The sequence below is a fragment of the Haliotis cracherodii genome, unplaced genomic scaffold (genome assembly GCF_022045235.1).
Source record: "Haliotis cracherodii isolate W230 unplaced genomic scaffold, xgHalCrac1.p SCAF_18, whole genome shotgun sequence".
Taxonomy (NCBI): Eukaryota; Metazoa; Mollusca; class Gastropoda; order Lepetellida; family Haliotidae; genus Haliotis; species Haliotis cracherodii.
The window spans coordinates 6,977,522-7,121,700 of record NW_027266273.1 but is presented as its reverse complement, the minus strand read 5'-3'; the positions used below and the strand labels follow the sequence as shown (position 1 = coordinate 7,121,700).

The window sequence follows — 144,179 nt, the reverse complement described above, 5'->3', positions numbered from 1 at the left end:
ATCCCCTCCTTAATAACAACACAACTGATTTTGAAATCTAAATTACTTGAAAAGGTTATATTTCCATTCAAAGTTTCTTAATTTATTGTTAAATTGGCAATATATTCAAAGTAACCCTAACAAAGGAGACAAATTATTAATTCATCAATACTGATTGAAAACTGCAAGTTTATTATGGAGTGAGTGAGTGAATATTGCTTAACGCCGCATCAGCAATTTTGCAGCTATTCCAACGATCAAGTTTATTATGGAAACTGCCACAATTACATTGTCCATTGACAAAGCGCTACATAATTAGGCATCAGTATACATTGACGTTTGGCAAACACCTGGAATTCTCAGTATGGACGCCTGGCTTAGAGACTATGTACGTACACCAAGCTCGGTACAAATCAAGAATTCAACTAAATTACCTTTCATCATTTGGCTAAGTATAGCAAGGACAGATAACAAAGCATAGTTCACAGGTCGACATTTTCTATGTGTACCTTAATTTTACATCTCATTATCAACAACTAACATCATTCAAAACCAAAATTCTCCATCAATTTAGCATGGTAACTGACTGCTGCTTGCAGACATCACACTGTCTATCCTGACTTTCAAAAAAACATGTCGCTGATCGCATCATCCACACATTTCTCTGCATGTTACAGGCAGTACTTTGTGCAACATCACAATAAACTAGGTAAGTGACTATATATTACATAGGATATATACGCAATATACACCAGCACTTATTTACATATTTACAGACCCCATGTGGAGTATCGAACACATAAAATCCATATAGAGCATATAGCATAACCTGTTTTACAACAAAACACACATACCATTCTTTCGCACGTAACAGCTTTCTCTTGACAGAAAGCTCTTGCCCCTAACATATTTTGATCATCAGAAAATTTATGTAGTATTCACTGTAATAAGCAATCCAGTCATTTCAAAAGTTAATCAATTTAAATGCTTATCAAACCACGAACAGAAATAAAATTTGTTTTCAGATGATCAAGCTCTAGTGAACAAATTTATTTGAAGCCTAAATGTAAGAAATGCAAAAGTAGTAAAATCATAAGTATCTGACCGAGTGTTGCCGATATCCATATAATTGATACCAAAAACGAACTGGACACCTCTGCATGTACTGAGATTGATTTGTGCAGAAGGAATGAGGTACTAGAAATTTGGTGAAAAGGTATAGACAACTTAGGGTCATATATTTCACTTGTCATAAATTAACACAATGTTAGGATAATAATCTGACGTTTAATTTAAGTAACTAATGCTCATAATATAAAATTAAAACAATTTTAAACTTTGTCCAAATTTCTTCTGGAAACGGGCCTCATAAAAAAACAACTTAACCAATCAGCACCAGTCAAAACATTCCATAATGCATTGGTCACTCGCGTAGACAAAAATGAATACACCCAATACTTCTCATATTACCCAGTACATATCCAGTGTGTCATATCAGTCCTAATTTGTGGAATCTTGAAGGTACTGATGTAGGCTGTTCCCTGGTTAAAGCCTCATTATGAGCAACAAATCACGTTAGAAAAAAAACAATACAAGACATCGGCACAATGGTAATTCAGGATTAAATAAAATAGTACTAGCCTTGATTAAATAACAGAATTTGATATTTTCAGCATACATTAAAAACACTGAAATACTTGTAACAGTCATACTTCACCAACTCAAATAAAATTTGCTAATGTTCACAAAATATTAAAGAACTTTTAACTCTGACAAGCTTTTATACACAGAAAATTACTTTGATAAAGCTCAGTTTAGCTATTTACACATAATGAAGAAACATGCTAGACTACAAACATAAGCTGCGCGTATTACAAACAACATTCAGGTTCCTTCAGCCGATAGTATCAACAAACATATACAACTAAACAATGATATGGTAGACACTGAAGTAAACATTCTGTTGACTGAAGCAACATATTATGGAAACACACAGACACAGAATGAGAAAATTGCATTGGCTCCACAAATCTGATTTGCTTGTAAATAGTTCTCATGATTACACAAATAACGGTATCATATTTTATTGTAAACGCAGTAATCTCAATTCATATTCTTCCAAGACCAATCAGGTCACTGATTCCTCATTACTTGTTCAAGAAAAAATTAAGATGGATAGCAACCTAATCATCAATAGGCTACCATGTTTCTCACACCTCTAAGAGATCTGGGTATCAAAGTCTTCAGCCACGATGCTGGTACAATAAACACTTTCAGAGACCCAACTTCATGGAAAATGAAGGATTTTCCAAAAATGTCATATCTTTCAATATATCACCTAAAATTCCACATTTTGTTCTCTAGGGAGAGAAAATAAGATTCATCAGTTCAACTGTAAGGAATTCACAAATTACATATTCAGGGGCCATTTATTCTGTCTTGCCATTCAGTAAACAATTTTAGTAATCTTATTCATGACCACCTACATATACTGTGATAAATTAACTATCTTAATATTCTGATACAGTTCATATTGTGAAACGATAACAACAATAACAAACTGCCTTTGCTAAATGCACATGTACAGTGCTTCCGCCAAGAATACTAAGGGAGACAACTTTCAGTTTCCCTTGAGCAAAGTGAAGTGCTATTTTCCCTACACATAAGCTAAACCAAAAAAACTGTCTTGGTTCTCGGACACATTTTGTTTTTATTTCCATATTCAACAAAAAAAACCTCTTTATATATTCTGCATTTGACAGTGAAATGCTGCAATTCTAAAAAACAACACAATCTATAGCATGCAGTTACTTCCCTTTACATGTGCACTGCTTTACTGCACATCTTGTGTTATGGTTGTGGCAGCAATATAGGATATTGTGTGCTTGTTTTGCCATTTCGAGAATGAAAACAGGAAATTATTTATATCACTAGATGCAATGATTTACAAATTCAATGGTATCTGTGTACTGTATGCTGGACAATGTTTCATGCACAGAGAATAAGATTACAAGTTTATTTGTCTTGTAAAAAAAAAGCCGTAAAATAGTAATCAGCTGCACATTTTCTCCCCGATCTACTGATGATTAAGTTTTAAAAATATCATAACTGAATACAAATTTCAATAGTGATAAGAAGACCGAAGACTATGTATCTCTAACGACAAGCTGTTTCACGCTGAGTTCATGTGATTTGCCAATCAGTTCATACATGATTTCACCGGAGTAATGTAAACAAACTTGAATGAAAACTTGGATTAAAGTATAGATTGTATTATCTATGGATTACAAACATAAGTCAAGATACTCAATTAACACTTTTATTGCCAGATAGCGTAATAATAACAGGACCATCTTGCGTGTTGTGTGCTCACGGTGTCTTCACGATGTGAAATAAAATCGAAGCTCATAGTATGCTTGTATTATGCACACACTGGTAGTAAAACTGTAGTCAAATACTGTATTCAAGTATTTTGCTCATAAAGGAAAGGTAGGGAGGCCCTTTCCCAGGTTGACTGAGCAGATTTATCTCTCAGATTCATCAATAAATAACAACAATTTCCAACTGATGAGTAAGTATGACATCAATCATGGCACATGTAATTCCAAACCTATCGCAAGATTGATCACATTTTATCTTTGGTTTAAATATGTGTATCTTAATAAATGTTCATGTACATAAGAATTGGACACATTACTTGAAAATGTTGTTTCCAATCAGCAACTGTGATATTGCGTGGGTTGTGTTTTCAGTCAAACATGATGTATAATCGGATAACAAATAACCACCATAAAAATCGTATTTGTAATATCAAGAGACAGTAATTCTGTTATTCACAGGATTTATTTTACATAAAATCATCTGTTTTATAGCTGGTCAATCCTGGAAGAGTTTAATTAACAATTCTGTAAAAGTACTGATTCTAAACCAATTGACAAACCTTCTTAAAAACATACACAAGCTAGTTTTATTGCCAGAGACAGGTAACACACACAAATGTTGATGAAACTGAAACATTATTTATAAGGGTTACGAGGCAACAATATACCCTTTTCACATTTCTGTTGTTTTTTTGTAAATGCACACAAGAAAATATGGTGTGTTGAGTTGGATTTTTCGCTGACCTTCAGCAAATATTCCAGCAATATCACAAGCAAGAAAATATGGAAACTCATGTAAATTTTCAAGCTCAGTATGTGGTGGTCATAAAGATTAGTTACAGGTTGTCTAGAAGCTAGTCGGGCAATATGGCAAATACAGTACTTCAAGTGGCTTGATGCTACACAATTCATCTTTGGAGAAACAAGGTACATGTACCACGCTTCTTTCTGTAAGTAAGTTGTCTCTCTTCATCAGTACCCAACCCATTTTGGTTCACCATTTTCACCAAAATCCTTCTCTTTAGTATGGAGCAAGGTCTTATATATATACCAATTTTAGCAACATCCCAGGAACATCCCATTTGAGAATATGAGAACACATTGTACTCAACAGATGAATGGAAACTGGGTCTGTAGTGCGACACGCTTCCCAACCAACTCTCAGCCTTTGTTGTCCAGCTAGTGAAGCTGTGGATCTTAATGATCATCACATAGTGAAATCATATTGTTATTTTCTCAAATCATATAACATCTGAAACAACAATTTCAGTCCATCTTGTTACTGACTGTCATGGAGGTGAAGCTATACCCCTTAGTCGCTACAACATCTCCCTTGTAACACTTATCAATAACAAAGCAAGTATATTTTGACATTTAGGTCTATGCTCTGATTCTAAGCTTCTTTCATTAGTCAAGTGTTATGTTGTAATGAACAGAAATCTGCCAACTTAATAACAGAGCTCCAACTATTTTCTCTCCATGAGTGAACATGGAGAATGGAAGTATAGTCTACACAGTAATAGATACTGCAACCAGGAGCATTGGATCTCAGTAACTGACTTCACAAGTTTGCATGTGGAGAATCAAACAGGGTATTCTGTCAGACATATTCTCTGAGGTTAGTGCATACAGTGGCTATCAGTCCACATACACATACCGCTAAACCCTGATAAGGTTTGAAGAGGAACTTGACTCCTCTTGCTTCATATATATAACAAAAGCACGTATTTCCATCCTGACACCAACTACTTCATGACACACTAAATCAAAATTGCCATGCCCACACTTGCTGTAAGACAGTTCTTCAAGATCATCTCCTTCATAATTAGTTCAACATGCAAATCATAATGCCAACCGATTTGTAGCCAATTGATAACGTAGGCTCTTAAAACAAATTTACAACGTACAATACATGAAAGGAAAATACATTCTTCTGATATCCCACTACGACTTCTTCTCACCGGATTGTCCATCTTCTCTACATTATCCACTCTTGCCGTAACACACATACATTATAGACTTGATCACACTGAAGAGGATGGTCTCGTTGGCTCGGCATCATTGCAGTCCAAATGTCAATAGGTTACCATTGTAAGATCATCAGATTCACACTTTCATGTCTTCTTGGGCAGCAAGACTTGCCAGTGTCTTTCTGATCCTCAGTGCTGTCAGTCGAGCAGCAGCATTGGGGTACCAGCACTCCTTCATAAGCTTAGCCATAACATGCAGGGCCTGAAATGTAAGGCACTTGTAGTCAGCATAAACTAGGTAAAATAAAAACAAGAAGTAAACAGCGTTATTAATATCCCCCGCAAAATGGGGCACACTAGAGATAGGCACTTAGACTGCTTTATGTCATCAGTAAAAATGATTACATGTGAAATTAATACACATGAAAGACCCCTTCTCTGGAAAAAATAACTCAGTCTTGATAAGTATCTCTTAGATAAGCTAACTTCAGCAGTTTCTGAGAAAACTTGTCCCAATTGCCGACACTAAGCACCAAGTAAAATAACATGGAACAAGGGCTGTAACTCTGTAAAAAAGCAATTGACCAATATTCAAACTCAGTCTTGACAAGAATATCTTAGATAAGGATGTACAAACGCATGGACAGACGAACTCTGAACTTTGTGGCAAGGGATAATAACAGGCTTGCAAAAACTTAATGTTGAACATTGTATATTTGACTTGATTATATCAAAAGAACTCCATAAGTGATAGCTTCACCATGTATACCAAAGTGAAAATAATAAATCAATGACAAATGGAATGGAATTTGTCTGTCACTTTTAAAATACTACATCACAGGTGCTGATATTATCTCTTTTGCTCTAAGAGCAACTAAAACTTTCCACATCTAAGATCGTTAAGTATTATCTAACGAAAGAATTCATCGTACTTAACCTCGCCTACAATTTCTGTTCTAAAGTAGTTCATGATTTACCACAACTTCAACTTTAGGAGGCTCTGTGCTAGTGTCACGCAAAACAGAGACATTGTCAAATTACACTGTATAATATCAGTCTTCGTCAAATGGTAGGTTGATACAGTAAAATACGATTATAACAAACTCAAAGGGACCCCTGACTTTAGCTTGTTTTAACTGTAGTTCGTTTTAAGCATATATACAGCAAATGGCCAGGACCAAAAATATGTTTGGTATATCTGTCAGATAATTTTAAGTGTGTTCATTATAAATGTAGTTTACATTACGCACATCCTCAAATTCTGAATAGCTGATAATGACTTGCTAGGATTACCAACTGACTTGAGTCTTGTCCCCTTTTAAGGGGCTGGGTACAAGCTGTGTGACAAGGTGTCCCCTATTTCTATATACATTTTCCAGTGTACTGTATATAACCACGGATAAGCCGACCCCGTAGATAAGCCGAGGTGCTAACTTGACCATTGAAATACGAGAGAAAATGATATGACCCGCAGATAAGCCGAACCAGGAAGTGAAAGGCAAAAAACACTGCGAAGTCGCACTGCAAGACATGTGCCGGTACTCGCAGATATTAAAAAATATAAGATGAAAAATGTTGTAATTATATTGAAAAAGTCATTATTTCTAATAAAGATTTAACAAACCAGTCATCCACTTTCATAATGTGGGAAGCTGTTTCTCTTGGGGTTTTTTAATCTCATAATGATCGTTATATATGTTGTTATCAACAACGAAGCGCCATTTTGTGAATCGGTGTATCTATAGTATTATGAACCCGTGAAAAAATATATCAGCTAGAGCGAAGACTCGCAGTTTGAATTCAGCATCGTAAGCATGGCGTTTTCGTTTCAAATTCGTGATGAGATTGTCAGTCAGTAAAAATATACCAACTTTCATAACCCCCTTTACACCACTATTGTATGTTAATCCAATTGAATTAAATAAACTATCATACTATGAACACATTGAATGACCATCACTTACTCGAAGGCTTCTCCAGTTTATTAAACTAATCTCTTGAAAACAAAGGAATGAAGCCCCTACTCCCAACACGATCGCTAAGCACCCACAACTTGAAAATGTTTGTGTAAACAACATGACAATACCAATCGGCCCGTAATTATCAGTGCTCATTTCCTTGTATACCGTGTTGCTTTTTAAACAACAGGAAGCTATCACTGTGGTCACCGTTTGTGACGTCACAGGAAACAGCTGATCACATGTTTTTGCAAATGGCGAACATAATAACTCGCGAATACAGTTGTTTATTTGCCTCTTTCAATAAAGGTAGACATTTGTTCACTATCAATTTATGAGCTTTGAAAAACGTACGTAATAGCTATTGGCGATTTCATCTGGGGATTATATACTGTGAATTACATATATTGTTACATGTACAGATTGTGGAGTTTATGAAGAACGATAAACTTTGAACATTCAATTAAAAACTTATTATCTGAAGTAGTAAAATGCATAACATTTTTTTAATAATGACAACATTGGTGTATAATAATAACTTTATTGATAATTTATAACAATAATGGCTCTAGTCATGGCAACTTCCAAACTTTTGGGAAGTTGTAATCTATCGGACCGACATTCAGGCGATGTTTCTGACAGATCATGATCTGAAAAATACTATCATGAAAGTGTATATGGATAAGCCAACCCCTTTCTACAGAATCTTTTTTCTGGTCCTCAAAATTTGGCTTATACGCGGTCATATACGGTAAAAACCTAGGTAACCTTCACCCAGCAACACTAGACAATGTGCCCACCTCAAATGTCTGCCAGCGGTTTGGAATGGCTGGCCTATGCTTGTCGTTACACACTATCTTCTTCATGTCGTCTAGGGACGGGTCTGGGGGCACCAGGTCATAGTAAGGCATCTGGTACTCCTCAAAAATGCCTGAAACAAATGTAAAACAGATGATTACACATCAATATCTTGAGATTCCTATTTTGAATGACACATTGTGAGAGTACCAAACAAATGTTAAGCTGAGCAATGAGGAGTAAACCCTGAGCTGTAACTGGGACTGACAAAGAGCATTTCGGAATCAAAACCCCAGATTTTACTACTAAGACCCTACTAATAAACATTTAAAGTTCAGGGTTGGATTTTAAAAAGAGTAGTTAATATAGAATGCCTTTGACATCTTATATCTGAAGACAATAACAGGTTTAAGTCTGAACCAGACGATCCAGTGACTGACATCATGAGCATTGATCTGCATCATTGGGATGTGATGACATGTATCAACTAAGTCAGTGAGCCTGACCACCCGATCCCATTAGTCGACTTTTACAACCAGCATTGTTGCCTTTTATGGCAGGCATGGGTTGCTGAAGACCTATTCTACGCCGGATCTTCAGGGGTGTCAATATCAGGTCTCAAATCTTCTTCAACAATGAGAGAACAATGTTCACAAGCATACCTCCGATCATGCATCTGCGTGCAATCTCCCACAACACCAACCCAAATGAGTACACGTCTGCCCTCTTGAAGGATTCAAAATGATTCATGTTGATGGACTCGTCCAGAGCCTCAGGGGCCATGTAACGTTTCGTCCCCACACGGTTGTTGGGAGCAATGTCCACTTGGTCTGTCTTGGAGTCATGGCGTACTGCCAGACCTGCAATATGTATTACAGTAGGACTATTATGTAAAATCAATAAAACCTGAAACATGACTACAATCACTGCTCTGTTGTCATATAACAACAGACTAAAAATAATTCCATCCATATAACATGAAATAATGATCAAGTCACCAAGCTTGACAAACCGATCCATTAAATCGCCTCTTATAACAAGGATAGGTTGCTGGGGGCCTATTCTAACCCTTAATCACTGCAATAATAGATGGCGTAAAGAAGGATCACTGTCTCCTAAACAAAGGATGAGGCTGTATACAGCCTTTAGCAATAAAACAAAAGCAGACACGAAGTGGTTTAACACTTTAGGGGAATCAATTCTGTTTCTCGTGGTGTATTGTAACACTGAAGCCCCCAGAAGATCCTACTGCTCCTGTTTGACAGGTGAAATAGGGTGAAATGTCGCATTCAAGATTATTGCACTTATTTAGCAACATGCAAGCACGTATATGTGTGTGGCTGTTTGCATAGTCCAGGTAAATGCCAGTTCCACTGAGATACCATGCCACACCTTAACATGAATACCCCACTCAGACAAAGTGTTTTGACACCGAGCTGACAAGTCTTTGTTTTATTCCATTAATGCTAAACGCTAGGCAGGGTAACAACAAGTACCATCTTTTGACATATTTTGATATGACGAGGCCTGGGATTGAACCACTGGCCTCCCGCTCTCCGGTAGATGCTCTATCCACTGGAACATTGAGGCAGTTGTCTCTTTTATAACTTATTATGCAGCAAAGATGACCATAACATGGGATGAAAGCTGCCTAATCATACACCAATGCAGATATAAAAAACTTTTCAAGTACCAAAGAATGTCTACCCTGCAAGTCCTATGTGGTTCAGCAAATATGATATTACACATCAAATGTCATTTGTTCATAATTCACCCATAGTTCAACCATTGTACCATCAGAAAATCAATCAATCATTGATCAATACTGATCAGTGGAAATACCAGTATTGACTCACCTAAATCAGCTATACAGCAGCCATTTGCTTTGACTAGAATATTTTTGCTCTTCAGGTCTCTGTGGGCAATAGCTGGTTTACCTGGAGACAGAATCAAAACAGTGTAAAAGGACATTAAGAGTCAGCAGAAATTACCATAATTATACAACATGACAAGGCAGAAATTATTGTTGACAATGAATTGTAGTTACTCTAAAACTACAATCATTAAAAACGAATTTACAGCTGTTTCATACTTGAACAGAATTGAATAATTTCATGATTTAGATGCTCAAGTTTCAGAACTGAACTCAAACCCATGAATTAAATTTAGGCATAAAAACAGAGGCATAGTATGAGGGAGAAAAACGCTCTTAATCATGTTAATGCTTAGATACTAGAACTTAGTTTCTTCTGGCTGCTCATATTATCTAACATCTTCTCCAGGCAAAGGAGTTAACTGACTGTAAAAGTCCAGTTTCCACCCTTGCATGACTAGGTTGGAATTCCTAGCCTCAATTGTAACACCACCAGTGGATATTACGAGTTATGTCCCTTCTATGGCCTTCCTATGTCCCTCCTATTGACCAATCGGATTACACCTCTCATATCACTTGCATTGCTTCAAACAAAATGGAGGCGCCCAGTCAAGGCCATCTGATCAATGATCAAAAGCTACATCGTGATAAAACAGGCACCCCCTTGTGAAGTGAACCTGGATTAAAAACATGAAAAGATTTGGGAAATAGTTGTTGAAGCCAAGTTGGTGATACACATGCTTTACAAATAATGCAATCGACCGAAATCAACTGGATGTTGATTTTGTTACGTGATTTTGATTGTAATATGCATAGACTGATTAGTCCAGTCTGGGGTTCTTGAGGTCTACTACTTTTTTACATTCATTTCCTATCAAATTTGCGACCCCTTTGATACTTGATTCGAACACTGAGGAAGGGTATATGTCATCTGGCATAGTTCTGCAGAAAACACTGCTCTGGTACTATCGTATGAATTAGGTCACAGAAACAATACCACATTTTCTTGCTGGATCCTCGAAAGTCTGATCTTAGATACGTAACCTTGATACAGCTTGCATCTTTAAAACAAAAGAATGCACAAGATCCTTACTGGCACTACTCAGACTTTCTCTGACCAAGCAGGTTCCCAGCAACTATCTCACCTTGCTGACCAAGAATCTCCATATGAAGATGGGAGAGACCATTTGCAGCAGACAGGGCTAGCTTAATCATCTGTGCAGGGGTGACAGGCTGTCTATTGAGATAGTCGAACAGTGATCCATTCTCGTGGTAGTCCGTGATGAGCCACAGCTGTGTCCAGGTGCCATTGTCTGAAACAAACATGTACAAGTGACAGGGGACACTGGTGTTTACGGGAAGCAAAATATTGTGCCATACAAACCGAGAATGGATGCCAACAAAGAACCAAATTGCACGTTACATTTAACTTACATTTCTATTCTGGGAAGAAATACATTAAATTCAACATATCAGTGATTGATTTTCTTTAATCTAACATCAAAATCCATATGTATAATTGGCTAAGGCATCTGACCCCTAAAATGAGAATCTCCTAGCTTTGAAATATATCGACACCATGTAAATCCCTGGGACCATTAAACAGTTAGTCCTATGGTCTGTGGCCAGCATAAAGCAAACTATTATCTTGTCAGTAGCCTAATGGTTCAGTCAATTGTCTGTACCTACACAGACTTTGGTAGTAGTATACACACATGAACAAACAATGCAAGGAAGAATATATGACCCTGTTGGCAGAGCTTCAGGGTGATGAGGATTCCGGGATAATTTTGGTCCCAAGGAAGCTATGCTTGACATTAGAGGTGGATAATGAATGGGGTGTGGTCAGACTGGATGGTTTGGTTCATCATACCGCTGACGGTATAGGACATTGCTCATATCAATCATTGGTTTGTCACAATCATTTACAAGTTACCTGGGCGGTAGGATAGCCTAGTGGTTAAATCATTCACTTGTCACGCCGAAGACCTTGGTTCAATTCTCCACATGGGTACAATGTGTGAAGCCCATTTCGGGTGTCCATGTCGTGACATTGCTGGAATATTGCTAAAAGCGGCGTAAAACCAACATTCAGTTATCAGCAATGTAAGGCAAGGGATCAGAAATGGAAAGGATTTTGGTTTATTTTCAAAGGTCAATAACCCAGGCTTCTCGTACCTTAGTAACCTGAAGCACTGCGCTAGCTAGTTAGCCTTTTTTAACATTTAAAGTACAATATCTGACTACTGATTCAATTCAAGACAGTTTCTGCAGACATAAATGTCACCTGTTATAAGCTGATTACTAATGCTTATCTGACTAATGAATTTCAAGCATCTTGTATCATAGACTATGAGTTGAGTGTTCCACTTTCTGAAACGGAGAAAGCAATCAGGAAGAGCTAGTCAGAAGAGAATTGAGGAATCCCAGGCCGCAACATACCAAAAGCTGTTAAAAGATGGTACTTGCTGTTACCCTGCCTAGTCTTCAACATTAAGGGGCTAAAACAAGGACAGGTCGGCTCGGAGTCAGTATTCGGTATCTGAGGGGGCAACCTTGTTAAACTGTGACACGGTATCTCAGTGGGCTAGCACTATAAAATCAGCATTAGTCTGGACTAGTACAAGCAGCCAGACACACTTGCATTCACGTCGCTAAATATGTGCAATAATCTTGAATGCAACGTTAAACTCCAATTCACCTCACCTCATTTTATCCTGCAATCATGAAAGCCAAAAAGTGAGTGAGTGAGTGAGTGAGTGAGTGAGTGAGTGAGTGAGTGAGTGAGTGAGTGAGTGAGTGAGTGAGTGAGTGAGTGAGTGAGTGAGCGAGCATGGTTTTATGCCACTTTTAGCAGTATTCCAGCAATATCATGACGGGGGACACCAGAAATGGGCTTCACACATTGTACCCATGTCGGGAATCGAACCCGGGTCTTCAGTGTGACGAGTGAACACTTTAACCACTAGGCTACCCGACCGCCCTGAAAGCCAAAGAACACAAAAATCAGCTTTCTAAAACAGCTTTTAGCAGCAGGGTTGGGAGAGATACTGAGGAACTTCAAGGGAAGGGTGCGATTGAAGCCTATATGGAGCAGGCCACCCCCAGGGCAAGGGTAGGTAGGCACCATTAGCTAAATTTAAAAATTCATTTCAGACTGACAGTGCTTGTAGAAGAAGTCATTACCCTGCTCTCAACTACAACTTTTCGCTAGCCAGACTAGTGGCTATACTGGGATGTATTACACAGTTTGCGGTGATTATTAGCATGAGCATTTAATATGTTAAGATCCTCTCCACCCCTCCCAAATACAGAAGCCTCGCATATTCTGACAGAACCTGGATTCAGCTACTGCACAGATTGTCAGAAACCAGAATCAGATGAGCAGCTGTAAACGTTTTTGTTAGTCTGTCATTATCAATGTCAACATATCACCAACATTCACATGAAAACTAACCCCATAGGTCACGATGCCTTTGTATTTATGAAATTACAATGGTAACATACATAAAATACAATTCAAAGGTTCCGATCTGACGTCATGCTTACAGGTCACTAATTCTGAATCCTGCAACAACACCACCTGTTAGATTATTTTCCAACATAACAGATGTCAGAGTATAAAAAAAACAACTCATAATCCAACTGTAAATTGACATCTCATACAAGAGTTCAAGGCAAAAATGTGCCCAGTACTCAATTTTGAATAAATGCCGCAAATTTCAGTTACATAGAGCTAAGGAAACATACATGTTCAATATCACTTTGGAATCTGAACAAATTTGTTTTCCTACACATTGTGTAAATCAACATGTAAAAAGTCATGTTTGTCACGGATTTGATAAAATAATATTATGAATATCAACAAAAATGTAAGGGTTGGTGAGTATGAGCAGAGGCACTAAAGGTTCTGTCGCTTTCATTCATTGTTTGCAGTATATAAAATGTCAGCTGTTATCCATGTCCATGGGTGTGGAAATATCAAAATAAACAGTAAAAATTCAGTTGTCTGGAGACAAAGTCTACTTGTGCAGATTATTAACTGAAAATGATGTTTCATCACAAAGCATCAGATGTAAATTTATTTCTAACCACAAATGATGAATTTGTCCATTCCTAAGCCATAATATAATGAAAATCACATGATTTAGCATTAAGAGCAATTTACCATGACTGAACAAAAACACTGACAAATGGATGCATGGTACTTGGAACGAACAATCATGAAGAGCCTATGCTAAAGTGTGATGTAAATCAGGACAAGAAAGTATACACTGCTGGTAGATGGATAGGTCATACTCACGATGATTATTTTTTGTCAAAACCATATTAATCACTTGTAACAAATACATTATCAAAATGAGGGCTGGGACGATACCCCAACTGTGCAATGTGATACATATAACAATGCCTTGTTTATGATGCGATATGTATCACGACACTTGCATGTGCTCTCATCTTTGGAGCATAAGCCATTCTTTTCATAGACAAGATGGCCATATACCTGGCACAATTGCGATTTGGCAGTATCAACTATGGTGCAATGGATGAAAATATTAACGTTTTCATTACTAATGTTCACAACTAATTAGTGTTCGGTGCAACATTTGTCAAAGCATACATTTAGTGTAAGAATCAATATTTTATACTTAGTGTGTGACTGTGATTGATACTTGTATCGAGAAGTTAACAACAGTCATCAGAAGATGACAAATCCCCCCAAGCCCCTACAATAACAAAAGGCACTACTTCAGTCCCTGGTTAATACGCATACCAAGTTAAAATTTCTTGATGGTTTTCAAGTTATGCTCTGGAAACGGAGATGATGATTGTATATCCAGTGATCAAAACAAGCACCTGCCCCTAGGCCCATGGCAGGTAGATGTGGTTTTGGGCCCGTAGTTTCAAATTTGTATGGGTCCTTATGGCCTGCAGTAAATTTGTGTGTCAATTTATTTGCCACAATAAGCTGCAGTGTTTTTAATGAGGGCCTGCAGCTTCTAAAATCTGTGGGTCCTGATGGCAGCCTGGTATTTTTAAAAAAAATTCAAACACTGTATATATCCCTCAGCATTTTATGCCAAGGGGACAAAATCATGATCCACCGATACATCGTTGTATTGTCCCACTACTAATCAAATTGGACTAAAGATCTGCAAAAATTTAAGGTTGTCCTCAGACAACATAAGCTGATTAAGTCACCTTGTACCAAAAGCATAGGTTGCTGGGGACCAATTCAACCCGGACTCCCCACAGTAAACACAAAGTCAGCCAGGTGGTAGATGATAGAACCTGGCGCAAAACAATCAGCGAATTATCTGGGATCCAAACCCATGACTAGTGAATCCTGGAAGCTAAGGGTGCACATTGAGATACCTCATCCACTTGGCCACGTATCCCAAAATGTCTTGGCTGAACTTATGGGGATTGTGTTGTCCTACCTTTGTTGTCAGCAGCGATGAAGCCAAGTATGTTCTCATGGCGCAGCATCACGGTCTGGTAGATCTCAGCCTCGCGGAACCAGGACCGCTCCTCACGAGATGAGAAGATCTTCACCGCCACACTCTCACATCTCCAGTTGCCACGCCACACCTCACCGTACCTCCCCTTGCCAATGATCTCACACAGGCGAATCTGTCGCGCAATTGTTCTCTGGACCAGAAGGGGCAAGCCTAAACATAGGGTTTTCATGGTAGGTCTTTTCAAACAAATTTCAAAACAGGATTTACAGTGAAGAGTTGAAATAAGTAAAAAAGTTTCTCATCGAATTGTCATTCAACATGGCATATAACCAATAGTCAACAAGAGTAAAGGAGTAAATAATTAAGACTGATTTCGTATGACTCTAAACAGTTTTTGAATCAAGGAAATCTAGTCTTCATGATCATGATAATTGTGTGAATGTTGTTTTTGGCCATAATCAACACCCTTCAGCTATATCATAACATAAAAAATGCTAGGACCGGACAAACCAGTGACTGGTAGCATTAGCATGGGCATCAACCCTTCCCACAGAGTGACCAGGGACATGGTCACACTTAAAAGTGGTAATTAAATAAAGGTTATTAATACCATCATGCTGCCATTGTTTAATAACTGCAGAAATTTACTGGATGTAAAATCCTGTGTCTTATACACCTAAAACATGAAAATGAATGCCAAAAAGACTACTGAGTGCATCAGAAAATTTCATAATTTGGTACCATTTAAAAAATTTCCATACCTAATCATTCAAATATTTCATTTTATTATATACTTCAGTGTGAAAGACTGAGTTTTCTGAAGTTGAGAAAAGTGATATTTTCATTGCAGTGAACATAATACTTGATATTTCACTGCAGTGAACATAACACCTGATATTTCACTGCAGTGAACATAACACGTTGATGGAACTATGTTGGCCTACACGAGACAGCTCGTACACAAACTGTTGATTTACGTCAGTTCAACGTTGACAAGTCATATAATGACAGATGGTCATTTATGTAGTTAATACCGATTCTTACCGTTTGTTATTTTGTTGAAAATGATTTGTATTATACTGTGAATTTCTCTTCTTATTTGTCAGTCAATACTTTACATTTCGCAAAGCGCCATTTTGTTACTTGAATTGCATGTATTCTTTCGCTTCGAACAACCGTCTCATTGATTTGAAATTTATTTTGTGATGAAGTTGATTTTGTATATAATCATATCCAAATGTATACTAAAGAATTTTAGTGACGTCAAATATTTTTGGTTACTTTTGTTTATATTTTTAAGATTTAGCAAAGACGGAACTACATTTTTAGTCATACTTACAGGGGGTGGAAAACCGTCCATGTGTGTTATGTAGGGAGAATTTACGCCTGAAGGTTTTACATTTGTAATGAAATAATTTAATCTTCCTGCAGACAACTACACCAAAAGTATATAATAAATAGGATATTTCATGTGTTGAGTGAAATATCATGTTTCTCTCATCTCGTGACGGGGGGGAAAGGAGATATTTTCAGGCCACTCCTGAAAATATCTCCTTTTCCCCCCGTCACTCGGTGAGAGAAACATGATATTTCACTCGACACATGAAATATCCTCTATACACCGAAGACACAATCCTCTAGTGCTAGCACTTGTAGTTGCAGTTTGGGAATTCCATATCGATTTTTAACTCATGGCAAAACAAATTTGTGAAAATTATATGATATTACCATACCGGAGTAAAATAAAAACAAGTAATCATGGTAATGAATAAAGTTGTTTTGTTTGATTTAACATTGTTATATTCATTTTGTTACATTTCTCTGGCACGCCTATTTTGTAGTTTGGGATCCCCATTTTTAAACCTGTGACTCCTAAAATTAAAGGTTGGAAGTCATTACGACCCCCCAAATAATAACCCAGGTAAATCCCCAATGATACCTACGTCAGATATTTCTCACAACCATGTACCCAACAAGCAAATAAAACCCTGAATTAACGGGATATATGTTCAATTATTGCCCTACCTGACCCGGATCCTGAATGTGACCAATCATAGAGCTGCTGCAGTGAAGGTGGTTGCCCAGCTACCAGTGGATTGGTCTCCATACTGCGCTCTGTGTCATGGTGTGATGGTGCACGGGTCTTCCTGTACTGCTGATACACGAAGAAGCTAGCCAGGAAGAGGGCACACACAAGCACTATAGGAACAGCAATCAGCGCCATCAGCTGCACAGCATCCAGGTCACTCGAGGTTTTCTGTATACCTGATGAAGTTGAGAGTGAATAATTAACGCTCTTGACAAAATAGGCTGCAACAATTTACAAAAAATAAGTTCTCTTCATCTAACATGCTCAAATGTGCTTATAATCCATTTTTGTAACAATGATAAAGACTATTGTGAGAAAAAAGATAAGTGAGTCAGCTTTAATGCTGCTTTGAACAATGTCAGTTACATCAGTGCATGTCAGATAAACATGAAACATTTGAAATTAGGTTACTTGCATGACAGCTGAACTCGATTCGAAAATATGATTATTTTGGAAAAACATTCAACATATTTAAAAAAAACATAGCATGTATGCAAACATAACAATCCTTATTACATTGTATTAAGTTTTTTCCAATTTACCCAATTTTGAGTCATAAAGAATGTTTCGATTTTGGTCAATCCAACTACAAATCTCAATAAAATCAGATCTCAGTTCTCAATACCGCTAAACAAAGATTTAAGGATATCCCATTATTGGTCACATCAGAACGACTTTTCAAGAACTTAGACCTACCAATGAAATGACTAACAAGAATTCGACACTATCCAATCAGAAAGCAGTTTTCTCTCTCTTTATGGCACTGGTTTCAAACTGCCAAGTACAATTCAACTGACTTCCATTTGGAAAAATATTGATTCAAAATTTTAAACCTGAACGAAAGAAATTGTTGAAAGTCTCATAGATGGCCAAAATTGCATGGCAGTTCTTCCCATGGGCGATGGAAAGTCTCTTCCATTTCAAATGTTTACCTCATTGAAAAGCATGGGATAGATGATTTTGATGGAATCGGTTATACAGCCTGTAACTGTCGTTAGAAATACCCCATGTTTACTTTTTTAGAGGTTGCATTATTAGTAAACACATTCAGTCTTTCACTTTCTCAATCTGGCAAGCAATCCACTGATTGGTGGGATGAAAGGTCGTCCTGACATGTCCCATAATGGGATGTCCTCAGTTCTTCGTTGAGCTGTAGTGAGAACTGAGATCTAATTCTAGTGAGATTGATCCAACTGCATGAACAATATGTTCATTGCAAAGAAGTTAAAAACATGACTACAGGAAATAGCTTGAGGATATATGCAGTGTTCCTTAGACAGGTGACCTATATAAAATATTTTTAAAGGGGCACTAATCTCTAGCTTCTTCTCAGCTGTCTAACACTGTCCAAGAGGGCTCACTATTTGCCGGGAGTCGATTTGCTCGCTAACGCAACTGAGCGTGACAAGAAACTGGGCTACTGTCTGCAAGGACAGCTAAATATTTGTTTTATACATTTTTGCACATTGATTGTTTGCCCGTGATCTATGAAAATTTCGACAAAGGGCGCATGTTCATTAATTTCTTCAGCCTAAACAAACAAACAAAAAGAACGGTTGAAGCTCATCGGATGTCCTTGTTTGGAAATAACCCAGATGGTAATAGTTTAATAATAAAAAAAGTATCTCTGCAGTGAAAGCATTTTCAGATTTTGGATTGCGTGGATAATACGATTACTACCCCGGTACTCACCCGGTTGTCATCCATGTTTTCTGGTATAACCTTACACATGTGTATTTGTTGTCATTCACTTAATGCTCAGTTAATGAATCTATTACTGATATAATTAGTGGTAGCACCACTCAGATTACCTGATAAAGGTCCCTATTAGGCATTTCTTGTGTCGGGATTAATTATTCAATCTAAATGCAGGTTTGGGGTGAGGTGAATTGTGTGTTATGTATATATATATAATGTTATATGCATGTGGCAGGCCAGCAAGAGATGATTGATAAGTCGATTTACATTTTTGTAAATCAACAGATCATTTCTAGCCGTCAAAGGATCAACAGAAATTCTTTTGATTGATTAATCATTGTTATCTTGCACAGTGGATATGTGAACAGTAAGTGTTTACATGTGTAGGTTTACTAACATGACTAAAGCAGACGGAATACACTCATATCATGGCGTGAAGTGCCGATGTAAAAACAACATACTTTGTTCAAAGGGTTAACCGATAATACGTTGATACGTTGATCTATTGCTCATTGTTACCTAACTTTATGGATTTTTTAAAAGAACCGTGGACATTACGAAAATAGTTGTCATATGGGCTTTCTCAGCTGACCTTTGAGACTTGACACCTATGTGAAACAACTGAAACAAACTGAGAGATCAGTTGAGAAACGAACATGTGTTATAATATCCCTAAACGCTATAGATATTTTAAAATATTTCATTGTTACAGAGACAAGTGACATCGAATAAGTTTCTTTGTACAGCTGCAGATGTATGGGATATTGTTCCTTTGTGTGGATATTCACAGATACATTCCTCGAAGAAGGCAGCTGCCTAAAATTATACATATAACTTTGGTAGATTGTAATTATGATACTTGCATTTTGTTTTCATTCATTTGCTGTAGCATTTAACCATGTTAACAGAATCGTAAAATTACCAAGCAAGAGACTTATCAAAACTTTGTCACCATTACCGATGCTACCCACAAAGAAACGTACATTTCCTTATTATTTCTAAAACTGTATTTCATTTTGTTGATTAATGTGACCATACACCCTTATACCATGTATACGATCAATAAAAGTGACAAATGCGCTTATGAATGGCGCGGCGCAGTACGGGTCACGAACTAGTCTAGATTTCTGCTATACCATCTGGGTACTCATGGGGAAAAAAAATAACAAAGGCAACAACCAGTCCCGGGGAATTGCTTTAGATCCCCTTTAAGATTGGAAGTAAACTAGCAGAGATTGGAAAATTTGGAAAGATATCATGTCTTTGGTTCATGATGTCAACTCACTTGTATTTCCACCAGGATCTTCCAAGGGAACAGGTGGATCCAGTGTTGGGATTGTTTTCAGGTTGCACATATCACTGTTGTTACAACAATGCACATTGAAGCTTGAAAGCTTCTTCCGGCTTGCATGACACACGAATGGTCGCATCAGCGGCTTTAAAGCAGATTTTTCTTTACAGCTGTCAAAAAAACAATCCATGCCATTGACATGATTTAAACATGAGCATGATGAGAATAAAATGTGATTATTTTTTTTTCATCTAGACGTTACCTCATTAAGTATGCGTGGGTATGAAGGTAATTAACTTTTATGAAATCCAAACATGCATAACCTGATAACCAAGACAATTCAAGTCTTAATATAAAAATGGCATGTATAGATTGCTGTGACACAGCAAACATGACAGAAAAGAACGAAGACATTAATTACACAATAATTCACGTCATATTTTGCATCTTCATTAATGTTAGACACATCTAGATCTAACCCTGTTGATGTGAAATGTAATCAAATTGTGTCGGCTAATTTCTTTTTGTCATTTGATAACCATGATTACTTAAATAAATGCTGACCTAACATGCTTTAAAAGGAAGTTTGCTATTCTGTATGTACATAGCATGATAAGCAGTACTCAACATGCACAAGATAAGCATTTGATTATTTGAGTATTTTACCCAGGGGTGAGACTTTGACTGGGTATCAACATGTTAAATTTGTATGTGCAACAGTGTTCCATTGATGTGAATAAAGGCTATGTCAAACAACAAGGTTACAGTGTACAGTGACATCATGATCATCAGATCCTTGTAACATCATGATGCATCACTACTAGTATTGGAAGCAATTTACAGCATGGCATACAATAGGAAGTTTGTGTCTCAGACAGTGAGTTGCACAGTGACAGTAAAATCATAAAAGTAGACATCATCAATTAAACATGTTAAACACGTGAAGAACAAGCTCTACAATTAACTGTTTCAACAGCATTCTAGAAGTTGAGGAGTACATTAGAAAACATACAACTTCATGGATAACAGCATCTTCCCGAGGCAAGGGCATCCACTAGCCTTTTTTTTATCAGTCTTGTTCCCACCCTTGCAACATCAAGCCCTCTTTCCTGTGCTAAATATGATTGGAATATCGTACATATTGATAGTCCAATCAGAGATCTTTTCACAAAATCAACATCCATGACTGGTACACCTTCGTATGATTTACCACTGCCTGTCTTTGTTGACACGATTATGTGTTTTTCACCTTTTAAACCGCCCAACAATTGCCTAGTATGTTTTTGTTTCAGGGATGAAATTGCGAATGCTTTCATTATCTGATTGCCTAGATCATTGCCTATGCTAGATGCCATCTTTTTGAAGCAATACGAGATAAGAACAGCGATCTGATTGGATATCGTGTTTTCATAACAAGGGGCACAACTCGTGATCTACACGAGTTGGTGCCAAGGTCGAGCCAAGAAATGTGGCCTTGATGTGGCAAGGGTAGAAACTAGGCTTTGATAAAGGCTAGTGGACATGCTTACCTCAGGAAGATGGGATAACAGCTTTTTATTGAATGGAGAAATGTTTTGATGTACATTCTGAAACCGTTATCAAGCTGGAATGACTACTGCCAAGAGGTATATACATATACACTGTACACACACACACACACACACACACACACACACACACAGACACACACACAGACACACACACACATATGATATGTTGTGATAGCAGCAGATAGACATTAACAACAACCGTTAATGCATAACAAGTACCACACAGATAATTTTAATGAAGCCAGATGTGCCGCGGGGATAAAAAAGTTGATAAGACACTAACTAAAAAGAGTTGCTTCATTAGATCTTCATAGGCAGATGGGATGCTATATCCCTTATCTCTGTTAATCAAAGATTTGTGATAGCGGATCATCGTGGATTTCTGTTGCCTCTGGGAGCTTTCTTATTGTGAACTCCTGATGAATAGTAGAGATCTTTGGACTTTACTCAAACCTACGATAACCACGCACACTTTGGCTTCTGTGTGCACGTGCATCACTTGCTTTTCATGCATGATGTGAAATTGCATTGTGTTGTTGTTGTTTAACGCCACACACAGCAATATTCCAGCTATATTGCGTTCAGATGCAATTGTATTGTATTGTAAATGTACACCTTATCAATAGCTACATTCAAATCATTAGTTCCCATATTTCTTGTCTGTCGGATACTGAAAATGATACAAATAACATTTCCAGATAAGCATGTTGATCCCACATTACTTACATGTAGTTGACCTTTATCTCGTCCGCTTCTCTTGTGACCAAAGTCATGCAGACGCCATCCGTCTCACATGTGTCATTTTGAGTTTGACTGCCTGGCGTGCCACAGTAGGTACATTTGCACAGAAGACCTACAACCCAAGAGAATAACCATAGTCAATAATAGATATATATACAAACATACAACTGACAGCATGGCAGTTAAACATATTGAAGCTAAAAAGACCTTAACATGCTCAATGCTCATCATGCTCATGACACAGTCGTACCGTGAAGATTCCGGGTTAGAATTGGTCTTCAGCAACCAGGCATGTCATGAGAGGCGACTAATGGGATCAGGTGGTCAGGCTCGCTGACTTGATTGATCCATGTCATCATATCCGAATTGCGTGGATTAATGCTCATGATGTAAATCACTGGATTGTCTGGTCCATACTTGATTATTTACAGACCGCCGTCATATAGCTGGAATATTGCTGAGTGGGGCGTTAAACAACAAAGAAACAAACAAAACAATATTAGGCCTAGAGGCCTCACATAGAAGGAATTGTGTCATATTGAAATCTTTTGTTAGGGACATTACACTATGTCTTAGGTGTATATCTACATAACCTTAAGTGAATTGAGCAAATTGTTTCGTTATGACATGACTGTAAATTACGCAAGGGACTTTGGCATTTGGAAAATGGACAAATAGTAGAAAAAGATATTTTCACACTATTAATATAGCATGATATAGTATTATCATGATTATATCAACAAACAAACAAACAAACATGACACTGTCTCAAGTCCAGGATTACAGTATTCAACCAGTTAATTAGTACTTCATGTACTAGACATTAGTGCCATAGCTACAGGGTTTGAATGAGAAGCTCAGAGCATGTCAGAGTGGGCCGCACGATTTGTGCTGTTATTGTTAAGTTGGCCTTAATTGCAGTAGTCTAGCAAAATATAACCTAAAGACTGAGTTTCTGAATGTGTCTTGTGGAAAATGAGACACTCATTATATGACATGTGGTCTTAGATTGTGTGTTGCAAAAACATGTTTAACTGTATTTGGAACCGTGCATGATGTCTGCGGAACTGAGGATAATTTTGCTTGTTTCTGATGAAAATTTGTGATCTTTATGTATGTATTCTATCGCAGAATTTGCTGTATTATACATTATACTGTTTCAGCTGTAGTGTTTGTTCGTTGTTTAACATGTTTAATGCTGCACTCAGCAGTATTCCAGCTGTATGACGGCGGTCTGTAAATAAGAGCGTCTGGACCAGACATCCAGTGAATGACATCATGAGCATCAACCAATGCAAATGGGGCACAATGAGATGCATCAACCAAGTCAGCGAGCCTGACCACCCGATCCCATTAGTCGCCTCTTACGACAAGCATGGGTTGCTGATGACCTACGACTCTCTAACCAGATCTTCACAAGTTGTTTACTTCGTGAATAATAATGTGCATTACCATGATGACTGTGGTCAGTGGTCATTATATTCTATGTACCTCTCCAGCTTACTAGTGAGAAAGTACATTTAACCGGGGGCTTCATAAGTGCATACAGCGTCTGTACAGTAAACAGCATCACAAGGAACGCAAGGTATTTTTGTAAAAACAGTATGAATTCCCAAGTGCAACTAGCATGATTTGGGCAGCAGTTACTTATTTTTGATACCAGGGTTTTACCTCAACTTAGAAAAGTGGGGGTCCATGGGACCCCCAATAATTAAGTTTAAGGGTCCTTGCAGGCAAAATAAGGGTTGTGTAAAGTAATGATTTACTTTAGGATAATTACTTCAGGGCCTGAAATGTATCAGTGATCAGGTGGACACCCATGATTGATGGGTGAAATAACAGACACCCATTACTGCTCTTGATGCACTGTAGGTACAATGAATATTATTGGGACCGTGCTCTTGATGCACTGTAGGTACAATGAATATTATTGGGACCGTGCTCTTGATGCACTGTAGGTACAATGAATATTATTGGGACCGTGCTCTTGATGCACTGTAGGTACAATGAATATTATTGGGACGCAGTATATTTTCTTCCTGCATCCATTATCTAACTTTGTGCGTACTGAACACACATTTGTGCATCGCGTAAAACCTTGTAATACAAAAGCATGATTATAACCATGAGATTGCCACTCTTACCTGCTAAGATGCCTAACCCTGATCATGCTGAAGACAGGGATTTATTAAGGATTCCAAACTAGGTGAGGTGAAATGGGGTTTGACGTCATGTTCAAGATTATTGCACTTATATAGCAACATGAATGCACGTGTGTGTGTGGCAGGTTGTAATAGTCCAGACTAATGACGTTTTTATAGTGCTAGCTAGCCAACTCAGAGATAACATGAGACAGTTTAACATGAATACCCCACTCAGACACAGTATACAGACTCTGAGCCGACTAGCCCTTGTTTTATCCACTTAATGCTGAGCGGCATCCTCCACAAAGCAATCAGGATTAGTTATAACTGTATCATGTATATTAACATGAATTGGGAATTGGTTTTTCCTCATCTGTTATGTTTCACTGACACTTGCTCCAGACCTGGGGCAAATGAGCAGGGCTAGATAGATAGATACAGGTATAGATGTTATATCATGATCATGATGATAACAACATGAACAAGACATCTCAACTTCAACTTATATTTCTGATGGAAACTAAAGATAGGCCTTGCAGCCAAACAAAACTGCTTCTATATCCTAAATGCATTCTTCTAACCATGCTCACGCTACAGACAGGTGTACATGCCAACTTTCACGGGCAGGTCATTGAGACAGAAATTCTTGGCACAGGAAAAACATCAATCTATATTAATTGCAAGGAAGGCATTTGAGGATTTGAAGGGTTTTTTTAATTATTAAGAAAAAGGTCAAGAGATTGTTTTACATTTCAGTTCAAGATGTTCACTGACAATCCAGAAAGCAAAGCATGATGATATCAATGGTATTAGAGGATTGAAACTGAAAGAAAATGCTTCTGATATTGTTTGCAGACACATCATTCCAACTTCCAAGGTGTCTTGGCAAAAAGACACCAATAAATTCACAACCTGGAGTTAACATTGTAAAGGGTCATAAACTGCCCAAATACTTAAACATCACCATCTTTCACATAAAAGGTGACTATGCTTGTTGTAAGCATAGCAAGAGGCGAATAACGGGATCGGGTGGTCAGGCTTGCAGGTTTGGTTAAAGCATGTCATCGGACCCAATTGCGTGGATCAATGCTCATTATATCAATCACTGCGTTGTCTGGTCCAGACTCAATTACTAACCATGCTAACCATGCTAACAGACAGCCATCATATCATTGCATAAACATGTAGCTGGAATATTGCTGCGTGAAGCGTAAAACAACAAACGAACCATTATGAATTTCACTATGAGGCGTAGACTTCCATAAATCTGTGAGGAAATGATTATCAGTTTATAATCATTAATGTATACTGAACCGCGAAAGAAACGTCACCATGGATAGATATAGGAGAAACCTTATTTGTCCAAACACTGTAGACATATTTTGAGACATATTAAAAGGATGAAACTTGGCAAAACTGATCATCAAGGTTGCAATTAAAGTGTCAAATGTTCTTAAGTGAAACACAACAATAGTCTCTGAGAAAATGGCATCACAAGTGAGTATCTCATGTGTCCGCCATGTGCATTGATGACTGCCGTGCAACGTCAATACATGGAATGGATGAGGCTGTTGATGAAGGCCATAGGCACTTGAGCCCACACTCTGAGGAACGCCTGACGTAGTTCATGCTGAAACTCGTGGTTGCGGTGACGTGCCAAATGAGGTATGGCGTGTGGTCTCAAGACTTGATCAATGTACCGAGCTGATGTAACACCATTGCCTCTCCCTGGACTGATGTTCTGGAAGACCACAGGGACGACTCTCTGTGCAAGACGAATTCCACCCCACACCATGATGCTCGGATCACCCCACGAGTCTCTCTCAACTGCACAAGCATCCGAATAACATTCTCCAAGGTGTCGCCAGACTCTCTCTCTGCCATCTGCTGTTGAGATACAGTAAAGGCTGACGTCTGAGAAGAGGACTCTTCTCCACTGCTGATGGCGCCAATGCTGGTGCTGTGTTGCCCACCGAAGACAGTCCCGGCAATGACGTGGTGTCAGAATGGGTCCTCGGTGTGGCCTGTGACAGTGGAGGTGTCTGCTCGTCAATCGTCGACACACGGTATCCGCACTAATGTGTCGCTGGTGTGTCCCCATGGTCTGTCGAGCAGTTTCCGAGGGCAGTAACAATGCGATCTTGAAGATGCTGTCGCACAATCTGACCATCCTGGCATCAGGTGGTGACCCTTGGTCTTCCACTACGTGGTCGGTCATCTGTAGTGTTGGTGGTCTGGTACCGTGGCTGGTGCCTGTATACATGGTATATGGTCCTTACGTGGACTTGAAATGCATTGGCTACTTGCTGGGCTGTCCAGCTTGCAATAGTCCAAGGGCTTGATGTCGCTGATTTCTTGTCAATCTTGTCATGTGGTAGCAATTCAATAACGAATGAATTTTATCCGATCTGGGTGGATTTAGTGGAAAGTAGAGAAGTACACTACTCAGCGGTAAGAAGTGGTGCTATTTGGTGTGTGATTGGATTAATGTAATGTTGGATTAAAGTGAGGATTCTCCTGTAAACCTGACAGAGGACATTTCTTTAGATATACATCCACTGTTGCTTGAGACAAAAATGTGAGAGGAGGGGGTGTCGCATTCATATTGAGTTGCATTTTTGGCTAGGGACCAGTGGTCGCATTCTTTTGGAGACGCATTAATTTCATGATTTACAGTATTTAATCATAGTTGCCTTGTTTGTTGCTGTCGGACATCTTGATGATGGACTAAATCTCATTCATACAAGCAAGTCTTAATGGCACCATTGCAGGCAACATAATCATGATAATCCATCCAGTTTCATCATGTTCATAGGACCAGATGTTTAACATAAGATGTTGAAAATGTTTATGAATACAACATGATACATGTGATGCATACTGGTAATAAGGAACACCGTTAACTTCTCAACCTGTCCATCTAACCCATATTTGATGACATTTAATGATGTACATTGTTCAACAGTATTAGTGATGAGTACTGTCCTGACTTTCGTATTGCAAGTTATCGCAATAGTGATTCATGTATTGTGAATTTGATACACACCAAAATATATTGAAACTTCCTAATCATTCGCCCTTTTGTTGGATGTTGCCATGGTCACAATGAATGTGTTATAGACACATTATAATTTACATGCAGGAAGCTGGTCATAAATAGTTTTGTAACCATGGTAACTTATGTAAACTTCGCCAACAAGATGAAAATATGCATGATTTTGCAACATACCAGTATTTTCCAAATGTACTGATGTGTATGCATCAGCATTTCATATCTTGGTATACCGGTAATAATGCGCACCTCTAAATAGTATTAATAAAATAGACAGGGTCTTAGATGGCTAGAATAATTACTGACTGGTATTAAGATATGATTGATTAACTTTGTATTGATCTTGTTCATGTTGTTGACATTGATCACGTTTATCATTGTATAGTGCAATAGTGCTCTTATCAACTAGTTAAAAATTTGATCAATGTGTTTAAGAATGCACGTACAAGGCATGAAAAATCCACTCTTCAGCATGTGCAGGACAAGAAAGAAGTAAACAAATGCTTGTCCTACCGGGCAATTACATATTTCATTTGTATCAATTCATCTCTAATCATGCTAATCAAATGCAATAAAACACTATATTTTCTTGAGTAAAGTGTCCACCCATGCACAGACTACATCGTATCTCTTCAGCATGTTCAGCAAATTCAGGTAAACAAACAGGTGATAACAAACTTGGTCAATACAAATTTGAAATTTGAGATAAAATATCACTAGACATGATTCACCGTTTAAATTGCATTTCCTGTTCTACTAGAAATTGTTTCATATGCAAAGATTAAGATTACCGTGTGTATCATGGTGTATTGTCTCGTAAACTGAGCAGGAAACAGCAATCAGCTGTACACACTTTTTCTCCTAATCTACTGTCACTGTCGAGGCTCCCATGCTCGCGATCACGAAAACTTATGATACCGGTATGTCATAGTCAAACTACAACAAATATGACTTAAACAGGTCAAAGTATGACATTTATAATAGAAACAAGAATTTTGTTCGTTCATATAGAAGTAAATATAAACTTTAAAAAAGTGTCCAATAAACATGTGATAAAGGAGATAGACACTTGGACCGCTTTTTTCATCAGAAAAAATTACTAAACATGTTAAATGTGAAATTAATACACACAAACATGACTAAAGGCCCCTTCTCTGGAAAAATAACAAAGTCTTGATAAGTATCTCTCAGATAAGCTCACTTCAGTAGTTTCAAAAATAATTGACAGGACCAATTTTCAAACTCAAACTTGACAAGTATCCCGTAGATAAGCATGCAAAGCTTTTTTCATGCAAATTCAATAGTTTCTGAGAAAACTTGTCCCCATTGCACACACAGTGCATTAAGCAAAATAATATTGATCAAGGTCCACAACTCTGTACAGACTGTACAGGACTTCGGCAGTAGAAACTAACAGATTTCATCCACTGGTCCTTATGATGATAACACATAGCAAAACCCTTAAACATTTGTTAAAAAGGACAAATTTCTACTATCCCTTATGATAACATTAACCATTGGGCAGTTTGGCATAGACAAGAGGACTAGTGCTTATTTCTAATGCTGGACTTTATTTTTTTGGTTGTAAGCGAATTGGCAGAGATGAATGAAGATGGCAGGGACTACTTATTTTGTACTGTCTTTCGTAAATATCCTCAACTATCAGACCCAAAGTCTTGACTGGTGATTGGGTTAAACAATAGAGTTCTGAAATGAAACAAAAGTTCAAGGGAAAAGTAGTAAATATGTTTAACATGTTCAATGCTGCGAACATGAACAAGTATCTAAGTTATGAATTAACTTCATTCAGCACAATATCATGCAAAATCACAGAATCAGAGCTCCAAATAAGCTGCGCATCTGCGTAAAATCTGCATAAAAAAATTCAGAAATATGCAGTAAAATATAATCCAAGCCTATCAAATACGCAATGAACATTACAGATCCGCTGTCAAAAACAACTTGTGCGTATCATCAAAATATTGTGAAGTAACCCTGCGTATTCGATCAGTAAATCAGCAACTTATTTTGAAATTATAAACTGGCATTCCGTCAACCTTGCCAAACTCCACGATGACAGTTACATCATGGTCATTTGCCATCACACTTTCTTGTGGAAGTATCGTGGTATTTTTGAGTCCTATAAAGCTCTCGAATACACACGACACCAGTTTGCAGGGACTAGATTAATAGTGTTTTTAAATATTTAACTTAAATACCCACATGTGTAAGAACTAGTGGGTAACAGAAATTTGAATACCCAGATAGAATTACTGATACCTAATGATTTTAAAATGCATGGGTAAAATACCTACAACACCAAAAGCTTATCTGGAGCCCTGAGAATAGATTTGTGAATTTTTACTTCATTATGTTCATAAAGTTTAATTTATACAGGAAATGGTAATAACAACTGAGAACAAAAACCTTTTTACAATTTAAAAGGGCAAGTGAAAATATTGCACCATGAGAACAAAATAATATCTACTTGCCCTGCAGGACAAGTGTGGTTTAAGACCTTTTTTTATCCTTGCACTTGTGCCCTTGGTCTCAGGCAAATAACTGTTCAAGTTACAACGCATATTGCAACTAGATCTGAGTATCCCCAAAAGAAATATACCCAGGGATTTATTCCAAACTAAGTGGCCCTTGTCAGGCAAACTTTGAAAAAATTGTGGCATTGTTCAAAACTAGATTCTTATTTTCATAAATTCCAAGGAAAAGGGTATTTAAAAAAAATAATTCATATTATTACCCTCATTTGCACCCAGTTTGTATATACCTGAAGAAGTAACTATACATAATTTGTGCATTCATCATGTTCAGTTAAATGTAATAAATTTGGAGTGGCACTGCGGAACAAACACCAACCACTTTACTGTGAACGAATGGTCATTCCAAGACTTGCTCTCTAATCTGGGAGGACAGAGACCCTGTATTGGTATATATATCGCCTCTGGTGAGGATACTGAATGTGTCAAGAGAAGAAACTTGCTTTGTAACAAAAAGTAGAATGCACACTGAGCATCAGGATCATTGCCAATGTCAACATAACAGAAACATGAGACAGTACAGCATGCTGACAGATGTCTGTTTTATCAGTGCATGCTGTGTTCATGAGCAGAGACCATATACTGCTCTATGGTCTGTCATATGAGCTTGAGATCTAGTGTATTGGGGACTGTGTCACAGTGTGTCCTCAACTGCCACAAACAAGATATTTCTTATGTTGTAACTGAAATAGACATGGCAATGCACAAAAAGCAAATAAAAAAACCCACAAAAACTATTCACGCACAGTTTATATCTTTATATACCATGATATACATCATATTTAACAACTGGTGTAAAATAATGATGAGAATACAGGGATTTATCTCGCCATGCTTAAAGACCGATATTCAGACCTAAGTCTGCTGTTACTAGATAATAGTTATGTTTGCTATGATGCATCATCATGTGCCAAAACATTAATCATGAGTCTACTAACCCGCACTTGACTAGCATAATTATTCTTTCAACGTTTGATTAGGTGGCGATCTCTGTGTTGCTATTTCCATCTATTGTTAGCCAAGATCTGATCAAGTTTCATCTTTTGTATCATTTAGAGAAATGAATCACTTATCATGCATCTTGTCCCAATTGTAACATTTGAGGCACATACGACAAAACGACATTCTTTGGTAAACTGTCAAATATCTTTGTGTCGTTAAATACAATGGAATATGCACCGTATCGCTTTTATCACAGAGAAATGTTGATTTATTGATAGCGAAGTAGACAGCAGACGACATAGATCTAAAATCTCAAAATCTTATCTCGAGTGTTTCAAATGATGCTCGTGGTTCACAGTCTACACCATTATAAAGCCAAGTCAGTGATGATTATATGCATATAATCGATTATGCCTAGAATTCCAACCATTTGGTGTTGTGTATATGAGCATAATCAAGGTGGCGGCCATTTTGGAAGCGATTAAACCAAACATGCTGCGAATGCGAGGGAAAATACCGACTTTATATAAAACAAGAGCTTGGGGTACAGAGACAGTCACCTACCTGTAGTTATTGGAAGAAAAGACAAAAGTACGAATCCAAATAAATTCATGATTCTCTCGTATGATTCTGTTTGTCACATTCGTAAGTATCCACCGGCCTTTATCTCACAACAGTACAATAACAACCGATTCGCAGTGACCTACATTTATACCGTTGCAGACACAAATAGTTCGTCGTAGAAATAGTACTTTATTGTAATTTGTATGATCAACAGATACTATGTGTAATATTTGATATGGATGGTTTGCTTTGTAAGAGACTGGTATCTCTATTTCACAGAAATGGAGTGTTTTATGAATTAGCTGACATACCATTCCGCGCGTTCGTGTGAGAGCGTAGGAATACATTTACCGACAACAACAGGGTCAAACGAAAGAAAGACATGTAACGTCAAAAAAAGACATAATGCTGTAACCGAAAGGAGCAAAAATGTTTCTTTTATACGAGCAACCCAGCTATTTGTATACATTGTCTTGAAAAGAAAACAATGTTGGTATTTGGTTTATATATCGCCATTTTCCCGCAAAACCTTGTTAGATTTGTTTTCATTTTTCTCTGGAACTGTAACTTAGGTTATTTAAAAAAATTCTAAAGATATTCTAATGTCTGATAGTGTAGTGTTCATAAAACTTTTCATCTTTCAAATACATATGAAGGTTAATAATAACAACATTGTATAAATTATAAACACAATCTGTCAAGACGGCATGTTTACTTACGGGACAGATTTGTTTATATGTAATTTCGACTATATTTCTTGAACATCAAAACACTAAAACATATAATCTGAACTGAATTAATATTAAAACCAATTTCATCAATGAAATGAGTTTCGAATTACCCCAGAAAACTTGTTATAGATGACTTTTTTTTCTGACAACTGTGCTTGTGAGCTAGAAGCATTGATCACATGCAATAAAAAGGGTTTTCGATAAAAACTCTTTGGTAAATATACCAGTAACTTGTTTGATCATCTAATAAAGGTCAATTTGATATAAAAAAAAAATTAATTGACATAAATTACTTACTGATATAATAAATTATAAATTGTTATCTTGATATTTAACCATTGGGTATCTGGTGAAAGTATTTTATTATCTATATATGAGATTTGTTTTAACATTTTATTTAGGCTCGTCTTTATTAAAAAAATATATAGATATATTTATATATTGAATGCATTAAACACAATGAAAATATATTTTAGAAATAGTCGTTTAATATGAAATGGAGAAATTATCAAATGATTTAAGATATGAATAGAATGATGTGTTAATTGAGATTCTCTAAGACAATATGGGCTGATCCATACTAACAATAGGAAGACCTAACTTATCATAACAACACTCCCTTCGTGTGCATTGGGGAGGGGGGAAATGTGTGCGTGCGTGCGTGCGTGTGTGTGTGTACGTGTGTGTGTGCGTGCGTGCGTGCGTGCGTGCGTGCGTGCGTGCGTGCGTGCGTGCGTGTGTGTGTACGTGTTTGTGTGTGTGTGTGTGTGGGGGGGGGGGGGGGGGTGTCAGTCTTTAACTTTTGGTAAAATGTGCTTGTGTGCTCTCACATATGGAATTTAATGTTAGTAGGTGCGGTTTTGGTCTATTGACGCGAGCTTTCAGTGTTATGAAGGAATTTTGTCTCATCAAATAACTATTTTTTTGCTTTTTATCCACCATGTAATAAGGGTGTATACTTTCTTTTGCCATGCAGTTCAGTTCATCACGGAACTCTGTATCGTCGTGAATCGATCGAGGTAACCTCGACACAAAATACTGCACAACCAGGTCAAGATGCTGCATGTGACACTGGGACACATCTGTAACCCCGATGGTGGTTTTCCTCTAGTGTATATTTAATGTGCTTATATTTCATTCATGCATGTGTCATGTCGAGCAGTGGTCCAGCAAATTCAGCCTTTAAATTTCACAACGTTTGAGATAAAACAGAGCATGTCCTTTCTATGAAGATTTCAAACTGGGTCATATGACTCTTGCTCAAAACGTTGTTTGATCAATGTTACATCATTAAAGGTCTGAGTTAAACTTTCAAAATGTTGACTTGGATATTGACTTGTACTCTATGTTACGTGTTTCCTTTAGGTGAACAATTGATTTGCCCTTGCGTGTGTTTGTGACGGGTTCTCCCGATGGGGAAAAATACGCCCCCTTTTCGCGAACACATGGTATCATCCCTATTTGACCGTGATATACAAACACACGTTCATGATATATACCGGTAGTCGGAATCGCACAAGGGAATTGGTATTGTCGCTTTTATTTACAACCCTAACCGATGTCAATTACAAGGTGCTATTTATTTTCAACAGTAAAATGTATGTATGTTTGTATTTTGCTAAGTCGTTGGCCAGCGTGTGTAAAATCGAGTGTGATGAACATGTGGTGTTTGTAGAACACATAAAGATGTACATAGCCTCCCTGACACCATTTTTTAATTTCTAAACAGAAGACAAATACTTGCGCTACTCTCAATCTGACACTTAGCTTCTAGTTGTTATAAGCGGACAATGACGCCAATTACATGTGATTGACAGTAGGACGCCAATTAGTGGCCTCATCAGGCATGGCAGCATACAGTACTCACAACGGTTCATTACCGTGAGATCGACCTTCGTGATGTTAGAAATATCAAAGCGAGTTATGCACAAAAGGATATGCTAGGTGCCTTTTCAGAACAAAAGAAGTTTAATGTGATTACACGTAATTGGGACCGCCTCCGTGGTGTAGTGGTAGAGCGTCCGCCCGGAGAGTGGAAGGTCCGGGGTTCGACCCCCGACCGCGTCATACTAAAAGACGTGAAACGATGGTACTTGTTACCCTGTCTGGCGCTCGGCATTAAGGGGCTAAAACAAGGACTGGTCGGCTCGGATTCAGTATACTGTGTCTGAGTGGGGTATTTATGGAAAACTGCGGCATGGTATCTCAGTGAGCTAGCACTATAAATCGGCATTAGTCCGGACTAGTACAAGCAGCCACACAAACACACACACGTACATGCACGTCGCTATATAACTGCACTAATCTTGGACGCGACGTTAAACCCCATTTCTCCTCAAAACAATCGGATAACTATACGTTCGGGAATGAAAAATAGACGAAATAGATGCATCTCATGTTTATGTACAATTAACAATCTTTGACAATTCGTATCACAATTTGAACACATTTTAGTACAGTTGCCACAGTTCATGGCATTTTAGGCAGGTGGGAGGTAGCATCTGTATAATGGAAAACATCCATGTCTGCGTTTTAGTAGATTCAGGCTGTGTATGTCTTTTTCCTTGGTGGCATTTATTGCTGTATTGAACCAGTGGGAGCTTTTCTTTGAGGAAAGACAACATCTCGAAGACGTTGATAGGATGTGCCATCTGTATTAACTTCTTCAGTCTTTCATGTCATCCTTCCAAATGGTTATTGACCAATGGTGATCTTATTAGCACATTTGAATTTGAGTGACTATGTGAATTAACTCATATCATTTACCTGTAGTTGATTGGTTGTGAGGTGAGGTGAAATTGAGTTTAACGTGGCGTCCAAGATCATTGCACTTATATAGCGACGTGCATGTACGTGTGTGTGTGTTTGTGTGGCTGCTTGTACTAGTCCGGACTGATGCCGATTTATAGTGCTAGCTCACTGAGATACCATGCCGCAGTTTAACACGACACGACTCAGACAGAGTATACTGACTCCGAGATGACCAATCCTTGTTTTAGCCCCTTAATGCCGAGCGCCGAACAGGGTAACAACAAGAACCATCTTTTAACGTCTTTTGGTATGACGCGGTCGGGGACCGAACCCCGGACCTCCCGCTCTGCGGGCGGACGCTCTACCACTAGACCACAGAGGCGGTCTTGATTGGTTGTGAGTGACCTCAAACCCAAATAATATAACCTCTATTTCAATCATTGTTTCGGAACAGATGTTTCTTTTCAACTAGTCCGGTGTTTTGTTGCCCCAAAACAACATCACATTGCCTGCAGGCAACATCAAAGCAATTTACACTGTAATCACAAAGGTCCATCTCTGGGAAAGACACCCTCACAACACGGGTTAGACGCGGTGTCCGGATTAAAATTATTATATTCTCATACAATCACAGGAATAATACAGAAAAAATGCAGCATATGACATTGACATGTTATATTACGTAGTTTAGACGTGGCGCATACACAAGATGTTTTCTTGAAAGTTGCACATTTTATGTATAGCCATCATTTAGTGTATAAGGTTAAATGGGGTTTAAACGTCGCGTTCAAGATTATTGCGCTTATATAGCGACATGCATGCACGTGCGTGCGCGCGCGTTTGTGTGTCTGTCCACTGAGATAGAATGCCGTATATTACCATGGAAAGCCCACTCGGACACAGTATACGACCAGTCCCTACCGAGCGTGTTGAACAGTGTCGAATAATGAATTTCTGTACCAGAATATATCATGTAAAAATATGTGAGGTGGGTGTTGGAATATCCAAAATGGCTGTTACTGACGGTATACGGTCTCATATTAGGTCAGTAACAACCAGATTGGATTTCTACTGACGGTATACAATAGTTCTGATCATCTTCCCAAGGCAATTGCGTTAACTGACGATAAAAGTCCACTTTCCACCTTGCCGAACTCTGCTGGAATTTCTGGGCTTGATCGTAACGCCATCAGTGGCTTTTACCAGTTATGTCCCTTCGATGCCCCCACTATTGACCAATCAGATTCCACCTCGCATAACACTTGCATTTGCTTCAAACAAAATGGCGGCGCCCAATCACGACGATCTTATTGACAATCAAGATCTGAATTGTGGTAAAATAAGTCTTACTTCACGAAGTGCATCAAATCACGTGAGCACCTTAATTAAAAACATGAAAAGATTCGGAAAATGTTTCTTTACGCCGAGTTGACAGTACAGATGCTTTGCAAATCCTGCAATCGATCGAAATCTGAACGACAGTTTACGAACCGGATGTCGATTTTGTTTCGCAATTTTGATTGGACTATGCAGAGACTCGATAGTCCAGGCAAAATATAACTCCATAAAACCAGCCTAGTTCGACAAGGGCGATCAATATTTTCTAAGTGCATTACATAACGATATCAGGGCAACTCTTTTCAAAGAATGCATTATTACGTCCCAGAATTCTTCAGATTAACCTGATATCGACAAACTTTTGTTTTGATGCCAGTATGTGATTTATACTTGCCTCTCACCATTCTACTGAATTGTTCTGTACCTTTTATCAAAGTTTATTTGTACAACGATGTTTTATGTATGTACAGAAGTGAGACATTAATGCAGTAATGTGAACGCTGCATCACATTGGACGTTTGTTCGTCAGTTATTCAAATATGGACCCAAATACTACGAGCAATCTCCTACCAATTGGGATCACAACTTTAATATAACTAAGGATGCTGTCAAAGAATATACCAAAAATGGGCCAAAAGAGAAGAAGAGGAACATGTTCAATGTCTTTGAGAGTGGGTTAGGTCAGTGCGTGGTGTTGTCATTGGTAGAATGCACAAACTTAAAAAGAGGAAACGGAACTGAAATAAACCCATTCTGTCCCAGCCAGCTGTCATCCAAAGTATGGCTGCCCTACAAGAACAGTTTGTAGTTCCTCCTGACAAGGCCTCAAATAACATAAACATTATATGTAAGCACCACTACGCTAATTGTTTGATAAAATAGCTTGGTATAAATGACATATCAAATTATGCCACACACGAGGCCAGTATGTTTACTGAGGAAGAAATCTGCCCAAATCAAGTATCAGTACTATCAACTATTGACTTGACTCCAAATCCCGAAGAGATGTCCATTATTGCTGTTTTGTACTGGATTCCAAAGCTCCATAAAAATCCGTACAAAGGGAGATATATTGCTGGGTCTAGCAAATGTACCACAAAATCCCTGTCTAGACGACTAACCATAATCCTTATTACAATCAAGACAAGACTTTCTTTATATTCAGGAAAAATATTTGAGACAAGTAGAATTAATACCACATGGATTCTCAAAAGCTCAGAGTATTTGTTTGACTTTTTGCAATCTCAGAAAAGAACCATGTTCCATTCTGTCAAAAGATTTTATTTTTCATCTTTTTACACCACTATCCCAACATGACAAATTTCAGGGAAAACAGCATTCCTTGATCCAAGGGGCATTTATTACAAAATGTGGTGACCATAGATAGAGTTGCTTATCTATCTTCATGGGTTCAGGTCATTTTTTTAAAGATGAAAGCAAATGCCATCTGAAGTTTACTGAGAAAACGATATGTGAAAAGCCGGACTTCCTCATTGATGACATCTACGTAAAAAATGGGGGCAAGGCATTTAGGCAATATGTAGACATCCCTAAGGACACCAATAGTCCATCCTTTCTTTAGGATCTGTTTCTTTGTGCATGGGATTCGGAATTTTTGCTGAGAAAGTAAAAACAATGTAATTTGTCACTAATACCAAGTTCCCTGATGAAACAATTAACGTAGTGATGCTTACATGATTATAATGGTTATGATATCTGAAGCCTTGTCAGTGGGAACAACTACATTATATTTCATGCAGGGCAAGACCCGTGATGAATCGTACAGTATAGGTCTGTCTTAACCCATGCTTGTCATAAAAGGCGATAAAGGTAGTCGTAAGAGGCGACTAACGGGATCGGGTGATCAGACTTGCTGCCTTGGCTGATTCATGTCATCGTATCCCAATTGTGTAGATCGATGCTCATGATATCAACCACTGGACTATCTGGTCCAGACTCGATTATCAAAAGACCGCCGTCATATAGCAGGAATATTGCTGTGTGCGGCGTTAAAAAACACACAAACAAAACAAAAACTAAGACAAAATTTGCAAAGATGTTTGTCTAGAGGGCGCTGGAGCCATGACTCAGCAATGTTTATGCATTACACTTCTTGGTCAGTGACTGTTTGATTTATGGCTTCTAGATATGCAAATTTGGATAGTGGATATATACCTGAAGTAGTTACAATCATGTGGTCATTTCGATTCGCAAGAAGAAAGTCAAAGATTGATGGAGATGAAATCACCATACACAGTTATAAGTAAAATGAATGAGTATTTTGTAGGTCAAATATGATTTAAAAAAAAAACTTCTTATGCAGACATCCTCATTCCAAGTGAAATTAGTAACCCGAAGAGATAATTGTTTGTTGTAAATTGAAGCTGCAGTAAAATACTACTTTGGATTCGAAACTTGTTGAGAAATGTTTGCACATATCTTATGCGTTGGATTTGTTGCATCTGTAAAATTGAACTTTATCTTGGACAGGCTCATTACCTTTCTGTTGTACCTATCATCATCAGTTATGTGAAAGATGGTAAACCTGTGAATAAGCTCCTTGGTTTGGTAGAATTGAAGCATACCCCTGATTATCGAATGATACAGTCAACTTCAGATCAGTTTATTGAAGTCCCAAAAGATGACTCTGAGAGTGTGGGTCCGAATCCCGGATGGCACTCAACCCCAAAATGTACAATAATTTGTACTTTACTATGAAAGTGTTAACCCAAATATAACATTTTACACTTGACCACTTTCTAAAGGTTTTGGATATTTATTCATAGCTTTCGGCCACGGGAGCCGTGCCAATTTACACACGTCTGAGGGGTACACAAAGTACGCGCCCATCATTTTGATGGAATCCTCAGTAGCTGCGAGGGTTAGATCGCTGACTATGTGTGCTGGCAGTTAGTTTCGAATTCCGGATGGGTACCCCCATAAAGTACTAGAATTTGTACTTAACTAAGAACGCGTTATCCCAAATATAATATTTGTTAATTTGACCTCTTGCTATAAGGCATTGTGTATGCTTACAAATAATACTTAAATGAATTATGACTTCTAATTATTTCGATTCAACTTTATGACATTATTATTAACAAGCATGAAATACTAATATGACATGTCCGGTTGTGTGCAATGCATTAGCTCCTGTGAACTATGTCCACTGGACCTTTTTGTAAATAGCCTAATTGCAACACTAAAAAAGTTATTACTGGTGTTGTTTTGCCATCTGCATTTCATGAAAGAATACGTAACTGTGTTTGTAATGAGTGAGGATGAGACATATGGACGATCAACTGCTTTGTTACAATTCGGAGCGACGTTTCGGTGTAGGTTCTAACGCCGTTATCAAGCAAGTGACGTACAGAGTATGGTTGACAAGAATATATACAGGATAGGAGGTAGTGTTTATACATTTGAGTAGGTTTAAGATGCAGTTACACTGTTGTATTTGAAATGAGTTGTGTTATTACTTAAACAATAATCAGAGAAGTAAGGGAGTTCCAACTTTACTTAGAGATCAATGAGCAGGGGTCACCGTGATGTGTACTGAGAAGTACAGCACCAATCTTCTGATGATCTGAGTAGTAGACTGGAGTCTGGAATGCTACAGCACTGGCATGATCAGTAAACAAGTCCAGTGTAGGACAAAGACAGTGAGTTGGAGAATGAATGAGTTGAGTCATTATCAGCACATCAAAGAAATCTTCAAGTTTCAGTTTTTCACTCAGATCACAGTTGAAATCCCCAGTAACTAGGACATGTTCACATTGATGCTCCTTGGAGAGATTCTGAAGTTTCTGCATGAAGTTAGTAAGTGAATGCGACAACCTTGTCCATGACACTTAGGAGGAACATACACACAAGCAATGCAGAACTTGGAAATGTATTCAATACTGTGAGATGACATTACATCACATAGCTGGACACTGTTCTTGAAACTTGTTGAAACATACACAGCAATACCATGTGTTGTCTCTCCTGGATAGACTTGATATCCTGGCAGGTCTCTTTCGCTGTAATCATTAATGTGTGTCTCTGTGAAAACAAAACATCAAGCACACCAACACACTTATCTTTCTTCACATTTTCGTAATGAGCACTGAGGGATCGAACATTCAAGTGAGACACCTTGTGTCCACCACCATGAATGTTCTCAACAGGGTGTGTCCAGGTGAACAGTTTTTCATTCCTCAATCTAGTCATCTCATCCAATGCTTTTTTGTTTACTACAATTTTGTGTTCAGCAAAACCTACAAGTTTTGCCCTTGCTTTGACCCTACTGAGCATCGTATAAACTTGACCAGGCTTTTTTAAATATCCCAAACTTTCAAAAGGCACCAGTTCACCACTAGTCCTATCTAGACCAAGTTTGGTGAAGATATCTCTCATGGTTTTTGTGCTCTGCTCCGGAAAAGAAATGTGACGGACGGACGGACGGACGGCACCCATTCCTATACCCCCTTACACTTTGTGGCGGGGGATAATTATAGCCAAGCAGCAGAACACTTCTGGTTAGTGATGTGAATTTTATCCATAATCATACATGAGTATTTTATTTGAAAGTTGTCATGTGCAGTCCACATGAACAGCATCCTGTAGTAGTAGTAGTAGTAGTAGTAGCAGCAGTAGTAGTAGTAGTAGTAGTAGTAGTAGTAGTAGTAGTAGTAGTAGTAGTAGCACTAGTATATTATTATGTCATGGTATATCAGTAATTTGATCATGGATTTGTTTCTTTGATGTTTACAAGTCAAAACATCAGCCATGTATCTGTCTCCCTTCATACTGGACGAGTCTATTTTGATAAGGAGGGGTGTGAGGTTAACGTCGTTGTAATGAGGATAAACTAACGTAACCATCTTACACAACGACTGTTAAACTTCAGAAACAAGTGTTGTGATTGGTTTCATCAAAACCAGCACATTTTCGTCGATACAAACATTGTGTTACCGCCGGTATCTTTGGGGATACTAAGATGTCTATCCGAGGAATAAACTACAAGAGTGACCAGATAAAGGAAATACAACACTGTTCAAAACTCATTTATGTTGCAATTTTGAAAAAAACAACAGAGAATAAAGCAGTAATTTACCAACACAAAAATGGGACTTGTTACCCAAACACTGACAATGTCTTTCAATCACCAGTGTTGGTATATAAGTATCTGAAAGATATCTGAGAGCTTCAGCCCATCTCCCCAAAAATATAGTATGTTATATGCGTGTTGTTTATTCACAAGTTAAAAACTATATATTACTGTTAGAATTATAGTTACTCACAGAAAGGATCACAACAAAATAAACATGTTTGCATTTATATAGACCTCTATTATTTAAGGTGTAATCAATTGCATGGTTCAGTATTCAATATCCATTGCTATCGGAACGTCTTCGCAGCCATGCATCCATTTGACACAAACAAAAACTGTTAAATAAATGCAAAGTTTCATAAAACTCAAATCTAACAAAACAAAATTCTGCATCTAGAGACTTCTTTCACGGCCTTAATCCTAAAAGAAAATTATTAACCTTCTTTGAAGAAATAGAGAATCTCACCCGAGTGTCTTTTGATATCAAATATATCAACACGAGTTGATAAAAGTGGAAAAATTCCGAGGCTTGCCGAGGATTTTTGCCACTTTTATCAACGAGTGTTGATATATTTGATATCAAAAGACACTCGGGTGAGATTTTATTTATCATTCTTCCAGCTTTTTCAATTTTTTGACAGTAACTAGCACTCCTAACAGTTTCAGTAGCAGAGCCATTAGTGATGTCATTTGATTGTGACGTCATGGTAACCAGTGGCGTCACAATGGTCTGCAAAGCATTGTGATGTAATTTCATTGCAGCGATATCGCTTGATCTCATGCAAGCGATATCTCCCGTGGGAGCCAGTTTTGGATAAGTAAAGTTATCAGGTTTAAATATTTTCCCTGCATTCAGGTCTTTATGTGTCATATGTGACATACTTCGTTACAATAAGATCATTTTATGTACCTTCATCACTGATGAAAAATGTTTCAAAACAGTACACTAGCGACAGAAAGATAACAATTACATATTCCCCTACTTGTTACCCTCACACATTCGCGCAAATAATTGAGTACATACCTGTCATAAATGATATATGTAAAGACACAAATCAAGACATTTGTAACAATAATCAGATCCCCCAGATACACTGTGTATTATACATACATGAGCCATTGAAATAGACTGTGTACTAATGTCTAACAGCAGTCTCGAAAACGTTTATCTTCACAGGCAACATAAATACAGAGTCAGTTATGAAAGAAAACATTACCAATTCTATTATCAAATAAACTAAATTGCCTGCTAAAGACAACATTTCGAGCCTATTCTGCTTTAGCATGACTTGCCTCAGGGCCTTCTGACCTCTATGGGACGTAGACCGGAAAAAACATGACGTTGCATTATCATTTACTTTTTCAAAGCCTTGTTGAGAGAATTTACATAAACTACCATGTTGCCTGATCATCTCAGTAGCATGAAAAGCCAGAATGCGCATATAAGGTGTGACGTCCTTACTCTGATACACCTGTCCAAAACTTTGTACCCAAACCTTGAATCTTTTGTTGAGGGTGATATACTCAGAAGGCCGAAACCTTTCTTTATCAAGGACAGTGCATATATTGGATAATTCACCCCACAAATGAATGATCTTGTCACGTTTTGGGTGATTTAGAATAAACTCTGAAAGATCAATTCTTTCAGAAATTATTTTCTGTTCAGGTCTAGTGAAACCTCTGAAAAGAAATCTACCAGACTCCTTGTCATTTCTTAAGTGGAATTCAATTCAACAGCTGCGAACAAATGTTTCAAACTTGAAAACATTTTTACACTTCTCCTTGTCATACTTGATTGTACATCCATCAATATCATCAAGAACTCTGAGGTATCCGATCAAATGTTTGACAAGCTGATCCGACAGCCTCAGACGCAAGTGCAATATATCCGGCACTATTCTTACAAGTGGAATGAAGTCAAACAACGGAGGTTTAACACAGGTGTACCTCTTACCCTTTCTGTTAGCCATAGCTGAAATTTCTTCCACAGTCCTTGCCCCCTGACTTACATCACTAACTGACCAGCTCTTTTTCATATCATACCTGTCTGCAGCAGGGCTTTTACACCAAAGATGGTTGAAGCACAAAAGGCTATACCAGAGACCATATTCAAAAACTTCAGATCTCCACCCAAGTAGTATGTGATGTGAATCCTAACATCTTGTACATAAATGTACTCTAATGTCTTGGCCTCAGTGATTACATCTTCAAGAGCCTTTTGTACATTTCAATAACTTTCATTTGCTGAAAACATTGCAAGTAAGTAATTACCCTTCACTGAGGCACACTGCTCTTCATCTAGTATAGTGAAGCCAACATTGACAAGTTTCTTGCGCCTAACAAGATCAGTGCCAACACCTGTGAGTTTCACATTGACTTTTGCGGTATCCAATATAAAGCTACCTTTCCCTTATGTGATTAATTGAGAGATACGACTTGTAAATCTATCCTTCAGAGACTGCTGTACTCCTAACACATCATTGGGGGTACTGACTTTGTTTATGTTGGCATTGTGCTCTTTCATTCTGTTTGTTACTGTGTGTGATCTTGGTAAAGTGGGTACAATCATAGACAACTCACGATAGGCCTTGTTAGAAATATTCTCAGAATCCTTTACAAATATTAGCCCATCCAAATCAACAAGGGGACCATCTTCCTTTGGTGTACTATCTATTAAAGACACAGACGTCTGACTGCCATCCGACCTTTTAACTTGGACAGACAATGCCTCCATCTCAGACTTACCCATGAATTCTAACGATTGTTTACACTCTGTTAATAACATTTTGTTTCTTTTATACAGCTGTGACCTTGACAGACAATCATTGGAGGACAGCACTCTAAATGGCCAGACTGACTTATTTGTTTGTCTTTCCAAGGGAATTGTATTCAATTAATTGATTGTTTTCTTCAAAAACTTTTTCTGCCACTGGAAAGATTTTCCTATGCTTTTCTCATTTTTTAACTTTTTGTGCATGTCTGGAAGACAGATTTCAGTTACAGAAGTAGACGTTGACATTGTTTACCTCCCTTTCTTTTAGTTCTATCATGATTAGAAATAAGCTTCTTGAGATATGACTTCAATGTGGGTAAAACCTTCTCAATTACAACAAACTGGAATTCAATGTGATGCTTGTCACAGATTGACTCCAAAATCAATGTGCATACGTCAGTTGAAAATGTATTAACATGTCGAGTGATTCTCTTAAATTCTTTCAATAAATGTTTTTTTGTCACTTTGACATCAATTTTCACATCATAGTCAGCCATTAAAAACTGTAAAAAATCTAGTTCTTTGACCAAACAAAGACCAAATACCACGGATACAAGAACTCAAACTCTCATAGTTTGAAATCTCTTGCAGTCTGAACATATATCCACCGTGAACAAGTTTCTTTCCTGGCTCATTGCTGGCTAGGGGAAAGTCGTTATTGCAGTGGTCCTCATGTAATCCACGACTGCATGCGAACGACGAGGCCTGGCATTGTGATGAGGCCTGGCATTGTCATGCATGCACTGAGGTCGAGTAGCAAGAGGGTGGTTGTCAATGGGGAACGACGACTGGCCTCAAAACGTCCTGGATGTACTGAGCCCCTGTTAAGTTGTCCCTTCTTGCAATCATGAGTGATACACCCCAAACCATTCCCGAGCCCCTGCCGTATGCAACAGTCGGTTTACTGTTCCTGGGGGTGTAGACCGTGTTCCGGTGCCTCCAAACTCTCGTTCTTCCAACAGTGACGTGGAGCAGGAAGCGACTTTCGTCTGACCAACATATCTGTCTCCAAGTTCTCAGATTCCAGTTCTGTTGCGCAATACACCATGCTAAACGAGCAGCTTTGTTTGGATCTCTCAACAAGGGACGCTTTGTGGCTCGTCTAGCCCTCAGTCCTGCTGCGTTCAGTCGGTTCCTGGCGGTTCTGGTGCTGAAACGACGATTGTGCAACCATAGCTATTTCAAACGAGTACTTGTTTAAAAGGGTTCTGGGCGTGTGAGACGAAGAAGGTCCCTGTGTACGATGTGTCGCCACAGGAGGTATTCCGGTTCTGGGACTGTCCTGTACAACACCGGTCTGAATATGTTTCTCAACTAAACGGCTTACGACAGTGTGATGAAACTCCAAATCCGACAAATGGCATTACAAAACATTCCTGCGTTATGCATGCAGATAATTTAGGGTGTGCTTAACTTTTCAGTCCAGATTTGAAGAGGTCATATTAAGACAATGTCGTTTTGATCATTCTCGTTTTACTCATGAATATTTAAGAGTGGTGAGGATCCTCAATTCTGCATCCCTTGCGATGAAAGAATCACGGTCAAGCATGTCCTGTTCTCATTTAATTCTTGGTTTTTTTAAAGGAAATTGAATTGATTCATAACTTTTGCTATATTTTGTAAATGAATAAACTAACCTTTGCAGTGTGAATCAGTAACTGAGATTGTTAGTGTCTATATCCTCGAAGGGTGTTAAAGTAGTGTAAAATTATTGTCCCCCTGAGGGCGTATGTAAGACCTCGTCTTTCAAAGTATATATATATCTACCACGTTTTTAATCGTGGCATATGTATTTTATTAATGTTTGGCTAAATTTGTCAACCATCGCCAAAAGCTTGAAGGGATGGTGTAAATCCTGCTGGGGTCCATGCATGTTGCAAAAGTATTTTAAGTCCCCATGCTCCCTACTATGGTGATCTCGCTTCATTTGCTGGCGTTCTATAGCCCTTATTGTATTGTTTAAATATAAACTCACTCACTCACTCTTTACGTAAAGGTGGTAAATGTTATGCAGCGTCTGTACATCACTCTAAAGCTTTCGACTCCATTCAGCGTCATCCTATTCGGAGAAAGTATATCAAGGTTTTGACCCTTGTTTGGGAAACTGATTATACCTTAATAATAAGAAGAGGAAAGAATACAATCAAGTAGTTTATTTTCAGCGGTGTTGTGTTACAATATAGAATACAAGAGAAAGAAAAGCAACACACACACATAAATATATGTAATCAAGTAATTGTATCAATAGTTAGAAAATACTAATGGGGAATAGTTAGTAAATAGAGAATCTGACCCAAGTGTCTTTTGATATCAAATATATTAATACGAGTTGATAAAAGAGGCTTGACGAGGAGTTTTTTACACTTTTATCGACGTGTGTTGATATATTTGATATCAAAAGACATGAGGGTGAGATTTTATTTATCATCCAACATCATTCTTCCGACCAATGACGCCACAATGGTCTGCAAAGGATTGTGATGCAATTTCATTGCAGCGATATCTACAATGTATAATACGTGATATATGGAATAACCGCTGAATAAGTAATTTCACTGCTTGATTATATGTTTGATGTTTGATAAGAGGGGAAGGGAAGCTGGAAAAGTAGGGAAACGGCTAAATGTAGAACTAAGCACAAACTTCCATGTTTAGAGGGGGCATTACATCACAACCCGCAGAACTTGACCTTTGCATTTGTAGGGTAAACCAGGAAAAATATGTTTGGATTAATACATCTGAAGTAAGACGCGCTATTTACTATATATGAGATAAACGATGATAACAATAAACTCAAACCAAGTATATCAGCATGACATATTTGCATAGGGTGTTGTAGTAGTTGTTGGATATGAACCATCTTGATGGTCCTTAGATTATGTATTTTATGTACTTGTTTTACCATTTCTAAGTTCATGCTTTGACATCGTGTGTACCAAAATATAGTACGTTGAGTATTATTCATATTCATTTCGATATACATGTATCTTGTATTCTAAACTGTGTATACTCAGATATTGAAAGTGGATAATCATATTCAAATAACAATATAGGAAATAACCGTTCATTAACGCACGCATGTGGTGCTAAACAAATTTTATAGAACACACAAAGTATGGTAAAAACCAATTCATAACACATTCTGGTAAACAAATATCGTTACCAAACAAGTTATTGTTTATGGTCTTTCAAATTGCCATTGGTAGTAATGAACACTTCTTTATATAAACACACAAAGGACCAGTACACATACACAATGCTAATATGCCTCTACCATCTTACATTATATTGTTAAAGTTACATTCACCATATTTAAATATATATAGACTATCTATGTACATATATAACCCTGACCCTAACACATACAGTGCAAATATGCCTCTACCATCTTACATTATATTGTTAAAGTTACATTAACCATATTTAAATATATAGAGACTATCTAGAATATATACTTAACCGCAAAAACACGCCACCCAAAGTAACATTGCATGAAACACTGTATCTCAACAGCAGATGGCAGAGAGAGAGAGAGAGAGAGAGAGAGAGTCTGGCCACGCCGTGGTGAACGTTATTCGGATGCTTGTGTTGTTGAAAGAGACTCGTGAGGTGGTCCGAGCATCATGGTATAGGGTGGAATGGGTCCTGCGCAGAGGGTCGGCCCGTGGTCTTCCAGAACATCGGCCCAGGGAGAGGTAATGGTATTACAGTATCACAGCTCAGTACATTGATCAAGTCTTGAGACCACACGCCATACCTCATTTGGCACAATGCCGCAACCACGAGTTTCAGCATGATAACGCCCGTGCCCACACTGCGAGAGCAACAAGAGACTTCCTCCAGCAGGATGGCATCAGAACCATGCAGTGACCTGCCCTCAGTCCCGATTTAACTCCAATTGAGCACCTGTGGGACGATATTCGAAGACGGTTGAATGACGTCCGACAAAGGCCGACAACTGCAGCTGGACTGCGTCAGGCGTTCCTCAGTTTGTAGGCTCAAGTGCCTATGGCCTTCATCAACCGCCTCATTCATTCCATGTATCGACGTTGCAGGGCAGTCATCAATACATATGGCGGACACACGAGATACTTACTTGTGATGCCATTTTTCAGAGACTAGTGTTGTGTTTCACTTTAAGAACATTTGAAACTTTAATTTCAACCTTGATGATCAGTTTTGCCAAGTTTCATCCTTTTAATATGTCTCAAAGTATGTTTACAGTGTTTGGACAAATAAGGTTTCTCATCTAGCTATCAATGGCGACGTTTCTTTTGCGGTTCAGTATATATACATATATAACCCTAGCCCAACACAGACAGTGCAAATATGTCTCTGTCATCTTACATTAGATTGTAAATGTAAACCATCTTTAAACACAGATTATCTAGAATATATATACATATTTAACCCTAACACATACAGTGCAACTATGTCTATTGATTGTAAATGTTAACCATCTTTAAACACAGATTATCTAGAATATATATACATATTTAACCCTAACACATACAGTGCAACTATGTCTATTGATTGTAAATGTAAACCATCTTTAAACTCAGATTATCTAGAATATATATACATATTTAACCCTAACACATACAGTGCAACTATGTCTATTGATTGTAAATGTTAACCATCTTTAAACACAGATTATCTAGAATATATATACATATTTAACCCTAACACATACAGTGCAACTATGTCTATTGATTGTAAATGTTAACCATCTTTAAACACAGATTATCTAGAATATATATACATATTTAACCCTAACACATACAGTGCAACTATGTCTATTGATTGTAAATGTTAACCATCTTTAAACACAGATTATCTAGAATATATATACATATTTAACCCTAACGCATACAGTGCAACTATGTCTATTGATTGTAAATGTTAACCATCTTTAAACACAGATTATCTAGAATATATATACATATTTAACCCTAACGCATACAGTGCAACTATGTCTATTGATTGTAAATGTTAACCATCTTTAAACACAGATTATCTAGAATATACATACATGTATAATCTTAACCCTAACACTTACAGTGCAACTATGTCTCTGTCATCTTACAAAATTCAAAAATGATCCAACGAAAATGGTTTTAAGTTTTCTAAATACAAAACTAATTGCATTCACTGTTGTGGTGAATATAAACCTCATAAGGATCCAGATTTATTTTAAGACGGTACTCTTATTTTGATATTAGTGACGGTCAAATTGCTGGAACTCATATTTGACCGTTATCTCACATTCTTACCACATATAAAATCTCTAAAGGCAAAGTGTCTGGAGGCTCCCGACTTGTTTAAAAGTCGTTTAAAATTCTGAGTGGGGAGGGGAACAGAAACTCTCATTCACTTGTACATGTCATAAATACACTCTAAACTAGATTATGGTTCCATTGTCTATAGTGGAGTTTTCAAAAGCAACTTAGAAAAATTAGACTCTAAACACCACCAAGGCCTAAGGCTCTCTTGGAGCCTTTAGGGCCTCTACTTTGGACAGTTTGTGTGAGGAAGCTGATGAACCTTCCCCCGAAAAGCGCCGCATTAAACTATCACCGCAATACAGCACTACATTGGCGGATGGTGAAGCCAGATGTAAACCTCACTCTTTCCTAGCAAAAAAAGTCCGAAGAAATCTTTTCGTTTATCAACAAGAATATAGCCCATTGCGAACAAAGTATAATTCTCATAGATCCCCTTTTCACAGACGGGTCCAAGGATGGTGGCAAAGTTGCAAGTGCCACCCTCATTGGATCCAAAACTATTTCCTAAAAAATTCCAGATAATAGCTCAATCGTCACTGCTGAGGCCAAATCTATTGTAAACGCTTTGACCTATATTAAACAACAAAATATATGCAAAAAGTTCATAATATTTTCAGATTCCTTGTCTTGCGTTCAGGCACTTAAAACTGTCTCGTCGAATCATCCTATAATCCTTGATATTATAAAAATTTGTAATGATATTTCTGCTGGCCAATGTGCTTTTGTTAGTTACCAGCACACCTACTTTGGTTGTCAGTCAAGACATGGTGAGGTCATTTTGCGACGTTGTCGTACTGGCCGCAGTCGGTTTGCCCACGGATAGAAAGAAATCATAAATAATACATTTTTGATATAGATGTGAATATTAAGTTCTTGTTTTTAAATTTGGTATGATGCTTTTATCAACTGACGTTAGTGACGGCTCACACAACAGAGTATTTGGTACATTTGGTACATTGGTACATTTGAATGTTTCATGGGTATGAGGCAAGGCTGTATGCTAAGTCCGAATTAGTGAAATTGTCGTTTTGGTGTTCAGTTGCATCAGATGTTATATACTTTTTAAAATTCTATTTACTGATGATCATATTTTGTTTGGTAAAAATGTTGACAATTTACTAACGAAGTTATGATTACTGTTGAAAATGTCAGTGAATCTATCGAAAACAAAAATAGTTGTTTCTAAAAATGGGGGAAGTGTATGTTTTGAAATTAATGGAAATGCGGTTGAAGTAGTTACTGGCTATAGCTACCCTGGCTTGTATTCTGGCAATAAATTACTGCAGACGAAAACTTTAAACAATATTGCAATCCAAGCAAGAAATGTGCTCACGATTTTGTTAAGCAGTAAACAATCCTTGAAACTATTTGATAACACGTTTACTTTAATAAGGTTCAGAACATTAGAAAAAGTTCGTTTGCTTGCCATAAAGCTTTGTTTTTAATGTAAAGGTAGCAACTCCAAATAACAGGGTGAATGGCGAGTGGTGTGGTTGATATTCTATTCAACTGCTTGCTGTCTTGAAATGTGTCAAATATTGACGTTCTTTTTATCAATGTGCAGGAATCTTGACAACTGAAATACAGTTCAAAGCGGCGTTAAACGCCACTCACTCCTCATATTTACTACATATTTTCCAGAATAAGCTGCATTGTATCTGCTGCCCAATCGCCAGGTACGGGCACGGACATATAGGTCGGATCCGAGCTCTGGTGCGTCTCGGATTTGGGCTGTAGTTTTCCTGTCGGGTTACAACCACCGCAGTCGTTGTACCACCAGCCAGACAGATGTATTTGTGCGCAGTTTCCTCCAGAGTTGAGGTCGTTGTCGCGGTCGATGGTGGTGAACAACATATCACGCTGATATTCCATGCAGTTATTGAGATAATGAAGGCCATCTTCTAGGGTATTTGGATAATTGGACTGGAATGATACCTGGTAACCGCTTGACTCGTTAGACACCTGGAACAAAATTACGATTAAGGATTATGTTGAGAAGCTTTCCGTCTTCAATGATCATCCAGTTAAATAACGCATGAACACACGACCTACTGCAGAACCTTATAGCAAGGGATTATTTGCCATGAAAAATACACTTCCGGGCCAAAAAATGTATGCACTTGAAAATTGGATTTGACCAAAACAAATTACAAACGTTATCAAAACGTTACGAGTCTGAAAACAGTGCAAACAGGCTCAGTGAGTGAATGAGTGAGTTGGGTTTAACGCCGCATTTAACAGTATTCCAGTTACATCACGGTGTGTCAGCTTAATGTGTGAGGAAAGCCCGAAGTGATGCATGTCTCAGACGTTTACCACTTCGGTGAAACCCACAAGCACGGGTATGGTGCTGACAAACCTAGAAACATAATCGGGGCGAACCGGGATTCGAACCCACAATCATAGGTTTCTGGCGTGCCCAAGGGACGTAACTCTGCACGACGAATCGCGGCGCTTTAGACGACTGGGCCTACCGTGCCCCCGCAAACGGCCTCAGAGCACAACTATGATACTCGCATCAAATACATCAGCATCGAATAAACATATCTTATATGTTTCAATTTAGCCTCCATCAAACATGAGTGTTTACTTTCTTTAGTATCGTTTAGATCGTTATTTAGTATTAACTAAGCTTAAGCCAAAAGTGTCCGAAAATACGTGTCCCGTTTAACTTCCTGCAGTGGGTGAGAAAGTTGTGTTTAACACCTCTTTGAGCACTATCTTAGTTTTATCACGGTGAAATGGGGTTTAACGTCGCGTTCAAGATTATTGCACTGATATAGCTTCGTGCGTAAGGGGTAATTAATGCTACCATTGAGATGCCATGCCGCAGTTTAACACGGATATCCCACTCAGACAGTATACCTTAATATGGAGCGCCAGACCGGGTTACAACAAGTACCATCTCTTAATGTCTTTAGTGAACATATGGAGAATGGGTACAAGTCATAACCAGGACCATCTTCCCGAGACAAGAGAGTTAACTGACTTTAAAAGTCCAGTTTCCATCCTTGTCCAATAAGGCTGGAATTCCTTGGCTCGATGGTAGCGCCACCAGTGGCTATTATGAGTTATGACCTTTCTATGCCTCTCCCATGGACCAATCAGATTCAACCTCTCGTACGCTTGCATTTGTTTCAAACAAAACGGTGGCGCCCAGTCAAGACGATCTGATCGATAATCAAGATTCTATATTGTGATAAAACGAGTCTTACATCGCGAAGTGCATCAAATCACGTAAGCATCTTGATTAAAAACATGAAAAGATTTAGAAAATATCTGTTGACAACGAGTTAGCGGTGCACATGCTTTGCAAATCCTGCAATCGACCGAAATCTCATGACACTCTACCAACCGGATTTCGATTTCGGTGCGCGATTTTGATTGGACTATGAATAGACTCGTTAGTCCAGACAAAATCTAACTCCATAATACCAGCCTAGTTCGGCAAGGGTGGAAACTGAACTTTTATAGTCAGTTAACTCACTTGCCTCGGGAAGATGAACCTGGACGGAACTGTGATTTGAACCCATGATAAGCGTATCCTGACATGCCTAAGGGACACAATTCTGCATTGCTATTCGGGACGCCATAAACCATTGGGCCACCAGTGCTCACTTATTACCTGCCACTAGACCCGTGAAGATCCGGGGTAGATTAGGGCTTCAGCAACCCATGCTTGCCGTAACAGGCGACCATGCTTGTCGAAAGAGACTAACGGGATCGGGTGGTCAGGCTGGCTGACTTGGTTGAGGCATGTCCTTGTATCCCATTTGCGCAGATCAATGCTCATGATATCAATCACTGGAATGTCTGGTCCAGACTCGATTATTTTTACAGACTGCCGTCATTTAATTGGAATATTGCTGAGTGCGGCGTTTCACAACAAACACATAAAACCTTCCACTAACTTTATTTTGAGCGACGTTTCGAGGCATATTGTCGTAACTGCCTTTGGGCGTCCAGTGCGACCCTGCTACAGTTACTCAATGTATTGCCGTTCCTGGTCCTTGTGGTCAATTAAGCCAGGACATTGCCCTCGCCTTGTCCACCACGACTCGGCTCCGTCAAGGAGTGATTGGTCTAATGACCCTTACTCCAAGTTGTCTCTATCAGCATTCACATCCGCATAATAAAGAAACGCAACACCGGTTGCCCATCTATCAATACAGGACAGGATCAGACTGGCCAGGCTCGTTACTAGCTGGGGGAAACTTAGAACGATCGGGATTCGACTCGATCGATTGCAAACCTCGCTCTCCTCTCCTAATGTTGAGGGTATCATTTTATAGTGTTCGAGCCTGGCCTGTCCTTGTCACATGTCTCAATACCTCCATTTGATTCGTTACAAGTTAGATCTGACCATGAATTCATGTGTGTCGTAATCGGAAAAATACCGGAGCCTACGTGCCATATTGCTCATCTCTCTATTGATTTTGTGATCCGCGTCCGGAAGCTCCAAATGAATTATGCCTTGAAACTCCCCATTTGTTTCATTAACTCATGGACGATAGCCAGAAACCAATCCAATGATAAATGTGAAATGTCCAGAATACACTTGTGATAAATGTGAAATGTCTTTTCTCTATTGATTCCTTTCCAACTGAAAGTTCTGTCACATGTTTATCTAATGTAACTCCTCATTGCAGCTATAATGGTTCTCTTTGTTATCATTAGTTTCTGGGATGCATTTTTAACCTTATAACAATATGCTGTCGTATATCCTGCACGTATTCAAGTGAAAAGGGAAATATGTGTGTAGACCCCATAAATTGCACCATCGATGACATACGTGTGGAATACATGTATGTATTTAGAGACAATACACGTGGTTATGTTAATCGATCGTAAAGCGTCTATACCTCGGCAAAGTACATTAAATCTCGACTAAGTTGTTATGTAAACCATGGATATGAGATAATAAAACGGGTATTACTGCAAATCCACCAGTTACAAACCTGGGACAGAATATGTCCTCAGTGAACCGATGCACGTCGTAAGGGCCGAATATCGAGGATCGGATGTTTCTAGTGTGTGACCTGACTGAGTCATGGTACCCCATTGGCGTGGATCGGGGTTCATACTATCGACCACTGGGTTACGGCACAAAATAACATTCAACCAAACATCAAGCTACATATAAACAAATACCTGAAATGTCCCATAGAAGTGTTGTTTGAAGGTCCCCAATGTCGTCATCTGGATGTTAAACTTCATGTTCCTGTGAGTCGTGACGAGAAAGAGCTTCTCGTTCCCAAGCCAAAAGTTTCCATGGAAATTAAGATCTCCAAATCCGTCTCTGTATTCATCCCAAGTCCGGTTGAAATCTACATAGGGGTACCACGTGTATTTTCTCATCACGAACAACCTACCACCGAACTTCATTTCACACAATACCTTGATTGGCGAGGATGAGGTCGGGGGATGGATGTAGAAGACGTCTCTCAGATCGAGGTAAAGTCCTGAGTCAAAACCATCCTTACAGTCTGAAACAACCGTGTGTATTTGTGGACGTACGAGTTCTTTGTATAACATACATATAGAATACTAAACGAGCTCCCGTGTAATACCAATTCTATGAAACGAGTGAATAAATGTGGTATCTGACGAGCGAAAGCGAGTCAAATACCACAACTATTCACGAGTTTCATAAAATTGGTTTTACGCGGGAGCGAGTTTAGTATTTTATTTATTACTTGCCATTTATAACGGGTTTTTAAGAATTATGCTGTTGAGTGTGAATAGGCTGACATGCACCTACACGAACCACGGCATAATCCAAATGAGTTAAATAATAATAATACTTCAAACACGTCAAAAGTTGAAACGTATGAATTTAATACCATACAACGGTCTACCCTCAGAATTCAGGCGTCCGTTCCACAAAATTATCGTGGCGCTAAGGTTTTCGCAGCTCACATACTTTAACTTATACTAACGACTGTCGTTGCGCTACAACGGGGGCCTTGCACCTCAAAGTTAACAATCACGTCACTGTACCAGATGACGTAATTTGTGGAATTTTGTTGCAAGATCCATCGGCGAAACAATGCCATGTGACATCAGCCTAGCAACAAGGTTGCTGGGGTCATCGAGTGTGCATAAGCTCCTCTCAGTGATCCATCATCTCCACCCGCAATGTTGTTGAATAAGCCAATGGATGACGAGAGCTTTCAATATGTGTTCGTAAAACGTGTTCCGAGAGTATATAAGCAGGCGTTTTGGTATTACACAATGTGTAATACAGCTGTATGTTTATTAAACGAGTGATCTCTTCGTGGGCAAGTAATAAAATATGACATATTGTTTGAAGATTGTGGCGTCCACCGTCAGTATTTCATAACGTCACACAAAGCACATGAGTTGTTGGTTTGTTGTTTTACGCCGCACGCAGCGATATTCCAGCGATATGACGGCGGTATGTAAATAATTGAGCGTCGACCAGACAATCCAGTGATTGATATCAAGAACATCGATCCACGCAATTGGGATCGATGACATGCATCAACCAAGTCTTGATATCAATCACTGGATTGTCCGGTCCAGACTCGATTATTTACAGACCGCCGTCATATAGCTGGAATATTGCTGAGTGCGGCGTTAAACAACAAACAAACAAAGATACAAAGACGAGATTAGTTTTCTAATTAAAGTATCCTACCATACATGAGTCTTTCACAGAAATTTCCAACGAAGCCATGAAAACATCGACATTTCGCAGTGGTGGAGTTGTAGGTACCGCCGTTTAGGCATGGTGAATCCTAGAAGGAAAAGGATAAAAAGTTGGCTAGAAAACATAAATAATACAAATGCAAGGAAAATCATACTATTCATGGTGAAACTTATTGACGCTTGTATATTGTATAAACAAAAGAGATAACAGATTAAGTGAGTGAGTTGGGTTTATCGCCGCTTTGAACAGCATTCCAGTTATATCCCGCCGACAGAGGCGCAATTAGCACTGCTGTGTTGTGCCCTTAGCTCACAAAGTTCATTGTTTACACTGCCAGCACTATACACACAGTTCATTGTTTACACTGCAAGCACTATACACACAGTTCATTGTTTACACTGCCTGCACTATACACACAGTTCATTGTTTACACTGCCAGCACTATACACACAGTTCATTGTTTACACTGCCAGCACTATACACACAGTTCATTGTTTACACTGCCAGCACTATACACACAGTTCATTGTTTACACTGCCTGCACTATACACACAGTTCATTGTTTACACTGCCAGCACTATACACACAGTTCATTGTTTACACTGCAAGCACTATACACACAGTTCATTGTTTACACTGCAAGCACTATACACACAGTTCATTGATTACACTGCTAGCACTATACACACAGTTCATTGTTTACACTGCCTGCACTATACACACAGTTCATTGATTACACTGCCAGCACTATACACACAGTTCATTGTTTACATTGCCAGCACTATACACACAGTTCATCGTTTACACTGCCAGCACTATACACACAGTTCATTGATTACACTGCAAGCACTATACACACAGTTCATTGTTTACACTGCAAGCACTATACACACAGTTCATTGTTTACACTGCCAGCACTATACACACAGTTCATTGATTACACTGCCAGCACTATACACACAGTTCATTGTTTACACTGCCAGCACTATACACACAGTTCATTGTTTACACTGCTAGCACTATACACACAGTTCATTGTTTACACTGCCAGCACTATACACACAGTTCATTGATTACACTGCCAGCACTATACACACAGTTCATTGTTTACACTGCAAGCACTATACACAAAGTTCATTGTTTACACTGCCTGCACTATACACACAGTTCATTGATTACACTGCTAGCACTATACACACAGTTCATTGATTACACTGCAAGTACTATACACACAGTTCATTGATTACACTGCCTGCACTATACACACAGTTCATTGATTACACTGCTAGCACTATACACACAGTTCATTGATTACACTGCAAGTACTATACACACAGTTCATTGATTACACTGCAAGCACTATACACACAGTTCATTGACTACACTGCAAGCACTATACACACAGTTCATTGATTACACTGCCTGCACTACACACAGTTCATTGTTTACACTGCCAGCACTATACACACAGTTCATTGATTACACTGCCAGCACTATACACACAGTTCATTGATTACACTGCAAGCACTATACACACAGTTCATTGTTTACACTGCAAGCACTATACACACAGTTCATTGATTACACTGTCTGCACTATACACACAGTTCATTGTTTACACTGCAAGCACTATACACACAGTTCACTGTTTACATTGCCAGCACTATACACACAGTTCAATGTTTACATTGCCTGCACTATACACACAGTTCATTGTTTACACTGCCTGCACTATACACACAGTTTAATGTTTACACTGCCAGCACTATACACACAGTTCAATGTTTACATTGCCTGCACTATACACACAGTTCAATTTTTACACTGCCCTCACTCTACACACAGTTCAATGTTTACACTGCCTGCACTATACACACAGTTCAATGTTTACACTGCCATCAGTATACACACAGTTCATAGTTTTCACTACCAGCACTATACACACAGTTCAATGTTTACACTGCCTGCACTATACACACAGTTCATTGTTTACACTGCAAGCACTATACACACAGTTCAATTTTTATACTGCCAGCACTCTACACACAGTTCAATGTTTACACTGCCAGCACTATACACACAGTTCACTGTTTACACTGCAAGCACTATATACACAGTTCATTGTTTACACTGTCTGCACTATACACACAGTTCATTGTTTACACTGCAAGCACTATACACACAGTTCACTGTTTACACTGCCAGCACTATACACACAGTTCATAGTTTTCAGTGCCAGTAACATATAAATAGTTCATTACGGAGATTTATTTTCGGAAAGAACAATCTATTCCAGAAAATGCTGGAAAAATATTTTTGTTCTCTGGTCTGCTTGACGTTCTGAAAAATATAATGTATTGTGCGTCCCAAAATACTGTTCGGCTAATCATCTCGGAGAAATCAAATTGTACGTTTTAAGCGCTGACTGAAAAGCTATGTATAATGACCTTCCGGTGTCAAACAGGCAGAAACTAACGTATCTGGCACGGTGGAATGAAGACAACCTTAGTTTAGAGGTTTTCATTTCCGACAATCGGGGCATACATGTCTACCTAAAAACCCATATAATTGTGTGTATGCTATTCGTCTATTTTGCACAACAAAAACAACGATTAGTAGAAATATGAGTCGATTTTGCACACAAAATCTATTCGCGGGAATCAGTACCAGACAACAATGTATTTAGAATTCGACTAATTAGCACACATATATTAACGAACAGAACTTATAATATTTGAAACAGCAATTTACCAGTGAAATCGCATCACAGCAAGATAAAACCACAGGCACACAGGGATGATGGTGGTGATAATAGAACACAGATTGTTTACCGTTTGCACGTTGTAGTGGTCCATCTGCCAATCAACACAACCATCATCATCCAACAGGTAGCCGTTCAGAGTGCAAGCCCCGGGCAAGACTTTGCTAAGGCTGAAGGAATGGCACTGGACTGCTTCCAAGCAGAGTATAGCACAGTTAAGTTGCGAATCTACCTTTGTCGTTTGAACTGTTTCTGGCTGGACGGTGGTGTTGAAGCACGGGTTAACTTCATGGTACTTGTCAGAATTGAAACTTCCTTCAACTCCCGCAAACATGAGCAGCATAAACCCCAGCATTTTGAAATGAAACTTGATCACGTTCCCACGCTCTTGCCCATCAACACTTTTTACTCAAGGCGGGCACATTGATTTCCCAATCAATTCAGACGTATTTCTTGGATGATGAGAGTTTGAAACATTCGTGTTGATGAGATCGATTCTCACAGGAAACACACTTCCGTTAATTTGTTTTTGTATGGTGTAGGTTGTCCTTTGAGATGTCCGTGGCGGTTGTTCAGATATATATTTATTCTTGCCAGCAACCCTTTTACGTCCATTTGGTGTGATTAGTACAACACACATCAAGGACTATTGTTCGTTTTTGGAACGTAGCTGTCTGTGAAATATACTCTCCAAATAGGGGCGAATAAATAACTCAACTGTAATAACATTATTGATATAAATATTTGATGACAAATGGATTATTACTTGACGTTCTGTATTTGGATAGGAAACTGGATTGTGTTTGTCATTTTGACATTCGGATGGGAGGCTGTATTGGTACAGGTCATATCCAAAACCTGTAGTGTATTAACGGGAAGTTTTCATAGAGCAGACAAAAGCAACTGATACTGGGATCTCATTGATAGGTTGATAGGTAATGCCACAGACCTTAATATTGATACAATTATAACAGGAGATTTTAACATTGATTTTCATGGAGGAAAACAATGAGTGAGTGAGTGTGTATGGTTTTACGCCGCTTTTAGCAATATTCCAGCAATATCACGGCGGGGAACACCAGAAATGGGCTTCACACATTGTGCCCATGTCGGGAATCGAACCCGGGTCTTCGGCGTGACGAGCGAACGCTTTAACCACTAGGCTACCCGACCGCCCCCCCAAAACAATGAATATCTACAATCGGCAGATAATATGTGAGCCAACGAGAATAACCTATCATTCTAGTACGATACTAGATCTGATCTTTGTGTCACGTGATAGTATTGTAACGACCCTCGGTGTGCTTGACCCGGTTTGTAGTGATCCGAGTTCAGTGTATGTAGGGATTGACATATCTTAACCAAAATGTTTTGTATATACCAGTGAGTGAGTTTTACGCCGCTTTTAGCAATATTCCAGCAATATCACGGCGGGGGACACCAGAAATGGGCTTCACATATTGTACCCATGTCGGGAATCGAACCCGGGTCTTCGGCGTGACGAGCGAACTCTTTAGCCACTAGGCTACCCGACCGCCCCTGTATATACCAGAAATATATTCAATTATCATCTTATTGATGCAGATACTGATGGACTATCAGCAGATCCCAATGGTAATGACTGGAACGAGTTAATTAATAGCAATTGCGTAGATGAAGCAGTGACAGAATTCACTTCAATACTTTGTAAAAGCTACAACGTTTACGTCCAATAACATTATCACGTTAAGAACCAAACGGTTAAAATTGCAAACCAAAATTACTGCAACAAATAGATGAAAAAAATAATAATTCCCGAGGTTCTCAAACTTCATGGAGTTTGGCAAACCGCTTCTTAAAAAACAAAAAATCCAAATACTATCTTTCCAGCTGTTATATATAAAGATAAGGTTTATGATGATGATGTACGTGAAGCTAATATTTTATTTATATGTTACCACCAAGGCATCCGGACCTGACGGTATGAATAACGACCTTATCAAAGTTTCTGCTAAAAGTATATCTCTCCCATTATCATTACTCTATAACATGTGTTTAACTTCTTCAAAGAAATCAGTATTGTGAGCTTTATACCAGGCGATTCCATGAGTTACCAATTATTAGATCTGTATAATTTTATTTCAAAGGCGCTAGACAATGGAAAAGAAGTAAGGGCAGTGATTCGTGACATAAGGAAGGCCTTTGATAAAGTTTGTCATAAAGGATTACTTTTTAAATTATCTTCATGTGGAATTCGAAGAAACGTGTTGAAATTGTTTGACAGTTATCTATCAAATAGAATACAAAAAGTGGTTATTAATGGTAAAGAATCACAATTTAAATCTTTCACGGCAGGTATTCCACAGGGATCTGTTTTAGGGCCATTGTTTTTTCTGATTTTTATAAATGACCTGGTTGATGATATAGACAGTAATATACGTCTCTTTGCAGCCGATACTTCACTTTATGTTATTGTCGATGATCCTAACACAGCAGCGATTAATTTAAATGTTGATCTAGAAAGGATATCCGAGTGGGCGAATAAATGGCAAGTAATGTTTAATCCACACAAAACCGAAACCATAATGTTTTCAAGAAAAATTAACCCAAGTCAAAAACCAAGGTACTCCATTAACAGACACAAACATCGCACAAACACCTAGGGCTAATTCTACTGCAAGATGGCTACTGTTTAAATCATAATCATAATACAGTAGATAAAGTAAGCCCAATGATTAACTGCTTTAGTACTTTTAGATACCGCCTGTCCAGAAAAAAAAAACAGTTACAGAACATTTATTTATCATTTATTTCACCAATACTCGACTATTGTGACCAGGTATGGGATAACTTTTCTCAAGAACAAGCGTTGGTATTAGAAAGGCTAAATTTAGACGCACTGAGAACAATATGTGGAGCTACTCGTCGTACCAACCACACGTCTCTATACCCTGAAACTAACCTTACACCCTTATCCAAAAGACGGCAATCTCATAAATTAAAATCATTTTACAAAATGGTTAACAAGTTGGCCCCTGAAAATGTATGTTATCTTGTTCCTCCAAATGTTTCAGGGGGCGCACGTTACAATTTAAGAACTACTTCACAGCTACAGACTGTAAATGCTATAACAGTTAACTGCAAGTCATTTTTACCCGACACAGTGCGAATGTAGAATGAATTACCGGATATTGTTCAGTCAAAATATACTGTAAATATATCACCATGACAGAAAATCCTAAAATATTTGGCTTTAACTTAGACTATGGTACCCGTTTCTGTCAAATAATTCATTCCCGCCTCAGATTAGGATGCAGTGATTTAAATGCACACAAATACCATAGATATCTTCATGATTCTACTCCCTGCTCCTGTGGATATCATTATGAGGATTCTTCTTTTCATGTGGCAACTACTGCAATTTTCGGAGCAACATGTACTGCTATATAAAGGGATATGACTTGGATTCAGTATTATAACATCTACTGATTCTAACCTTGCTATTGTACAGTCTGTCCATTTGTTCATTGTAAAATCTAAAAGATGTAAAATCTAAATATGTCTTCTTAATGATTACATCGATTAAATAGTTGTTAGTATGTATGATATGCTGGTATGCTGTTTGTTTATGTACCGATGTATGTATGTGTGTATTTGTGTATTTGTGTGTGTGTGTGTATATCATCATAATATTTACAACAATAGGTACAATTAATATTAGGTATGATCGCTACCTCCATGGCACGGCGTTACATGGTCGTCTATACAACGTCATAGCGCCCCAGCAATCGCATGAAAACGTTCAGATGTGAGAACAAAGAGAAACATGTTTATATGTTTTGAATGTTATTCTTTATTGAATTGACGAAAAAACATATACAACTGGTAAATGAGAGGTCATAACAGAGTTGGAAGGATTAGAATTTGTCATCGAGATAATCCAGTGTTGTGGTCTGGGTTGGGTGTTTTTAGCCACGGTTGCAGCTGCAGGAACCGCCGGACCCTAGGATGAGGCCGCGCTCCTCGCAGTTGGGGCAACACACGTTCACCCCGTTGATGCTGCCGACGAAGCTTTGGTTGCAGCCGGAGCACTGACTCCCCCTCCAGCAATCCCCACGACTTTCTGGACAAACAAAAACAGTCACGCCCTTAACAGAGGCTTGCTTCAATAAATAGGAGTTAGTAGGGCGTTACATTTAACCTACCACGTGCTTTTGTAAAGGATTATATTTAAGAATGATCACATGATTACGTATGTCATAGAAACAAACACAAATGTGATACAATGAAAACTCGTTTGTCCGGTAACCTGGCATATACATCTCTGTATATTGACTGAATACAAGGCAGTACCAGTGATTTGTCATTTCTGAGGATTTCACAATGTAGCATAAACGTCAACGCCAGAGAATAACCAGTCTCGATTCTCCACCGAAACAGATTACACTGGGCGTAAAAGACAAATGAGCCGTGAAATTTATATGAATGGATTAATAGAAATCAGTGATGTCAAGGCGAGTTTTCGCCGTATAGAATGCACTAAACAAATGTAAATGCATTTGGACTTACCACAGTTGAAGATGAAGTTGCCATTGGCATCATTAGGCTGAACTCGAACACCCACAAGTGGATTGGGGCAACAGATGGGCATTGTGTTGAGAGTGAAGTAGCGGGTCATACCAGGGGCAGAGCACTCCTCCCCTTTCTTGGCGCTGCCAGTCACCCCTGCATCGATGAATATTCATGATTATAATTATTAATTGAGTGGGTGAATGGGGTGTCCAAACTTGGAAATTTATATCACCTGACCAAGTTCCCTTTAAATAATAAATGAACAAAGAAAATTTTATGAGAAGCTTTACTCATTACCAATAGAAAATGATAGTGAAAATGCTGAGACACTCAAAAATGTAAAAACACCTAGTCTAAATGAAGACTTAAGGGTTAATTTAGAAGAAAAAATCACTTTAGATGAAATATCAAAGGCAGTAAAACAAATGAAAAATAACAAAAGCCCAGGAGTAGATGGCTTTCCAATAGAATTCTTTAAGTTTTTTTGGAAAGACTTAAAAATATGGGTTTTTAGATACATAAACGAAACTTTTGAAAATAAGGAAATGACATATACAATGAAAAGGGGAGTCATTACGTGTATACCCAAGGGAAACAAAGACAGAAGATTTCTAAAAAACTGGCGTCCAATATCATTGCTGAATGCACTTTATAAAATAATTAGTACATGTATTGCAAATAGAATGAAAACAACTTTAGATCACCTAATTCATGATAATCAAACTGGCTTTATTCCTGGAAGATGTATTAGCGAAAACACAAGACTTTTGTATGACATTATGTTTGAATGTAAAAGACTAAATAGACCAGGAATGTTGCTGCTGATTGATTTTGAGAAAGCGTTTGACACAATATCAAGACAGTTTATTTCCAGGGCATTAGAAAAGTATGGTTTTGGGCCTTATATGATAAAATGGATACACCTACTAACTAATAATGCATCCTCTTGTGTAATACAAAACGGTCATATGTCTTCTTTCTTTATTAATGAAAGAGGTTGCAGACAAGGAGACCCAATATCACCATATCTTTTTCTTTTTGCTGTGGAAATCTTGGGCTGTATGATAAGAGACAATAAAAACATTATAGGAATTGTATTGAATGAGAAAGAGTACAAATTAGGTCAGTATGCAGACGACACACAATTATTCTTAAACGGAGAGGCTGACAGCCTGTATGCAGCAATAAATATACTTGATTGTTTCTTTAAAATGTCTGGACTTAAAATAAATATTGATAAAACAAAAGCCATATGGATCGGGTCGAAAGCAGGGAGCTCAACAAATATTTGTGAAGACTTAAAGTTAGACTGGCATGTAGGCAATTTTGAAGTGTTGGGAATTATTCTCAACCCCCATTTGCAAGATCTATGGGTTATCAATACCCGAAAAAGACTTGAAACAATAAATAGGTTATTGGCAAATTGGAGAAGAAGAAACTTGACTCTTATAGGTAAAATTACTGTTATCAAGTCATTGGCTCTCTCAACTCTTGTCCATATCTTTATGGCACTGCCAAACCCCCCAGAAGATTTTATTACAAATTTAAATAAAATTTTGTTTAGTTTTTTATGGAATAATAAACCAGATAAAATTAAAAGGCAAAATCTGAAAAAAAATTATGCTGATGGTGGGCTTAGAATGGTGGACATTAAAATATTTATAGAATCACTAAAATTATCTACTTTAAGAAAGTATTTAAAAAAGAGTACATGTGATAATCCCTCAGTTTTTTCTTTCACTGATATGATAAATTTAGGAGTCAGTGCTGATAAATATTTATGTGTGAAAAACCCTTTTTGGAGAGATGTTTTAAATGTTTGGGGAAATTACGGCAGAAAATTTACAACAAATTCAGAAAGGATCTCCGAAATTCTATCTCAGCCCCTATGGCTAAATCACCAATTTAAAAATGAAAACTATATAATTAAAAATTGGTTTAAAAAGGGTATAGTGACAATTAAGGACTTATGTAATGAGAATGGATTTTTGCCATTTGAAATATTAAAAGTACGTTATGATATACAGGGTACAATATTAGATTATAATAAGGTTAAACTTAGTATACCTAAAGAATGGAGAGACACTGTCAACCATTATATTAAAATACCAATATATGACTTAAATTTTAGTCCACAATTGAGGGATATATTTATACCCGTTCAAGGATCTAGGTACTTTTATGATAGACTAATTACAATAACAAAACCACCCTTAGTAAATGGAAAATGGCAATCTCTTTTTGATAATGATATTCAATGGAAAGAAGTTTATTCAAATTTCAGAAAATGTACTAAAGATACTAAATTGATTGACTTTCAGTTTAAGTTTATCCACAGAATAATTTACACCAAAAAGGAATTATTAAGAATGAAACTAGTTGATAATGATATTTGCTCCTTTTGTGACTTAAATGGCGAAAACCTTATGCATGTATATTGGGAATGTGAATATGTTAAACACTTTTGGAGCAAACTGGAAACCTTTTTAAACCTTGACACAAATACTAGGATCTCACTTACCAAATACTCAGTTATTTTTGGATTCGACAAAAATAAACTTTTACTTAATCATATTATAATATCCAGTAAAAGATATATATATATATCAAGTATAAAGGGTGAGAAACCAATTTTTGATAATTTTAGAAAAATACTAAAAGAGACAGCGATGATTGAAAAATTCATTGCCACCAAAAACAATGGTCTATTACAATTTGAACGAAAATGGGGAAAAATCCTACACAAATTAATATAATAATCATGCCCTGTACAATAAGGCTATAGATCAGTTACGCCTCAAATAGCAATACTACCATAATTGTTTTAGTTATATCTGACTATCGACACAACTTTTCATGCTCTACTTGAGGCATATCGTGTGTGTGTGTGTGGGTGTGTGTGTGCGTGTGCGTGTGCGTGTGCGTGTGCGTGTGCGTGTTTCAATTATGCAAGCTATATTTATATCACAACAAATGTACATCTATGTAACGTATTATCACTACAATTGACTAAACCTACTGTGTAACCTCTGAACCTGATGTACAACTCTTCGAAAGGAATAAAAAATGTCAAAAAAAAACAAAAAAAAGTTCCCTTTCCACATAGCGTCCTTAGCCGTAAGACGATCGTCACTTTCATATTAACATAGATTAACGGTAGTCGTAGAGTTTGGCTCGCTTTGTGGGCTCTTTTAACTCTAACTGGGGTTTGGAAAAAAGGAGTGTCCACGTGGGGAAATCGAAAGTTCTAATACCCAGGATTCTGTGTGTCCTTAGTAGGCACCCGAGAAGATTCCGGGGTAGAACAGATCTTCAGCAATCCTTGCTTGTCGTAAGAGGCGACAAACGGGATCGGGTGGTCAGGCTCGCTGACTTGGTTGATGCATGTCATCGATCCAAATTGCGTGGATCGATGTTCATGATATTAATCACTTGATTGTCTGGTCCAGACTGGATTATTTACAGACCGCCGTCATATAACTGGAATATTGCTGAGTGCGGCGTTAAACAATCAACCAACCAACCAACCATAGTTGGCAAACTGGTATGACAATCTGATATCCTGCATCTTGATACAAACAACTGGAATGTGTTGCCTTCATTCATCCAAGGAGGCAGTCAGAACATATATTCTGCTTCTAAAGGAATTGCTAGAGTAGATTTCCTCATAGCTTTTTAAATCCGATTTCAATACCACACTGTCGAACAGTGTGGAGTGAAATTTGAAGCGGATGCTTTCACAATTTTGACATATGATCTTGTTCAGCACTGATAATTTATGCAAGCTATGTTCTAGCTGAGTGCGAAATTGGCAAAACAGGAAGCGCTCGTTAAATCTCCACCATTATCATCATCTGACTGAGAGAACACTCACATAAAAGTAGTATTGAAGCCAAATGATGGCGAGCGACACCAAGATTGGGCCTAACACAGTTAATCGAATCTGTTGGGCTTCCACAACATCTTTCAAAATGGCGGTCACCGTACTGCAACGTCATAGCGGCGTTATAATCACGCATACGTCCAATAACAAGGTCACCTATGAGTGCCTGAGTATTGTTTAACGCAGTAGAAACATCTTCAGTCACATCTCGAGGGGTGAACTGAAGGTGAGAGGAGCAACGCCGGACGTAATGCAGGTTTACCACGTTTAGAAAACCGGGTATGGTGCTGTCAAATACTCACGATCAAAGTTACAGTTACAGTAGGCTCCACTTGGCGTGACTCCGAAGTTGAAGAAGCGGCTCCTGCAGTTCGGGCAGCAGACCTGTACAGAATTCCCTGATTGGAAACGCAACGTATCCACTTTATCGCCACTACAGCTGACACACTGCTGCCCAACGCCACATGTTGCTGCAATGATACAGGACCAAGTAGAATGAGGAGGTGATGAGGTGAGGGGAAATGGGGTTTAACGTCTCGTCCAAGATTATTGCACTTATATAGCGACGTGCATGTACGGTTGTGTGTGTGTGTGTGTGTGTGTGTGTGTGTGTGTGTGTGTGTGTGTGTGTGTGTGTGTGTGTGTGTGTGTGTGTGTGTGTGTGTGTGTGTGTGTTTGCGTGACTGCTTGTATTAGTCCGGACTGATGCCGATTTATAGTGCTAGCTCACTAAGATACCATGCCGCAGTCAAACATGAATACCCCACTCAGACACAGTATACTGACTCCGAGCCGACCAGTCCTTGCTTTAGCCCCTTAATGCCGAGCGCCAGACAGGGTAACGACAAGTACCATCTTTTAACGTCTTTTGGTATGACGCGGCACGGGGATCGTTTCTGGACGTGTGAGCGCTTGTTTGAACCAAATCATTTGACACTATATTATTATTTGGACGGTTCATTCATATCATTGTATTCATACCCGATTACTAATTAAAAGTTAAAGTCTCTCTGAAAAACTTCGATAATATTAAGATTGACATTATATGATAAAGATATTATGACAATCGTGTATTTCCGCATCGTACTTATAATGTATTACGAATACCAGGTACGTATTATCCCTATTCAAGATATGTGCTACCCGACAACACACACGGCTAATACCCTCTATTTAATAAGTGCTATGCATTCTCCACTTGTGGGTAATGAACCCCCCTTCTTTTTCCACACAACTTCTAACAACCGTCATTCGAACGAAAACATATTGATGGGAGTGTGAAAGTGAGTGTTGTTTTAAATCTGTCTGCAAACTCCAAGCTATGTCACGTGACCAAGGCAAACCATTGCTTGAATACATGAATATCGTTCATTGGTTTATCTCATCCAGACATTTTTTTACAAAGGTCGCCATGATACATCTGGAATATGGTTCGGAGTACAATCAGCTAGGTCACACATTTATAGGTAGTGTGATCATATTTGACCTTTAGCGTTGAATAACAAACAAACACGAGGAAGGATTCATGGTCCGATTGGTGATATTCAACGTTGTAGCCAAGGATCATCACAAGTGATCATAAGGACACATGTTAGGTACTGGAGACAGATACCTGGGCCCAAGCTTCAGACAAAAGCCGCTGATAACGTCGTCTAACTAACATTTAGGTGATCTAAGTATTTCTCTCAAGTTGCCTTTAGAAGCTTACAGGGATGACATTAACATGGTAATGTAAGCTTGTTTTATTCTCTCAATGAGACGTTTCGCAACAGATGGTTGTCACGGTATAGGTCAAGTTGTAAAGTAACTTCTTCTAGTTACTGTACCGTGGCGGGTTTTTTCAACGAATGAAAGAAGTTTGAATCCACAAGTAATTCCTGTCGTCGCTGATTTATAGCTAATTCACAGAAATGTTTGATGAACAAAACACGCCATAAATTCAAACTTTAGATCCACAGATGGTCAATAACGATGTTTTTGTATCATAAAATGGGTACGAGGGTTGTTGGCAAACAGTAAACAGCACCTATATTATACGTACAAGAAACGGATACAAGAGTCAATAACACTTTATCTTGTGGGTATGGGGGCGGTCGGGTAGCCTAGTGGTTAAAGCGTTCGCTCGTCACGCCGAAGACCCGGGTTCGATTCCCGCCTTGATATTGCTGGAATATTGCTAAAAGCGGCGTAAAACCATACTCACTAACTCACTCACTCTTGTGGGTATGAGGAACATAGATTATATAGAAGGGAACTGGTGGCGCCACGAAATTTAGTTCGGCAAGGGTGGAAACTGGACTTTTACAGTCAGTTAAGTACCTTGCCTCAGGAACATGCAGTTTATATTGTGGGTACGAGGAATATAGATCGATAGGAGGCATTATTTTATATAATGAGTACGAGGAATATAGCTCAGCATGAAACAGCACTTTAAGTGTAGGAAAAAGCACATGGGGTTTTAAGATATTTTAATCCCGCATCCCCGGGATAAGGGTCCCAATATAATAAAAACCCGAGGGACAGTGTTTTATATAACTTTTACTTATAAACCGACAAAAAGAAACTTTAAACAACATTTATCAAAATTTCTATGTTTCAAACATACGTTCCATGAATCTTAGGAAACGGGTGTAAACTATCTGTTGCTGCCGTACGGTACTTGAAAAAGACACATTAAAAACATTGTGATCGATCAGCACCTATGTACCCCAGTAGTACGAATGTTGCATGTTCGATCCTCGGGAATGTAAAAAAATAATTGTCATTTAATTATACATTTCATTACATTGTGTTCAAATGCAAAATAAATTTCTAGCTAGAAACATTCATATGTTACGATCTTAACGGAAGTTGTATGAATAAATACCCGGGGTATTATAACATATTATATGGCAAATATGACTGGAATATTATATAAAATCCCGGGTATATTACGACATCCCTGTTTATGAGATTTAACCCCACTGGAGAATAATAGCATGACGTCACTGGAGGTTTATAAATTATGGGTACAGAGAATATATAAAACGCCTCTGTGAATAGTCGGTAGCCTCTGTATATGAGCAGTAAACGATACTCTGTATAATGGGTACGTGGAAGCGTTCACTGGGGAACAGGAAGATATAGAGGGTATGTCATGTGTCAGTGAATAGTTACAAATACAAATACAAATGGTGTAGCCACGAGTGAAAATATCTCCTTTCCATCATCACGAGATGAGAGAAACATGATATTTCTCGAGACACATAGACTATCCTATTTGTCATAATTATACTTTTTGTGTAGTTATTAAATCATTTCATTGCAAATGTAAACATTGAAACGTAAATTATCCCTACATAACGCACAGGGACGTTTCACCACCCCTGTAATTGCGACTTAAAACATAGTTCCGTGTTTGCAATATCAAAACATATAAACAAGAGGAACATAAAATACTTGAGTTCATTAAAATTCTTTATCATACATTTGAATATGATCATATACAAAGTCAACTTCAACAAGCAAATTCTTGAAATCTACGAGATCGATGTTGGAAGCGAAAGAACACAGGCAGGACAAATAACAAACATGGCGCTTAGCGAAACGATCAGTCTCGATTGACGAGTTAAATGAGAAATTTACAGTTTATGACGAAATGTTTTCAAGAGAATAGCAAACGGAAAGAAGCAATGTTAACTCCAAGAAGGACCATCTGTCATTATTTGGTCTTGTCATATGGAACTAATGTAAAAATGAAGTCAACAGTTTGGTTACGGGCAAGACGCTTACGATACAGGGGAGGTAACTCTTGTGTGACAATAGTTCCGTCAAAGTGTACAGTGAAATATCAAGTGTTATGTTCACTGCAATGAAAATGTCACTTTTCTCAACTTCATAAAAATCAGTCTTTCACAACAAAGTACATAATAAATATTTATCCAACGTTTAGGATTATTTGTTATTCAAACAGCAATCTGTGTAGTTGTCTCCATAAATGAAATGGAAATCCCCACTAAGTACGAATTATATCACTGTTACAAGGTGCATGTGTATACTTAGCTAAATCCAAAGGTATAAACAAACAATTCTCACACGCAATAAGGGCCCGGTCCTATAGCTGGAATATTGTTGAGAGCGGCGTTGCACAACAAACAAACAAAACAAAAACACGCAATAGGGGGAACTACGTTACTTACTTCCTTGAGCCGACACCGGGGACGACGTGTACATCAGACAGGCCGTAACAACAGCAACAACAACGACGGATGCAAGAGCCATTGTGCACTAATCTGAGAACAGATACAATCTTGTTAAAACTATTTATACATTGTATTGTTTCAACCAGATCAACTTGAAAAAAATAAGGAAATTTAACGGATAACAATCGTTGTTGTTTTTTTAATGCAGAACCCTGGATAATTGTACAACGTATGTTATGTGCAATGCATACTCACAGTTGTCACATTATCAGTGTCAGTTTGTTCTATCAAGTATTTATCTACCCGTCATGTGTTCCATATTATTCATATGTAAGAACCATTTTCACTCTATCATTATTTACACACAACTGATGTCTCTAATAAGAGCCCACCCTTGTTAAATTCAGTTTACTTTCATAGACTGTCCATATTATTGACTGTTATTTAATAGTTAGAATCCCGATCCTTATCTTTACGTAAATGCTCCCCGAAGATCCGGGTTAGACCTATGCGTGTCGAACGATAGGGTGGTCAGGCTCGCTGACTCGCATCACGTTGTATCCCATTTGTGCAGATCGATGCTCATGATGTCAGTCATTGGATTGTCTGATCCAGACTCTATTATTTACAGACCGCCATCATATAGCTGGAATATTGCTGAATGCGTCGATGAACAACAACAAAAAACATTTGGTGTCTGTGACGGGAAGGGACAGCCTAGTTTAAGAACCGGCCATGCAGATTTTTGACAGAGATGGGACAAAGAAGAACAATTTGTGCTTTTACAACACATCCAGTATGCTTTATTATTCCTTTAACACTACGACAACAGAGAGAGAGAGAGAGAGAGAGAGAGAGAGAGAGAGAGAGAGAGAGAGAGAGAGACAACTGGTGTAATATAATCAGAGTAACCCCCCGTGAATAAATACTGACTTACCTTGATACATGCAACGGGAAGACGTGTACAATGAACACTGATATCAGACATATCAACATATATACTCGTGTAACATCCGGTTGTGCCCCGTACCAAGGATATTACACACAACAGTTGCGACATTTCCAAACTACGCAAGACGCTGTTTGTCAATTCACACAACACATCCGCTTTGTCAGCTTGTTGACGTGCTTTTGCATATATTATGAATGTGAAAACCGTTGACGGTGTCTTCATATTTTCAAGAGAACAACAACTCATTCGTTTTTTGCGATACGCTTTAGAAACAGTACGAAAAACATGATGAACTATTCCAGTAATATCAGGGTTGATACAATCACTTTACTATTATACATTTTAACATAAACGATTCCTTAACCAAAATGTTAAACGGGGGTGGTTAGCCAACCCAATTGTTATGTATTCAATCATGCATATATTTCTTTGCAAGTTTACTTACACGTGGGCGGTCGGGTAGCCTAGTGGTTAAAGCGTTCGCTCGTCACGACGTAGACTCGGGTTCGATTTCCCCACTGGGGGCCAATTCGCGAAGCCCATTTCTGGTGCCCCCCACCGTAATATTGCTGGAATATTGCTAGCGGCGTGAAATCATACTCACTCACTACTAACACATTATAACTGAGTAAAGATAAGATAGGAGTAAAGACGACTTTCAAATTATCAGTGTTTTGAGAGAGTGAGTTTCTTTTAACTGTAAACCTTATTCAGTGTTTCTTTTTAAATCATCTATTTTATTTGACTTTAATAATGAAGAAACTACGGACCAGCTAATATGTTCTAGAGAATGAACACTGATCAATAAATCGATATCAGTTTTATGATTATCAGCGATTATGATTATAATTATGATGCTTACTGCACCATTTTAAGGTGTTGGTTATGGTTTGTTACCACCAACATTCATAACGTCACTATCAATATGGATATTGCTAGAATATTGCTAAAATGGCGTAAAACCATTAATCTTATTCAGTTATATTTGCTAGATGTAGAACTATAGCACAACAGACGAACCCACCCCCACCCCCACCCCCACCCCCCACCAATCACACCCCACCACCACCCCCTCCATCCCCTGCCCGCCCAAACCACCCCAAATGTCCCCTCAAACACATATACACTCAATTAAAATAGGCATGTGGGCATATCTGTCACATGAAAAGATATCAATTATCCATGACACATTCACGATTTATTGCAATACTACAATGATATGATAGCAAAACAAATACCACACACGCTTAATGTGTCTGTTTCTATTTTATATATTTGTTATAAGAAATTCGGAGAACAACATGCCGCTCTCTTTCCGAGAATAGAGTCGAGGGGATGGAATATTCCTTGTCTCGCTCTGCTGATTTCTTTCGCAATAGCTTCTAGGAAATTCCCCACATGTGATTACACATAACATATTTGAACTGAAATGCAAGTGATATACATAGACGCACGGAAGCCCGAAGAAACCAGGTCGAAGCACGACTCGAATGTATAGGTCAACATTGTGTGAGGACGGGACCCACCTATATGACACTCCGTGGTTTACGTGTTATGTCAGTTGGTACAAGTAGGCTACTTTCGGTATGTGACGTTACATGTATTGCCCTTCACAAGCCTTTCTTATACCCCCATCATACCAAACTAGTTCTCAATACGTTCGTAAAAATGTTGTCGAACGGGCTCCAACTGTGTATGAACGTAGAGGACGTTGTAGCAACTATTGACTGTCTTTTTACGAACTTCATGGACGGGCTCGGACGGGGAGGGTGCTCTGGAACTTTGAGTCTGCTCAAAATTTTATCCCGTCCACCCCGTTCTGCAATTAGTCGGATTGACAACGTTCTCAAAACGAGAAAGGCGTATTATGAATGAAATTGCCGCACTTCGAACTGAATTGCCGTACTTCGAACCTACTCAGTACTCACGGAAATGAAAACAAACTGATTTTTCGATCTCAGATTTTAAATAAATGCAGTTAATATACTAAATAAATAAATATTCAAACAACTCAATTAGTACTATTTGGGCCTTGGCACAAATACAGCATATCAAAGGTTTTTATGTCTTTTTACACGTAAGAGTGTGTAAAAATATAAACAAAACAGACTATTGTGAAACTGAGCATAAAGGGTGTTAGTAGATCAAGGTGAAAGTCCATGACCTATGATTCCTTGACGACAGATGAAAAAAGGTGCTTGAAACCCACGATTGTGAATCATCGTCAAAATATCAGAACGTAAAAGTAACATATTCCCTTCTCAAACAGCAACTTACATGTCATTATTATTATGTACATGAACATAGCTTTATTGTTGTTTGTATAACTTTTTTCCATGCTAATTTGCATAATGTCTATATCCTGTTTCTGCCATGTCAATTTGGACTTAGTTATATTTTTGAATGGTGAAAGTGTCGACAAATTACCTCCTGTAAAGTACATTTTGTATTGAGCATTAAGATAAAACTAGCAAATCCAGACTAGTACTTTTCCAGTTGTTTTGTTATTTCGTATTTACATCTACGTAATGCTTTGTGTCGATTATTAAATCCAGCAAAACAGTTTTTTTTTTCATTTTAAGGGAGGTTACGACGTGGTGCAGTCGGACATAAATTTCAGTACGTGTGCACGCTGACCGGGTCGACTTCTCTTTGGGGGCATGATGTGTACAGCTCGGAGCCCTAAACTTGAATGAAGACTGGCTACAACGCGCTCGGTATCCATAGAAGTCGGCCAGGACGCGAATACACACGCACTTGGGACGAGATGAGGATGTACTGCGAACGAGTTGGTCGGGTTAAGAATTAGTTGGAACTGGCTTGGACGTATTGTGAACGGGGTAGAAAGAGGTTGAACTGGTTAAGAACGGGTTCAGAACGGCTACGGATGTGCTCGAACTGCTTCGAAACGTTGTCGGGATGAGATGAACGGGCACTTTTACACAATCTGAACTGGATACAAACGGAATGCAGACTGGCTAATTTTGTTTAGAACGGGGTAGAACGGGATAGAACTGCTTTGGTGTGATGTAGCATTACTCGGTGTAGCTATGCATGATTAAATTTATCTAGTACTTCGGTTCACACAATCTGTTATGAAAACATATCTTATATTATTTCCCCCTCTCAGTTAGTTTCTCATTAATCTACACCAAACTGTGGTGACTTTGATTTTTCCTTTCTTCTAACTGTTCAATTTACTAATATTTATCGCTTACATTTTCCCCATCAAATCCTTGCGTTTTACTGTCTCTATTGTGAAAATATTACCTTGTATATCATCACTGTTATTTCCAAATGTATTTTTGAAGACGTCTTCACACTTTCACTTCCAACCACCGATTGTCTGTCAGTATATAATTTTTGGCTTGAAATGAACTTCGACGATGGGGGTTGATATACGATATTATACATTACAGGCTTTCGGTGGGACTATTTGCAACATTACTCTGTTACATCAACCTCAGCTGCTTCATATATTTCCTGAAACTTTTCGTCTTTCAGCTTTTGTTTGGAACGGCGATGCTGCTTCCTGAAGATACGTTTTGCTCTTTTATACTATGTAATTTGCATCCTCTTTATCATGGGATTTACCATTATAGATCCATTCACTACGGCGTTGTCGCATTGTACGATGCAACGTATTTAAATTATCCTTTTTTCCAGTATTGTTTTAAATGAAATTGGAATTTTGAAGATGGTATACTTAGTTTAGCTGCAGCATGTAACGATTGTAGGATATAGTCGTGATAATTTTCAATGTATTCATGAGGAGATGCGTACCGAGTTTCGTCAAACTGAGCACATCTAAAGTAGTTTTCAGTTTTATATCGGTATAACATAAAGTCTACGTCATTAGCTTTACGCCAGTTAAGGTGTTCACCGCCATAGTGGCGTGGCTGGGAATCAGTACACAGACATAGGAATATTGGACATTGGTCTGATACTGAGTATTGAACTCCAGTATCTAAAGTATAACCAACAACGTTACTAACATGTTGGCGATTGATGAACACATAATCTATCATACTTCTTATAGTTTTACATTTACTTGTGAAGGTTAAAATAGCATTATCGTCAAGGGGTACGACGGAAATTAGATTCCGTTCCATGAGCACTCTTTGCAGATATTTCGCTCTGCGTTTCAATATAATTCCATGACGCAGGTCTGCATTGAAATCACCAGGAACAATTGTCTCCCTTTGAGAACATCTATCATAGATCTCCAGTACATTATTAAGTTCTTCTATGTATACACTATCTAATACGTTAGATGAGGGAAGGCGAGCACCAATTATATACATAGGGCTTTTATTGATGAAGAGTTTAGCCCCAATGATATGCTCGCTTGAAGGTATACTGATTGCTGACGACCTCGGATTTGTACTTTTACGAATAAATATGGCTATACCCCCTGCGCCTCTTTGAGATAAGTGGTAATGCTGACATTTAACATAGACGTTAAAGTCATCATCCAAGTCATAGAGTAGAGATTCTGTTGCGTGGTTCATGGGTACGTTTAATAACAGATGAAACAAGTCGGGTCCGGTACACAAAGTCAATTCACAAGGCTAAAAAATCTGGTTCACTCGGATCAGGATCAACACATGTGCTCCACATGGTGGCTGACACCTTGGATCTAACAAAAGAGGAATTTCGGAAAAATTGGATATAGACTGGGTTAATACTAAAACAATGAAATAGTATTAATTAATTTAAGCCCAGGTAAAATATCTCCAAACACATAAACAGCTATCACTGTATAACAGCCGCCACAAATTTAGGAACTAAATTTTAAACTAAATAAAGATCATGTCAATGTTTCACAATAAATCAACGTTCATGATTTCTTCAACCTGAAAGAAACACATTTGAAACAAAACATGGAATCAATGGCTATCAAAATGTCATTAATTGTCAACTGGTTCAGGCACAATGTCTTATTCAGTCATATTTTGGCAATTTGATCAATTTTGACACTGGTCGGAGAATCTCATTGTCACTGGTCTTCACTTTTGCTGATCGTTCTCTACCGTCGGACCCTGCATAGGTCTCTATCACTTGTCCAATCTTCCACTCACTGCGAGTGTGAAGATGGTCAATGATTAGCACAACATCGTCAGTTTGTACATTGCGGAGTTCGTCCATCCATTTCACACGTTGCTGGAGATTAGGCAAGTACTCCTTGATGAATTTCCTCCAGAAGTTATCAGCTAGTACTTGACTTTGACGAAATCGTTTCTTTGTTAGTCTGTCTTCATTCAGGTAGACAACCTGAGGAAGTGCTGGGTCTGATCTCCCGATCAGCAAGGTGTATGGAGATACAGGATCGGTATTGGAGATGTCAGATGAGGTGTAACCCAGAGGTTTGGAGTTCAGGATAGATTCTACCTCTGTCATGACAGTTCTCAGGACAGATTCACTGACGGATTCAGTTCCTAGTATACTGCGTTGGCCATACTTGATTGATCTAATTTCACGTTCCCACAATCCACCAAAGTGAGGGGCAAATGGCGGATTGAATTGGAATCGGATATGGTTCTTGGCGAGTTTTTCTTTCAGTTCATAGTTCATAGCTTCAAAAGCTTTGCACAATTCATTTTCACCACCTTTAAAGTTTGTACCACAGTCTGACAACAGTTCAAAGGGACAACCCCTCCTGGAGATGAATCTGCGAAGGGCCATTAGGAATGCGTCCGTGTCCAGACTGTCAAGTATATCAATGTGGACGGCTCGGGTTGTCATGCATTTAAAGATGATTCCATACCTTTTCTCTCTGCGTCTGCCAATCTTTATATACATAGGCCCAAAGCAATCTATTCCTGTCGAATAGAAGGGTGCTTTGAACAGTCTTAGCCGAGCCTCTGGTAGGTCGGCCATTAAAGGAATCTCTGGATTTGCCCTCCATTTCTGACAATCATGGCACTGTCTCTGATGTTTTTTAACAGCTTCATGGCCTTGAAGAATCCAGAATTTTCTTCTTTCAGCACCATAGTGGTGGAGTTCAGAGTCATATTTCTTTATGAGGAGCTTCGTAACATTATGATTTGGATCTAGAACAATGGGATGTTTTACATCGACAGTTCATCACATCTTCTCAGTCTACCACCAACACGTATGACGTGATGGTCTTTATCATACTCTGGACTGAGACGCGAGAGCCTGCTGTTAGATGCTATTCTCAGACCTTTGGATAATGCTTTCATTTCATCTGGAAAGCATTCTTCCTGAGCTTGGCGATACAATTGTAGTTCAGCTTTCTCAACATCAGTAACATTGATGGAGGCCGCCCCATCGGGATCCTCGATAATATTGATGTGGCATCAAGGAGTTTTTCCCATGATCGATGTAGAGATGTATCAGCTTTGGGTTGACCTGTGATGTGACTGCAGAAGGCTTTCTTTAGTTCAACATTACAGGGATCAGTTTCAGTTTTGGTTTTGCATCACTGAGAGGCCATTCAGTATCTGAAAGGTTTAGAAATGCTGGGCCATTTCTCCATCTTGTCTCTGCACACAAGTCCTGCAGTGTCTTTCCTCTGGTGATATCATCAGCCGGGTTTTCCTCCGACGGGATGTGAAGGAATGATATTCAGTAAGTGTTTGAATTTCTGCTACTCGAGTTCCCACAAACACTTTGTAGCGACATGATTGGGATGTCAACCATGCTAGGACAGTTGTTGAGTCACTCCACATGATCACTTTGTGAATGTCAATGGTCATTTCACTGGTGAGTGTGCTGGCAAGCTGGGCTCCTGTTTGAGCAGCTAACAGTTCAAGGCGGGGCATTGAGAGGGCTTTCTTAGGAGCTACTCTGCTTCGTGCTGCAACAAAGGTGACATGAGATGATCCATCATTGGTCTCTGACTTGAGGTATGCGACAGAACCATATACTTTTTCTGATGCATCACAGAAAATATGTAACTGTCTCTGATTGACTGGTTCAGGTGGATCAATGCATCTTGGAAGTGAGACTTGGTTCATAAGTTTCAGTTCAGATTCCCACAGATGCCATTCTGTGAGAAGTTCACATTCTGGAAGTGGTTCTCCCCACTGAGGTTTGTGTTGCCACAGTTGCTGAACGATGACTTTGGCTCTTGCTAGATAAGGTGTGAGGAATCCAAGAGGATCGTACTGACTTGCTAGTATCCTATATACTACATTCAGTGTCAGAGTAGAATATGCAATGGGTCTGTACTTGTAAGTGATACAATCCTTTTCACATTGCCATCGAAGGCCAAGAGTTCCTTCGTGTGGTTCAGTGTTGCCTTGCATGAGCCACAATTCACAAGTTTCAGATCTGGCTTCACTGGGCAAGTCCTTAACAACGTCAGGATCATTGCTTATCCACTGTCGGATATTGAATCCACCATCTTGAATCTTGAACTGCTTGTTGCACATCAGGATATTCCTCTTTGTTTTCTGTGCCCAGTCTCTGAATTGCATATGTGGCACAACATGGTGAACAAGTTGTACCGAATGGTAATACTTGCCGTTCATATATTGAGACATCCCTCTCTGTATCCATTTTCCTCCAAATGAAACGAAGCAGGTTTCTGTCTTCAGACAACAGTCGGATCTGATGAAACATAGCTTTGGTGTCTCCTGACACAGCTATGACATGGTGGATTTCACTATCTACTGTCACTTTGACGGTTTTGTCCTCAAGGGTTTTGAAGGCAAAATGGTCTAGCTTGGATCGAGTCACCTGTTTTGTGGTGTATGGCAAGATGTTGATCTTCCATAGCCTCTCAACATCATCAGTGATCTGGAGTTGAGGTTCGTGTAAAGTTCGAGTCAGGATGCAGTGTTGCTTTCTGTTAGATTCAGAGGCACATGGTCCCTGCAGTGACCACCCTAGTCGTGTGTAGATGGCCACTGGAGTTCCTTGAGGTCCAGCTCTGACTGGTTGCAAGGGCAATATCAAGTCAGCATTATCTGATCCTATCAAGATTAGAGGCTTCGCATCACTGATGGCTGGTAGAGGCAGGTTCTGTAGGTGCGGATACATTTCCTGAATGTCTTTGACAGGATATGTATAGTTGGACAGGTTGATTTGCTCAGAGGTGAACACATTTATGATTTCATGCTTTGTATCTGGATCAAAGGGGGATGAAATAGCGAGGTTCACTCTATGACCATCACAAGGAAAAGGTTCAGATTGGATATGGAGTCAGGTTTTATTGACAGTTCAAGGTCATTCACCGCAGATGACAAGATCATGCTTCGCATTGACACATCATCCAGCAAGGCAAGAGTTTCAATGTCACATTTGCCATGTAATGTTACAGGAACAATTTTCAACATCACATTGTTGGGATTGTCTAGATAGAATGAAGTTGTCTTCTTCACAGTGATATTGTTCAGTTCATGAATAGCATGAAGTATGGTTAGATGTTGACCTTTGCACTCTCTGCATGGTTTCTTAAGGTTGCAGTCTTGCTCTTTATGATTTCTGCCACAACGGATGCACCTGATTTTGTCCTTTATCCATTGAAGTACATCCCTTGTTTCCAGCTTGTGGAAACTTTCACATGCATTCACGTGATGGTCCTTGCTGTTACAATAGGCACAGTAAGATTGGTAAGACGTACTCGGAGTTTTGGACCCGGTAGGTGTGTTGAGCATAGCTGTAGCTTGTTTTGTTTTTGAATCTGAATTAGTGGTGTTTGTCTTGTCGGCAATTGCATGAGCTGCAATCCTTCTTGCCCTTAACTTGACATTCAACCACTGTGAAAAGGATACAAGATCATAGTTTTTGGTATTACTGATCACCCCTTTATTCAAACTGTACTCTACAAAGTTGTCACGTAAGGAGCCTGGCAACTTCTTAAGAAGTGTGTCAACATGTGAGGCATTTTTCAGCTCATGGCAGTCATTACCATCTACAGATGTCAACAATCCGACAAGGGACTGAATTGATAAGGCGAAGTTGTCAAAAGCTTCGTAATCACCAGGTTTGATAGTAGGGAGAGTCTATATGCGATTGATCTCGCCTCTAGCTAGGTTATGATCTTGCCCATAATTCTCCTTCAATGCTTCAACAGCCTTGGTGTAAGGTGTGGGATGACGGAGAAAACTTGTAGCGAGGGTGAGTGGTTTACCTCCTAAACGGTCTAGGAGCACTCAATATTTATTCCTTTCACTGAGCTGTGGGTGAATTTCAAGGAGACTTTCAAGTGCCATCTGCAAAACAGCAAAGTCTTTCTCTTTACCACTGATAAACATGGGTAATCTTGGTTTTGGCACACCATATGCTGATAGAAGAAGTTCATAATTTGGTGCATTAGCAATTGGCTGTTGTTGTTGGGGATAGTAACTACAGGCTTGTGGCATGACATTTGGTTGAGGTATTATTTGTGGAATGCTTGGCATTGGATTAATACCACTGGTGTATGTTGGATATGTATGAAATGTAGACATCCCTGTCTGATATGGAGGCACAACTGGGTCATATCGTGAAAACACTGGCTTGTAGGGTGAGACATTTGGAAAGTCTAGACTAGACATGTGACCGGGATATGTGACATTTGACACATGTTGGGGTTTTACAGGTTTATGTTCATATTTCTGTTTCATGATAACCTGAGGTTTCTTTGGTATGGCACCACTTGAATTGTGAGTTGATATTACCTCCGACTTTACAGAGATTGGCTCTGCAAATGTGAACACAGATGTGGTTGGCTCAGTTGTTTTGGTACTAGGAGGCTGTCCCTGAGGTTTCAGATGTTGAGACTCTTGTCATGGTAACAGGCGTAGTTGACACTATGGAAGCTGTAACATTGGAGTTCAAGTTCAATGAAGTAATGTCAGGTAATGAAAATTCAACATTCTGAGAAGAAATTGGCACTCCAAATTGTAAGTTGAATTCCTTTGCATTGGCATTGAGACTTGATACCACACCAGCTGGAACACTGGCACTGATACTGTCAGTGATATTTGTAGCACCAGTGACCTTTGACACTTCAGACACAAATGCATCAACATTTAATTTATCATCAATGTCAGTTTCAGTCTTAATTGGTAAAACAATGTCTTTATCATTTTCAGAAACCATACCATGAATAACGGATGCCATTTCTAATTCAGCTTCTACTTGCCTCATTTGACAATGTCTCTGCAGTGATGATTGAATTCTCTGCTTTTCTCTCAAGCATTGATCAAGCTTATCTTTCATTTTATCATGAAGAATTTCTTCTTCTTGTTTTTTTTTTCAGTTCACGTAATTTCTGTGCTGCTTTAATTTTCTGTATCTCAGCTTGTTGTTTTTCTGACAAATTTGAGGAAGCGGTAGATGAAAAATCAGAAAAAACATGAGCGGGAAGGAATTACAGAAGTCACTGACCTTACATCATCCTGAATATGTTCACTTGGATCAGGTACACTATGCAGATAGTCCTGCAAATGTTGAGGAATTCGACGCTGTCTCTTACTTCGTCGAGTGTCATTTTCAACTATTATCTGGCTCGCGGGACCATTTGTTGCGTGGTTCATGGTTACGTTTAATAACAGTTGAAACAAGTTGGGTCTGGTACACAAAGTCAATTCACAAGGCTAAAAAATCTGGTTCACTCGGATCAGGATCAACACATGTGCTCCACATGGTGGCTGACACCTTGGATCTAACAAAAGAGGAATTTCAGAAAAATTGGATATAGACTGGGTTAATACTAAAACAATGAATAGTATTAATTAATTTAAGCCCAGGTAAAATATCTCCAAACACATAAACAGCTATCATTGTATAACAGATTCACGTGTGTCTTCCAGCCAGTGTTTGGTAATAACCATAATGTCAAAGCTTGTTAGTTTGTAGCGAATTTCATCTAAGCAATTCAATGCCCCACGCACATTCCGAGTAATCATGCGAATGATTGCCATTAGAACAAGTATGTATGTCGCAAGTCTAAAATTGTTCTTCTTCATTATTATTGTTCACCCTTATCGTCATTGTACCACACATTATTCGGTAGCCATTCACGACAATTAACGTTTTCGGGCCAGAAGCAGTTATCATCCAAAATGATATCTGCACATTGCTGTGGGACAGTTATTCGAATGGTGAAGGTAGGATTGCGTCGCCCTCCCAGTGTTTCATGAGGCTCACATTTGTGATAGTTACATCACGATTCTTAGCATAGTCACATATAGCATCTTTAACAACGTCAAATGGTTCGTCAGCTCTGACATAGCTTAGGATGAGTATTTTGTTTCTATTTCTATAGACACCGGCAAAAGACTTTTCCCACTGATTGTTGAATGTAACATTTCTTGACTTCTTTACATTGTTTACAGGTTCAGTTTGCTTTTGTCTGTCGACGTCGACGTCATCATGCGTGACAATGAGCGGCTCGGGGGAAGTGTCTTTAGAGCTTGGGTCTTTACTGCCTGCATTGTCATGAGTCTGAGGTCTGAATGGGAGGCTTGGGAATTGACTCTGAATGGGTGGGGAGATAGGTCTGTCAGAATTTGGCCTCCCCTTCGTAACAGTCTCCGAATATAAACGTTTGTTTCTCACAAACCACATAGATGAGAAGGGGCCTGTCAGGTATCACATCACATTCATAAGAAAGGGCTTCTCAGGTATAAATCACATAGATGAGAAGGGGTTTGTCAGGCATCAAGTCGCATTGGTGAGAACGGGCTTGGCTATGAAACATGTTGTCTACCTGTTATCATATCGCAGCGTATCTTGTATTCCGTGATCCGTGCCTCTGAGCAGCATATGGTAGTCCATCCCTGACCACGTCGGAATGGGACAGAATACATATGTGACAGAATAAACATAAGATAGCGTCAAATACCTTTATTATATCGTGGAAGCAATAGCAAGTATACACATAGTAAATGTCATAGTTCAAGAGAAAGTAATAGCTTCAATTAAAAATAAGTATATCTAATACTTATTCATATGGACAATTTTCTATACGATCATTCCTAGGGGTTTCTGAGTCCCTAGGAACTTATGCTCGTCGTATAGACCATTAACTTACTCACATCACAGACATCAAACCTGTAATGGGAAATAATTCAACCTTTCACAAACACAGATATTTGTTAAATGTTAGCTATTTCTCTTGGCTGACAGAGTGAGTCAGTGACATTTTTTTACATTGCAGATAGCAATAATCCAGTTATTCAACCCCAAAACAGTTCAAGAACACAGGATATTTTCACATGTCTTGACAGATTAACTATACACATATGAAAGAATCGGGTGTTCTTTAACTTCTTTTGGGTATTACATACCATGGTGGTACCAGGTAATAGTGGTTGATAGTAGGAGCAATGACCCACACAATTGACTTCAATAAAGCGGGCACTGGAACCTGTTTCGACCCGGTGACCATGCGGGGGTACAATTGACTGGAATTGAGGAGAATGACGTATTGGCAAGGGGTATGCGTTATATTATCATTATATATAACACAACGTTCAGATTCTGGTTATAATAGGTCCCCAGCGACCTATCATTGCCGTGCCATAAGAGTCGGGAGATCAGACTTTGTTACTTGGATTATAGCGTCCTATCGTACCCCGACAGCATGGGCCTTGCTCATATCATCAATCACTGATTTGTCTGGTTCAGACACGAATGCGTATAGGCCATCGCCTTATAGCCGAAATATTGCATTTGTTCATACAAGCTGACACCACGTATCCGACCACCACAGTGTCGTACACACAGATCTAGACGTACGTATAACTTTATATCCAGATATCTGAATTGCCTGTAGTTATCTCCAATACTGATGACTTTGAGACGATATCCGCTAGATAGACACCCACACGTTATTAATATACGAGTCACTGGTTATGGCAAACAATCTGTCCTCAAGTTCGACTGTACACAAGCTCTCAGAATAGCTCACTGGGGGGTAAAAGTGTTCTGGTGAGAACTGTTTTGATTCTTGAGACTTGCCAAGGCCAGATGCCGGGCAGACATTAGTCGCAAACTCATCATTAGTCGGAAACTCTGTTTCCACATTTGAACTCCTTACTGTCTCTAGGACAAGTGTCACAGCTTCAGCACTGTCAATAGACACATCTTGTGTTTCAGATGACCTATCAGTACAAGCCTTAGCAGACACGTCTTTAAGTGTAGGAATTAAATCTTCCGGATCAACAACAACTTGTGTACATTTTGAGGCTGAATTCAAAACCAAACCCTGATCACTCTCATGCATGAACACCCGTGTCGAAAACCACTCAGGAACTCTTTGTTGGTAAGCCTTAGCTTCATCGACAGCTTTCACGAGGGCCTTTCCCTCAGTAGTTCCTAAGATATCACTCTCACCGAGACTGCTCTTGTTACAATCATGTATGTGATTCACAAGGTCAAGTAAATTCTCAGGTAACTTGTAATGCAGGCCTGGGTTGAAAGGAATTAAGTCAGTTGTGTTGGTGTAGTTAAAATACGCCATGATTGTCGTATACAGGAAGTCGGGTTTTCCTTCCTTCGAGCGCAGGTGTGACGTTGAGAATGAGAAAGCGTCAGCTTCGGGTCCTGAGTCTTCTACCCTAAAATGTGTATCCCAGTTTCTGGCAGTGTACCTCGAGTAGGCTACTTTGGAGTTCACGAGAACAACAAAATCGGACTTGTCTAGCTGGGTGGTAATCCATTCATACAATCCTATTTTACGAATATCTGGGATAAACCACTTGGGGTATATCACATCGCAGTTGCAATGCTTTTTGAGAAGTGTGGCAAGTGCTTTAACTGCATCGGTATGTGCTGCGTGGTCGTCGTAAGCAAGGAGGTAGACTCTTCTCATGCGAACCCACTCATCTGAAAGTGAATTGATGGGTGGTTTTAAAGTTATGAGTAGTATCGTTTTGTTTTGATTGTTTTAACACCGCACTCAGCAAAATTCCAGCTATATGACGGCGGCATGTACATAATCAGAGCTGGACCAGACAATCCAGTGATTGACATCATCAGAATCGATCCATGACAAGCATAATAAATCCAATTTAGCGAGCCTCAGCACCCAATCCTGTTAGTCGCCCCTTACGACGAGAATGGGTTGCTGACCCGGATCTTCACGGGTTGCAACAGCCCCCATTAGCCTTTTCATCAAAGCATTGTTGCCACTCTTGCCACACCAAGCCCACATTCCTGTGCTAAATATGATTTGACTATCGTACATATCGATAGTCCAACCAGAGAACGTTTCACAAAATCAACATCCACGACTGGTACACCTTCGTATGAAAGTGATTTACCTGTCTTTGTTGAAACGCCCCCCAAAGAATGACTACGTTTTTAGTCATAGATGAAATCGCGAATGTTTTCGTTATTGACTTGGTCGTCGCCTATGGTAGTTGCCATCTTTGGCAAGCGCAGAAACCAGATTTTGATATGAGCTAAATGGACATATACGTTTTATTTCTTACTTTATTGGTTTTTGTGGTGACAAATTCTGACGGATAGAGGAAAGGAATTTGTACATTCAGAACATTACAAAATACATGGTTTAATGTATCTGGCTTTTTTTTCAAAATCGGTAGAATCCGTGAACCATTTAAATATCTCGCCACTTGATGGTATCACATACCTTTCACTTGTACATGTTTTCGTGTGAATATGATGATCAGAATGACGGTAGACACCAGACAAAGACACACTCCTGCGGCGATTAGCAGTGTCTTTGTTTCTGAAATAAAAGCAACAATTAACACAACTCGCTCAATGATAATGACCTCTTTTGGCCAAAAGGAACTGTCAGATACAAGATGAGAAGAAACTTGTAAAACTTGTTCTGAATATCATTTCCATTCTTGATTTGTACTCAGCGTCATTATTCAAGGGTCACCAATGCATGTAGGGTGTCATATATGAACATATACCAACAAGCGTCAATAGGTCTGAGTATGTTGGCAATAAGAACAGTTCAAGAGCATGTTGTTTATGTCACACTGATTAGATGCTGTTTTGAAACTGTAAAAATGGAGAACGACTATTAAAACAATGAACAGTACAAGACTGAAGGTGATGGAAGGGGCTACCCAAACTTCACGCCTGAAGGCAACCAGGTGTTTAGCTCAGGCAAGTGTAATACATAACTAGTAACAGTCAATGTCGAGATAACATGATCGATTCCAGATGCAAATGAACTTCCCTCTTGGAAGTTGAAAATGCGACGTTTCTTCAGTACTTTTATTCCTTATTATTAACATCAATAAAAAATATATTAGTAAATATTAGCTAGGATATAAGTTTCTTGGTTTATCGTCAACATAACAGTGCCCATGCTTTCATCGAAGTAGTAAACGTCTTCGACGTGCGTATATTTTGGGTGTATCCCCCAATTAGTTGTCCCGCCGTGATATATCTGAAATACCTTTCAATACAATTTGTGACTGTTATCCTTGACAAATACACAAAACATCAAACAATAAAAACAGGCTACTTATGACGATTGACCGGGACATGAGTTTCAGAGGAACTATTTTGTTGGGATAAATGTATTTTGACATAATTATGTTTCCATGTAGGTAAACATTTCTAAATACAAAAGGGGCGACCGGGTAGCCTAGCGGTTAAATGATTTGCTCGTCACACCGAAGGACCGTGTTCGATTCCCTTCATTTACTGAAAAAATGCTAAAAGCGGTATAAAACCACAACCATCCACACATGCAAACGAAAACCCATGCAAAAAGCAATGAAAAGCATGCAGTTACTTGAGTATCGGGCACGAAGCAATATATCTTTAATATACACACGTCACTCATAACAATCACATCATTTCCTGTAAACGTATATTCTAGATTTTGCTCTTACGCTTTTTTCAGATTAAACGATAGAATAAAAGCAGATGAGACTACCGCGCGGCGAATGTGATATGCTCTTCTTTCAAATGATCTTTGATTTTACCAATTTTTACAATACACTTTAATCCATTGAGCAATGTTCATTCATTCATTCATTCATTCATTCATTCATTCATTCATTCATTCATTGTTTGTTTGTTTGTTTGTTTGTTTGTTTGTTTCATGAGTCCAAAATGATGATGTCGATGCAATTTTCTATTTTGACTTGTACCTTTGTTCCCGTGTTTGGCGAACACTTGACTTGATTATATATTTGTCCTACCTTTTCGCGAACACCTGGTGTTATCACTAACTGCGACTCTTAAACAGATGCTAATGATATATAGTTGGAGAAGAATATAGATTTTCTATGATTATGCTTTTGTCGCTTATATTTAATCACAATGTTTCATAACGCGAGTCCGCGGGGAATGCCCTTGAGTAAGTATTTCCGGGTCGCAAGTCAATTTTATTCTACGTCAGCAAAATAAGATTACAGGGAACGGCCTTTCGCAAACTTTGACTGAGCAATGAAACGGCTAAAGTCATTAACCAATAAGGAAGCAGCTATCTCGAGCTCTAAGGTACTAGTTTCTGTCGACATCCATTCCAGACTATGCTTTGGAAAGTATTTTGACAAAGTTCTCGATTCAAAGCTTAAATACTGAGCAAAAGCAATTTTCCAGCTTTATGATGGCGGTCTGTAAATAATTGAGTCTGAACCAGACAATCCAGTGATTGACATCATGACCATCGATCCACGCAATTTGGGATACGATGACATGCATCAACCAAGTCGGCGAGACCGACCACTCGATCTCATTAGTCGCCTCTTTCGACAAGCATAATCGACCTTTACGGCAAGCATGGGTTGCTGAAGACCTGTTCCCCGGGTCTATTATCTATGAATGTAGTCTTCATATTCAATGAAACCCATATGTATCCAAATTAAAATAATTGTTAACCCACTCTACCAACTTGTGCAATGTACCTGCTGCTGATACTTACTGTTGTCACTAGTGCCAGGCGGAATATTTCGCTTTGTTGATGTTCGTGCTTCACCTGGTCTCTCACCTGTAATCAGAAACCACTGTTCATACCTGGGCGATCACACACCCAACCTAGTACAGTCAAGTCTCGTTAATCCGACACTCGTTAACCCGACAATCGGCTTTATCCGACACTAATGATGGGAACCGATTAAATCAGTGCTATTTAGACCCGTTAATCCGACAGTCTCGCACTCCGACTCCGACACACCTAATTTGCAACGAAATACCGAAATCACTCATTAATCAGTCTCGTTAATCCGACACGGTGATCAGGTACTCCATGGTCATCTGCCGGCGAGTACACAGCCAGTGTTTTGATGCGAGGCGAGTCGGCTCGTAGCTGTATATTACAAAGCTGCAGCGATAAACTTGCTTAACAATAAACAATTAATGCTTTAAATAAAGAAAACAGGATAATTCACATGCTTAGATTACCTCAATCTTATTAAAATCAGATACAAGTTCTCGCTATCGACGAGGACATCCCATTACAAGTCACGTCAGAACAACCTTTCGCGAACTATGACCTACCAATGAAATGACCAACAGGAAGTCGACGTTAGCCACTTAGAAAGCAGCTCTCTTAAGCTTTGGGTACCAGTTTCAAAGTTGCGACTTCCATTCCAGACTATATTTTTTTTTGTATGTCACCCTTACTGCAGAATAACGCCTACTCCACGTGTCCATAGACTCTGGGGAATGTATAATCTCAAACATGCTTCCCAAACTATAGACTGAACCCACAGCCCCCTTATATGATCATATGTACGAAGCTAGATTTCGTACAACACATAACCATATGTATCAATCATAATATGTGTTTACCCACTCTACAAACTGTAAATACTCACCGTCCTCACTAGTGCTTAGTAGAATATTTGACTCTGTTGCTGATTGGGATTCATCAGGGCCCTCCCCTGTAAGTAGAACCCAACATTTAACGTTAACGTTGTAAGTCATCCTTGATTACTGTGGACTACAGCATATCCAATCCAACCTATTCATAAAATCTGTAAAGATGGCCAAGGAATATTATGGAGAAAACTCACAATCCAATATATTCAGAGATATTTATATCAGTAAGGAATCTAGATTTCAAACCGAATTAAATTCACCACTATCCTAAATTACTGTAATAGATCCCCATACCCGAACACGCGATCATCAGCTTGCACAGCGATTGGCAGCGCCTGAGACGAATGTCCTAGCCCTGTTCCCAAGTGTTCATTTACGAAATCCATTTATGGTGTTCCCCGCCTTGATATTGCAGTAGGGGCGGTCGGGTAGCCTAGTGTTTAAAGCGTTCGCTCGTCACGCCGAAGACCCGTGTTCGAATCCCGACATGTGAAACCCATTTCTGGTGTCCCCCGCCGTGATATTGCTGGAATATTGCAAAAAGCGGGATAAAACCATACTCACTCACTCACTGATATTGCAGTAATATTTCTCAAAGCGGCGTAAAACCACACTTTTCCACTCGCTCATTACCAATAACAATGTTCTTCATCCGTGTTCGCAAGCACTCCTTGCGCCTGTGTTTGCCAGATTCTTGAACAGAGAAACACAGGGCATAGTTGTGTTCACGCCAAAAGGGATCACTTGCCTGGACCTATAATGCAACACAAAATATATAAACTCAACACTGTAGCAGTGTTATACTTAATTAACGTCTTGGTGTACAGATTCTGGTCGACAAGTGGAAAAAAAGATAAAATGTTTTGTGCGTTAAAATGTCATCTCCACTCTATCAGTAGAGTCCAAACCAGCTTGATAACCGTGTAATATTCTACATCGAAACGTCGCTAAATGCAATAAAGTTGTTATCCATAAGGTTGTATGTTTTCTTACTTATCAGATTTGATTTTGCTTTCTGTTCATTTTTATGGTTGAAGGAATTCGAAAACCAAGTGAAAAAAGTCTCGACCAATAACAATACTTGCACTTAAAATTCCACCAATGTACCCGGACGGTCACAACACATTAAGGAGAGGACGTAAACGAACGAAAAATCAATAAGGCTTAAAACATAAGACATACATTACAGACATATAAAACGTATCATGGATATAAATCATGTCCCTCAGATACCAGTATGCAATTTGGCCTCTATCGAAATATTGGCGATTGATCTAATCTCTGAAGGGGGACAACATATTCTTTTTATAGTTATGAGTGAGCAGTTTTAGGTCGCTTTTAGCAATATTCCAGCAATACGACGCCGGGAGACACCATAAATGGGCTTCACACATTGCACCCACGTGGGGAATCGAGCCTTGATTTCGGCGTGACGATCAAACGCTTCAACCACTAGGCTACCCCACCACCCTAATAGTTTGGGTGGCAGACATCAGTCTTCACTGTTAGTGTCCGCGCTACAGCAAGTGGCACCGAAACACCCTATGAAATCTATTATTTATGTTAAGGATGTAAAAATATCCACAATCACCGTCAACACTATACACAACACAGCAGTGTGTAATATACACTGTTCAAAAAAAGAAACGAACAGGTAGATTTTTAGTAAATGAATTGTACCTAATAAAGTCGATAAATTTAGTCTAATATGATAGATACAAATATGACATTTTGGAGCTCGATAGTCACATGTTGTCGTTGTACAAATTCATTGAAAACTGTTCATTCTCATGTCACATAAGGCCACCAGGTAGCGCTGAATTCAGTATCTCGTGTGACAGCCCCGGGCAGCAATCACGGCTCTGCATCCCCTCGGCACTTACTTGATAAGTGTACGAATTCTGTCCTGCGGAATTCTGCGCCATTCTGCTTGAATCGCGTTGGACAGTTGTGGGAGTGTCTACAACGTGTTCTGACGTTGACGTACACGTCGATCGAGTTCATACCAGAGGTGTTCGATTGGGTCGAGATCTGGAGATGTCGACGGCCAGGGCAAGACGTTGATGTTGGCATTATGATGGTAGTCTACCGTGACACGAGCTGAATGCGATGGAGCGTTGTCCTGTTGAAACAGCTCCCCCTGGCTGACAATAATTGGAAGAAGGTGAGGTTGAAGATGAAGCGATTTGCTATAAAATTTCCCTGAACCACAACCAAGTCAGATGTCGTGGTGTAGGATATGTCCTCCCACACCATGACACTACTGCCACCGAATTTGTCGAATGCATCTCGCCGGTGAAATCGTGATTCATCGCTAAACCACGCTCTCCAGTCTCCAGTTTCTCAAATTCCAAGACTGTAAGGTATGACACCAACGCAAACGCCGCTGTCGATCGATCTGTTGCAAAACAGGGACGATAACTGGTCTTCTGGGTCGGATTCCAGCCTCGCGGAGATGGTTCCTGACAGCCTGGTCCAATATCCTCCTCAAACCTGGGATGCGTCCTGCAGTCTCCGTAGCTGTGGCATTGCGATAACGTAGGTGAACAGTCGAGTGAAGCGATCCTGTGCAGGCGTGGTATCTCTTGGCCGGCCGGTTCTCGGACGATCTCCAGTGGATCGGCAGCGCTGAGTCTCGGCATTTTCGTACTTGCCACTGCCACGTGTTACGAATACCATAATTTGCACGTGCATTTTGCTTTACTGTTTTCCTCCATGACACTTTTGAACAAGTGTGAAAGCAATGCCGTTTACGACATTGCAAATCGACAATGGCTGCGTTTTGACGCACCGCTTGTTGAATATCAGGCCACCAACATTTTCCAATAATATATATCCAATTTACATACCGGATTTTTTGTGTAGTCAGGTTCAATGAACTACATACTACCTGTGCGTTTCCTTTTTTAAAGAGTGTAAATATGGGATAAGGAGTCTGAGGATATTTGGTCATTTGTCTCAATCACGTTAGGCTGACATCTCACATTCACCTGTCATCATCATCTTCATCGTCATCGTCGTCGTCGTCGTAATATTAATAATAACAACACAGTGCTGTACTCTCCAAGTGCTTAGACAATAACTGAAAAAAAGATTTTTCAAACGGTGCTGAACCACTGATAAACTAATTGGGGATTCGAACCGACAATCATAGGGTTGTGGCACGGAATTGCGACGCCCTAGACGATTTTGTCATCCGTTTTCGAATCAGACAGTCCGGAAACGGATCTTACATAACACATTGCCCAGACACTCCCTCGATGGCCTAACACAATGTTCAACCACGTGCTGAAAATGTGCAGTGCATCAACTACAGTTTTCTCATTTCGATATCTCGGGTGACATCACATGGAACCTGTAAATGTTTGTCGGTGATCTCACGTTTGAGTGTGCGCCACTTGGAATTCCCTGCTTTTGATTACACGGAGGTGACGTGTTAAGCAGCTGAAGTGTGTGAAGATAGCTAATGATATTATTCAACCGAACTGCTATCATCCAAAACTATATCACTACGGTCTTGGTACTATCGTTTGTTTGTTTTGTTTTAACCAAATATTTTCAAAAAAACATGTTTGACGAACTAGCTAACAGCCCGGCTAACAAAGGCCTTGACAGACCAACCATTGTCCAAATACATGCCTTGACGGACCAGCTAACCGCCCGGGTAACACAGGCCTTGACAGACCAACCATTGTCCAAATACATGCCTTGACGGACCAGCTAACCGCCCGGGTAACACAGGCCTTGACAGACCAACCCTTGTTCAAATACATGCCTTGACGGACCAGCTAACCGCCCGGGTAACACAGGCCTTGACAGACCAACCATTGTCCAAATACATGCCTGGACGGACAAGCTAACCGCCCGGCTAACACAGGCCTTGACAGACCAACCATTGTCCAAATACATGCCTGGACGGACAAGCTAACCGCTCGGCTAACACAGGCCTTGACAGACCAACCATTGTCCAAATACATGCCTGGACGGACAAGCTAACCGCTCGGCTAACACAGGCCTTGACAGACCAACCATTGTCCAAATACATGCCTGGACGGACAAGCTAACCGCCCGGCTAATACGGGCTTTGACACACCAACCACTGTCCAAATACATGCCTTGACGGACTAGCTAACCGCCCGGCTAATACGGGCTTTGACAGACCAACCATTGTCCAAATACATGCCTTGACGAACTAGCTAACCGCCCGGCAAACACAGGCCTTGGCAGACTAACCATAACATGGACCGTTGGACGAATAAAGGTGTGTGACAAACAAGCCAATGAACTAAGCAAACGAACCTTAAGCGAAAGGCAACTGAAATGTAAATTTGAATAGGAACCTTACCTCCAACATATACCTATTTTCTGGGATATCGACAAAGATCACAGTCCCGGATTTAGCGTTGTTTTTAGCCAGGTGGGAAATCTGAAAAATAACCTGGCGAATATACATCCTTTTGAGATATGTTTTTCGTATCGAGACAATGTCAGTTAGCAACAGTTAGCACAGAAACTTGATGTCAGTCACAATACGCAGCAATTCCACCAGTTCAACATATAATACTATTTTGTTATGACCACCAGTGTGGGCATGTGGACATGATAATCTACGTCATAAGAAAATGACGTCACTTAGGAGTACATTGACGTCATCAATAATGGGTATTCTGATTTACGTCAGACGGGATAACCGGGAGAGCAATGTCGGGAAAACTTAGACAAATGTGGAGGTTTTCCTCCTGCATCACTTCGGACTTTCCTTCAACATTAAACTGACACCACTTGATATGATACTGGGAGCGTTGGGGTAGCCTTGTGGTTAAAGCGTTCGCTCGTCACGCCGGACCCTGGTTCGATGCCCGACATGGGTATAATGTGAAGCCCATTTGTGTTGTCCCTGTCGTGATATTGATGGAATATTGCTAAAAGCGGCGTAACAACCCTTACTCACTCACTCAGTGATACGATACTGATCACAGCAGTCTAAAATCAAACTCAACAATTCATTTTGTGTATTTCGACACGCTTACAGATAAAAGGGTTAACAAGTTCATGATGTACATAACAATGGCCAGGTGGGCTCAGTGGTCTAAGGCGCCGAACTTCGCTGTGCAGATTTCCGGCCCTCAGCTGTAGCAGGATCCGCTGATCGTTCGAATCCTAGTTCCGCTCCAATTATGATCCTTGATTTGTCTTACCAGTGGGTTTCACGCTACTATCTCTTTCCTATAACACTTACTGACATATTTACCGATATAACTGAAATATTAGTCAGTTCTAAAACCCCATTCCTCACTCACTCACTCACCCATCCACCATTAACTCACTCACCCACTCACCAAACCAGTCACCAGCTTACTCATTCCCCTAGTCACAACCACACACACACTACTCTCTCACTCATTCACTCAAAGCCATGATAGCAATGCCTACCGGATTGCATGATGTCGGTGTTTTAGTGTGTAATTTACACTCTTTGAATGGATGGTGAAGCCCCGTCATTTTATACAGTGATACAAGGTATTCGTCAAACTTGAATTCGGTCGGAGCGAGACTAAAAGTCACCGTGAGGTTATAGTGATGATGAGAGTTTCTGGAAAAACGGTAGGTTATCAGGGGACTCCAATCGGCGGCTGTACCGTGTCTGTGAACAGATTGAAAGACATAAGAACAATGAACTACAGAACCAACAAAGCTCTGTACTTGGTCAGAACCATAAAAGGATAAATATGCATCGTCAGTATTACAGACATTTAAGGATAACACAACAAGCTTTCTCAATGTGTTTACATGCATTAAGAGGGGAAAAAAGTGATAAAATATTTTAAATTTAAAAAAAGCAAATGTAATACATTGTATTCATCATACCATACACTGAATATCAGGTGTTGCAACCATACATGCAGAATTTACAGAGGGCCAAAATAACACAGTAACTCGACAGTAATGCTAAAAATCGGATTTGAGTCATCATGATTTAACATGATCGTTCGCATGCCAAAGCCAATAAGATAGTGCAAGGTATGCAGTGCAAGGACGGTTTTACCAACTACGCTTTGCCATCATTCTCACCTTTCTGAAACAAAAGGAAACAGGAACGTCAACAGTTAGTGCAAAGAGACTTGTACCGCCGCCATCAAATACCATGCAGCCATATCAGACATGGCCATGATACAATTCACACACTCTATGGTAAACTGAGGCACATATAATGTTAATTTTCACAAAGAATCTTTCCGAAACCTGTGGCATTCACTTATCTCCTGTTCATTCAACGTCGGATCAGCAATATTTCACGACTCACGTACACAAATAACAGGGTCCCATCATTCCAGGAGTTAAATTCCAGGACAGTCAGCTTTCATCAATCTTTTTTTTAACATGAAGGTTAAAATTTTACTAATTCCTAAACAGAGTTTTGCTATTTTCTCTCTCCAATACGGAATTATCGATATACATATTTGCGGAAGTATCGCGATCGTTCCACGGCATTTCAGCGATACCACAGCGATAGTACCGCGGCATCAGCTGCATATTCTGCGACACATTACCTGACCCGTGAAGATCCTGGTTAGAATTGCTCCTCACCCATGCATGTCGTAAGAGGCGACTCACGGGATCAGGTTGTCAGACTCGCTGACTTGGTTGATGCATGTCATCGTATCCCAATTGCGGGGTTTAACAACAAACAAACAAACAAACAAACAAAGAAACACATTACCTTGCACCTCCGGTAGGGCGAAATGGAGGCTCTCACAATGGGCCTCGCGGGGCAGCGAGCATATCGTGGCCCGATACTGAATGTCTGGTCCCGTCCCCAATCTGGGAAATGTTTCAGAAAATTCCAACTGAAACAAAATGGTATCTTCTTAAAAGTAATGCTCAGTCAATGATAGTCGTTGCTGTTCATTTAGTTTCGATTGATACGTGCATATAATCTCTCTCTCTCTCTCTCTCTCTCTCTCTCTCTCTCTCTCTCTCTCTCTCTCTCTCTCTCTCTCTCTCTCTCTCACCTTGAACTTACCTTGTTATCATTACCCTGAAATTTTGTTCTTGAGAGATCAAATATCCGGCACATGGTCTCTGAATATTCAGCTGTTCCAAGTATTTTCCTTATCTTCAGTTGGAACCCTTTCAGATGCACTGCGTCTACTCCTGCAATGATCATCATCAGTGTCATTGATGTTATCATTATCACAATACTTCCCGTTACTATTACTATCACTGTTGATATCATTTTGCAATTAATGGTAGCTTTAATCTTCGACTTGGTGCATAAGGGCACTCGACTGAAGACATGCTACGTGGGGTCCCAAGGCAGAATAGTTCCAGTCATATGATCAAAAGCTTTATGTACCGTATTCGCAAAACACATTTGGAAATTAGAAAAGGATATTATCAAAAAGAGGGGAACTATCTGATTTACAACTCGATATTATCGATAGCTCAAAGAGAAATGACATGTACCGAATTTGAAGATGGACCAAAAGAATTGTTCTGGTTGGGTCAGGTACACAGTGCACACCCGGACATATTTATGAACTATTTACCAGGGCCCCGTTCCACAAAGTGATCTTAGCGCTAAGTCGATCGTAACTCCAATTCTTTAACACTGACTTACTACAATCGTAGCGCTAAGATCGCTTTGTGGAACGGGGTCCAGGGGAGTAATTCTTAGTAATACTGCGTAATACTGGGGGGGGGGGGGGGGGGGGGAGGGGCTAGTAGTGTATATTATGCGAAAAAGGGTATGTTTTATTTCTAACAGTTTACATCAGATTATGTTAAAACAATGAAACTATGTAGCAGTATTCCTTGAGTACTTACTGACAGCCTTTAAAATTCGCGTTTGTATATAGTATCACTAACTCAATATATTTAATTGAAAATCAAATAACATCAACTGAGGGGTATAGTTTCTTTTGCCCCTCAGTTAATATCTAGTGAGGGAGTGAGTTGGGTTTAACGCCGCTTTTAACAGTATTCCAGTTATATCACGGCGTGTTAGCTTAATGTGGGAGGAAAGCCCGAAGTGATGCAGGTCTCAGACGTTTACCACTTCGGTGAAAGCCACGAGCACGGGTATGGTGCTGACAAACCTAGAAACATAATCGGGGCGAACCGGGATTCGAACCCACAATCATATCTTTCTGGCGTGCCCAAGGGACGCAACTCTGCACAGCGAATCGCGGCGCCTTAGACGACTGGGCCCCAGTTTATATCTAGTCATAGTGTAGTACATGACTGAGGGATGGGAAGTGATCACACTCCTATCCACTGACAATAAAAAAGTTTCATTAACCAGTTGTTGAAGCTTGCAACATCTTTAATATATTTTATTCGTTATATCTAAACAGTTAACAACCATATGAAAACGTCAGACTGTGTATTAAGTCAAGAGATAGTTTTCGCAATATATATCTGAAAATCACTCTTAGAACGGATACATTTCCTACCTGAAGAAGATGGTTTCCATTTGAAAACTGCCACTGGAACATATCCTTCAGTTTTGTTCACCGTTATGGGCTCGACAAGGAAGTCCCTTGGCCTCCCTATCGAATTCCCACCAAACACACCAGGAATTGGTCCGCAGTCTATAACAATATAACAAGAGTGTAATATACTTTTAGAACACGCCTTATTGCTATGCAGGTACGTGGATCAACACTTTTACATTAACCAAAAAATTGCATCAGTACCAAGAATGGTGTTTACTTTTATTGTAATCAACATACTCAGCTTGGCAGTACATACTCTGCAATGTCAAAGAGAGCAACTATCCGATTGTCAGTGGTAAACACTTTTGTTGTTGTTGTTTTGTTGTTGTTGTTTTTTGGGTTTTTTGCGGGGGGGACTCACGGGGAATACATTTAAATTTAGAGAGTGGTGTTAAAATGGTGATATCGTTGTTTGGAGATTACCTTACAATTCGATGATATTAATCTCATAGATAGTGTTATCGGAATGTTATCCAAGAGTGAGTGAGTGAGTGAGTGAGTGAGTGAGTGAGTGAGTGAGTGAGTGAGTGAGTGAGTGAGCGAGTGAGTGCGTACATGCGCAAGTGCGCACTTGCGTTCGTGAGTGGATGAGTTTGGTTTAAGGCCGCTTTTAGCAATATTCCAGTAACATCGCGGCGGCTGGCACCAAAAATGGGATTCACGCATTGTACCCATGTTGGGAATCGAAGTCGGGCGTTAACCACTCGGCTACCCCACAACTCGGCTACCCTTTACATCATTTCCCGAAAGCTGAACCCGAGTTGTATCCTCAAGGTTGCACATATACGTCACACCCAAGAGTTAACCTGTCAGTGATATTCTTGAGCGTTATCCCTTGAACTATCGATGAACGTTATCCCAAATATATGTGGACAAATTAAGTCGGGACGTACCCTCTGATTTGAGAACGTTACAGGTAATCTTGGTTTTCTGAAAAGAAAAAAAATAATTCACATTTAATCTTTTACGCAAGAACATTTACGACATGCTCTCATCAATCTTACTTTAATAATCAATCTAATGTACATAACCACCGTACTTTCTTTTTATGAGTGCGGGTTTGACTTGCCTTTGCATGTATTTTTGACGGGTGAAACAGGTGGACAAGGATACGCTCATCTTTTCGCGAACACCTGGTTCAATCACCATTTGATGGTGATTCATAAACACATGCTTATGATATAGTCGGAATCGTACAATGGAATCTTATACATTGAGACTTCTTTCGAATTTTTTTTCATGGAAATGGTTTATATCACTTTTATTTATAAGAAAAAGAACTCCTCTGAATGCCACCAACATCACATTAGGAGCCCATAGCTATAGACCTAACACTAACAGTCACAACATGCCTTGTCTCTCTATCACGGGAATCTGTTATCGTTTTCATCGGTTCTAAGGAGAAACATTGTGTTTCCTCTGATAAAGATACGTTTGAGGCGAAACCAGCCTGTACGCCCCTAGCAAGGAGTATGACCGACGAAATTAGATCAACACGCCCATAAATATATTCGAAATCATGTTTATTTGAGTTTACTTTTTCGTTCCTCTTAACAACTATTTGAACAGAACTATTGGAATATCGTCTTCGTATCATATGAGGAAAACAGTAAACTACGGTTATAACGAACACGCTTATAACGAACTGACAGATATAACGAACTTACTTTTTGGTCCCGACTATTTGCTGTAGTTATGCTGTATATATGCTTATAACGAACTACGGTTATAACGAACTAAAATTAGTAGTCCCTTTGAGTTCGTTACAACCGTAGTTTACTGTATGTTGAAATCAACTTCGTGACCTAGTTGTGCAAGAGTAAGTTCGCATGTCGACGATCGTACTATCGGTAACATAACACGTCAACGCCAGAGATTATCCCTTGATTATCACACGAAAGAGATTCCATTGGGAGTGAATGCAAATAAGCGGCGATAATTGTAAGAATGGATCAATGAAAGTGATGACTGCAGGTGTAAAAGAGTAATCATGCCATGGCTGCCCTACCGGTAAGCATCGTCACTCACACAATTTGCATTAAAAAGTACAGTAAACTACAGTTATAACGAACTCTAAGGGACCACTTATTTTAGTTCGTTATAAGCACATATACAGCATAAATACAACAAATAGTCGGGACAAAATAGTAAGTTCGTTTTATCCGTCAGTTCGTTATAAACGTTTTCGTTATAAACGTAGTTTACTGTATGTGTTTGTTCCCTGACACCGCACAGCAGTACTGTCATGCAACTTCATGGTATGTGAAGGCATGGGCATGGCCCGCTGTCCTTATTATCAGACAAACCTGTGTTCAAGATACATAACTCATAACATATATAACACTGTCAGAAAAATTAATGACTTTATTGAATTAATATCCTTTGAGTTACTTTGATAATGCAGTAAAAATTGTTTGTGACATTCGATCCTCAACAAATTTTTTGTCTCTAATTTTCGGTTTGGGTTAGCCAGGTTATAGATTGTGACCATCCAATCCCCAAAGTAGTCTGCTCTTACGACAAGTATTATGTACTGGGGACCAAGTCTGACCACACTCGATGGTACTTGTATGCACAGTGAATTTAATTTCTTTGAATGCATTTTCTTCACTATGCCTTATAAATGCATATATATGAAACGTGCATTGCATTGATTTTGCTCAAACCACCTTATTGTCATGGATTTCATGAAAGTATATCTTTATGTTGACAGTATATCAATCCCGAGACGATTCGGTTTAGATCTGGTCTTCAGCAATCCATGCTTGTCGTGAGAAGCAACTGACGGGATCGGGTGGCATGTCATCGTATCCCAATTGCGTAAATCGATGCTTATGATGCCAATCGCTTGATTTTATGTCCGGACTCGATTAATTACAGACCACCGTCGCATAGCTGAAATACTAATGAGTGCGGCGTTAATCGACAAACAAATAAACACACGCACACAACAGTCTATGAAGAGATAGATGCAGTTGTGTACTACCCGCTGACAGTATCGCCTCATTGTATGGATATAAAAAGTTGATTTAATGTATATATGATTACATCCCGTAAACTACAAAATATATATAAGGATGTTGTAAATGCTCACTGTTATGCCGGAGACTTCCAATCTCTCTCCAGTTGTACTTGCGTCATCGGAACAATTTCCTTTGATTGGTATTTGTTCCAAACACCCTGAGACCCGGAGCAATGCCCAAAGTACAAAACACACAGTATCCATTTCAAATGATCGTCAACTAGAACAGACACTCGGTTCTCAGTAAATCACGGAGTTGCCTACGTAGAAGGGTGTTTTATCATCGAAAGAAATCCGGTTCAAGTATCCGGGTCTGGCAGGGGTTGATAGGCGACGCTTTTGTAACGATAGTGTGAGAGGATTAAATGACGCACTCACCAATATTCTAGCTATACGACGGCGGTCTGTAAATATTCGAGTCTAGACCAGACAATCCAGGGAATGACATCATGAGCATCGACTCATGCAAATGGGATACGATGACATGTATCAACCAAAACAGCGAGCCTGACCACCCGATCCCCTTAGTCGCCTCTTACGACAAGCATAGTCGCCTTTTACGGCAAGCATGGGTTGCTGAAAACCTATTCTACCCCGGATCTTCACGGGATGACACAAACAGCATTTCAGCAATATCATGACATGCTAGTTTGATGTAGGACAGCCAAACGTGGTGAGGTGCCCTAAACGTTTAACACTTTGATGAAACCCCGTGGTGACCAAGGAACATAATCAGTTGAAATCTTGATTAGCGGATCCTGGCACGATCAATGGACGCCACCTGTGCTCAGACCTTTTCAATATTAGTGTTATTTTGTTTTTGGTGGAAAGCACATTATTTGAAAAAAATCATTCCGATTTAGATCTTAAATTAGAATATGCATGGTTCGTTGGACATGCCCTGAGAAAGTGACAACAATATTTTGTACGCAATAGTCAAAATAAGACTGATGAATGGTCGACAGACTAATGTCCAGACAAATGTATGACCTATGGGGGGGGAGGGACTGGGTTCACGGGTGGCCCAGTCGTCTAAGGCGCCACGATTCGCTGTGCAGAGTTGCGTCCCTTGGGCACGCCAGAAACCTATGATTGTGGGTTCGAATCCCGGTTCGGCCAGATTATGTTTCTAGGTTTGTCAGCACCATTCTCGTGCTCGTGGGTTTCACCGAAGTGGTAAACGTCTGAGACCTGCATCACTTCGGGCTTTCCTCCCACATTAAGTTGACACGCCGTGATATAACTGGAATACTGTTAAAAGCGGCGTTAAACCCAACTCACTCACTCACACTCACTATGACCTGTGGTGTAGTAACACTGAACTGGGAGATTCTGACGACAATTCAACACATTGATAACGCCAAGTGTTCGGGTCTTGATAAGAAAAGCCCTTCCGCCATGTCCTGTTGAACACATGTGAATCCGGAGACACCAGTATGCCATAGGCACACGCATGCAGTTACTCTGAAGGTACAGACGTTTAAACCTAGGTCCCCACTACATTATAAGGAAATGTACGTTCACGGAAGAGGACAACGCTTGACATCGCGGGAACCTCGGAATATGAGATGCACAGAAATTCCATAAGGTCTTGAAGACACAATACATATTTTTCATTGAAATAAGTGTTGACATTGTAACATGTTTGGTACTTTAGTATATTGGCTTTGTATAGAGGCCTTTGATATAATGGTGAGTGGGTGAGTTTGGTTTATCGCCGATTTTAACAGTATTCCAGTAAAATCACGGTGTGTCATCTTAATGTGGGAGCAAAGTCCCAAGTGATGCAGGTCACTTTGTAGAAACCCACGAGCACGGGTATGGTGCGGACAAACCTAGAAACACAATCGGGGCGAACCGGGATTCGAACCACAATCATAGGTTTATGGTGTGCTCAAGAGAAGGAGCCCTGCACGGCGAATTGCGACGCCTGAGACGACAAGGAAACCCTTCCCCATTTGATGTAATAGCTTTTTGAAATGTAATAGTACTCATCCCCTACATTGTACATTGTTACAATGTACATCCGGTACATTTATCATGTGATATATAGGTGGTCATTCGCAGCAATGAAAAACGTGAGTCAAACGTCATTCGTAAATGTATCGTGTTTACGTTACGCCGAAGAAGTAACACGAGATGTGTTGTGGTCACCGTAGACAAAAGACACTGTAATGAGAGAGGGATATCTAACCTTCTAACTAACAAAAAGTCAAAGACCATTAGGAGCAGAAAGATATCACCAGTTTCAGTTTCCAAGTGGGGAGCCACGTTTGAATTCTCAGAAACCAATCGATGAAACGTAACCAATTACACACGGGCAAACATGCGCTCGCCGCTTGCAGGGCCGCGGACGGTTGATTCAGTTTCATAACGGTCGACTCTTGCAGCCTCGTATGAATTAATGTGAATGATGTTTAAGATTTGAAATCTATATTAATAATCCCCCAAATTGTGGAACTCTGCTCCTCCTGTTATCAAAATCACACTGTATGACCTTTTTAATTTGATTTGACTGTAGACATTAGAGTGGGGTTGGACTGTATGTAAGATGAGGTGTGTAAGTTGCTTGGAGTTGGAGTGAAAGAGGTTGTGCTCAGTGATTGTGTGAGATGTGAGGCTGTGGCCTGATGACCAGTGCAGTCATTGGGAATTCGAATGCAATTAATTTAGACTGTTTGGGTTGTGATGTTTTCACAATCTCGTGACGTGAGTAATGTTTTTTTGTGATAATCCATGTTAAGGTTCTGTTGCATTGAACGTCCGATCTTGTGTATGTATTATTTGCATAGTTAGTGTAGTGTTAGGACACTATGCAGATGTATGGATATTTGTGCAGTCATACATAGGGTACTCGTATACAAGTATGAGCCTATATACCCCGTTGGTGCACGATGTGTGTGAGACGACAAACACGGTGTTGCACCCTGTGTGAAACTATGTGCCCTGGTGTTGCACCCTGTGTGTGAGCCTCTGTTCCCCGGTGTTGCACCCTGTGTGTGAGGCTAGGTACCCCGGTGTTGCACCCTGTGCGTGAGACTATATACCCCGGTGTTGCACCCTGTGCGTGAGCCAATATACCCCGGTGTTGCACCCTGTGTGTGAGTCAATGTACCCCGGTGTTGCACCCTGTGTGTGAAGCTATGTACCCCGTTGTTGCGCCCTGTGAGTTGGTCCATATACCCCGGTATATGAACCTTGTTTTTGAAGCTATGTACCCCGGTGGTGTATCCTGTGTGAGTCTTTGTATCCCGGTGTTGCACCCTGTGTGAGTCTTTGTATCCCGGTGTTGCACCCTGTGTGTGAGCCTATATACCCCGGTGTTGCACCCTGTGTGTGAAGCTATCAACCCCGGTGTTGCATTCTGTGTGAGTCTTTGTACCCCGGTGTTGCACCCTGTGTGAGTCTTTGTATCCCGGTGTTGCACCATGTGTGTGAAGCTATAAACCCCGATGTTGCACCCTGTGTGAGTCTTTGTATCCCGGTGTTGCACCCTGTGTGTGAAACTATGTACCCCGTTGTTGCGCCCTGTGAGTGGGTCCATATACCCCGGTGTTGTACATGTGTGTGAGTCTTTGTATCCCGGTGTTGCACCCTGTGTGTGAAACTATGTATCCCGTTGTTGCGCCCTGTGAGTGGGTCCATATACCCCGGTGTTGTACCTGTGTGTGAGCCAATATACCCCGGTATTGCACCCTGTGTGAGTCTTTGTATCCCGGTGTTGCACCCTGTGTGTGAAACTATGTACCCCGTTGTTGCGCCCTGTGAGTGGGTCCATATACCCCGGTGTTGTACCTGTGTGTGAGCCTATATACCCCGGTATTACACCCTGTGTGAGTCTTTGTATCCCGGTGTTGCACCGTGTGAGTGGGTCCATATACCCCGGTGTTGCACCTTGTTTGTGAGTCTATGTACCCCGGTGGTGCACCCTGTGTGTGAACTAAATAAAACTAATTATCTTTTAATAATTGGCTACTTGACTGTGACCATCAACTCCTACGACAGACTAACGCTAATTAGCTCATGATTTTCTTTTGTCATAAGCCCAGACCCGCTGACTTTGTTGAATCCTGTCATCGTATACCAACTGCGTAGATCGATGCTCGTGATGTTAATCACTGGATTGTCTGGTCCATAATCATTCTGTTACAGACCACTGTCATATGTCTGGAATATTGCTGAGTGCTGCGTTAAACAACAAACAGGGGGAAACAGAAATGTAGAAACAGTAGTCGCAATTTTTTCAAGAGGGCGGTTTCGACTGAATGTAAAGTTCATTCAGTTTTACGGGTGGATGAAAAGTCCAATACCATCCTCCAAGATGTCTTCAATGCATGATGCATGATACTTGTACAGTAAACTACGGTTATAACGAACTCAGAGGGGCTACTAATTTTAGTTCGTTATAACCGTAGTTCGTTATAAGCATATATACAGCATAAATACAGCAAATAGTCGGGACCAAAAAGTAAGTTCGTTATATCCGTCAGTTCGTTATAAGCGTGTTCGTTAGAACCGTAGTTTACTGTATATATTTCTGCTACTTGAATAGAGTTATGGGTATCTGGTGCGCCTCCCGTGTCGTCGCTTCGGGTGTACTTGGATGGAGCTCTGGGCAGGAAAGACGTGTCGTGTCTTTGCCGAAAACAGACGTAGAGGCCTCCGGGAAATCGACCGGTGCAGCTGGCGTAAAGGATGCTGGGGTAGACTTCCCCCATCTCCGCCAGTTGTCAGCCACCTGGAGCAGTTCATTGTCTGCCCTCTTTTACCTTATTTAAAAACTAAACATATTTTTTTCACAATTTTGGTATAGTAAAATATGTCTCAAGACCTGTCAATTGTGAGCTCTGCTATCAGATGTCACCCATTCCACTCTTGTACCGCCTTGTCACGATTACAGAGGACCCGTGAAGATCCGAGGTAGAATAGGTTTACAACAACCCATACTTGTCGTAAGAGGCGACTAACGGGATCGGGTGGTCAGGCTCGCTGACTTGGTTAATGAATGTCATCGTATCCCAATTGCGTAGATCGATGCTTATTATGTCAATTACTGGATTGTCTGGTCCACACTAGATTAGTTACAGACCGCTGTCATATAGCTGGAATGAGTGAGGCGTAAAAAAACAAACAAACAAACAAACAATTGTGCTGCAAATACTTATGTAGGGAGAAAGGTTATGCGAGGAAATGCAATATTCAGAGACAGAGACAATCGACATAAATTATCTCCCTTAGCTTGTAAAATGCCGAGAAAGGGGTTACATTATTTGAATATCTGCTTGACCTTCAAAATCATACTTGATAATCTGACATGAAGCTATTTGTTGGACATGAATTCAATTGTGGTGTAAATACTAATTCAATAAAGGCGAGAGGATATGAAATATCCAGTACTGCAGACCAATAAATTATACCGACATGGGTTCAATTGTTTGACTATATTCTGGATATTCCTAATGCTTGAGGAGTGTACTTAAACCCTACATACTCGTATAACTCTTAAACTTCGTATATATTTCAATGTAAATATGGAGGAGTGAGAATGACAATTTTGATAATTCTGGTTAATAATTCCCTCAAATCGGATTTGCTGAAAAGTATCATCAAAGGGAGTTAACTCTTCTTCCGACTCTTACTTCTTAAATTTCCCTTTGCACACAACAACTTCTCTGTCATCTAAATGTACGGTGTTTTGCAGACAAAAGCGGACATTCTGTTGTTGGTTCCTTGAGAGAGCAGATAGAAAGATGATATACATGCACTGCTTTCCACCAGCCCGTAAGAGCTCATATTATTTTCTGCAGGCGGTAATCTGTCGTTACATTTCCCACCATTCACACAGAATCTATTTAACGCTCTCTTACAGTCGAACGAGTAACATATTCATTACTAGCTATGTAAGCAAATAGGTCTGCTGACCTTCTCCAGAAAACATATTTAGGCTTAGGTGGTTAAAACGTAAGCACGCTTATTTTTATTGTAGTTTGACATCAGTTTAATTGTGGTGCAAATACTAATGTAGGTAGAGAATGGTCAGGTGTTGATATGTTTTTTCACCACTGCAAACCAAACTAAAGCAACATGAATTATCTCCCTTGGCTTGAAAAAAGCCTGAGAAGGGTTCAACTGGAATGAGCTTCCAATACAAGCTTGGCATTTTTTGTCATACTTGTCATTCTGAGGAGCGTGCTTAACATAAAGCTGTGGTTGGACGTGAATTCAATTGTGGGGTAAATACTTGTGTTGAAAAAAAGAGAGGTGAGAAGAGGGTATGGCATCGCGAAATATATGTGAAGTATCTCCCTTACGACCAACGTAGCAATTCCAGGTGCGGAAGGCCATATTGATCAATGAGCTCATCATATGAAGTAAATAATTAATGTTTGGAATTCTATTTCCTTCTTACGATCATGTTTCACGAGTGATATTGATGATGCATCAGATATAAAAAAAATGTAATTTTGAATCTCCATTTAGACTGCTGAATCTTTTGTGGAGATGTACAGTAGCCTAATTAGGCATTTAATTATTTATGAAGCATATTAACATAAGTATCTTGAGGAAGAAAAGTTCTAAAGTAAGTATTAGTAACGACAGAACGCTAAAAGCTTACTCGTATTTTGGAAACTATTGAGAGCTAATCGGTTTAGAGAGTTCAGTAGATTACCGGCGTTCGCCATGGCATACCAGACAATGCCACCGATGAAAACTTTAGAATTTCGCTCAATGGCCTTACACATATTCGTCCATATCAAATTGAAGTCCGTGGTTATTCAAACTAATCTCAAAAGCAGTGAGGAAAGTATATATATCTGGTGAAGAATATCTATCAGCTGTCAACACAGAACGACTGGGAAACACATGAAACTGGTATTAAACGCTATCCTCACATTTCTGTATAAAATGGATGTTTATCTAATAATTTTTGTTTCGTGAAACTATTAAACTTGTTATGTAAATTGTGCTCTGTGAACATTGACGCTTTCCATGGTCAAAATATTGTTCATTGTGTTGTTTGTACGCCAAACAAATATCCAGGGCTAAATTTGTTTAATTCACGCATGAATTTTATATATTTATTGTATTGTCGAATGATGGATGGTTCAATTAATACTGCTGTTTAAACAGTTGTGTTAATATGTCCAGCCACAGGTGTTGAGACAGAGATTTTATAAAACTTGTGACCAAAATGTGTCTTTGTGTCTCAGTCAGTCTTAATTGTTTTGTTTGGTTAACATGAACAGATTAACACATAATGCTAAGTTGGTTGGTTGGTTTGTTGTTAACGCCGCACTCAGCAATATCCCAGCTATATAACGGCGGTCTGTAAATAATCGAGTCTGGACCAGACAATGCCGTGAAGTTGGGTTACGATGACATGCACCAACCAAGTCAGCGAGCCTGACCACCCGATCCCGTAAGTCGCCTCTTACGACAAGCATAGTCGCCTTTTACGGCAAGCATGGGTTGCTGAAGACCTACTCTACCCCGGATGTTAAGACACAACACTTATGACATGTACAAATATTGACTTTCTCTACATGTTTTTTGTTTTTCTTTCATAGTCTTTCAAACTCTTGGTATACATTTTTTTGGACATTGGTTTATCTGTCGTGAATTCTTTCGTAACAAATGTTCCATGGATTACGAAATGAAAGCTTCCCGTATGTTTGCAGTGCACGATAATGGTTAAAGTACTTATTTGGTCAATAGCCACACGAAGGACTATATGTGTTCTGTCAATTCAGTGACATGACAGCACTCGACCTGCACACACTCAAGACCATGGGACTACAGTGTCAACAGTGTAGCCCTCCGCGGCCTTACTGACAGATCCTGCATCATCAGCACAAGGATCCATGAAGATTCCAGCAGGGTGGAGTGTTGTTATCCGGAACACCAGTCTCGCTATCAGACAATGGAATAGTCTCATTGTGCAGATAGTGTGCAGGATTCCTCAACATGATGGGAGAAAGGCGAATCTCTCCCTATAAAACATTGAACGTCCCTTCAACTGTTCAAACTCATACAAAACATATATACCATTATTTGGAAATATATAAATAGACTTGACCGAAGTTCAGAAATGTTCAAATATTATTAAATAACGTATATATTGAACACTGTTTTCAATTTTCTTAAATATGATATTTGAATATATTAACTTGCTGTTGCTTGATATTTCTGTCAATAATTATCATTCTGTGTTATTATTGTGGTCAGTTTGCTATGAATACATTCGACCAAATATGCTTTTTTTCATTTGGACAGTTGGTTGGTTGGTTGGTTGTTTAACGCCGCACTCAGCAATATTCTAGCTATATGGAGGCAGTATGTAAATACTCGAGTCTGGACCAGACAATACAGGGACTGACATCACGAGCATCGTTCTACGCAATTTGGATACGATGACATGCATAAACCAAGTCAGCTAGCCTGACCACTCGATCCCGTTAGTCGTCTCTTACGACAAGCATTGTCACCTTAGCGCCAAGCAGGGGTTGCTGAAGAGCTATTCTATCCCGGATCTTCACGGGTCTCACACACAGAAGCACACACGCACGCACGCACACGCACACACGTACGCACGCACGCAAGCACGCACACACACACACGTACGCACACACACACACGCACGCACGCACAAACACACACATGTTCATCTTATTTTCAAGACGTATCAATACAGTAAAGACAAGATATTATATCTTGCTTGGCAATGGTATAAAGATTTATACCGAAACGTCGCATAACAATAGAAAACAGAAGTTGTCATCCATAAAATATCTTGTCTTTACTTTAACTTACCAACTACCAACACAACAATGTTAATTTTTTTTAAATGACTACGTGGAAAATATGGTTTATCAGCAAAAGTGTAACGTATGTTTTGTGAAGATATATCTGAAGAATGCACAAGTAAATTTTACCTGTTTTTTTTATTTTACTTATTGGATTTCTGTGACAGTAGTTTTTTATCATGTTGGACAAACATCTTTGACAAATCCACCAGTACAACAAAAATATAATATGACTTGGGTGATTTTCAGTTATAAATTCATATCATTTTCGCCTACCCTTTTGCCTCCTACGCCCAATGCAATCTGTTTCGGTAGATAATCGAGACTGATTATTCACTAGCGTTGACGTCTGTGTTATATATGTCGACTTACAAATACTATCACACTGTATTCCGTATGGATGTGTTTCCTTATCATGAGTTTCTACAATCTCATTAAAATCAGATCTTAGTTCTCGCTATCCTTATAAAAATCCCAAGACGGGTCACGCCAGAACGTAATGGGATGTCCTCAGATCTTTGTTTCGCGGCAGCGAAAACTTAGGTCTGATTTTAAAGAGATTGGTGTTTCTATAAATACGTCTTTTGGTTTATTGAGAATATAGTATGTGTAAATCAATATCAGTTTAAATTCGAATATACACGAATACTAGTATCATTGATTTGAAATAAATGAATGTTTTACATCAGAATAAGCTATACTGCAACTTTCTGTCCATGACTTGGAAATAATCGAATCTTGACAAGGTTAATCAGTGGTTTTATTACATGGTCAAAGATTACTGAAGCTGGGATGCATGATGACTCACAACCATAAAGGTTGTCCATCGATGGACATCTAATGTTGTTTCAGGAGTGTGCCTCCATAGTTTGAATAGCCATTCCCTCTGATAGCAGTTGCAGCTGTCCCTGCATCTTTCGTCACCCAGACCTGGTCGCCTTTGTTGAGAAGCGCAGCTGTAGTGGTAGAGGCCACGCTGTGTTTGTTAACGCAGTAGCCTGTGGCAAGCACTTTCGACTGACCACGTATGAACACACTCATATACGTATCTTCATTAACCATGACGTGAGCCCAGAACAGATACGTCCCTGTGACAGGTGCTGTGAAGATGCCAGACTGCTGGTTGTAAGCTCCCCCTATATTTAGCTTGACGGCATCGAACTTTAAGACTTCATTTTGTGTGAGAGACGTGTCAGACTGTATCGAGACTTCAAAGGCAACATCGGTTCCACACAGACCTGCAACACAACCATTCGAATGTGTACATACACACTGTTTGTTACCTGTTTACCTTTGCTATATATTTGCATCATACATTCGCCTTTGGGAGTATGGTATATGAAAAGAAGTGCCTGCTGACATGGTATTTTCAATGTAGGGGACCTTCAAATAAACTTAGGGGCGGTCGGGTAGCCTAGTGGTTAAAGCGTTCGCTCGTCATGCCGAAAACCCGGGTTCGATTCCCGACATGGGTACAATGTGTGAAGCCCATTTCTGGTGTCCCCCGCCGTGATATTGCTAAAAGCGGCGTAAAACATACTCACTCACTCACTCAAATATACTTACTTTACCAACTTTTATGTATTGTCCAACCAACCAATCATCCCATCTATTCATCGTAATCACTTCAAGACGTATTGGTTCAATAGGAGACACCAAACTTTAAGCGGTCTGTCCTTGTTTGCTTTCTGTATGTTTTACGCTGCATTCAGCATTTTAGTTCGATGTGTAACAAAATAAAAAGATCTCTCCATTCATCCACAATAATACTTTTAACCAAACAGTTTAATTCTATGAACAATACAACTTTTTAGCAAAGTCGGAAAAATAGAATTAGACTCGCGATTCGTATTACTGTAGCTTCGAAGACAAATTTGCAAAACTATGCAATGATATTGATACATGTACCAATCCATATGTTTTTGTCTGAGCTGTCCTCATCTGTTCAACAGAGACTTACGTGGCGATCGTTAGTTTCGCATATTAACATGATGATGTGTTGCTAGAGAATGCAGTAATTACGTTCATAATTGAACAAGTACTTGTGAGACTTACATGGCGATCGTTAGCTTCGCATATAAACATGATGATGTGTTGCTACAGAATGCAGTATTTATGTTCACAATTGAACAAGTACTTGTGAGACTTGCGTGGCGATCGTTAGCTTCGCATATTAACATGATGATGTGTTGCTAGAGAATTCAGTAATTATGTTCACAATTGAACAAGTACTTGTGAGACTTACGTTGGTAAATTGTAACCCGGAACATACTTAAAATGCCACTTTTGTCATTTTGCATCCAGAGTTAACGTTTTTTCTTTGTAATTATCATATAATGTTTAACTAATAATTCAATAACAACTTAGTCTCTTGTATGTTTACTGGCCAGTGTTACAGGAAGCTATGGGTTTAAAATCTAAAAAGTCATTGTCATCAGAGAAAAGGCAAATGATCCAAGAAGTAGATGTTTCTTCCAATTTATGTTATTTAAGTATTTATTAATATTTGTAATGTTAAATCCAATTCATATAGTAATGGCATGTTTTGTATTTTGTTAATAACAAGAATTGTCTTTTGTTGAAAATGCCAATAATAAGTTTCTGTGACATATGTTTTGTCTCCTTAAAGAGTTTTAAAGCAGAACTTGCCCTTAGTCTTTTGAAATCGTTTGATGTTACGATACCTCGTAGCTCTAATTTTAAAATTTGGCTGTGAAGTCTGGGGCTTTGAAAACCTCGACATGCTTGAAAAGCTGCATATAAAAAGAGAGCCTTCAAATATGAAGATATCCAACAGAATTGTTTCATTCTCGCATTAAACAACAGTTGCTAGTCAAGCTAAACTATTTCTTACCATCCTTAATTACTGTACAAAGTGTTCAAATGACAATAATAGTAATTGTTGTCAAAAATACACTCAATTTATGTAAACTAAAGGTAGTTTTTCATAAAACAAATACTATTCTAACTCTTTGGATTGCAACACAAACTTGGAGAAGCTCCGTTTTAGTAAGTTCTAAGCACATATTACCAGTTATTGAATGATTACCCATCTTTTGAACGATATTTACAACTTCCAGAAACGTGTGTCTTAAAATGTAAGTCTTATTCTATTATAAAATTTCGAACAACGACCACGACCTGCAATAGAAACTGGAAGATGGCTGGGTCTCCCCTGAGAGAATAGAGCATGCTATATATGTTACTGCAGGAGTTTATACATTTAAATGTAGTCTTTGAAAAGGAGAGAAAACAATATATGAGTGAAATATATCATATACCATCTGATTTATATATATTCAAAAGCCTATAATGCATATAAAAGATGAGTGATTTTAAACATTTATCAGATTATATCTAGACTGTTAATGTAAGTCATATGATCATAATTATGTTCATGTGTACATTGGGCCCGTGAAGATCAGGGGCAGAATACGTCTTCAGCAACCCATACTTGCCATAAAAGGTGACTATGCTTGTCGTAAAAGGCGACTAACGAGATCGGGTGGTCAGGCTCGCTGACTTAGTTGATACATGTCATCGATCGCAGTTGCGTGGATCGATGCTCGTGATATTAATCCCTGGATTGTCTGGTCCAGACTCGATTATTTTACAGACCGCCGTCATATAGCTGGAATATAGCTGAGTGCGGCGTTAAACAACAAACCATCCAAATCATATGTACATTGTATTATGTATTAACTACCGTTGATGGTTTTGAGAAACAAAGATGGATCGATGTTTCGATTGATTGATTGATTGGCAACATATTCTTCCTTATGTCTCGAGTTCATGGTCAAGTTTCCATACTTCAAGTGTCACACCTGTCTTCCGTTAGCCCTAGGTGAACACAGTAATACTGAAATAATTACATATCCAAAGTGAGCACAAGCTCAAGGTGAACATGGTTGAAGAACATACTATACTCTCCCATCCCCAATCCCCTTAATACCCTTAGACCCGTGAAGATCCGGGGTAGAATAGGTCTTCAGAAACCCATGTTTGCCGTAAAAGGCGACTCACGGGATCGGGTGGTCAGGCTCGCTGACTTAGTTGATGCATGTCATCGCTCCAAATTGCGTGGATCGATGCTCATGATATTAATCACTGGATTGTATGGTCCAGACTCGATTATTTACAGACCGCCGTCATATAGCTGGTATATTGCTGAGTGCCTCGTTAAACAACAAACCAACCAAAATTAATATCCTTGAGTTTCAGTTTTGAGGCTGATGTGAACATCTCCTCCTTTGTATTGATGTATTATACAAAGTGAACAGAACTATGTTTATGATCAACAACAGTGCTGGTTACGGGATCCATACCCAAAGCTCTAAACCCCCAGCACATTCGGGTCTCTTGCCTGGGTGTAGCATCATGCTGACACCAACCACTCAGAAAAACAACAAAATTCCGCAATTATTCAACATTACAAAATGCCACGCCTGTCCGAAAATGTGCGTCTTCGAGCCATTGGTATGCTTGAAACAGTATCGAGTCAACGTGATGTTGTAAGACAATTTAACGTCCACATACACACCATTTGGTGTTATAGCAACGTTGGCAACAGACGAATGTGGTCAGATACCATCCTCGGAGTGGCAAACCACGCGTAACCAATAATCGACAAGACAACCGGATTCGAACAACACACCTACGAAATCGATTCCAGCCAGTGACTGCAAGAAGCATCCCTGGCCTTCGACGAATATCTTCACAAACCGTACGTCGCCGCCTCAGATGTGCAGGGATTGTCGCCAGAAGACCCGCCAGACGTCCCATTTTGACAAGAAACCACCGTCAACCACGTCTACAGTGGTGCAGGTAGCGTCTACGCTGGACGGCCGTGCAGTGGGGACAAGTTCTATTTACTGACGAGTCTCGTTTTCACCTCAGCCACAGCGATGGACGGATTCGAGTGTTCCGCCGTCGAGGTGAACGTTACGTCAATCATTGTGTCATGGAAAAAGATCGGTTTGGGGACGGCAGCGTTATAGTATGGGGTGGGATTACAGCAAGACAAAGGACCCGTTTGATAGTGGTACAGGGAAATCTCAATGGACAGCGCTACCGCGACGAGATCATTGGCCCTATTGTTCTATCGTTTTTGCGTCGTCATGGCCCAGGCATTACCTTTCGACATGACAACGCCCGGCCTCATATTGCTCGACTTGTTCAGTATTCTCTTCAACAAAACAACGTGAATGTCATCCCCTGGCCGGCTCGCTCCCTTGATCTCTCACCAAACGAGCACATGTGGGATGAAATGGATCCGCGCCTTCGACGCCAACCACGTGTTCCACAGACACTCCAGGAACTTCGAAACATGCTCCAGCAGCTATGGACAGATATCCCACAGGAGTTTGTGCGACGCCTAGTCCATTCCATGAGACGACGATGTGTTGCTTGCATTGCAACCAGAGATGGACACACACGCTATAGATTTGTAAATTGACATTTTGGCATGTTCATGTTTTTTTTATGAAATCACGCATTTTCTGAAGTCAGTACGGCAAATTAAACCATTTGAACACCTACAGGAGTCTTTTATCTGCTGCAAACCGAAATTGCATTAAATCTTATTCATTGTCACAGGAACTTTTGTTGTTCAGTACACAAAACTCTCGGACCAAGGGCAACAGGTGGAGCTGTTTTGGATTCCCTCTCACATAGAAATTCATGGACATGAAAAAGCAGGCACACTGGCGAAACTAGCTCAAGACAAAGCGGAGAAACAGCCTATTCCCTTTAATAAACTAGAGATAAAAAGCAAAATCAAAGCCGCTATAGCCCAAAGATGGCAAGCCCAGTGGGACGCAAGTAAGATCGCCAGAAGGCTTTACAAAATTCAACCCGAGATCCAACAAATGCCAAACTCATACTCAAATGAAAGGAGAGTTGAAATTGCCATCTCACTCCTCAGGTTTATTCATATTGCAATCAACCTGAATCCATTGTTCACTTGTTACTGGAATGTGAAGACCACGCCCCAGCCCGGGCTCAGTTAACACAAGAATTGCAGTTAGATCCGCTATCTGGCATAGATCTCCTATAGCCAAGAGAAGCAATAGCGACCGCAAAAACTAACTTTATTTCTGAGATGGACAGCTACTCGAAGGTAGATAAACAGCAGCCAAAAATAAAAATGAAATTATATTAATATACGAAAATAGAAATCATATCAATACAAAAACAGAAATTATGTGTATACCAAACTCACAATAGATACGTGTACCCTACTCACAAAGATGGACAGGTCAGCCGAAATTGCTTGCAAACTTACTTCTTAGCGCCCTCGCGGTTGCTCTACGGTGTACGGGTTGAGAACCCGCGTTGTGGATGTCTCCAGTCAGGGTTGTTTTCGGGTTCATTGCAGCCACAACAGCTACACACAACAACAGGATGCCAGCGTGAAAATTCATGTTTGCAAAGTACCGGCTCGAAAGCCAGTTACACGAATGACGAAAATCCGAAAGCGGTCCTTCAATTTATACTAAATCACGCAAGTGTGATGGTATCAGCTGTGCGCGACACTGACATTTTAAAACATGATGCCACGATCTTTCCAGAAACACGCAGGAGAGGCGGGACCGGGATGTTGTAAAAGGGCGTGTGCATATGATACCCAAGGCACGAATCGAAGCCGAGAACGTAGTTAACACTTTAATGTGAAAAGCAGGGGATGGGGGATGGATGAGCATCCCCCCTCTGGATCTGCCAGTGCGCAGAGCTGCACTTGGTGTGATGCATCCGATGTGCAATTGCAAAATATTTTTACAGCTGGAAGCACAGCCGCTAAACAGTCTTACACACAAGTATGTGAAGCCCATTTCTGGTGTCCCCCGCCGTGATATTGCTGGAATATTGCTAAAAGCGGCGTAAAACCATACTCACTAACTAACTAACTATCTTACACACAAGGTTGTATCATGTAATTGGTGCAGTTGTATCCGAATTTTAAGCCTAGTGATTACTCAAATCAAACGTTAAGTGAAACAAATATCAGGTGTCTTTTTTAAACACCTGCCCTCGTTGCTTTGTAAGTGGAATAACTGTTTACAAACGATTTTGTAGTGGCCCTAAAATCATGCTCCAGAGAAGGCGAAAAAATAGAATCATAGTGTAACATCTTGTGGTCATGGCACAAAGAGAGAATATGTTAAAATCTCGGGTATAACAAACGTACCAACAGGAAAATGTTCTCTTACCATAAGCTATTTACAATAACTAATACACAGCAAATGAACAGAGAGCAACCTATCACAATGTATATATTTTAATCAATAATATCCTTTTATCATTCAACATCACTACATGGGAACTCGAGTGGGCCAGACGTCTAAGTCTTCCGTCTCTTATTTCTATTTCCGACAGGACCTTATATTAACACATGAGTGAGTGAGTATGGTTTTACGCCGCTTTTAGCAATATTCCAGCAATATAACGGCGAGGGACACCAGAAATGGGCGTCATGCATTATATCTTAAGACATGATGTATTGTTCCCAAACTTGCAGTGAAATTATAGTGTTGGTGGCACTATTAAAAGCTAAAATGCATGTTCCTAAAACGTTGAGGACTGTGCGAAGTCATGTCATGTTAGATTAACTACAGTGATATGAAATGGTCCTGGACCTTTTTACAAGTACATCTTGTAAATTCAAAGGATACCACATTTATACATAGGAGAGTTTACGATGATTTGGATGTTTGTTGTTTAACGAGACACTTATATGCCAATCATATTTTGGCGGCTTGTAAAACAAATGCAGTATGGACCAGACAAACCAGTGATTGATATTATGAGCAGTGCCACATGTTTCTTTATAGATAAAATATTTGGGTATGAAATCAATAAGGATCAGTTGATTCTAATAACAATGATACACGATGGATGCGTTTGATTGTGATGTAATCACGATGACAAAAGTGACCATAAGAGGTATATGAACTAACCACGTGTGGCCCAGTCGTCTGAGGCGCCGCGATTCGCTTACAGAGGTGCGTCCCTTGAGCACGCCAGAAACCTAAGTGGGTTCGAATCCCGGTTCGTCCCAATTATGTTTCTTGGTTTGTCAGCACCACACCCGTGCACGTGGGTTTCACCGAAGTGGTAAACGTCTGACACCTGAGTCACTTCGGGCTTTCCTCCCACATTAAGCTGACACGCTGTGATATAACTGGAATAGTGTTAAAAGCGGCGTTAAACCCAACTCACTCACTCCATATAGTGTCGATGAGGAATAAACCGCTTGATGGAAACCTACACGGAAACCATAAAACACTGTGACAGGAAAAGAGCAACAACCTAACAGTTTAAATGTTAGACGTCCAAAGTTGTTACTCGTTGCTGGCACAATTTCGTGTAAATACAAGTGACAAAATCCTTTCCACATTCATAAAGCAGAGTCGTTTGTTCGATTCTGACGTTATCATGAGCATGTGTTTATAAATCACTGTCAAATGAGATGGCACAAGGTGTTCGGGACAAGGTGAACGTATCCTGCCCAACCAGTGGCATTTGTGGAGATCAGAAGACTGACGTCAACGATGAGGCGGCGTATCACAGCATGCATTGAGGCAGCTGGAGGTCAAACACGCTATTGAAGGCAACTGTGTCGACAATGAACATGTACTGTGTCTGACAGCTTTTTGGTGACATTTCAGACAACTTTTGAAAATGAAATTTCTTACCCCACCATTTTTTACCTAGAGCTTACATTACCTGTGATTGCACAATTTCATTCCAACTGTGGTTGATCAATCATTTGTTACCCCTCCCTAGATTATATGATAATTCACAACAAAACCTCTTCTTGTTATTTTTTATCGATCATGGAACTCATACTTTCTTTTGCCGTCCAGTTTAAGTGGTAAACGTCTTTGACATGGATCGCCTCCGTGGTCTAGAGGTAGAGCGTCCGCCCGGAGAGCGGAAGGTCCGGGGTTCGATCCCCGACCGTGTCAAACCAAAAGACGTTAAAAGATGGTACTTGTTGTTACCCTGTCTGGCGCTCGGCATTAAGGGACTAAAACATGGACTGGTCGGCTTGGAGTCAGTATACTGTGTCTGAGTGGGGTATTCATGTTAAGCTGCGGCATTGTATCTCAGTGAGCTTGCACTAAAAATCAGCGTCAATCCGGACTAGTACAAGCAGCCACACACACACACACACACACATACGTGCATGCACGTCGCTATATAAGTGCAATAATCTTGGACGCGACGTTAAACCCCATTTCACCTCACCTTTTTGACACGTTTCATTTGATGCTTTTCGTCGTTCATTAATTAGGTTGTTGTTGTTGTTGTTGTTGTTGTTGTTGTTGTTGTTTTACGCCGCACTCAGCAATATTCCAGCTACACGATAGCGGTCTGTAAATAATAGAGTCTGGCAATCCAGTGATTGACGTAACGAGCATCGATCCAGGCAATTAGGACACGATGATTGCATGAACCAAGTCAGCGAACCTGACCAGCCGATCTCGTAAGTCGAAAAGCATAATCGTCTTTTGCGGCAAACATGTGTTGCTGAAGACCCTTCTAACCTGCATCTTCACGGGTGGTCTTCCTCAGTTAACATGTAGCATCATTTGATGTAAGATATATCAAGTTCTTTGATCAAACAAAGAATGTAGATATGCTTACATGTAATGGTTAATTATGTTACTTGAAGCCTTGTCAGTGGGACCCGTGAAGATCCGGGATAGAATAGGTCTTCAGCAACCCACACTTGCCGTAAAAGGTGACTATGCTTGTCGTAAAAGGCGACTAACGGGATCGGGTGGTCAGGCTCGCTCACTTGGTTGATGCATGTCATCGATCCAAATTGCGTGGATCGAGGCTCATGATATTAATCACTAGATTGTCTGGTCCAGACTTGATTATTTACAGACCGCCGTCATATAGCTGGAATATAGCTGAGTGCGGGGATTGCCTAAAAGTCGGGCCGGGCCGGGCCAAGACGGGCCAAAGTGTTACTGGCTAATTACTTCATTATCGGCGATCATACCTACATATAATTGATGAAACATACACACATGACATTAATGAACAATCACCAAACAAAAAAAAGCACCATAAATAAGTAATTCGGAGTAAATCGCTTGAAAACCAGAAAGTGGAGCTGTGTGTAAGCGTCGCTGATCTTGGTAACATGTAAAAGAGCAATCGTTAAACGAAATAAGATTTGAAACGTATCAAATACTTCTAGCTATCGTGATACAAATTTCCAAGTCAGAAGTGTTCGGTCCGACTTGGCCCGGGCTGTCAAAATCCACTTAAACCTCACTGATGTATCATCAAATGGATCCACATCTTTCGATTAGTATTATATCTACCTAAATACCACTTTAAAGTGTCTCAGATCGCTGTACTTAAAGAAAACAAGGGGCTCCAAGTGAAGCCCTTTTCCCTCTACATTCTCAACATAGTCTCTATCAGAAGTGTTTGGCTTGTGTTGGGTCCGACTTGGCCCGGGCCGTCAAAATCAACATTAAACACACAGATGTATCTTCAAATGTGTTTACATCTATAGACTAGTGTTATATCTACCTATATTTTCCTAGGGAAAAGAGCTTCACTTTGAGCACCAAGTTTTCTTTACATACTGCGATCTGAGACACTATAAAGTGGTATATAGGCAGATATAATATCATTTTCTCTTGGAACATCTATAACATGTACAGCTACATGTATTTACCAAAAGAAAGAATCTACGTTTTTACTTCATTAAATAAACATTCACTCATTGAACATCTCCAACACTTTTGTCCATGTTGAGATCCACTGAAATGGTTAGTTCACTTGTTACATTTATATAGAACAGAACGATATTTGTGATTAAATATGATTGTGGATACATTTACCTTGGCTATATTTTAAAATTCAACAATAGCTTGCGTGTGGTTTGTTTGGAAACATAAAATCAACTATGGTTTGTAAAAACCATTTGTGTGTGTTAATATATATGTTTTTTAAAGGAAGAGGTGTTTGAATAAATAATTATTTGTGTGTTCACAAACCCCTATCATGTAATTATATTTTCCTGAATAACATGTTATTTGCATGTAAAATAAATGTCCCTGTTCACCTATGTAGAAAGTCAATAAGCGAAATAAAACTGAGTAACAGACTGTGTATTATAGATCCATAGAAATACGATTGCATAGACGATCAATTCAGAATACAACAGGTGTAAGGTGTGGGTAATTGAAATGTATCTCGATGACTAATTGAAATGTATTTCGCAGGTAATAATCAATAAACACTGTGACAGAAAAACAAGTGAAGGATTGAGTTGAATTTTAGTTTTGCGAAAAAGGTCCGTGGTTTCTGTGGATGAAACTAAGTTTGACAATGTTGCAAATGATCACCTTCTTTGACTTCATTACGGATTCTTCAACCTGTATCGAGGAGAATTGTTTACAGTTAAGTAAAATTCTAATTAAGATTTCTTAAAGCTGTCACGGTGGCAAATTCAAACTTCGATATCATGGTACACAGTTCTATTGTAAAGTCAGATTGGGAGTTCGAGATGGCGCTATGTACTTTTATCTCGAATTTGAAATAAGCTGTTAAATTTATATGTTTTGTTTGTTTGTTTTTTTGTTTAACGCCACACTCAGCAATATGCCAGCTATATGAGGGAGGTCATGCAAATAATCAAGTCTGGACCTGACAATCCAGTGATTGACATCACGAGCATCAATCCACACAACTGGGATAAGATGACATGCATCCAATCAACCAAGTCGGCGAGCCTGATAACCAACTCGATCCCGTTAGTCAACTCTAACGACAACCATAGTCACCTTTTAATACAAGCATTTGTTGCTGACGATCTGTTCTAACCCTGATCTTCACAGGTCAAAATCTATATGTATTTTTATGGTGAGGCGGTCGTGATCGGAGAATAGGTTCGAGAGTTCGGTGTACACATTCGTGGTCAATATCTCTCATGTTGTGGATGATAGGGATTTTGTCATGTTTTGAAGAAATGTCATCACTGGCATGCTTTTGATGGTACACAAAACGTAAGCTTTACCTCGAACATGCTAGTTCCGGTCACAAAATATATGCTTTATCTTTTACTGATTTTTGTATTAATAACATTACAACGTTTCTCAAGGTTACAGACTCCAAGGATTCATTAAAGTGCATTTTAAGCACCTAAAATTGACAACTAACACCCTGATCGCAAAACTCCTAACGATTTTTACTAACAATAGATACGAAAACTTTTGCTGAACCCGAGATTTGAATGACTGACAAATCCGTACTTTCTTGTGTTCTCATACATAAAACAGCAGTGTAAACATGATCTAACATGGCTTAATGTGGAATGTGTCTAGGATTGTAAACTGTCCATATTATTCCAAATTGTATGCATACACATGTGTCATGTCTTTATTTGGTTTTGTGTCTCTACCCGCAAACATATGTGGCAAGATACACCTTCCAGGATAGTGGACAATGTGGACACTGACGAAAATTTCTACAACATGTCCAAACATTCCCAAACAGACAGAATCATATGCTTTCTGAAAGTCAATCCAGCACATCGTTGTTGTCGTTGTCGTTTTTGTCGTCTACGTCATCATTATCCTTCAAGGACAGTGGACGGTATGGACACTGGAATATTTCGAATATTTGGAAATGTGTGCAATTTAATTAATATAAACACTATTTTAAGCGTCAAGAAACAGGATTTTTCATTTTTGTCATGAAGGGCGAGTATAACTTGGGAAGCTAGCTTGACATTTCGTTAGTACGGTCCTCATACTGTCTTTGCCTTGTTTCTCCTGAATCTCATTAGTTTCAAAAGAAACAGATAAATCGGTCATACAATGCTTTCATTGGATTTATAAAAAAGGACCATATCAGGTTTGTTCGCTTGGATACGTCTGACTCTGTATGTGGGCGTATTCCAAAGAATTTTATATGTAATTATCCTTTCCCACGACGCACTCTGCATATTCTGGGTCGTACCATTGATGGTCTCGGAGTCAAAACCACACATTACGGTAACAAGAGGATCGAACCATGCCAAAGATACTGTGTTTGTGTCAAGCTGGACATCAACTGTGACACAAAACCACACTTTGACGTTTTTGAGTGGCAAGTGACTGGTTCTGGGTCGATTTGATATGGCACTTCGCTTGATTGACACTCATTTCTGTACCGTCCAGCACCATCAACAAAATAAACATTAACATTGATATTCAGTACTGCATCAATGGGTCGTTTAGGAAAATCCATTGAATGACTTGTTTTCAGTCTTGACATTCTTCACAAGAGGATTTTCAGATAAATGAATATGTGCAATAGTGCACGATTAAGTTCAATCATGAAAGGCCTCCTTGTTAATCACACCATAGACGTTAAAATATGGTGATGATCCTCATCATAAACAACTATCATCATCATTATCATTATAATGTTTATGTTCCCGTCACAGTACATCGTATTTAAAGAAAACAAGGTATAGATATAAACACATTTGAAGATACATCCGTGAGTTTAAAGTTGATTTTGACAGCCCGGGCCAAGTCGGACCCAACACAAGCCAAACACTTTTGATAGAGACTATGTTGAGAATGTAGAGGGAAAAGGGCTTCACTTTAAAAATCATGTTTTCTTTAAATACAGCGACTTGAGACACTATAAAGTGGTATATAGGTAGGTATAATGCTAGTCTATAGATGTAAACACATTTGATGAAACATTTGTGTGTTTAAAATTGATTTTGACAGCCCGGGCCAAGTCGGACCCAACACTTCTGACAGAGATTTTCTTAAGAAAATACAGTAAAAGTGTTTGATTTTAACGGACCAGTTTTCTTTAAATACGATGTACTGTGACATTATAAAGTGGTATATATGTAGATATGATACTAATCTATAGATGTTAACACATTTGCTGATGCATCTGTCTGTTTAAAGTTGATTGTGACAACCCGGGCCATGTCGGACCCAACACAAGACAAACACTTTTGATAGAGACTATGTTGAGAATGTAGAGGCTAGGGAAAGGGGCTTCACTTTGAGCCCCTTGTTTTCTTTAAATACGATGTACTGTGACATTATAAAGTGGTATTTCGGTAGATATAATACTTATCTATAGATGTGAATCCATTTGATGATACATCTGTGAGGTTTAAGTTGATTTTGACAGCCCGGGCCAAGTCGGACCGAACACTTCTGACTTGGATTTTCTTAATAAAATACAGTAAAAATGCTTCACTTTGAGCACCTTGTTTTCTTTAAATACGATGTACCGTGACATTATAAAGTGGTATATAGGTAGATTTAACACTAATCTATAGATGTTAAGACATTTGAAGATACATCTGTGCGTTTAAAGTAGATTTTGACGGCCCGGGCCAAGTCGGACCCAACACAAGCCAAACACTTCTGATAGAGACTATGTTGAGAATGTAGAGGGAAAAGGGCTTCACTTGGAGCCCCTTGTTTTCTTTAAGTACAGCGATCTGAGACACTATAAAGTGGTATTTAGGTAGATATAATAGTAATCTATAGATGTGAATCCATTTGATGATACATCTGTGAGGTTTAAGTGGATTTTGACAGCCCGGGCCAAGTCGGACCCAACACAAGTCAAAAACTTCTGATAGAGACTATGTTGAGAATGTGGAGTGACAAAGGCTTCACTTTGAGCTCTGTGTTTTCTTAAACTACTGAAATATGAAACAAGAAAGTGGTATATAATTAAATGTAATACTAGTCTTTAGATATAAAGAATGTTAGGAACTTTAGAAGTGCTTGGACAGTTATTATGTAGTCATAATCATCAGTTTTTTACATTGTTGAAGGTGCATTTTTATTCAAACTCAATTAAATGAGCAAAACTATACGTTTGTGGACATTTGAGATCTGCCTAGATATGCGCGTTTCGTTTTATTATTCTGCAATCCATTTTTAGTATTACCCGCTGGCCCGGCCCGACTTTTAGGCAATCCCCTGAGTGCGGCGTTAAACAACAAACAACAACAACCTTGTCAGTGGGAACAACTACGAACTTTCCATGTAGGGCAGCCAGACGTTGGATGAATCGGTTTGTTCCATTTCTGCTTCCTCTTTTACAGTGCATTCTACCAATGACAACATCACGTACAGACGCAACCCACTCTGAAAAAAACATTCAACAGATTATTCTTCTCTTGTGGCCCATTTATTTGCATATTCTTCGACAGAATCCAAAATGATTTTACAGTTGTGATCCCAGTTGGTAGGAGGCTGCATACGATATTTTGGTCCATATTTGAATAACTGACGAAGGTTGTTATTGTCAATATTACAGAGGTCACCTGTGGTTAATGGACCCTCAGTCTTGGCAGCCACAAGTACTGGAATTTACACCATGAGCGGTCAAGTCCACGTTCTAGAACACATTCCTATAATTGAACAACCTGGATGAAATGGTGTTCGTACAGGAAAATGAATTTGTTGGTGGTTCCTGAAATTTGAAATATTGTGGCACATTTCGGGAAACTGACTTTTGTCGGAAAATGTTACTTAAATTTTAGGCATCAATTCCCTTGTTTGCAAATTTCAATTTCAAGAACATGCAGTCTCTGTCTGAATTCGTGGAGTCTGTTTCTGCTTTGGCCAAACGTCTCAAAGCAATATCAAGAACTGTGCTGTTTTCTTACAGTCGTTTAAATTCTTTCTTCGCTGCGCAATGGTTCCTGAAGGAAGAGCGACAAATCTAAATCAATGGTACCATTTGGCCTTTCTTGTGACCATGGCGGTGTCGAAGTCTTTGGGATGCCGGAAACAAACTCAATACATTGACGATGGTGACTGCCAACGCCTTTTATTTTGTCATTACATCCTTATGGCATTGCTGTACACAATAGTCGAATCCAATTATTTTCTCTGGACATGCTACAAAGTCTACTGCAGTTAAGGCTATTAGATAAGTGGTATATTTTCTGTAATATCCTAACTTTCATGCAAAAGATGGAGTGACTTTAAGAATTGAAATGTTGGAAGACACAATTAGAAACGTTTCTGTTGATGCAAGATCGATCATTTCTGTTGTGTCTCTCAAACATAAATCACCCACAAAGGGGACATTCAATGTCTTATCTCACGTTTTTAGTTTGACCAGATTGGTCTGCAAAAGGTTTTGTGCAGTATGTTTTAGCTGTTAAGTTAGATTTGAATTCAGGATCAGTTATCCAAATAGGACTGGTTTTGCATTTTTCTTGTGCCACATGAAGAAATAGTGCATAGAGATTGGTGAAAAGACCAATGTCCTCCAGCTTTCCTGAACATTTTTTAAGGATATTTGTAAACGAATCTTCGTGTTGTACATGTTGAAACGTTCTATCTATTTGAGTTTGAAAAAGAAATCCATTCTAGACATTGTGAGCATGAAAGTTTGCTTCTTAAGTTATTTTTAAGTATTGATGACTTATTTAACAAAACCCTGTTTAGACCCTGAGGATTCCGGGGTAGAATAGGTCTTCAGCAACCCATGCTTGCCGTAAAAGGTGACTATGCTTGTCGTAAAAGGTGACTATGCTTGTCGTAAGAGGCGACTAACGGGATTGGGTGGTCAGGCTCGCGGACTTAGTTGATGCTTGCCATCGATCCCAATAAGCCATTTCATCGATTACGTCACAGTTTATGTGCACATACGCGTCACGTGATACACAATAATATTTCGAGGGACAAACATTGCAGTTTTTCGCGCGCCTCTATTTGACAGTTGTTTTGCCGTTTACCCACATCAGTATTAGCATGGCTTCTACATCGCCTTTGTTTAATGTTTCTCTGCTGCCCGAGGATGTCCCTGGAGCTCAGTTTATTTATCCAGACGTCGATAGACATTCAGTTGTTCAGCTGAAACGGTGGTTGGAGTGCCGAGGCCTGTCGATGACAGGAACGAAGACCGAACTCGTCGAAAGGTAAGTCGTCTTATTTATTGTATTTCGTTAAAAATAGTATATGTAAGTTATGAGAATCTATGAAATATATATCTTTGTTAAAGGTATCGTGCCATTGTTATTACAATGGTATTAAGGTGCTTTGATGATTAACCCGATGAGCATGTAATTTACGAGACAGACGTCATATCAAAATCCAAACCGGAAGTGATTTCCGTAATATTTGTTTATGCTAATAACGGATAATATTGAAATACATTTTTGTGTTTCAAATCCATAAATGTATGTGGGAATAATAGATTAAATCTGTCGTGCTCTGTTGTATTCGTTATCAGAACGACATTTGCCTGGATGAGAGAATTCGGGCACTAAACGTTCGTCTGAAAAAGGGCAATTACTGTTTTCACCATTCTAATGTAACAGCTTGGGCTATGATACGGTATTTCCTCTATTATTTTTATATATTCATATGATGACCACAACCTGGTCTGGCAGCCACAATACTATATGTACCTCTGCCAATTATTCTATTTACACATGCAAACGTTGTTGTTATTATTATTATTATTTTCCAGATTTTTTAAGGCATAAATAATCCCACACAATTTCCACGTAAAAATAGAATGGAATTACCAAACACCTTTATTGTCATTTTCATCTCTATGTAGTGTTTTTCTTCACACACTTGGGTTAATATGAACAGAAGTATACAATTAACTTAGTTATTAATATGTATAATTATTACTTCAAAATGACAACAGGTTAAGTATATAACACCATTGCTTCAGGTCAGGAGTAAGAGCATTTCGGCATTACTATACTCTGCAAAAGATTTGATCTTATTATCATGATTACCCCATAACAATGATTAAAGTGAGTGGACTAATATTACTAGTAATAATATAGATGGAAAGTAATCATGCAATCATTTACTAGTAAGCTCAGTGGTTGGAAACTGAATTCATCTACTCATTGATCAATATCTGAAATTGTAACATAACTGATGTTTACCCATTGTTTTCCCCCAGATGTCAAGAGTGTATCAGAGCTCAGCAGGACACAGACATTTCCATTTCTATTGATAATGGGAAATAGTACCAAATAAAGGTTCAAGATGTTTTTGCATCTCTTAACGGGTAACTATGAGGTTTCAATTCCAGATTTTATCTTTGACCAAATGCAAAGATTGCGTAAGAATGGGTTGAAATATTATTGATGCATTTCCATTTCTGGATTGAAATGGCATTGAATTCTGTGAACTTTTGTTAAATGGATTTAATATTGTGAACAACATTTGTAATGGAACATCATTTAAAAAGTACCCAAAAATAAAATGTAAGGGAATTTTAATTACTGTTCACAGCATATTTTATTCTGAGAAAATTATATTAATCACTTAAATAATTGAATTAATCAACTCAAAAAAGATTTTTTTACAGGAATCAGAAAATATTTTTCCATCAGGTTGAAAAAAAAATGTTTGGAATATTGCATTTTGACATCAATATTAGGTTGCATGTTACAATAATATGTTGCACTGGTGCATGAATTATATAGCCAAATAGTTACCCGTGTCATGATTGTGTATTGCACTATTTTCTCTTTGTATTACAGTTCAAGTCTGTGTTCGGCTGTGAGGCAACCTCCCACACCACCTATCACTGGATGGAAGGCCTTCCCTTCTGGCAACATCCCACCAACCTTCTCATATGGTGATATATACCAGTATATTATTGCATCAGCCAGACTACAGCCTCTACCACAAGTCACTCCTATCAATGACAGTGATGATGATGATGATCAGGACAACACCTTCAGCACTGCAAAGCCAATGAAGAAGGGACAAGCTTTTTTTAAGAATGGCCACATACAAAATATTCAAACATGTTCTAAAAATGAGTATTATTATCTTAAATGTGAATGTCTTCCATCATACAGACTAGGTATGATGTACCATGTACATGTTACTCTTGATCATTTTGCTGTCATCCAGGATGCATCATGTGATTGTGTAGGTTCAGCCACTGGACGTTGTAGCCACATTGCAGGATTGTTGTTTGCATTAGAGGATTATACTGTCAACTTTGGCTATACAGCACCCTCATGTACTTCTTTCTCTTGTTCCTGGAATAAACCCTGAAACAAAACTAGAAACCCACAACCTGCCCACACTTCGCAGTACAGCAAAAAGAGAGCTCCTAACCGTGTTATTGATCATGACCCATGTCCTGTTGCAGATCAGTCTCACAGAGCTGACAGTAGTTTTGCAACTGCTTTCATTTCTTCTGCACTAGCCTTGGATACAAATACTTCATGGCAGAGTATCCTAGAAATTACTTATGATGATTATGAATTGTCTAATGACTTGAAGTTACATCTCATGGATAAATGTGATGTTTTCATTGAAAATGTGAAAGAAAGTATTTCAGAGTATGGGGTTGGCCCTTGTGAAGTACCTGGTACTGTGGGTCAAGCAATTTCTGATCAGTGGCATAATGCCAGGTGGTACAGAGTGACAGCATCTCTTTGTAAAGACTGTTCTATGGTATCCACAGATCGAGGTAGATATCGCTTGTTATCATCACATGTATGGGGTATTGATTGTTTTAATACAGTTGACATGAGGTATGGATCACATAATGAAAAAAGAGCCTTTGAAGACTATTCATTAAAATATGTAGAAACATTTACCTGCCTTGCAAGTGGTTTCTGGATAAATTCAAAGTATCCTGAACTAGGATGTAGCCCTGATGGCATCTTACAGTCTCTCAGTACAGATGTGGCTGATGGTGTTTTAGAAATTAAGTGCCCATCAGTACTTGAAAACATTAATCCAACTGAGGCAAAAGAAAAAATTACAAAGAAGCAATACTATTCATTTTGCAGCACTTTCGAAAATGGCAGACTGAAATTGAAAAGGAATCATAAATATTATTTCGGATGTCAAATGCAAATGGCCATCTGTGAAAAATCTTTTTGTGACTTTGTAATATGGTCGCCTGAGGGTATGTCAGTAGAAAGAATACCCTTCAATAAATTATTTTGGGAACAGACATACCGCCTCTTGAAAATATTTTACAAAAATATTCTAGTTCCTGAGATATTTGAAATGAGAGTGCCAAGAAAGCTACTTCCCTTTGATCTGTCTAAGTAAGCATAACAAACATGTAACATCAGTAAATGTCCATAAAAAACAAGACACAGAAGCTAATGGTCAGTGTGTTATATTTATTCACTTCCAACATTACTTTGATCATAGAACTGAATCACATGATGTATGATTCAGCTTTTTTTGAATACACTGTACAGTGTATCCTTGTGAGGTTGTCATGATTATTAGTACAATATACTTCATGTGTAAACTTGACATTATACTAAGTGAGCTCCATATCGTACCACACTTATGGTGAATATTTTTCTTGTGCTGCATTCATGAAGAAAGTGAGGTGAGGTGAAATGGGGTTTAACGTCGCGTCCAAGATTATTGCACTTATATAGCGACGTGCATGCACGTGTATGTGTGTGTGTGGCTGCTTGTACTAGTCCGGACTGATGCCGATTTATAGTGCTAGCTCACTGAGATACCAAGACGCAGTTTAACATGAATACCCCACTCAGACACAGTATACTGACTCCGAGCCGACCAGTCCTTGTTTTAGCCCCTTAATGCCGAGCGCCAGACAGGGTAACAACAAGTACAATCTTTTAACGTCTTTTTGTATGACGCGGCCCGGGATCGAACCCTGGACCTTCCGCTCTCCGGGCGGACGCTGTACCACAAGACCACGGAGGCGGTCCATGAAGAAAGTGAAACACCTTTGCTCCCAGTTAGTATCGTGAGGGCTAGAACTTGTTCTCGTTATTCAAGTTAGTAAACATTTCAACATTTTTTCACTTCTAACATTGTATATGCAATGTGAGAATATATGCAATGTGAGAATATATGCAATGTGAGAATGATGAACGTTAATAACTAGTATGCATGGTGTACAGCTTTATCAAAGCAACCAACTGTCCAGATAATGTTATTCAAGTTATGTTAACAACCATGATAACAATAATGTGCAGTACTGTCATTTGTCATTATTTTTATACTTCATGGACTAAGTATTTCACAAATGTGGATACAAGTTAACTTTGATCAACACAGCATGAAGAGATTTTGTCGCATACCTACTTATTGATGCAATACATGTAGTGTCATAAATCGTACATAAGTAAGGAAGAAGATTCAAAATTGCATGTGGTACCTTCAGAATCAGGAAGGAGAAAAGGACACATTTGAGTTTAAATACATAATTGGTAATAGAAACAATCATATCATGAAAACAAAACCAGTAATGACTTCCTGAAACATTTGTTATTGTTTTCAAGGAACAAGAAGTACTAAGTTGACAATCAGAACATATTTTTCATTGTTTAGAGTTTAACAAACAATTATGGTGGTGACAAAATGGTTGGGCTGAAAGGCATAAAAATGTTTTGCATATCTACAGCGGTAATGTTATTAATATTTTTCATTATTACTATTTTCAAAGTAATAGTTACATTATTGGAATATTATTTTATCATAAACTAGATCAGTGGAGACATGCAGATACTGTTACAATTGAAACAATGGTTATGAGTGTGTAGTTTTTTTTATATAACCATGAATCATACTTCTCGCTGAGAGATACCTCCGTAATGTTTACCCTTTTCTAGTTGTAGTCTTGACATGTCAATTATTCACGCTGTACAAAAGTGTGCATACCTCCTATACGGAAACTGGGTCATACCTCCTATACGGAAACTGGGTCAATGTTTCCGGCCTGTTCCCATGACCATGATGACAGACATATCAATTTGTACAACAATACCATGTTCAAATGATCATTCCAATACATACTGCAGTTGTTGGGGAAAATACCTTGATAAACAGTGAAATAATTGTAATACCTTGTTTTCTAATAACAGTTATGACGATACATCTCACCCTCAGGGACATGTAATAACACAGGTGAAGTACTACAGCCAACAATGCTGTTAAATATTAAAGTGGTTCAAAGCTCACATGATGATGGCTTTATGTCCTTGAAGAAAGTTTAGCATGATTCCAAAAACGATTTTCTGGGATAATATGTATGAACATTATGACACAGAACAGATCACAATTGTGAATGATTCAAACATCTATCTTCACAAAAATAAAACTGATCAACTAATTAGTAGCTATTTGATAAGGACGCAGTGAAAACTGCAACAGACATGAGTCTAAAATTGTTCACCAGCGCCAGTTATACACGAGGTGTCAATAAAAATTTGACGAGCAATATTACTCTTTGTTATTATTTCTTGCTGCAGGTAGTCACAAGTCATGATTGAACACCGACATATGGCATCGCAAATGGAAACTGGCGAAGGATGCTGAGCAATGACTTGGTTCATGATGTACATGTTTTAGTGTGCTTTTTATTGTATAGAGAAGTAGTATTTATGAGATATTGAAAAATAATCAGCTGATAACGACAACTACTCGGGCTAGAATTATCGTACCTCCTATCATATGTAATATACATTCAATCATGGTAATGGACTAATGTCCTATTTAACAAGTGGTGGCTGATAGTTGGAAAGCATTCCTATAACAAAAACTATCTGGGACGCTAAGTGTTTCATTGAAAGAGGAATAACTGTGTTTAATATACGATACTCCCTCAACCTTCCCACTGATCTCTCCACATGTATTCTTGTTCTAGCAATAGATCGAGTCAAGATATCTTCTTGAGGAGTCAGCTTGTCCCTTTTGCCTAGAAATGGAGGAATATTCAAGTGTGCTCTACGGCTCATGAGGAGATCTTTGATATTGAAGCCTCTATCGGCTAAGATCAAATCACCTGGGTTAATTTTTTCCAGAAAGCCTGATTTCCTGATAATATCTCTGTCTGATATGCCACCTTCATATGCATCAGACAAAAATGTAACAGCACCAGTTGGAGAAATACCAAGTAAAACTTTCAAGGTGTTGTGAGTTTTGAACTGAGAGTACATGTTGCCTTGCTCACCATAATCACTTGGTCGCTCAGAAAACACTTCGAAACAATCTACAATAACTCTGATGTTTTTGAAGCTTTTAAACACAGATGGCAATGTTTTCCTGATAAGATGTCTAGAAGGAAAGATGTGATCTTTCAAAGTAATAAATTTCATGTACAGAAACTGAATCCAAGTGGTAGTGATACAGGAAACAGAACCGACACTGATGTTATATCTATAGGATAAATCTCTTGTTGGAAAGTTTCTCCTTAATCTGACAAGTGTCAAAACAAGCTGGTCTTTGATTGATAAAACCCTGCACTTGCCAGGTTTACTGGAACTTATCTTATTTCCACGCCAGTAACAAATGTCATTTACACTGTCACCAAGGGAAGCAAAAAGATGATCAAAATGAACAGTTTTCATGCCAGTATAGTACTTGAATTTCTTCTTATTAGATACCAAATTATCAAATAGTAAATCACAGCTTTTGTTGTCAAGATCCCTGCTTATTTCACAATCTGAATCAGGGACTTGTGCGGTCATCTTTTCATAAATTTTAGATACCAGAATGCTGGAACACACAAACTCAGTCTGGTTGGACTCATGCTTCGTTGTCGGCATTGCTTGGCAGGCAGCATCACTGGACCTGAGCTCAGTCAAGGTAGCCTCTTCTGTGTCAGCACCAGTAGCACAGACATTCTGTTCCTGTTGACATAAAAATTAACTAATGATACAAAATGTTTGCTCATTAACATCTAAGGCATGGTTAGGAAATTGTTGTATCTTAGTGGCAATGTCATGGTTGAAGTAAGTCCCTGGTGCCTGAGTGAGTATGGCTTTACACCGCTTTTAGAAATACTCCAGCAATATCACGACAGGGTCACAAAAAATTGGCTTCACACATTGTGCTCGTGTGGGGAATTGAAACCATTCTTTGGCATGGCGAGTGTACACTTTAACCACTAGGCTACCCCACCGCCCCTCCTGTTGCCTTGAGGTCATTCTTGTAAAATATATTTTTTCAACCATACCATAATACCACCTACTACAATGATTGCATCAGCTGCTATTAATATTGACTGTGGCAGACAAGAAAACAAAGATAAACAAATGGTGAACAAACAACGTGCTTAAATGCTTAATGCATCAACATGATCAATGAAAACAGTGTTATCAATTTCAATGAAATTGAAAAGGACAGGGAATAACTTTCAAATTACAACTGCTTATTATCTAGCCATGGTGAAATGACATTAATGAGTCTTTTAGTTGAACCTTTATTCCAAAAGGCACACCTAAAAATGTTCATGTGTGACTGTGGCAGACAAGAAAACAAAAACAGGTCTAACCCTTTAAGGTTAGGTGTAAGGTGACATTTTCATAAACAAGTTATCTGCTGAAGCTAACACTGACTTGCAACTATGTCTACATACAAAGTAAATATTCCTTTTGGATAATATTATTAATGGTTTACATTCCAAAATTGCATACCATAATTTTTTTTACTTAAACAAAATATGGATCTAATATTTACCATTGTTTACATGGTTAAAGGGGCACTGATCTAACGCAATTCCCCGGACTGGTTGTTGCCTTTGTTATTGTTTTTTCCCCCGTGAGTACCCGGATGATACGCAACGCAACTGAGCGTGACCAGAGACTGGGCTACCGTCTGCAAAGACAGCTAAATAAACTTGGAGGCTGGAGGCAATATTTGTTTTACGCATTTTTGCAAAAACACTGATTGGTTAACTGTAATCCATAAAGATTTCGACAAAGGGCGCATGTTAATTAATTCCTTCAGCCTAAACAAACAGACAAAAAGAACAGCGGAGCTGTTCTGATGTCGTCATTTAGAAATACCCGAGATGGTTATAGTTTAAAACTAAAAAAAGTATCCATGCAGTGAAAGCATTTTCGGATTTCGGCTTGCGTTGATAATACGATTACAACTCCCTTGTTGTCATCCACGTTTTCTGGTATAACCCTACACTTGTGTATTTGTCGTCATTCACTTGATGCTCAGTTAATGAATTTATTACAGGTACAATTAGTGGTAGCACCACTTAGATTACCTGACAAAGGTTCCCATTTGGCATTAATTGTGTCTGGGGTAATTATTCAATCTAAATCCAGGTTTGAAGTGAGGTGAAATGTGTGTTATGTAATATGCACGTGGCAGCCCAGCAAGAGGTAAATGATCAGTTGATTTACTTTTTTTTGTAAATCAACGGATCGTTCCTAGTCATCAAAGGATTAACAGAAAATATGTTGATTGATTAATCACAGTTATCTTGCACAGTGGATATGTCAAGAGTGAGTGTTTACATGTCTAGGTTTACTAAAACAAAGAGAATACACTCATATCATGGCGTGAAGTGCCGATGTACAAACAACATACTTTGTTCAAAGGGTTAACTGATAATACGTTGATTGATTGATCATTGTTATCTATCACTCAATGGATTTTTTAGGAACCGTGGACGTTATGAAAATAGTTGTCACGTGGGCTTTCTCAGCCGACCATTGAGACTTTACACCTATGTAAAACACCTGAAACAATCCAAGTGATCATTTGAGAAACGAACACGGGTTATAATATCCCGAAACGATATATATCTTTTAAAATATGTGATTGTTACTGACACACGTGACATCGAATAAGTTTCTTTGAACAGCTGCAGACGAATGGGATATTGTTCCTTTGTGTGGATATTCACGAATATATCCCTCGAGCAAGGAAGCTGCCTAAAATTTATACACCTAAATTTGGTAGGTTGTAATTATGGTATTTGCATTTTGTTTTCCTTCATTTGAACCGATTCGTTCTTGTTTCTCAACGTCTTGGTTGGGAAATTCTTCAATGAGTGATAGACGTTGTTTTCACAGATCATTTCCTTTGTAAGCGTGTATATATTACCGTCAATTTTTTAAATTCTGATTCTCTCAGGCAATTATAAAATGTGTAAATGATTCAGTCATTTTGACTAAAAATCTGTCCAGATTGATTAAGACGATCAAAAGGGCCTACAAACATCACAACAGATTATTATGTAGGATTAGAAGCCAAACAACACAGAAATGTTCTTTTCAACGTAACATTTTCAGTCTCTTGGTGATGACATTAAACATCAAAATGTTTGGAATTCGTTATCATAATAATACAGATGGAAATGTTTTTCAGTCGCTTTGTAAAATTACTGAATATTTAGACGTTTAATAAATTTGTTACACATTTGACAGTAAAAAAATATACACACAATAAAAAAAAGCAATGATCAGGTGAAATCAGGTGTTGCAAATCAAAATAGTGTAAACGAAAATCGCAAAATTACCAAGCAAGTGACTTATCAAAACTTAGTCACCATTACCGATGCTACCCACAAAGATACCTACATTTCCTTATTATCTCGAAAACTGTATTTCATTTTGTTGATCAATGTGACCATACGCCCTTATTAGTACCCATAAAAGTGACTAATGCATTTACGAATGGCGCAGCCGAGGTCGCGAACTAGTCCAGATTTCTGCTATACATCCGGGTACTCACTGGGAAAAAACAATAACAAAGGCAACAACCAGTCCCGGGGAATTGCGTTAGATCAGTGCCCCTTTAAATATGATTGCAGAGCCCATTTTACATCTGATTACAGGCTTAAATTAATTTTTTTTACAAATGTAATACATTTATGGCAATATAAAATTTGGTCCATACCAATTCGATATTGACTGTTTCCTGCCACTCCAGGTGCTTTCTAGAGGTGTATGGGTGGTCAGCTGCACACACTGCAAGTAAAGATAGGCCATCACCTGCTGTAGAAGTGGGCTCCAACCTGGATACCTTACATGGAAGGGGACATCTCTCCACAGGGCTCTTTCTTTTCTTTGAAAATTTCACCACCTTGAAAAAAAATAATATATGGACTGCACAAATCTGCAACTATGTTTGGAACATAGGCCTAGAATCTACTTATTGCTCACATGGTTGCTTTAATCAAATTTTCCATGACATTTGAACCCAAATTAATGCTTGTCATAATTCCTAATTAAATAAATCTGAATCAGTTGTTAATTCTGAAAACTGTTCACCAAATTGACAAAATGTCGTATGACATATCCAGTAAACACTTTGAACATAGAACATTAATTTGACCTTCTAGGCCTAGTCTACTTATGGTGTATCGACATAGATCTAGATGTATGTGTCTGACGTTATAATGACAAAAATACACAAAATCATAACACGTACCTGATCAAAAGTATATGTTGCCGGGATAGGATCGGGATGTTCAAGTGAAGGACCATTCCCGCCGATAAAGTGCTTGGAACATATGTAGGTATACTTGTTGACCTTGTCCGTCGTAAAGCCCTCTCGACAACAAGCGCGAACCCACCTTGCACACTTCTCAGGCTGCTTGTGAAACTTAGGAAACAAAATAAAATGGATCCCTGCCATGTCAGGCCTATCCGTATAGCGGTTGTCACTTCGGCAGATCCCATACGCACAGTGTTTAGCTGGCATCGTGTTAAAATATCCGAAACCGCGCTACGATTCTAACAAGCGGAAGAGGGACAAATGGCAATGTTTGTCCCTCGTTTTTCGCGCATGCGCGAACCTAAAATAGAGCGGAAGTATCTAAAATTCTATTTTTAGTAGTTTGGCCTTATTGATGAAATGGCTTATTGCGTGGATCAATGCTCGTGATGTCAATCACTGCATTGTCTGGTCCAGACTTGATTATTTACAGACCGCCGTCATATAAGCTGGAATATTGCTGAGTGCGTCGTTAGACAACAAACCAAACCAAAACCAATTGCGTGGATCGATGCTCATGATGTCAAACACTGGGTTGTCTGGTCCAGACTCGATTATTTTACAGGCCGCCGTCATATAGCGAAAAACTTAATATAAATGAAAGATCGTTTAGGAGCATTAAAGCATATTAAGGTTCTGTTTGTTTGTTTGTTGTTTAACACCGCTGTCGTCAATATTCCAGCTACATGACTGCGGGACCCGTGAAGATTCCGGGGTAGAATACGTCTTCAGCAACCCATGCTTGCCGTAAAAGGCGACTATGCTTGTCGTAAAAAGGCGACAAACGGGATCGGATGGTCAGTTTCGCTGACTTGGTTGATGCATGTCATCGATCCCAATTGCGTGGATCGATGCTCATGATATCAATCACTGCATTGTCTGGTCCAGACTCCATTATTTACAGACCGCCGTCATATGCTGATTACGGCGTTACACAACCAACCAACCAACCAACCTTTCTATCATCCATGAAATCATTCTGAAGTCACAGGAGAACAGCTGGGACCCGTTCCACAAAGCAGTCTTAGCGCCACGACTCTCGTCACGGCGTGTCAGCTTAATGTGGGAGGAAAGCCTCAAGTGATGCAGGTGTCAGACGTTTACCACTTCGGGGAAACACACGAGCAAGGGTATGGTGATGACAAACCTAGAAACATAATCGGGGCGAACCAGGATTCGAACCAACAATCATAGGTTTCTGGCGTGCCCAATAGACGCAACTCTGCACAGCAAATTGCGGCGCCTTAGACGACTGGGCTATCCGTGCCTCCTAATATTAGATTATACATGCATGACATTTTAGCAGTGATAATATGTAAACGTAATCTGTTTTATGTAAATAACAGTAACATAAATCAATGCATTTCGACACATCTACATGAAACGATTGTGGTGTTAAATTTACATTTATGTCATGATAAAAATATTTTATAATAACCTTTATAAAATCATATTTTCTATATCATGATATCTAATAAATAGACTTAATACTACAGGTGTCTTGAAGTGCTGTTGAATGGAAATCGGTGTATATAGCTATATCAGGATAGGGCATGGGTTGTAAGGGAAATAACTTGTCAGATAATACCAGTACATGTTGCCAAAACAACTATCTATTTATGTATCATACACATCTTGTGGGGGAGTCAGTATTCTTTGTTGATTTTTGGAACAAATATCTATAATTCACTACTATTCTAAGAGGATGAGCACGAGTGTCAGAATTATGTCATAAATGATGGAGCAATGAATTAACGCCTGTGATGATTCAAAGCACTAAATATTTGTTTGTTTGTTGTTTAAGGCCGCACTTAGCAATATTCCAGCTGTATGACGGCTGTCTGTACATAATCTAGTATGGACCAGACAATCCAGTGATTGACATCATGAGCATCGATCCACGCAATTGGGATACGATGCAATGCATCAACTAAGTCAGCGGGCCTGACCACCCGATCCTGTTAGTCGCCTCTTACGACAAGCATAGTTGCCTTTTACGGCAAGCATGGGTTGCTGAAGACCTGTTCTTCCCCGGATGTCTACGAGTCTTCATGGTCAGGGTATTTGGAAACACGAACACGTTGAGGCTAGCTCAGTAAAAGCATACTGCGTGAAACTGGAACAAGTTTTCTCAGAAACTACTGACGTTATCTTAGAGATACTTATCAATTTATTTATCCTTTCCAGGGAAGGGGCCATTGGTGTGTATCAATTTCACATTTAATCATTTTTTCTGATGACATAAAGCGGCCCAAGTCGCTATCTCTTCTTAAGGCTTTATAGGACTCTTTTATATAGTTTATATTCACTTCTACATGAACAAACAAAATTCTAATGTGCTCCATGGCAGGGGATAGCTTTAACGCTGTTGTTTCATGTTTCATTAGAACGTCCGTGGCGTTGGCGAGAGGTCACTTTGCGCAGTCGTTTTCCCACATGGTTTGAAGCCCTAACATAGTGTACCAAACGTACATGTACAGTGACAACGGCGTCTAACCATTGTCAGTCTGAAAAAGAACATTACAAGGCAATATGAATTGATTTTGTCCGCGAACAGGTCACACACAGCAAATACCGTGACACAAGAAATATGAACAGATCTTAACGAATATCCATGGGTACAATGTGTGAAGCCCATTTCTGGTGTCCCCCGCCGTGATATTGCTGGAATATTGCTTAAAGCGTTGTAAAACCATACTCACTCACTCCTCATGGTCAAAAATATTTTCAAGTGATGAAAGTAGGTTTTCACTGCCCAATAGCTATGTGTGTTTGGTAGATTCACGCTTGTGAAACTTGCGGTCCCCGTGACCAAGATGTTAATGCCAAGTATCGTTTGCATAAGGTCATCCACAATTTTTGTATGTTTCTCATCTCCAACCTCAGGTAACAAGGGAGCGGGCGGACAAAATAAAATATGCAATTTTTTTTTTAAATCTTTCAATAATTGTGTACTTGGTACACTTGGTACCAGTCAATAAATTTATTTATGATGAAGATCAAGTCGCTTTGCTTCCGAAACGATTTTTTAATAAACAGCTATAAAAAGATAAAGTTGACCTGGTTTTTTTTTAATGACGGTGCAATGGTGGTGGTAATTCTTTTATAAGATTGGTGCACAACGTCAGGAAAAAATGAGATCACGAAAACTTTATTATATATATTATTTCACGTCGGAATGGAGATGTGGAACTCAGATAAAACATGGACAGCCGTATATACTTCAAAACGTGGAATAGATATACGTTTGTTCACACAAATTGTGTCATGTGCGCGAAAATGGATTTCAACATTATTTTCATGAAGATTTCATTACTTAGTTGAGTTGGTTATGTGCATTGTTATATTGATACACGTGACATATTGATATATTGTTGTCAAGCCAGGAAATATTGGCGCAACTTGAGTTTTAAAAATATAATCTGATTATTGCATAGTATAACTGTTGAATGCAAGTGTGTCTCGTCGCTAATACTTGTGTAACTAACGTCACTTTCGTATTTATTTATCGTTACTGTTATATGTACATTTACCGAAACTGTTGTTGTGCTGCTGTTCTGCCGGAAATATATACACCTCAATACAATGTAACCACAAATACATCGCATGTGTCACATGTACACATAACCATGTTCTTTGCTATTTATAGTGCAACTCTAAATAATATAAGTTCAACCCACCGATTTGATTCTTAGCATAAAACTACAGAAAAATTATTGACTTATATCTAGATATTGAGCCAATACTTGTTGACATGAAGTTTTAGGGTCTTTGGTGATCTTGTTTCGTACGGTTATACTTCAAACTTCTCTCGACACTCGGTTGTGTTTACGTTGCCACTCACTGTTCGAAACTTAAACACCATATGGGTCCTCGATTTAGGCCTTGTATCTTTCATAGATATCTTTGACTTTGGAGAGTTTCCTAGCCAGTGACTGAAGGTGATATAAAGCCATGCTGTAGTTGTCGGGCAACATGGAGGTGTTCTTGTTTAAAAACAATAGGCATATGGTGGTGTCCATTTTTCTTTCTCATATTCCAAATAGCACACAGGTAATGAAGCACATGAGTAATGAAGCCAGATGTACAGTAAAGATAAGGATTAAAAGGATTAAACAGTTGTGACAAGCTGATAGGATTCTAATTAAAATTACTTGATCAGATCTTCACAGGCAGACGAGATGCAATACCCTTATTGCTGGCCCCAATCCACTGTGAAGAGTCATGTCCTTCTATGATCGTGGGTTTGAATCACAGATTCGCCCTGATTACGGTTCTAGACTGATGTGTTACATTCACCAACTGAAAACCTCATCATCCTGCTGTCGTTCCTGCGGAATGGTATCTTCATAGGAAAACAGAGATGGAAACGATTAGTGAGTAAAGCTCTAAAATCTCACCATGTCTCTGCCTGGAGGCAGAGACTTGCTGCTGATCCAGAACTCCAGATGTTTAGTCGAATCCATCGACTATATGATGTCCATCCAGCCTGGCAGATCTCCTTAGACGACCCAACTCTGAGACTGGACTGTGCCACAAATGTAGTCTTGTGTATCGTGATCCAGTGACACATGCAGTTGTTGAGTGTGAATGTACGTGTGACATTCGGGATCAGATCTGGATGGAGTTGATCAATATCGGTGATGGTGACTTTAGCTGCTACCTGCATGGTATGGACTCAGCAAAGCTAACTGAATGCCTGTTGTCTTGCAGAACAGATTACAGACTATGTGACTATGTGTGGTGTTTCATGTGAAAATGTTCCTTAAAGGCTCTACTTGACATGACACGTGAAACAGATCAATAGTGGGTATACCCGCCACGTGCCTGGATGACGCATTCCACCCTACGTCTCATGCCTCCAGTCAGACGATGGATCTTTTGTTGGGTCAACAATAACCACTCCTGACGCAATGCTGCTTCCAATAGGCGCAAATCTTGTACAGGAGCAACTCGTGTCTTAATGCGCCGCCCCAGAATATCCCAAACATGTTCACGGGGGTTCAAATATGAGTGAGTGGGGTTTTACGCCGCTTTTAGCAATATTCCAGCAATATCACGGCGGGGGAAACCAGAAATGGGCTTCACACATTGTACCCATGTCTGGAATCGAACCCGGGTCTTCGGCGGTGACGAGCGAACGCTTCCACTAGGCTACCCGACCGTCCCGGTTCAAATGTGAGCTCATTGCTGGCCAGAGTCGTTATTGCATTGGCCCTCATGTAATCCACGACTGCATGCGAACGATGAGGCCTGGCATTGTCATCCATGTACTGAGGTCGAGTAGCAAGGGGGTGGTTGTCAAAATGAGGAACGACGACTGGTCTCAAAACGTCCCGGATGTACTGAGCCCCTGTTAAATTGCCCATTGTGGTGACCAAATGCAACCTGCAATCATGAGAGATACACCCCGAAATCATCACCAAGTCCCCCGCCGTATGCAACAGTCGGTTTAATGTTCCTGGGTGTTCTTCCATCAGTGACTTGGAGCAGGAAGCGACTTTCGTCTGACCAATGGATCCATCTCCAAGTTCTCAGATTCCAGTTCTTTTGCGCAATACACCATGCTAAACGAGCAGCTTTGTGGTGATCTCTCAACAAGGGACGCTTGTTGACGCGTGTAGCCCTCAGTCCTGCTTCTTTCAGCCGGTCCCTGACGGTTCTGGTGATGAAACGACGAGTGGGCACCACAGCTGTTTCAGACGAGTACTTGTTAAAAAGGTCCCTGTCTTCGTGATGTATCGTCACAGGGGGTCTTCCTGATCTGGGGGAATATTGCCAATAGCGGCGTAAAGCCATACGCACTCACTCCGGATCTGGGACGGCCCTGTACATCACCGGTCTGAGCATGTTTCTCGTCTAAACGGCT

At 39.2% G+C, this 144,179-nt stretch overlaps 8 protein-coding genes and 1 pseudogene across 8 annotated transcripts; 1 reads left to right on the top strand and 8 right to left on the bottom strand.

Moving 5' to 3' along the window:
• Positions 1-2,397: 2,397 nt before the first annotated feature.
• Positions 2,398-32,166, bottom strand: LOC139465728 (TGF-beta receptor type-1-like). Its single transcript, XM_071247554.1, has 10 exons — positions 32,044-32,166; positions 22,775-22,901; positions 20,493-20,668; positions 17,446-17,685; positions 15,400-15,630; positions 11,104-11,271; positions 9,942-10,022; positions 8,748-8,945; positions 8,088-8,218; positions 2,398-5,591 (listed from the first exon to the last, which is right to left on the bottom strand). Exons 1-10 carry the CDS (start codon positions 32,090-32,092, stop codon positions 5,466-5,468), a joined length of 1,527 nt encoding a protein of 508 aa, XP_071103655.1. The 5' UTR covers positions 32,093-32,166; the 3' UTR covers positions 2,398-5,465.
• A 19,057-nt stretch (positions 32,167-51,223) lies between these two features.
• LOC139465213 (ficolin-1-like) lies at positions 51,224-55,375 on the bottom strand. The gene is made up of 2 exons (XM_071246879.1): positions 55,168-55,375; positions 51,224-51,978 (listed from the first exon to the last, which is right to left on the bottom strand). Exons 1-2 carry the CDS (start codon positions 55,372-55,374, stop codon positions 51,643-51,645), a joined length of 543 nt encoding a protein of 180 aa, XP_071102980.1. The 5' UTR covers position 55,375; the 3' UTR covers positions 51,224-51,642.
• Positions 55,376-63,258: 7,883 nt separating this feature from the next.
• Positions 63,259-73,102, bottom strand: LOC139465727 (uncharacterized). The gene is made up of 5 exons (XM_071247553.1): positions 73,003-73,102; positions 72,063-72,155; positions 68,187-68,354; positions 63,999-64,154; positions 63,259-63,552 (listed from the first exon to the last, which is right to left on the bottom strand). The coding sequence occupies exons 2-5, from the start codon at positions 72,142-72,144 to the stop codon at positions 63,398-63,400; spliced, it is 561 nt and encodes a 186-aa protein (XP_071103654.1). The 5' UTR covers positions 72,145-72,155; positions 73,003-73,102; the 3' UTR covers positions 63,259-63,397.
• A 4,859-nt stretch (positions 73,103-77,961) lies between these two features.
• LOC139466021 (uncharacterized) lies at positions 77,962-81,027 on the bottom strand. Its single transcript, XM_071248035.1, has 3 exons — positions 80,627-81,027; positions 79,706-80,451; positions 77,962-79,070 (listed from the first exon to the last, which is right to left on the bottom strand). Exons 1-3 carry the CDS (start codon positions 81,025-81,027, stop codon positions 77,962-77,964), a joined length of 2,256 nt encoding a protein of 751 aa, XP_071104136.1.
• A 3,822-nt stretch (positions 81,028-84,849) lies between these two features.
• Positions 84,850-96,378, bottom strand: LOC139465211 (interleukin-17 receptor D-like). The gene is made up of 7 exons (XM_071246878.1): positions 96,172-96,378; positions 95,084-95,164; positions 91,372-91,492; positions 90,735-90,800; positions 89,840-89,905; positions 87,575-87,673; positions 84,850-86,805 (listed from the first exon to the last, which is right to left on the bottom strand). Exons 1-7 carry the CDS (start codon positions 96,238-96,240, stop codon positions 85,790-85,792), a joined length of 1,518 nt encoding a protein of 505 aa, XP_071102979.1. The 5' UTR covers positions 96,241-96,378; the 3' UTR covers positions 84,850-85,789.
• LOC139466020 (uncharacterized) lies at positions 96,351-102,462 on the bottom strand. The gene is made up of 6 exons (XM_071248034.1): positions 102,331-102,462; positions 100,130-100,166; positions 99,195-99,332; positions 97,763-97,893; positions 97,460-97,586; positions 96,351-96,382 (listed from the first exon to the last, which is right to left on the bottom strand). Exons 1-6 carry the CDS (start codon positions 102,460-102,462, stop codon positions 96,351-96,353), a joined length of 597 nt encoding a protein of 198 aa, XP_071104135.1.
• A 9,437-nt stretch (positions 102,463-111,899) lies between these two features.
• Positions 111,900-117,484, bottom strand: LOC139465725 (complement C1q-like protein 2). The gene is made up of 2 exons (XM_071247551.1): positions 117,346-117,484; positions 111,900-112,300 (listed from the first exon to the last, which is right to left on the bottom strand). The coding sequence occupies exons 1-2, from the start codon at positions 117,482-117,484 to the stop codon at positions 111,900-111,902; spliced, it is 540 nt and encodes a 179-aa protein (XP_071103652.1).
• A 10,347-nt stretch (positions 117,485-127,831) lies between these two features.
• LOC139465718 (uncharacterized) lies at positions 127,832-131,131 on the top strand (annotated as a pseudogene).
• A 2,371-nt stretch (positions 131,132-133,502) lies between these two features.
• On the bottom strand, positions 133,503-138,558 carry LOC139465726 (uncharacterized). The gene is made up of 3 exons (XM_071247552.1): positions 138,245-138,558; positions 137,711-137,896; positions 133,503-134,700 (listed from the first exon to the last, which is right to left on the bottom strand). The coding sequence occupies exons 1-3, from the start codon at positions 138,515-138,517 to the stop codon at positions 133,561-133,563; spliced, it is 1,599 nt and encodes a 532-aa protein (XP_071103653.1). The 5' UTR covers positions 138,518-138,558; the 3' UTR covers positions 133,503-133,560.
• Positions 138,559-144,179: the final 5,621 nt, after the last annotated feature.

Excerpts from the sequence above, each read along its gene's own strand:
- LOC139465728 (XM_071247554.1), bottom strand. The coding sequence starts at position 32,092 with ATGAATTTATTTGGATTCGTACTTTTGTCTTTTCTTCCAATAACTACA. Across the intron at positions 15,631-17,445 it reads ACATTCAGGATCCGGGTCAG|GCTTGCCCCTTCTGGTCCAG; the intron begins GTAGGGCAATAA and ends CCCTATGTTTAG. Across the intron at positions 8,219-8,747 it reads ACGCAGATGCATGATCGGAG|GCATTTTTGAGGAGTACCAG; the intron begins GTATGCTTGTGA and ends CATTTGTTTCAG.
- LOC139465213 (XM_071246879.1), bottom strand. The coding sequence starts at position 55,374 with ATGAGAAAATACACGTGGTACCCCTATGTAGATTTCAACCGGACTTGG. Across the intron at positions 51,979-55,167 it reads ACTTCTATGGGACATTTCAG|GTGTCTAACGAGTCAAGCGG; the intron begins GTATTTGTTTAT and ends ATTTTGTTCCAG.
- LOC139465727 (XM_071247553.1), bottom strand. The coding sequence starts at position 72,144 with ATGGCTCTTGCATCCGTCGTTGTTGTTGCTGTTGTTACGGCCTGTCTG. Across the intron at positions 68,355-72,062 it reads CCCGGTGTCGGCTCAAGGAA|CAACATGTGGCGTTGGGCAG; the intron begins GTAAGTAACGTA and ends GTATCATTGCAG. Across the intron at positions 63,553-63,998 it reads CAACTTCATCTTCAACTGTG|AAAGTCGTGGGGATTGCTGG; the intron begins GTAAGTCCAAAT and ends TTGTTTGTCCAG.
- LOC139466021 (XM_071248035.1), bottom strand. The coding sequence starts at position 81,027 with ATGTATCCGCACCTACAGAACCTGCCTCTACCAGCCATCAGTGATGCG. Across the intron at positions 80,452-80,626 it reads ATCCACCATGTCATAGCTGT|AGACTGGGCACAGAAAACAA; the intron begins GTCAGGAGACAC and ends TATGCAATTCAG. Across the intron at positions 79,071-79,705 it reads TCACAAAGTGATCATGTGGA|ATCCAAATCATAATGTTACG; the intron begins GTGACTCAACAA and ends CCATTGTTCTAG.
- LOC139465211 (XM_071246878.1), bottom strand. The coding sequence starts at position 96,240 with ATGACGGGGCTTCACCATCCATTCAAAGAGTGTAAATTACACACTAAA. Across the intron at positions 95,165-96,171 it reads CACCGACATCATGCAATCCG|ATTTCCCACCTGGCTAAAAA; the intron begins GTAGGCATTGCT and ends GTTATTTTTCAG. Across the intron at positions 86,806-87,574 it reads AAAACATGTACAAGTGAAAG|ATGAGTGGGTTCGCATGAGA; the intron begins GTATGTGATACC and ends ATTCACTTTCAG.
- LOC139466020 (XM_071248034.1), bottom strand. The coding sequence starts at position 102,462 with ATGGATACTGTGTGTTTTGTACTTTGGGCATTGCTCCGGGTCTCAGGG. Across the intron at positions 100,167-102,330 it reads TGGAAGTCTCCGGCATAACA|AAAACCAAGATTACCTGTAA; the intron begins GTGAGCATTTAC and ends TTTTCTTTTCAG. Across the intron at positions 96,383-97,459 it reads CGCCCTACCGGAGGTGCAAG|ACACGGTACAGCCGCCGATT; the intron begins GTAATGTGTTTC and ends ATCTGTTCACAG.
- LOC139465725 (XM_071247551.1), bottom strand. The coding sequence starts at position 117,484 with ATGAATTTTCACGCTGGCATCCTGTTGTTGTGTGTAGCTGTTGTGGCT. Across the intron at positions 112,301-117,345 it reads AACCGCGAGGGCGCTAAGAA|GTCTGTGTGGAACCGATGTT; the intron begins GTAAGTTTGCAA and ends GTTGTGTTGCAG.
- LOC139465726 (XM_071247552.1), bottom strand. The coding sequence starts at position 138,517 with ATGCCAGCTAAACACTGTGCGTATGGGATCTGCCGAAGTGACAACCGC. Across the intron at positions 137,897-138,244 it reads CAACATATACTTTTGATCAG|GTGGTGAAATTTTCAAAGAA; the intron begins GTACGTGTTATG and ends TTTTTTTTCAAG. Across the intron at positions 134,701-137,710 it reads AAACAGTCAATATCGAATTG|GAACAGAATGTCTGTGCTAC; the intron begins GTATGGACCAAA and ends TTATGTCAACAG.